At 39.6% G+C, this 131,146-nt stretch overlaps 4 protein-coding genes and 1 long non-coding RNA gene across 5 annotated transcripts; 3 read left to right on the top strand and 2 right to left on the bottom strand.

Moving 5' to 3' along the window:
* The first annotated feature begins 13,737 nt into the window (after positions 1-13,737).
* LOC143845632 (glycerol-3-phosphate acyltransferase RAM2-like) lies at positions 13,738-16,961 on the top strand. The gene is made up of 3 exons (XM_077354016.1): positions 13,738-14,080; positions 14,157-14,504; positions 15,751-16,961. Exons 1-3 carry the CDS (start codon positions 13,808-13,810, stop codon positions 16,648-16,650), a joined length of 1,521 nt encoding a protein of 506 aa, XP_077210131.1. The 5' UTR covers positions 13,738-13,807; the 3' UTR covers positions 16,651-16,961.
* Positions 16,962-51,544: 34,583 nt separating this feature from the next.
* On the top strand, positions 51,545-54,071 carry LOC143846219 (uncharacterized). The gene is made up of 2 exons (XR_013234701.1): positions 51,545-51,790; positions 52,851-54,071. It is a non-coding gene; the product is annotated as an uncharacterized LOC143846219 (long non-coding RNA).
* A 5,426-nt stretch (positions 54,072-59,497) lies between these two features.
* LOC143845658 (DDT domain-containing protein DDR4-like) lies at positions 59,498-82,872 on the bottom strand. The gene is made up of 12 exons (XM_077354051.1): positions 82,366-82,872; positions 82,141-82,251; positions 78,133-78,219; positions 78,011-78,048; positions 77,847-77,928; positions 77,324-77,430; positions 76,991-77,147; positions 73,176-73,268; positions 72,834-72,957; positions 61,441-61,483; positions 61,116-61,304; positions 59,498-60,995 (listed from the first exon to the last, which is right to left on the bottom strand). Exons 1-12 carry the CDS (start codon positions 82,657-82,659, stop codon positions 60,263-60,265), a joined length of 2,058 nt encoding a protein of 685 aa, XP_077210166.1. The 5' UTR covers positions 82,660-82,872; the 3' UTR covers positions 59,498-60,262.
* A 3,490-nt stretch (positions 82,873-86,362) lies between these two features.
* LOC143845654 (hydroxyproline O-galactosyltransferase GALT6-like) lies at positions 86,363-93,006 on the top strand. Its single transcript, XM_077354046.1, has 7 exons — positions 86,363-87,505; positions 88,357-88,589; positions 88,677-88,967; positions 89,058-89,186; positions 89,286-89,459; positions 92,263-92,370; positions 92,463-93,006. The coding sequence occupies exons 1-7, from the start codon at positions 86,665-86,667 to the stop codon at positions 92,667-92,669; spliced, it is 1,983 nt and encodes a 660-aa protein (XP_077210161.1). The 5' UTR covers positions 86,363-86,664; the 3' UTR covers positions 92,670-93,006.
* Positions 93,007-98,983: 5,977 nt separating this feature from the next.
* ELF5 (proline-rich family protein) lies at positions 98,984-120,991 on the bottom strand. Its single transcript, XM_077354045.1, has 9 exons — positions 120,795-120,991; positions 118,523-118,616; positions 109,140-109,225; positions 106,537-106,586; positions 106,357-106,426; positions 106,184-106,265; positions 105,651-106,066; positions 104,672-105,223; positions 98,984-99,504 (listed from the first exon to the last, which is right to left on the bottom strand). The coding sequence occupies exons 1-9, from the start codon at positions 120,873-120,875 to the stop codon at positions 99,277-99,279; spliced, it is 1,659 nt and encodes a 552-aa protein (XP_077210160.1). The 5' UTR covers positions 120,876-120,991; the 3' UTR covers positions 98,984-99,276.
* Positions 120,992-131,146: the final 10,155 nt, after the last annotated feature.

Below are 131,146 nucleotides of genomic sequence, written 5' to 3'. Positions count from 1 at the left end.
CTATTTCTTGTAGTTTCTGTGTTAATTTGGCAATCTGGTCATTTAATTGTTAAATCAAGATTAAATATGAATTTAATGTAAAAATCTGCAAAACTCATCTATTAAGCTACATACATTCCCATCTTGCTGCTGTAGAAATTTCAACTCATTTCGAATTCGTTTGCAATAATTTCACTTGTAAAATCATTCATATGCTTAAAATTGATACAATCCATTGAAAATTTGAAATTAATTACTACCAAGTGATTTTCAACATTCGAAATTCGAAATTAAAATTGATAAAATCCATTGATAAAATCACATTTACTCAAACTTAATCTAACAAAACCTGAAGGCATCATAGATTGCGCGAACTTATTGCACACACTTACATCACTTGCATCTAAACCCCTGCATCTCACATGCACACACGTCCTATTTTAGGAACCCGGAGTGTTATCTAGCATGGTTGACTGGGATTTCATCACCTGGTGCCTCTGTGCTAGAGAAGCATTCCACCCTTAGCCTAGTACCTTTATGGTACGTAAACGGATCTCTTGTTCACGTACTGATACGCCGGACACTGGTACAGTATATCGAACATGGATTCGCGCTAAGGGAACTCTTGGCCTTACCCCTAGATTAACCCACACATGCATGTAGTATACGAACACATGTGCATCACGTGTGTGAGCCTAGTTTAGGATATCCTACCCATTTGTGTCTAGATTAGGCCGTAGTCCATCTTCCAATGGCTACGATCGGTCCTAGGTACACAAACAAAGTCATGAGTCGAGATCCTTTCTCCACTCCGCTAGATTAGGGTTAGGGTTGATGCCTTCAGGTAACACTGATAAAATGTGTGAAGATTAAAAAACTTTTCCTTTGGGGTTAGGATGTAAATCCCATTCATTTCCAAAGATCTCATAGGATTAGTCATTCATGATCCATCCGTTGAAAGCAATCTTATGCTATCTCATCTCATCTTGATCACAGATTTTCAATCTTCTATTATATGATTCGATCGCGTTTCCATATCTTTTAGAGAGTCTTTTGACTCATCTGTCTTTAGCTGTTGTCAGTGGAGTCTTTGACTCGTGTTTTCTTTTCCTTTAGAGAGTCTTTGACTCATATATCCTTTAGTTGGTGTTAGTGGAGTCTTTGACTCGTATTTTCATCTCTTTTAGAGAGTCTTTGACTCATTTATCCTTTAGTTGGTGTTAGTGGAGTCTTTGACTCGTATTTCTTTTCCTTTAGAGAGTCTTTGACTCATATATCCTTTAGTTGGTGTTAGTGGAGTCTTTGACTCGTATTTTCATCTCTTTTAGAGAGTCTTTGACTCATTTATCCTTTAGTTGGTGTTAGTGGAGTCTTTGACTCGTATTTCTTTTCCTTTAGAGAGTCTTTGACTCATATATCCTTTAGTTGGTGTTAGTGGAGTCTTTGACTCGTGTTTTTCATCTCTTTTAGAGAGTCTTTACTCATTAATCCTTTAGTTAATGTTAGTGGAGTCTTTGACTCGTGTTTCTTTTCCTTTAGAGAGTCTTTGACTCATTTATCTTTTAGTTGGTGTCATTGGAGTCTTTGACTCGTGTTTCCGTTTTTAGAGAGTCTTTGACTCATCTGTTTTATTTGCAGTATTATTAGAGAGTCTTTGACTTCGTTATCTCATTTCAGTGTTATCAGTTGCTCTTATTAGAGAGTCTTTGACTCGTTTATCCTTTAGTCGCTTTTATTAGAGAGTCTTTGACTCATTTATTCTCCAGTTACTGTCATTAGAGAGTCTTTGACTCATTTGCTCTTATAATAGTATTATTAGAGCATAGTTGATTTGCCGTAAGTGTTTGATAGGTAGAGAGTTCGTTTCGAACTACGTTGGCTTGATCCTCTTCCACGAGGTACGTAGTGCAGCTTGGGATCCACATCCCAAGTCCAGCCAAACCTTTAAAAATAAAAATTTTAAATCTTTCAAAGTTACAAAAATATTCAAACCATTTTCAAAAAGATCTTCCTCTAGAGTTAGGAGTATGTCCTAGCTGTTTAGATTGTGTTCTAGAGTTAGGAGTTTGTCTTGATTTGTATTGATATGGTATGTCCTGTCGTGTGAGTGTCCCTAGAGTTAGGAGGCCTCGAGTCGATCGGTTAGACATTTAGTCGAACCGATTGCTAGACTAGGCATATAGTCATCCCGTGGTTTTCATTAGGTTGCACGGCCTAGTTACACATAGGATTGTAGGAACCACCTGCATTAGCTTAAGGCTAATCAATCTGCATTTAGTTAGGGCATATAGGATGTCCTAAAATCCACCATTCATTGGAATTTAAATAATAGTTCAAGAAGCTTTAATAACTAGTCCGGTCTTTTAGATCGAGTCTAGGATAGAGGTCTAGGTGTCTTAGGCATCATAATTTTGAATAGGGCATCGAACTACGTGGGCTCCGATTCTTCCCGAGGCCGGGATACGTAGTGCAGCTAGGATGGATGGCCATTCTGGTCCGAGTCCAGTCTTGCATTAGAGTTAGGCATGTCACCCATAACCTAGCTTTGCTTAGGTGACACATTTTCATTTTATGTGTTTATTTCTTCATTCTCAGGAAATGCATGCTTAGGTAGACGATTCCTGAGGATTGTTCCCATTTCATATGATTTTTACCCAAACTTCTTTGGAGTTAATGAAAATGGCATAAGAGACCAGGTGCTTGCACTTGGGCGAATTGGGGGCGCCTAATCCCTTCCCCATTCGTCATCAGGCACGAACCCTATTTTATATCTCTGGTTATCCGTTGCAACAGAGCATAGTATGGGATCCTTGGCCCACTTTCCTTGGATGGCGACTCTGAGTTCTTTTTAGGTACATCTCGGTTTCGAGCCCTGGCTCCTGATCAGGATGTATCTCATTCGTTTTGTATCGCCACTCGTGCTATGCTGTGAGGGTGGCATCCGTTTCGAGAGTTCCTTGGCAGAGCTCTCCTTCACATTATGGAGATCTTAGAGGATTGCTGTGGGGACCTCGCGTCCCTCGCCGCACTCGTCCTCTCCGGATCGGGGTCCACAGATGGCTTATATAGGCTTTGTGATGGTTGGATTAGGGTTTTGTGGAGAGTTTATGCTTTTGGATGGCTTACATTCTTCTAATTGCATCATGACATATTTTTGAGTCTCATTTCTGCGAATAAGTACCCACTGATATAGCTGGATTCTCTCAATTAGAGATCTAATTACCACAACCTAGCCTTCTCGAACAGCAGGACCCCCACAATTTGAATAATTACCTCTCAATTCTGAGTTACCAAGTACTATCCATCCTAATTTGATGTACACATGTACCTATCAAGCAACAAACCATAAGTGAGTACATGCCATTTTCATTTTAAGCCGTCATACTCCAAAAATTATGGCTAGCCTCCCAACCAAGAGTTTAGAGTCATGTCCATACAATACATGCATAATTACATATGGAATTGCATTCAATAGTCCAATCTTTATATTAGTATTTTTATGGACTTACTTTTTGCAACCTACAGAATATGTATCTAATAGGCACATAATGCATATAATGTTTAAATTGTTCCAATATGCCAAATCTACGTATTTTCCAAAAATTACAGAAAATTAGAATTACAATTTATCATGCATTACATGTGAATGAAATTCATCAATTCCTCTTTACATGGAATGAAATAGTTTGGGTAATGCCAAACCCAACTTGCCTATTAGAGTTCCCATGCCATGGTATATATAAAACACCATTTTCAATTCATGATGGCAATACACTAAGTTCCTTAACAAGATCAAGAACTTTAAATTTTGATTGCGTATGAACTATATAGCATTCTCATTCAAGTAATGCAGAATTTTTCTCATTAAAAATAAATCATTACTCATATTGCCATTAGATTCATTTACAAGTATTCAACAAGACATGCTTATCTCTTATAGGCATTTTAGCATACACTTGACAAGCATCATTTTGACCTATGTACCATTATCAAAACAAATGAGTCAAAATATTTGACTAGGTAAATGGGTGTTGATATCAAACATAGGCTATTGATTTTATGAGCCACAACAAATGGTCCAATTATCAAGCACCTATGATGATCAACCATGAATTCCCTTTTCTTTCATCAACAAACCATCAAAATTTCTTAAAAATAGAAATTTAACAAGTTGAGGCAATTGTATAAAGATACAATAAGGAAATCCATCATCAAAGCCAAACAAGTATAACCTACTAGTTTGGGTGACAATAACAATATTGGGTCCTAAGGTACTCAACATTTTAATTTGCCAAATCAAATAAGAGATGCGTTTTTACACTAATTTAAAAACAAAGTGTTTCACAAGCCCCATACATGTGATCCATTAATTTTAGTTCCAAACATCAAAAAGAGTTTCAACCAACAGATGAAAACAACATCTTATGAATTTTCAACCAAGGATGTGAAATTCGAAAACTGTAATTAAAATAAATTATGGAACTGTTCTTGTATCTAATAGCAAACATAAATAGATCAACAATCAACATCATAACATGTGGCTAAAACCGTTACATTGTTCTGTTTTCTTTTGAGAAATCTGAACATATCTTTTGATTTCGTTTGTACCAAAAATGGATTTTTTTAGAAAGCCATTGAATCATAGATCAGTAACAACTCTATAAGAGAAGTAGTAAATCTGATATAATACGATTCTTAAGACTGTTGAAAAATATCCAAATCTTAAGAAGCCCAAATATTATGATTCTTAAGATTGTTGGATAAAATGGACGGATCAGATTTCTACAGATCTTATAAACAAATGATGAAGAAATGATATATGGCTTAATCGAACCCAAAAATAAAACGTCGAAGTCAAAACACGTTTTTCAAACCTAAAATAGGTTACTTAAACTTAAAACATGTTACTCGACCTCAAAATAGTGTAACGCGAAGCCAAACATCCATGTACTGTAAATCAAACTATAAATGAAATAAAACATGAAAAACATATTGCACTTATATCTTTTGATGAAAACCGTTTTGAAAAATCAGATTTGAAGAGAGAAGGCTGGGTCATGCCACATGGTCACTCTCCTTAAGAATCGTATCCGCCCCCTACCGGTGCAGCCGGGATCCGCGAATCGACGCTCCAAGATAAAACAGCCAAATATGGTTCCAGTCCACGTGCACTCGCTGACTGGTCCACCCAGAACCACCTTAGAAATGTGCTCAGACACGAAAGGGACGAGATGAAGCAAAACCAGAAAACAGAACCCTTTTTCTGTTGGCAAAAGCCACCCCAAATGTCTGTCCAGATTCCTTGATCTCTACCCAAATCGTATTCTCTTCTCCTTTTTATAGACATCAGAGTGTCTTTTGGAAAGAGCCACCTTATGGGCAAGACCGTTGAGAAAAGCCACCATTAAGAACCTTGAACGCTTCTCTTCTAACAATCACCACAATTGTAACTGTTGGAGATGAAACGGTTTTTTAACTTTAATGGGTGTTATTATCACAATTAATAGGGGTGTCCATAACAAAACCGTGGAAGTAAAAATGAAAACTGTTTTGGGCAATAAAAAGATCCTTTTTTTTCATTTAAACCCAAACCCAAACCCGGACCCGGGCTGGCCCAGCGAGCGTGCGTGTGTGTTTTTACATATGAGCTTGTGTTCTTATAAAACACAAGGATCCAACAAATTCTAAAGCCCCTGGCCCAACCCTTTCTCGAACTCTCCATCTTATATGGATGTGAAGCATTTTTTTCCAAAGTAATGTGGGACTATTAATTTGTCTTTGGTTTAGAGAACACAACAAGCACACATACCCCAAGGTTATAGGTTCAAGTCCCAAAAAAAAAAAACTCTAAAAAATCACTAGCTTTTGAAATAAGAGGGAAACCAAAATTTGAATCTTTCCCAATTTTAAAGACAAGACAAAAGGCACTTTTGACTTTCCAAATTCTTTAAAATTTCCATCACTATGCGTGGAAATAGAGTTGCATTTGTTATGCTTTAATAAAAACAATGGTGGCATTTTCATTATTCTACGAGAAAATTTGATATTCTCACAAGTTCCAGTGCAATTACTATGTGATTGACGACACAAGTTTGGTTTAATTTTGCCACTCCAGGTAGAACTTAGGTTGTTTAATTCTACAATGGTTCTCCTTACTATCAACAGCAGTCCCACAATTCTCTGCAAAGTATGGAACTTACTGTTTTAAAGTTAAAATCCGAAATATCTTGAGTTCGAGACAATGAAAATCATAACCAATGAAAATTCTGCAGAAAAGAAAATCCGTTTCTATTTTTGTTCAGTTGTCACAATCTGAAACGAACAGGGCCTAAGGGTAATTGTAGGATATATTGGCCCTTTGTCCCACCTCTCTCTGCAAAGTATATCTCAATTTCTTCTTCTTTCAGTTACTTCTCTTCTTGTTGTCATTTACTCCAGAGAATAGGTTCCACAATTATTACTTCAAGTTATGAGAAAATGGAACGTGACTTAATCGAAGGGATGGGTTCTAACTTTTCATAGTGAGTGGTGCTATCTATTTGTACTTTATATAGTGGCAGGCCAAGTGATGCAGGGACATCACTTGAAATAATATCAAGTATGTCTTCTTTTTCTAGTGATAGGGCTTTGAAAGATCTTGGTTGTATATGTAGGGGTGTAAACGAGCCGAGCCGAGCTTGGCCAGGCTCGGCTCGGCTCGTTAAGCTCACAACTCGGCTCGGCTCGTTAAGCTCACAAGTGAGGCTCGGCTCGGGCTCGGGCTCGGCTCGGTCAGGCTCGCGAACGGCTCGCGAGCCTTACCGAGCTCGGATTATATTATGTTCACACCCCTCATCTTCCCTGGACAGCCCTACTAGTGTAGTTTGACTACTTTTTTTACACTATGGGGGGTGGTCCTAGTAACAAATGGGGTTCCAAAAATGAAGTGACATATTTTGCCCCCCCTTTTCACTCCATGGACAACCCTTTTAATGTATATATTAATATATAATATATATATTTAAATATATTAAATTCTTAACGAGCCTTAACGAGCCGAGCCGAGCCTGGCCTAACTCGGGCTCGGCTCGTTAAGGATTCGAGCCGAGCTCGAGCGAGCTTCCGAGCCCGAGCCAAAATTGACACCCTTATGTATATGCTTTAAATGATTTGTGAAAGTAGTTTTTTTACGGACTTTTAATGTGCCTATCATATGGGCTTTAGGAGCTGATTTTTTTTAATTTTTGTGAACTATTGGACACAATCGTATGCTTTTGGTGATATTTTTGCTTTCTTGGTATGGAACAAGATGAGACTAGATGGATAGTGATGATTTTGGCTTTTTCTTGGGATTATTAGCTATTTTACAAGATATTCTTCATTTGATCTTATATGAGCTTTTTACTGTATTGTTTGTACTCGAAGGTGATTTGTTGAATATGGATAGTGCGATTACAACCGATAAACAAATCACAGTAATTTGTGCAATTATCGGTTAATTGTTCAGTTGGCGACATCAGTTAGTTCAAGTTGAGAGAGTACGTTTCCGTAATTCAAGAGTTCGAGCTTATGAATATTATAAACATATTATCCACCAAAGTAACACAGATTGTCATAATCAATTACGAATGGGACATGTTGCTTTCTTTCATCTATGTGACATCCTACGACAGAAAGGGAAGATAAGAGATACTCGAAAGATAATTCTCGAGGAACAAGTAGTCATGCTTTTACACACTATTGGTCACAATATGACGAATCGAAAAGTTTCACACAACTGTTGTCGTTCAAATGAGCCTGTTAGTCGTCACTTCCATCGAGTCTTGAATGCAATTGTATCACTCTATTCAGATTTTGTGAAACTTCCGGGTCTTGACACACCTCCAGAAATTAGTGGAAATGAAAGATTTAAGAACTACTTTAAGGTAACCACAAATCATGGCCTATGTTATTATTAAAATTTATCGGACTATTTTATATTAATATTGATTTTTTGATGAAAAACTATAGGATTGTATTGGCGTCATAGATGGGACATATATCCCTGCAAAAGTTCGTTTCAATAAGAAAGCTGCATACCGTAATAGAAAGGGATTCATCTCACAGAATGTTCTGGCTGCTTGCTCATTCGATCAGATGTTTCAACATGTTTTAGCCAGTTGGGAAGGATCCGCGGCAGATGCACGAGTACTACATTCGGCCCTCACAAGAGAGGACAAACTTATAGTCCCTACAGGTATATGATGTGTGTGTGTGTCTCATGTGTATTTTATATCTAATTTTATATTTTGCTACATAATGACATTCAATCTTTGTTGGTGTAGGGAAATATTATCTTGTCGATGCGGGCTATGCAAATATGCCTGGATTTCTCGCTTCTTATAGAGGTATTCGTTACCACTTGAAGGACTATAGGACTGGAGGTCCCATTAGTAAAAAAGAAGAGTTGTTCAACTATCTACACTCATCTTTGCAGAATGTCATCGAACGGGCATTTGGGATTTTGAAAATGCGTTATGCTATATTAAGGACCGCATCAGGTTACCCGTATGCCACACAAGTGAAGATAGTTATAGCATGTTGTGCTCTTCATAATTTTATCAAGACCATGGGTGGCTATGATCCTATCGAAAATAGTACTATTGAATTGAATAATGATGAAGCAGAGGAGGAGGAGGAGGAAGAAGACATCACTAATCAGAGCCGAACCAGTTCTTTAAGATCGAGAAGGGAAGAAAGAGTTCGGTGGTCAGAGTATCGGGATACCATTGCTGAAAGAATGTGGGCTGATTATAATAGAGGGTTATAGTTCTCCTTGTGATGCAATAGACTATATTTTTTGAGTTCCAAGAAGTATTCCTTACGATGCACTAGATTGTGGTATTGGTTTGAATGTAAAAGGAAATCAATTTTGGAGTAGAGGCATCTATAGTTATGTTTTTTCTTATGAACTTGTATGAGTGGAGGCTACATGCACTCTTTTTTTTCTCCTAGTTGTATGTCTGCATGGCTTATGGCTTATGAAAACCCATTTCTTTAGTAGCATGTTGTTTACTTTGAACATTCTAGCTCTATAAATCATAACTCATTTCTAGTTACATTATGCAACTTTTTTGTTGATTTAAATGAGCGTATCTAATTTATTTGATGTTAGTTGATTAGTTTTATGTTATTTATGGTTGATCTTCATTCTTTTATATATCAGAAATGGCTGGCGAAGGTTCTAACGTTTAGAAAAAAAGTTTTACATGGTCACTTGACATGGATGCTAACCTATGCGAAGCACTAGTTCATCAAGTGCAGCTAGGAGAAAGAGGAGACAACGCCTCTTTTAGACCCGAAGTATGGAATTTGGTGGTTCAAGAGTTGAACAACTCTTGCAATAGGAATGACATCAAGGTTGAATACTGCCAGAATCAACTAAAAACCTTGAAAATACACTATGGTGTCATCGAAGAATTACTGCGGCTTAGCGGATTTGGTTGGGATGATGTGCGTAAGATGGTAACAGCCGACAAACACGTATGGGATGACTATCTTAAGGTACAATACTGTTTTTTAAAAGTCATAGATGTGCTAGTTATAATTTGTATAAATTAATGAAATTAAATTTAATATAACTTCATATATTTTTCAGGCTCATCCCGAGGCAAAATTCTACAGGAAGAATAGTGTGCTAAACTTCGATGAGTTAATTATTATTATTGGTAGGGGTGTAAACGGATCGGATTCGAAGCGGATATGGCTATATCTGAATTCGATTACAGCATAGACTATCCGAATTCGGATTCGGATTCGAATTTGACGGATATTTAATATCTATTACCGAATTCGATTCCGGCGAATATTGTTCGAATTCAGATATTATCCGTATCCGTTTATTCGGCAAATTTGAACATTTTATTGCAACACTTTATCTTTCTTCTCCTTCTTGCTCCTCGAATGATTTTTTCAAACCCTAAAACCAGACCTCTACCTACAAAGAAAATTCACTTTTCTTTTAGAAACAAAAGATAGTGTTTCATTCCTAAAAATAAATATTAATAATAATAAATAAAAAGGATGTACTTCTCGGATTTGGATGCTAAACGGATCGGATATATCATTTACCAGATTCGCATCCGCTAAGAGCCGGATATCTCATAAACAGATTCGGATAATATCCGCTTGAAACGGATTCGGATAATATTAGCTTTAAACAGATTCGGATGCGGACGGTAATCGAATTTTCGAATATCCATTTACACCCCTAATTATTGGCGATGATTTAGCTGATGGTCGTGGATCCAAAACTGGCATAGAGGCTAGGGTTGCAACTCGGGTCGGGCAGGTCGGGTTTTGGAGAACCCAACCCTACCCGAGAAATATCTCGGGTCGGGTCGGGTCGGGTTTTTTTTTCGGAAAACCCACAATTCCCAAACCCGGCCCTACGCATGATAAATCTCGGGTCGGTTCGGGTCGGGTTAGGTTTTGTCACGTTGACGCAATTTTTTAAGGAAAATTCTTATTTGGCAAGGCAACTCAACTCATAGAAGCAGAAATTACACTCACATTACACTTGAATCAAACAATGTTGTAATCAAATAATGTTGTAATTACAATCAAACAATGCTGAATCAAACACTTGAATCAACTCAATTCATAGAAGCAGAAATTACACTCACATATAATAACAGTGGGTGCGTGGGTTTTCACTTTTAACTTTTAACTAACAATAGAAAAAAATGTACATACTATAACTTATGTAACTCGGGTCGGGCCCTTCAAATCCAGCTCGACCCGAGATTCATGCGGGCTTTTGAATGCTCAACCCGGCTAGAGCCGAAACCCATGAAACCTGAACCCAACCCAGGCTATTTTCGGGTCGGGTCGATGCGGGTCGGGTAAAACCCGGCTCGAGTTGCAGCCCTAATAGAGGCGAATCCTGATGATAGCGTCCAAAACATGGAGGACCTTAGTATAAATAATGAAACAACTCATGAAGATGATGATGGTCTATGAGTAGAGGGTTGCATGGACGACTCATTTATGGGTAATAGTTCTTCAGCTGGACGGAGAAGATCGCGATCTACAACATTAGGCCCATCCACACAAGCTAAAAAGAAAAGAAAGAACACTACTGAATACATCGCTGAAACAATGACTGAATTGACAAATGTTGTCAGAGAACTAGGCACTCATAAGGAGCGGCTTGTGAAAAGGGTACTTGAGGAGGTTAGAAAAATTCCCTATGTTGATGCATCATTCCGAAATAGAGCTCGACAAGTCTTAATGCACGGCGGATGAGAATACATCAATTCTCCCAGACGATGAAGAGAAGTTAGATTTTGTGAACTGCTTACTTGATGCTTGAGGGGCAAGGATACCCCTCAGCTTCTACATTAGTCTTTTTTTGTTTGGACTTATAGTAGTTTACTTTTGGACGTGTAGCATTTAGTTTTGATGCTTGGATGTTCTTAGCATTTCTATACTTTTGGACATGTAACATATCTATACTGACTTCCTTTGGTTTGATGTTTCCAACAATTTGACTACTTAAGCTGTTGTGCTTTATAATTAGATTTTAAATTCTGTTTTGATATGGGGACTCGGTTTGTTTTATATTAGAAAAAGGAAGGAAACACATCAAAGTGAGTTGTAGACTTTTTGGGGTTTATCTGCAGTTTAGGGGAATGAGCTAGAAAGTTTGTTTTATCTCAAGGTAGTCTTAGGTCTTAATTGTGGATTGATTGCCATTGTGCAAGTAGTTATAGGGTTGGAATATCTATGCACTTATTACTGTGAATTAGCCTTATCAGATTATTCAAAGTGCCCCAATCATGGCTTTCAACGTCAATCATTGTGCAGATGGTTATAAGGTTGGAATATCTATGCATTTATTACTCTGCATTAGCCTTATAAGATTATTCAAAGTGCCCCAATCACTATTCAAGGTGCCCCAATCACGGCTTTGAACTTCAATCAACCAAGTAAAGATCATATTTGTATATTGGGATTTGCTAGGGTCCATAGCATTAGGCATTTCGCGGCTGGTCTGTCGCATGCCAGACCACCCACCTCGTGAATGGAGACAAAAACCAACTGTTTGATTGAAGTTCAAAGCCGTGATCGGGGCACTTTGAATAATCTGATAAGGCTAATGCAGAGTAATAAATGCATAGATATTCTAACCTTATAACCATCTGCACAATGATTGACGTTGAAAGCCATGATTGGGGCAGTTTGAATAATCTGATAAGACCTTCTTGAGATAAAACAAACTTTCTAGCTCACCCCCCTAAACTGCAGGTAAAACCCCATGTCTCCATTCACGAGGTGGGTGGTTTGGCATAAGAGAGACCAGCCGCGAGATGCCTTTTGCACGCTAGCAGTTCCCTTGTATATTTTTGTATATTTGCCATTGTGCTGGTGGAGAGGATGTGCATGTTTGGATTGCAAGAAAATGGGGTTAAGCCACCATTTCTGCACATCTTTCGGCTTGTTGTAGCCGTTTTAATCATTGGCGGGACCATATTGGTTGGCCCCATAACAAATCACAAAAATATTTTCTTTTTTAAAAAATTAACCAAGCACAAAAAAAGTTTTTCTTGACAAATATTTTCCTTTTCAATCTTGGTAATCCGAACAGTTGAATAGTAATTTTAGGAATTATTTGGAAAATCATGGAAAGGACCAAATGAGTGGGAAAGTCATGCCATAAAGAAAGAAAGCATGAGATGACACATGGCGGGAGTGTGACCCAAGGGAAGGCAAATTTTGTCTAGGGGGCACGAATCTAGAATAGGATAAAGATAATTATGAAAAAAATAATTTTTTTATAGAAAAAATATTTCATGAAAAATGAAATCCCAGGCTCTAGAATGGTTTGCAGTTTTTCAATTTTGGGAAAAAAAAAAAAAAAAAAAATTCTACTAAAATTGAGTAAACCAAATGCTGGAAAATTTTATCCAAAGGAGTGGAAAAATGCGTGACACAAAGAAAGAAACCATGAGCCAAACATGGAACGGGTGTGGGACCAACTGAAAACGACAGATGAAAGAAGACAGAAGGCCAGAAGGGTGCGGTGCGTACGATAAAGCTGTTGTCGTGTGCCACCACCACGGGAATCCAAAGCTATAAGACAGCCTTCGTTTGGGAATCTCGGCTCCATCATTGTTCTTAACTTCTTATAAACCAAACCCCTTGTCTATTTTGTGTGGACCCTCCCAAGTTATAGAAAATGATATATTCGCCCCCTCTTCTAACCCTGGCCACCTCCTCTGACGTACTTATAAGTGTATGGCTGTTTTTTTACACCAGAGGGGGTGACCCAGGGAAGAAATGGGGGCGAATATATTATTCCCCTTCCATATTCTAATATAAGATAGCTAGATGGGGGTTCCACTCTCCACTGTCCACTCAGTGTTCCTGTGCAATCTTTTTCCATGACAAAATCCGTCATTCAGACTTTCATCTTTTATTATTGTCAAAAGAAGGTTCCGTTTTGAAAGAGTTTGCTAATAAATAAATAATGGTAGTTGATGTTCATGAGAAAGAGGCAAAGAAAACACACGAATCACGTGCAGAAAACGGCAACGTTGAGAATTCAAACAGGAAGAAAGTGTGTTGAAGAAATGCCCGAGAGAATGCAATCACGAGAAAATATCCACCCGTATCCATCCAATAATAATCCACCACGTGGCATAGAAACCGAATGTCTGATAAAGCCACACCTACGTCAGCCCCAACATCGTATTATATATACGTAAACAAGGGCAGCTACAATATCTGAAATCTCTTTCCGAGTTAGGAGCTTCTCCTTCTCCAGTGCCCACGTGTCAGCATCTGGACCCCAGATATTGTGCCGATCATGTCTGTTGGATCTCCCCATCGCTTCCCGACCGTCGATCGGTGCAACTCGATCGGCCGGGAGAAGCACACTGTAGTCGTGGACATGGACGGAACCTTACTCCGGGGCCGAAGCTCATTCCCTTACTTCGCGCTCTTCGCCTTCGAGGTGGGGGGAATCCTTAGGCTTCTATTCTTACTCCTTGCTTCGCCAATTGCCGGAATCTTGTACTACTTCGTTTCCGAGTCGGCCGGAATTCAAGTCCTCATATTCGCGACCATGGCCGGAATGAAGGTTTTGTGAAACAACCTATTACTCTAAAACTTAAGTTGTTGGAGATAGCGTTATTTAATCTTTTATACTTTAATAGGTGTCAGATATTGAGTCGGTGGCACGTGCGGTTCTACCGAAATTCTACTCGGTCGATCTCCATCCCGAGTCGTGGCGTGTGTTTTCTTCGTGTGGAAAGAGGTGCGTCCTCACCGCTAATCCTAGGGTTATGGTGGAAGCATTTCTTAAGGATTATTTGGGCGCGGATATTGTTATTGGGACAGAGATTGCCACTTATAAGGGGAGGGCCACCGGGTTCGTTCGGCACCCTGGTGTAGTTGTGGGGCGTAACAAGGCGACCGCCCTTTGTAAGACCTTTGGAGAGACCACGCCGGACGTCGGGCTTGGTGACCGGAAAACTGACTTCCCTTTCATGAGCCTATGCAAGGTTTGAATTCTTTGATACAGTTATTAGGTACTAATCATCAGAGTTTAGTTAAAAAACATGGGTGCAATATTGAGCTTTTACAGTTTTAAGGAAGATATTTAGGCTACGTTGGTTACTATCATAGTATCATGTTTTAATAATTGCACAAACACTGTTGGTCTTTTCGTCTTTAGTTGGCTTTTGAGAACATTTTGGGAACCTTTGACGGTTATTTAAATAATAAAAGACAAGATGAATTAGTGCAGTTATCAAAACGCTTTCCTTCAAAAGTGAGCCAAGAAATTGCCAAGCAAATCCCACACTTGGGCGCATTTTTTTTAAAAAAATGCTATGGGTCTACCTGGTTGAATGATCCAAACCATTCATTTATCCATGCGGTCCCAACTTAGATATACCATGCTCCAAAAATCAGCCCCGTAGAATTATCCTAACCCTCCGATCTGTTGAAGGATGGTGCGATAGAAAAAACTCTTCTGATCGGAGGGTTAAGATCATCCTATGGAGTTGATTTATGGAGCACAACCTATTTAAGTATGAACTCAACAAATAAATGGCTTGGATGATGTAACCACATGGGCCCAGCTGCACTATTTAAAAGATTGTATAAGCAAATTTGCAAAAAAAAATTTCTTGTCTCACTTTTGCCTGAGTTGTCTAGACATTCCCTAGCGTTTGGATCGGTGGAATCAAGTGATGGAATTGGGATCTGGGTTTGATTTGTGTCTCATTCCAGTATTTGGTTGCATGTCACCAAAGTATGTTCTTTGACTTTTACATTTTATAGATGAAGGTGCCCTTTCATCTTATTATTGCAAGGTCGGCCTTGAGTTTAGCATTCCTTTTTTTGAGTTAAAATTTTTATTTTTATTTATTATTCTCATTCCGGAGAAATGGAATAAGAATCTGAATATGATGTTGATTCCATGGTTTTAAATTTTCGACCGAAATTTCGGATTTCAGTCAACCATACCGAAACCGAAATCGGTAAAACCTGAAACGGTACCGAATTTAAGCTGAAATTTTCCGAAATTTCGGTTTTTTATATTTTGTCCGAAATCTCAAGAAAGTCAGCCAAAAAATCTCAAATTTATTAATTGTATAACTCTTTCCCGAAATTTCGGCTGAAATTTGGTATTAAATAATATATTATGATTTCGGCCGAAATTTAAAATCATGGTTGATTCTTACACTTGATTTTGGTAAATCCAAATGCAACCAAAGTAATGTATTTTGTGTACTCATTCAGGAGGGCTATATGGTACCGGCCAAACCCGAAGTCAAGGCAGTGACCCGTGAGAAGCTACCCAAGACGATAGTCTTCCACGATGGCCGACTTGTCCAGAAGCCCACACCATTGATGGCCTTAATCATCATCCTTTGGTTCCCAATTGGCTTCTTGCTCGCTTGTGTGAGGATCGCAGCAGGCGCGCTCTTACCCATGCCACTTGTCTACTACGCCTTTTGGTCACTCGGGGTACGAGTCACAATACATGGTACTCCACCCCCACGCCCAAAGAAGTCAATTGGCCACTCTGGGGTGCTCTTCATCTGCTCCCATCGGACCCTCCTCGATCCAATCTTCCTCTCGACAGCTCTCGGCCGTCCGATCGCTGCCGTCACATATTCCGTCTCCCGCCTTTCCGAATTCCTCTCCCCCATTAAAACGGTTCGACTCACACGTGATAGGGCACGTGACGCGTCCATGATAAAGAAGCTCTTAGAGGAGGGGGACTTAGTTATATGCCCGGAAGGGACTACTTGTAGGGAACCATTTTTATTGAGATTTTCGGCTTTGTTCGCCGAATTAACGGATGAGATTGTTCCGGTGGCAATGGCGAATCGGATGAGTATGTTCCACGGGACCACAGCTAGAGGGTGGAAAGGGATGGACCCTTTCTATTTCTTCATGAATCCGAGTCCGGCCTATGAAGTTACATTTCTAAGTAAGTTACCATATGAGCTTACATGTAGTGGTGGCAAATCAAGCCATGATGTAGCAAACCACATACAAAGGGTGATTGCTTCTAGCCTTGCTTATGAGTGCACCAGTTTCACAAGGAAGGACAAGTACCGTGCCCTCGCCGGTAATGACGGAATAGTCACCAATAAGCCGGCGGAGAACGGCAACAAAGTTATGGCTTGCTAGAAATGTTCTTGAATTTTTCTCTTTTCCTCTCTTATCTACCATAGAGTGATGATGTTTTATTCTACGGTTTGGTTTTCTAGTGTTCTAAGGGGGTGTTTGGATCTATGGAAAAGAAAATTATGGAAAATAATATTTTCCTGGAAAGTTTTTTCAAGAAAGAAAAATACCTAGATCCAAAACATGTCCTAAGGGTCCTGGGTTCAGCTTAAACTTAAGATATCAAGCATGTGAAAAGGATTTCTATAGATAAATGTTGTAAACATGTGGTTATGCAAGGAGATCATCATGCACTTTGGGTGCATTTAGATTGTTGGAATCAGGAATCGGAATCGGTATCTCGATTCCGATTTCGTAATAGAATCAGAATATCACCTCAATGGGTCCCAACTATTTCATAACCGAATGTTAGAATCGGGCAAAATCAGAATAAACACCGATTCTGATTTCGGATTTTGGCAATCCAAAATCACCTTTGGAATTAGAATTGGCATCCTAATACGACAAGTTATTAATTTTAAAAAAATCCAATAAAGATTTCATTCGAACTCGGACGATATCAAAATACCATGCAGACCTCTTGGGACGGGAGACGGATTCCTTCTTTCCCCCCCCTTTAATTCTACCCTTTGGAGTCATTTCTGCCATCTGATTCCATTCATTATTTTGAAACAAACGCTGTGATCAGATTAATCTGAATATGATGCCAATTTCGGCGTGTGATTCCGACAATCCAAACTAGTTCTGATTAATGGAATTGGATTTGATAATCCCACCGTTAATATTTGGCACTTCCACCCATGTCACTTTGCAACCAGTCCAATTTAGACAGAACTTATGTCTCCTTTTTCGTATAGACAATTAGAGTATAATATGATTAGTGGGAACCCAATCAACTAACATACGGATTAGTTGATTTTTTTTGTAAATCAGGAAAAGAAAGACAATTAGAGTATAATATGTTAGGTGCTTTTACTATAAAGTCTACAAAAAAGAAAGTACAAGACCTATGGCCCAGTTTGGAATTTTGCAAGAAAAACATTCGGGCAGTGATAAATTGACCCTCGTATATCTTAAATCTACCCCCATATAGGGCGGTGCTTAGAGAGAGAGAGAGAGAGAGAGAGGTGGGTGTCGATTTAAGATATTAGGGGCTCGATTTCTCACTGCCCATACATTTTTTAGGGAAATTTTTTTTTCGTTGCAATAATTTTTCTACCTACAACTTAGAAGGAAATGAAATTGTTCTGATTAATTTAGAGAGACATTATAATGAACGGAAGGTCTCTCTAGGTAAAAATTGAACGGGGTGGCTGCTCATGCAGGAAGCAGGGGAAAACAGTTATAATAACTTATTGTTAGATAGTAAAACTAACACTACATTAGGAATGTTTGTGGTTGAATGATAGGGAATAGTAAACCTAACCCTAACAGTACTGATATGAGAGCTATGACTGCAATGTCTGTTATGTAGGTTCAAATGAACATCCAGACGAACAAAAAGAAGCCTTGTGAAACGCGTCAATTTAATTGGTACTGATGAAAAAGGAAGCTGAAGTGCGTTTTTGTTGATGTCAGAAGGGTATTGGGGTCTTTTTACTACCCATTTTTTAAGATTCACCCGTGTTTGATGCTTAGTTTTAAAAGGTTTATGAAATCCATAATTCCTCGAAAGTAGTGCCTACGTTCCGTACTTTTCTCTAACGAGAGTAGGCAGTGTGAGTACTCACCTCTTCTATTATTCTGCTTGAAAAGGCAAAGAGGAGTAGGACCCACCAAAGATACTTAAGAGCGAGAATTTTGGAGCTGATAAATTTCGCCCCCATTCGCCTCTTTAACATTCCACTTAACGTTTTACGTCAATTCCTAATGTACGTACCGGTTACCCAAACCGGCTTCTCTCTCTCTCTCTCTCTCTCTCTCTCTCTCTCTCCGGGTAACCAAACCGTTCGAAGAAAGTCTCTCTCCGTCTCTCTCAATCCCTCTTCTGAAGATTTTTAAAAAAAAGGAAAAATTGTAAGAAGATCGACATGGCTTCGAACATAGGGATGATGAATTCGGCATATATCGTACAAAGAACGTAGATCCTTGCTCAGATCAACTCCCACCTATCTGTAATGGATTTCCCCAAATTCACTGATCCAGAGGGTTTCATCATCTATTCTTTGATTTATTCAAAATCATACCAAGGTTTTGTTCTTTTACGGCTTTCTCTTAGTTTCCTTAATCTGTTTTAACTCCCTCTATTATTTCGGTTTTAGCATATTGAGGGGAGCAAGCTTGTGAAAGCCATATAGAGGGGTAAAACTCGGGTTGAGTTCGGCCAGTAATCGAGTTCAACCCGTAACCAAAGGGTTCAACCCCAAAAAACGGGTCGGGTCGGATTCGGGGTTCGGGTTGAGTTTTCGGAACACGGGTTGAGTTTGGGTCGGGTTGAGGGTTTGGGCAACCCGACCCAAGTTCAACCTGACATTTTTTCTGAATTTTTTTTGAGGAAAGTGTCCATGAGCTTTAGTGGCTTATAAAGGCTTCTATTGGTTCGTATAGCTGGTCCACCTTTGTAGGTCCACAAAAAGTGACGAATGAGAGGCTTTATAAGCTACTAAAGTGCAGATAGCGCTGCAATGCAAGAACACTTTCTTCTTTTTTTACTATGCTTAAAAATTCAGGTCGAGTCAGGTTGAACCTTGTTAGGTTTGAAATTGGGTCGGGTTGAACCTTGTCAAGTTGGAATTCGGGTCGAAAAAAAGGGTTCCTTGGGTCGGGTCGAGTCGGGTTGGCCTCAATCCGACCCAACCCGAACCGAGTTGCACCCCTACTCTATGGTAGTTATTATTTTTCAAAAAAGAAAGAAAATATTTCCTTTTGGAGGATTTTTGCTAATTAATCCTCACATTTCAAATTGTTGTTCAATCTATCATTAATAACACTAAATTCAACTCCAAATGAGCTTCTGTGGCTTTTCTCTCGGTCAAAAGTGAGAATGGCTCCGCTAAAATATCTAGCAAATCACATTTTTTAATATGTGGACTATGGTTGCAACTTGGGTCGGTTTTTACCCGACCAGAAAAAGCCATGGGTCAGGTTCAAATATCATGGGTCTTGGGCCGGGTAGGGTTTGAGATTTAAAAACCCGCATTAATCTCGGGCCTGGTCGGGTATAAAGGGAAAAAACCCGACCCAAGGTAAAACCCGCATTTTTGTCGGTTCTTTTTTATATTCTATAATTAATAAAAATTAAAAACTCTCGAATGAAAATTCCTTTCATCCATCAGTCTCCGGTCTCCCCCCCTCTCTCTCTCTCTCTCTCTCAAATTTCTGTGTGTTGGTGCTTCATTTAATAGATGAATATGCTTTAAAATTGTTGTCTTTTTTCCTTTGCAATTTTTTAATCTCATAAGAGGAAATCTTTCAGTAGGGTGCGACCTCATTAGAGCACAGTGAAGAACACCCTCTATAGATCTGAACCGTACATTTGATGAGAAATCGCTTTTGGATTTCTTATAAGCCAAAAAACATTATGTGAATCATGCAGTAACATATTTATTTTTCTTTTTTTGCTGTTGAATGTGAACTGTTGCTGGATGTAATTTTTGGACACCTATAGTTAACAAGAGTTGTACATAGGAGATCCAAAACAAGAGCGTCATATTAACATTACAGATCATTTAAAGGTGAGGGCTTGCCTCATATTACATTACACTGAGATTACCTTTTCCATTGCCGACGATGAAAAATTGATAAAAAGAATGGAGATTCGCCAAACCTGCCCATTGCATCCTCTTTTCCTTCAAAGATTGGCTTCATGGGGTGGGCATTTTAATTTTATTGTCTCCTTGTGCAGCGATCAGATAGTTAGGATTGTTCCCACCGGGTTTGGCCTACATCTGCCCTAGTGGCACACCTCTTGATAATAATCCATTCAATAGACCAGTGCACAATCTGCGACAATGTTGAAAAAACCGACCCGGCCCGAGAAACAATCTCGGGTAGGGCCGGGTTGATCAATAGTGGGTTTTTTCAATAAAAACCCAACCCGGTCTGACCCGAGAATCAATTTCTCCGGTAGGGTAGGGTTCTGGAAAACCCGACCCGAGTTGCAACCCTAGTGGGACTGGTTGACAAAATCCCCTTTTGCGAATTATTTTTTTATCAGCACTCCCATAATTTAATAGGGCAGTCTAATATGGATAGTGTACTTTCCTAATTTGCTTTTAATGGCCTTTATAATTCTCAAGATACTGTCAATAGCCAATAAGAAAAGCGCTTATGAGTGTGGAATGCCTAATAAAAAAAAGGAGCAATATCCCCATGTTTTTAAGAACTAAAGTCCAACTATTAATTGCGACTATAAATTATTGATCCGGCACCACGGCCTGAAGCTATTGGTCGATTTTTTCATGCTGCTGAGTGGAGAACCCATGCAATTAAATAGTAAATTCTTCTTAGAAAAACTCAAAAAGGAGGCCTTCGTATTATTTATCTTTCAAAAGTTGGCCATGCCTGTTCAAATTAATTTGCACAAGTGCTGTCGCTAAAGTTTTTCTTTGTCAGACAATCTAATAATCAATTTTGGTCTGTTCTCAAAATCCGAAACAAATATGCCTTAATTTTGTGTTTTGGACTCACAATCGCTCTCAAAATCCAAAAACAAACAGGCTAGATTGGTCACCTGAAATCAGCTTTTAATCTCACTAGAAACACCTTCATTGCAATTGGTCAGACTGAGTTTTACTACAAACAATTTCCCAAACATATGAGGACTATTGCTGAGTCCCTCATCTTTTGCACCAAGGCTGGGGCGAGTTACATTAGCAGTTTTGTTGTGGCCATGTTGAATAAGAACGGAACAAAACCCAACTGGTTAGATTACAACATTAACGTTGGTAAATTGGACGACTTCTATTACGTTGTTGCAGTAATGGAAGTCTTCAATTTTATCTATTTTCTTGTCTGTGCGTATTTCTACCGTTATAAGGACATCAGAGGAGAAGTTGAAGAAGACGTCGAAGTTGTAACCCGAGAAGGAGTTGAAGAAGTGAAAGTTGTAACCCGAAGAGAAGTTGAAGAAGACGTAGAAGTTAGCGTGGAAGTTGTAACCCGAGAAGGAGTTGAAGAAGACGTGGAAGTTGTAACCCGAGGAGGAGTTGAAGTTGACGTGGAAGTTTTAACCCGAGGAGGAGTTGAAGAAGAAGCTGAAGTTGTAACCCGAGGAGGAGTTGAAGAAGACATCCCTCCTCGGGTTACAACTTCTACGTCTTCTTCAACTCCTCATCGGGTTACAACTTCGTCCATTTTTGTGGAGGCAAAAATGAACGTGTAAAAACCTAGGATCATCCCAACCCTACGATTTGTGGAGGCAAAAATGAACGTGTAAAAACCTTCACAAATTTGTCCATTTTTGCCTCTACAGTTTGAAGGGTTGGGATGATCCTATGGAGCTGATTTTTGGTGGACACCCTATCTATGTGAGGGCCAATCAAATGAATTCTTTGGATCACTAAAACAATGTGGGCCCATTGTATTTTAAGCCGGCGGTGTAGCTTCACTTTCCTCATATATATATATATATATATATATATATATATATATATATATATATATATATATATATATATAGAGGAATAAGATTGTACGCTCGACCGTACCTAAAGTTAGGTACGGTAGAGTGCCAAATCACATGGGTCCCACATTTTTGGTGAGCATCTAAACCATTCATTTGCAAGGCCCCATCATAGATAGGGTGCACACCAAAAATCAGCTCCATAGGATCATCCTAACCCATCCATTTGTGGAGGCCAAAATGGACAGACAGTGTTTGTCCACAAATCTGCCCATTTTGGCCTCCAGTTTTGGAGGGGTTAGGATGATTCAATGGTTCTGATTTTTGGTATGCACCCTATCTATGATGAGGCCTTGCAAATGAATGGTTTAGATGCCCACCAAAAATGGGGGACCCATGTGATTTGGCACTCTACCGTACCTAACTTTAGGTACGGTCGAGTGTACAATCATTTTCCTCATATATATATATATATATATATATATATATATATATATATATATATATATTAGGACCTATCAAATGAATGCTTTGGATCATCCAAACAGCGTGGGCCCACTGTGTTTTTTTAAAGGGAGGAGTAGATAAGCTTATCTAGGGGAGAGACTAGAGACACTTTCCTCATATATATCATATATATATATATATATAGAGAGAGAGAGAGAGAGAGAGAATAGAGGAAAGTGTCTATATATATATATATATATATATATATATATATATAGAGGAAAGTGTTTCTAGTCTCTCCCCTAGATAAGCTTATCTACTCCTCCCTTTAAAAAAACACAGTGGGCCCACACTGTTTGGATGATCCAAAGCATTCATTTGATAGGTCCTAACATAGATAGGGTGTGCCCAAAAAATCAGCACCAAAGGGTCATCCTAGAACTTCATTTTGTTTGGCAAACTGTGTCCAAAATGGACGCATATAAACGTGGACGTTTATATGTGTCCAAAATGGGTACCACAAGGCACCACAAAACGAAGTTCTAGGATGACCCTTTGGTGCTGATTTTTTGGGCACACCCTATCTATGTTAGGACCTATCAAATGAATGCTATGGATTATCCAAACAGCGTGGGCCCACTGTGTTTTTTTAAAGGGAGGAGTAGATAAGCTTATCTAGGGGAGAGACTAGAGACACTTTCCTCATATATATATATATATATATATATATATATATATATATATAGAGAAAACGGTTCCTACACATATGTGTAGATAAGTTATCTACACACTAGCTTAAAATACATTGGGGGCCACATTATTTGGGTGATCCAAACCATTCATTTTTAAGGCCCTCACATAGATAGGGTGTACACAAAAAATCAGATCCATAGGATCATCCTAACCATTCGAATTGTGGAGGCAAAAAATGGACTAATTTGTGAAGGTTTAAAGACATCCATTTTACCTCCACAAATCGTAGGGTTGGGATGATCCTATGGATCTGATTTTTTGTAGACACCCTATCTATGTGAGGGCCTTTAAAATGGATGGCTTGGATCACCTAAACAATGTGGGCCCCCACTGTATTTTAAGCTAGTGTGTAGAGAACTCTCTACACATATGTGTAGGAACCGTTCTCTCATATATATATATATATATATATATATATATAGGGGAAAGTGATTGTGAGCGGCCCCTCATATAAGCTTATATGAGGTGACCGCTAAAAACATGGTGGGCCCACATTTTTGGAAAGTGTCACCTTAGATAAGCTTATCTAAGGTGACACCTTGGGAACTCAATTCTCATATGAGAATAGAGTTCCTAAGGTGTCACCTCATATAGCTTATATGAGGTGGCGCTTACAAAACGTTAGGGGGCCACATTTTTGGGGTGATCGAAACCACTCATTTGAAAGGCCCTTAGATGAATATGGTGCCTACAAAAAATCAGGTCCATAGGATCATCCTAACCCTTCCATTTATGGAAGTTAAAAATGGGCAGATTTATGGAGGTTTATACCCATCCATTTCAACCTCCACAAATGGAAGGGTTAGGATGATCCTATGAAGTTGATTTTTTGGGCACACCCTATCTATGTGAGGGCGTATTAAATGAATACTTTGGATCATCCAAACAAAGTGGACCCCTTATGTTTTTAAGCGCCACCTCATATAAGCTATATGAGGTGATACCTTAGGAACTCAATTCTCATATATATATATATATATATATATATATATATATATATATATATATATATATATATATATATATATATATATATGGGGAAAGTGATTGTGAGCGGCCCCTCATATAAGCTTATATGAGGTGACCGCTAAAAACATGGCGGGCCCACATTTATGGGGTGATCCGAACCGGTCATTTGATAGGCCCTGACATAGATAAGGGGTGCCCAAAAAAGCAACTCCATAGGATCATCCCAACCCTTAGAACTATGGAGGTGAAAGAGGGGGAAATGGGTGGGTATAAATTTGCCCACTTACCTGTCCTATTTCCCCTCTTTCACCTCCACAGTACGAAGGGTTGGGATGATCCTATGGAGCTGAGTTTTTGGGCACCCCCTATCTATGTCAGGGCCTATCAAATGACCGGTTCGGATCACCCAAAAAATCTGGGCCCACCATGTTTTTAGCGGTCACCTCATATAAGCTTATATGAGGGGCCGCTCATAATCACTTTCCCCTATATATATATATATATATATATATATATATATATATATATATATATATATATATATATAGAGAGAGAGAGAGAGAGAGAGAGAGAACATTTCCTACACACTTGTGTACCTACACACTACCTTAAAATACAGTGGGGGCCCACATTGTTTGGGTGATCCAAACAATTCATTTGAATGGTCCTCACATAGATAGGGTGTCCACAAAAAATCAGATCCATAAGATCATCCCAACCCTACGATTTGTGGAGGTAAAATGGACGTGTATAAACCTTCACAAATTAGTCCACTTTTTGCCTCCATAGTTTGAATGGTTGGGATGATCCTATGGATCTGATTTTTTGTGGACACCCTATCTATGTGAGGACCATTCAAATGAATGGTTTGGATCACCCAAACAATGTGGGCCCCCACTGTATTTTAAGGTAGTGTGTAGGTAACTTACCTACACAAGTGTGTAGGAGATGTTCTCTCATATATATATATATATATATATATATATATATATATATATATATATATATATATATATATGAGAAAGGGATTTTTGCTAATTAATCCTCACATTTCAAATCGTTGTTCAATCTATCATTAATAACACTAAATTCAACTCAAATGAGCTTGTGCGGCTTTTCTCTCGGTCAAAAGTGAGAATGGCTCTGCTAAAATATCTAGCAAATCCCATTTTTTAATATGCGGACTAGGGTTGCAACTTGGGTCGGTTTTTACCTGACACGGAAAAGCCGTGGGTGGGGTTCAAATATCATGGGTCTTGGGCCGGGTAGGGTTTGAAATTTAGCAACACTAGGCTTACTATCTAGCTTCATGGTGTACTTGCTCACCCAATACAACCTAAAGCAGGCATCAACAACAAATGTGGTTAACATCTGGTCAGGAACCACGAATTTCGCACCACTGTTAGGGGCTTTCATATCCGATGCTTATTTAGGACGATTTCGAACACTCCTCTTTGCCTCCTTGGCATCTTTTCTGGTACCAATATCTCTCTTGTGCCAAACAACCCTAAGACACTAAACAATGATAAGATAGAAAATAAGGTTGGATTTGAAAATACTTATAGTGAAATCTAAGATAGAAATCAAAATAAACCGAAAATCTACAAAACAACCCTGACACACTAAACAATGATATTTATTAGACATTGCTGGAAAAAACTCCTACATTCATAAAAATAAACGAAAAAAGGGCGCTGATATCCCCCCCTAGACGGATAAATCCCCCCCTTAACCGTTTATGTGAGAGTGGTTCGCTGCTTTAGGATAAATTCACCCCTTTAACGTTTTTCCTTTCCCTTTAAAACCTAACAAGTAACGTGAGGGGGGTCCAAAAAAATAATATAAAAATTGTAGATTCAAAAACAGGGATCAAATCTCTAACCAGATAAATCATCATCATCAGAAAGAAGAAAAATTAAAAAACGAACAATTCGTAAGAAGAAGTAAAAAAGGATTACAGCAGAGTAGAGTCTCTGATAGAGCCATTGAGATGTGCATGAAGTTCAATCTTAGGCTGTGAAAGACACCATTCCATCTCTACTTTCTTGTCTTCTCCCATTCTCCTCTCTCTCTCTCTCTCTCTCTCTCTCTCTCTCTCTCTATATATATATATATATATATATATATATATATATATATATATATATGAGGAAAATGATTGTGAGCTTGAAGCTCATATAGCTTATATGAGCTTGAGGGCCCAAACACATGGGTCCCACATATATATATATATATATATATATATATATATATATATATATATATATATATATCTAATACAATAAGCTGGGATGAAAAGAGGAGAGTTTTTTCGATTTTTTTGAAAATTACGTGAGAATTACACCTCACATTTTTTGACTTTTTTGAACAAATTCACCCATTCAACTCATATAATTTCAATCCTAGCCGCCCCCCCCCCCCCTCTCCTTTATGCTTTTAACAAAGGCACCCATTGAATCATATAATTTCAATCCTACCCCTCCTTTATGCTTTTAACAAAGGCACCCATTAAAGCCGTATAATTTCGATCTTACCCCCCTCCTTTATGGTTTTTTAATTAAAAAACTATAGGGTGATCTTAACCATCTGATTTAAGATAAGAGGAATTATGGAAACATCTATAGATTGGAGGGCTAGGATCAGCCTATGGAAATGATTTTTGAGGCACAACCTATTTATGTAGTGTTCCATCACATGGACGGTTTGGATCAACCTATGACGTGGTCCGTACCGTTCTTTGTCGGCCCGTGCATCGCACGGGTTTTTACTAGTATCTATTAAGCTGCCGATTGGACTTTCGCTGCTTTTATAGACCTGTTTCTTTCCCAAAATTCCTTCCGCATATCTTTCGCATAACCGTACGTTTTTTAATGGTTTGTATCCTCTGGGTCCCACTTCTATGATGACGTTTCTTGGATTTGTACGTGCGTTTCTCTCCCTCTAGTATATATATATAGCAGAAGAGAAAATGAGAGAACTTTTGGAATTATTTCAAAATTCTAATAGAATTACACATCACTTTTTTTGACTTTTTTTAATAAATGCACCCATTTAACTCACATATTTTCAATCCTACCCCCTCCTTTATGCTTTTTAAAAAAGGCACCCATTAAAGCCATCTAATTTCAATCTTACCCCCTCCTTTATGCTTTTTTAATAAAAAATCTATAGGGTGATCGTAACCATCCGATTTAAGAGGAACAACATATTATGGAAACCTTTATAGATTGGAGGGCTAGGATCAGCCTATGGAAATGATTTTTGGCGCACAACCTATTTATGTTATGTTCCATCACATGAACGGTTTGGATCAACCTATGATGTGATCCGTACAGTTCTTTGCCGGCCCGTGCATCGCACGGGGTTTTTTACTAGTATATATATATATATATATATATATATATATATATATATATATATATATATGAGTTAAGTGAAGCTACACATACGTGTAGCTAACTTAGCTACACCGACGGCTTAAAATACAGTGGGCCCACATTGTTTGGGTGATCCAAACCATTCATTTGATAGGCCCTCACATTGATAGGGTGTGCCCAAAAAATCAGCTCCATAGGATCATCCCCACCCTTCAAACTGTGGAGGCAAAAATGGACAGATTTGTGAAGGTTTTTACGCGTCCATTTTTGCCTCCACAAATCGTAGGGTTGGGATGATCATATGTAACTGATTTTTTGGGCACACCCTATCTATGTGAGGGCCAATCAAATGAATGGTTTGCATCATCCAAACAATGTGGGGCCCACTGTATTTTAAGCCGTCGGTGTAGCTAAGTTAACTACACGTATGTGTAGCTACACTTTTTAAGCCGTCGGTGTAGCTAAGTTAGCTACACGTATGTGTAGTTACACTTTTCTCTCTCTCTCTCTCTCTCTCTCTCTCTCTATATATATATATATATATATATATATATATATATATATATATATATATATATATATATATATATAGTTTTTCTTCTTCTCAGCTGCAAGACTAGAGTTGAAAATTATCCACAGAAGGCAAATGAGAAGGTTTAGAAGAGCAGGGGCGGATCTACGTGTAGAATAAGGGGGGCAGCTGCCCCCCTTTGAGTTGGGCAAAAACTCCTTTATACTGAAGAGGGCTATCTGAAGTAATATAGGTGCCGGCCGGGGGGGGGGATTTATGAAATAGAAAGGTCGACCAAAACTGAAAAAACCCTAAAGGCCAAAACCTCAAAACGCAGTTGCCGAGGCCTGTGAAGAAGAAGAAGAAGCTCGCCGTTACTTCACCGTTTCCCCGTGAAGAAGAAGAAGACTCATTTTTGGGTTTTTTTCTTCTTTTTGGGGTATATTTCTCTGATTTCCAGTCTCTCTATGTGGAATCTGTTTGTAGGGTTTTTTTGCAACCCTAATCAGTGTCAAGCTTGATTTTATCAACTAAAACCTGGATTTTACAATCTTGGATTATAAAATCACTGTTTTCAACAATGAGTTCTCTGCCCTGGGCAATTGCTACTGCCATGGTTGATACTATTGCATAGATTTTGAAGAACAATGGGTTGGCTATTGTGAAAAGTGTAGAAATCATCTCTAATGGTTCTGTTCTCTCTGAATCTTGTATCTTTTTTAATCTTGTATTAGAACATGTTCGTTTCAGATTATGACAACTGATTGTCAGACCGAATACTATTATTGGACTCAAATTTAAGTGTAATTTTGAGCCCAATAATAGGTTTTGGACTTACAATCGGTTGTCATAATCTAAAACGATCAGGGCATTAGTTTTCCCCTTAAGCTAGTTGTTGGGTAAAAAAAAGGGGTTTCAATTTATTAATTTTGGTAAATTTAACATGCTCATGTTGGTGGAAGAATCATTGAAAGATTTTTTAACTGAAAGCGACAGTTCTATAGGTTTCTAGATTTTTCTATTGTTAGTTAAAAGTTAAAGGGATAATTACATTTACACCCCCTCTAGTTTCTGACACATCCACTTCCACCCCTATAGTTTAAAACGTGACAAATACACCCTTGTAGTTTCAATTTGTTTAAGGTAGGACCCTCAGCTGAAGGTTCGTCCATAGATTGAAGGGTTAGGATGATCCGATGGAGCTGATTTTTTGGGCACACTCTATCTATGTCAGGACCCATCAAATGAACGCTTTGGATCATCCAAACAATGTGGGCCCACATTATTTGGATGATTTTTTGGTAGTGTTTGAATTCGGGTAGGGGCCCACATTGTTTGGATAATCCAAAGCGTTCATTTGATGGGTCCTGACATAGATAGGGTGTGCCCAAAAAATCAGCTCCGTCGGATCATCCTAACCCTTCAATCTATGGACGAACCTTCAGCTGAGGGGGCAAACTTTAAACAAATTGAAACTACAGGGGTGTATTTGTCACGTTTTAAACTATAGGGGTGGAAGTGGATGTGTCAGAAACTAGAGGGGGTGTAAATGTAATTATCCCAAAGTTAAAAGTGAAAACCCACGCACCCACTGTTACTGTATGGGAGTGTAATTTCTGCTTCTATGAGTTGAGTTGATTCAAGTGTTTGATTCAGCATTGTTTGATTGTAATTACAACATTGTTTGATTACAGCATTGTTTGATTCAAGTGTGATGTGAGTGTGATTACATCATTGTTTGATTCAAGTGTAATGTGAGTGTAATTTCTGCTTCTATGAGTTGAGTTGCCTTGCCAAACAAGAATTTTCCTTAAAAATTTGCGTCAACGTGAAAAAACCCGACCCGACCCGAACCGACCCGAGATTTATCATGGGTAGGGCCCGGTTTGGGAATCGTGGGTTTTCCGGAAAAAAACCCGACCCGAGATATTTCTCGGGTAGGGTTTCTCCAAAACCCGACCCGAGTTGCAGCCCTAGATACAATAGTGGAGTCCGTGGGGCGAACAAAACTCAAAGATGCTTAAGAGTTAGTGGGACCCACAAGTGAAAGAGATTTAAGACAGTAGAAAAGTATGGAATGTGGGCTCAAGTTTCGAACTCAAATCCAAGATTAAATAATTGGATTGGGGCCCGATGTACTTGGGTACTTTATCTAAGTTGAAAATCCTAACTTCAATAGATTTTTTTTCTACTCTGGGTTTTTGAATTCGTGTTATTTGAAACGAAGTGCACGCGTGCTTCAACGCTGGTTTATTGAAGATATTTGGATCCGCCCAACCTGTAAGGGATTTTGGCAGTGTTATCATCTCTAGGATTCGACCAAAGCTAGACTCATTATGACTTATGGAACAATCTAAGTCTGAATTAGTCAGAATCATGAGCATTATTCGGATCTTACTTGAATTTCGAGTTCAATTCTAGATCATGTATATATGTCTTATTGAGATTGTAACCAAGATATTATTACATCTGATCATGACCTGGCCGATTGATAATCCTACTAACTATATCTCAAACCTCTAGAACCAATAAAGCTTAGGAGCTCCATAATTGAGTTAACTTGGCAAATCACAAGAGGAACCATAACTAAATGAATGTCATGATTCCTTAGAGAATATTCCAGTTTAACTAAGAATGAAAATAATTGTTCAATTACTCATTGACAATGTTAGTAATATCACAAATGGTTCAAACATCCCTTTTGAATTCCACTAACCGAGATTTAATCCATGGATGTTGATGGAATGTCACGATCATGGATATGATCATGAAAGGCACCATGAGGAGGAGAACGTGGGGTAAGATTCTGGCATGACCCCTGTAAATCAGGCTTTGCTTTTACCAAATAGAGCTCTTTGCAAATAGCTTTAATAAGACCAATTGGTAGTTGAACAGCGACTGAAAGAGAAGAACAATTGCTTCATCCTTCTAACTAAAGTTTTATTGGAAAGAACTCTATTTGGGACCCAAACACGGAACGGGTGTTGGACCCACTGAAAACGACAGATGAAAGAATAAACAAAGGTGCGGTGCGTACGATAAAAGAAAGTAAGAAAGACTCAATAAGAAACACTCAATACAATAATAATTAATTGTATGGTAGAAATTGTATCCTTTAAAGGAGATCGACCCTCCCAAGTTATAGAAAATGATATATTCGCCCCCTCCTCTCCCCATGGCCACCCCCTTTGATGTACTTATGAGTGTATGACTATTCTTTTTACACTAGAGGGGGTGACCCGGGGAAGAAATGGGGGCGAATATATTATTCCCCTTCCATATATTATATATACATAAACAAGGGCGACTACAATATCTAAAATCTCTATCAAAGTTAGGAGCTTCTCCTTCTCCAGTGCCATAAAGTGCCAACGTGTCAGCATCTGGACCCCAGATCTTGTGCCGATCATGTCTGTTGGATCTCCCCATCGCTTCCCGACCGTCGATCCGTGCAACTCGATCGGCCGGGAGAAACACACTGTAGTCGCGGACATGGATGGAACCTTACTCCGGGGCCGAAGCTCATTCCCTTACTTCGCGCTCTTCGCCTTCGAGGTGGGGGGAATCCTTAGGCTTCTATTCTTACTCCTTGCTTTGCCAATTGCCGGAATCTTGTACTACTTCGTTTCCGAGTCGGCCGGAATTCAAGTCCTCATATTCACGACCATGGCCGGAATGAAGGTGGTGTTAAACAACCAATTACTCTAAAACTTAAGTTGTTGGAGATAGCGTTATTTAATCTTTTTTACTTTAACACATCCCCTCACGTGCGGCCCCTTTTATTAGGGTTGGCTTTTGGCACAGGTTGCCCTTGTTTTTTGGGGCGGCCATTACATGTGGATTTTTAATATCAAGGGGTTTTGAATCGCGTTATTTAATCTTTTATACTTTAATAGGTGTCAGATATTAAGGGGAGGGCCACCGGGTTCGTTCGGCACCCTGGTGCACTTGTGGGGCGTAACAAGGCGACCGGCCTTTGTAAGACCTTTGGAGAGACCATGCCGGACGTCGGGCTTGGTGACCGGAAAACTGACTTCCCTTTCATGAGCCTATGCAAGGTTTGAATTCTTTGATACAGTTATTAGGTACTAATCAGCAGACTTTAGTTAAAAAAACACGGGTGCAATATTGAGCTTACAGTTTTGAGGAAGATATTCAGGCTACCTTGGCACTATCATGTTTTAATAATTGCACAAATACTGTTGGTCTTTTCGTCTTTAGTTGGCTTTTGAGAACATTTTGGGAACCTTTGACGGTTCTTTAAATAATAAAAGACAAGATGAATTAGTGCAGTTATCAAAACGTGCCAATATCAGTAGCCTATAGTTCCAAAAGATGGAATGAGGAATAATAAGGATTTCTTAAATTAATTGCTAAAGCCATTTAACAGCTCACATTTGTAAGAGAGAACAGACACCTCAGATGAATTAAATGAATAAGACAAAATCAACTTAAAAGTGAGCATGTGTGGCTGTTCTTTCCTTCAAAAGTGAGCTATGAAATTGTCAAGCGAATCCCACACTTGGACGCATTTTTTTTTTTTAAATGCTATGGGTCTACCTGGTTGAATGATCCAAACCATTCATTTATCCATGCGGCCCCAACTTAGATATACCATGCTCCAAAAATCAGCCCCGTAGAACTATCCTAACCCTCCGATCTGTAGAAGGATGGTGCGATAGAAAAAACTCTTCTGATCGGAGGGTTAAGATCATCCTATGGAGTTGATTTATGGAGCACAACCTATTTAAGTATGAACCCAACAAATAAATGGCTTGGATGATGTAATCACATGGGCCCAGCTGCACTATTTAAAAGATTGTATAAGAAAATTTGCAGTTTTGCAAAACAAAAAATTCTTGGCTCACTTTTGCCTAAGAACAGTCGCCTCAAATGAATAAGATAAAATATACTACGAGGTGTTTGTACTCGAAGAGTTGTCTAGACATTCCCAGCGTTTGGATTGGTGGAATCAAGTGATGGAATTGGGATCTGGTTTTGATTTTGCCTCATTCCAGTATTTGGTTGCATGTCACCAAAGCTCTGTCGCGACGGAGGGAAACAAACAAACAGAGCTCTTTGTTTTCATACGAAAAACATTTCATGTGATAAACCATCCCAACCCCCTACCTCTATAAAAACAGAGCAGAAAAGGTTGCTTTTGAGGTGGTGTTAACGTGGAAATGCACTACAACGTACAAAGGTTGCATGGCTTTGTGCTGAAAGAGGAGTAAGCAAGTGTGACAGATAACCCACTCACGTCTTCTATTATTCGGCTTACTTTAGAAACAACAGAATCGGTGAAACAGTACCTGCAGTACAGCAGGTACTGTCTTACAATCAGTGGATTTCAGTAGTGACAAAAGGCAAACATCTTTAATTGGAAAACTTCTAAGCTTCCTGCCGACAATTTATATTTAAGGGAAAATTACATTTACACCCCCCTCTAGTTTCTGACACATCCACATCTGCCCCTATAGTTTAAAACGTGACAAATACACCCCTGTAGTTTCAATTTGTATAAGGTAGGCCCCCTCAATTGACGATTCGTCCACAGATTGAAGGGTTAGGATGATCTGATTGAGCTGATTTTTTGGGCACACCCTATCTATGTCAGGACCCATCAAATGAACGCTTTGGATCATCCACATAATATGGGCCCATACCCGAATCCAAACACTACCAAAAAATCATCCAAATAATGTGGGCCCACATTGTTTGGATGATCCAAAGCGTTCATTTGATGGGCCGTGACATAGATAGGGTGTGCCCAAAAAATCAGCTCCATCAGATCACCCTAACCCTTCAATCTGTGGATGAACCGTCAACTGAGGGGGCCTACCTTATACAAATTGAAATTACAGGGGTGTATTTGTCACGTTTTAAACTATAGGGGTAGAAGTGGATGTGTCAGAAACTAGAGGGGGTGTAAATGTAATTTTCCCTTATATTTAATTTGTGACTACAACAGGAGGAGTGGGACCCACCAAAGTCGAAGAGACTTGACAGTATGAAGAGGATACAATAGTGGAGTGGGTGGGGCGAACAAAACTCAAAGATGCTTAAGAGTGAGCAGAGGCTATTAGTGGGACTCACAAGTGAAAGAGACTTAAAACAGGAGAAATGTATGGAATGTGGGCTCAAGTTTTGAGAAATTACGGATTTCGGAGACCTTTTAAAACAAGAATAAAACATGGGCGTTCTTCAAAATCGAGTGGGAAAAAGACCCCAATACCCTTCTGACATCATTAGGACTAAGATGGAGTCCTCGTATGTTGGTCCTTCTGACATGATGTCAAATCTTCCTAGTATGTTGTTCCATAATTGAGTTCAATTCTAGATCATGTATATATGTCTTATTGAGATTTTAACCAAGATATTATTACATCTGATCATGACCTGGCCCATTGATAATCCTACTAACTATATTCCAGTTTAACTAAGAATGAAAATAATTATTCAATTACTCATTGACAATGTTAGTAATATCACAAATGGCATGGGCGGTTCAAACATCCCTTTTGAATTCCACTAACCGAGATTTAATCCATCGATGTTGATGGAATGTCACGATCGTGGATATGATCATGAAAGGCACCATGAGGAGGAGAACATGGGGTAAGATTCTGGCACGACCCTGGCTGAAACGAGATCTCCTTGGAGTAAATCAGGCCTTGCTTTTACCAAATGGAGCTCTTTTCAAATAGCTTTAGGACCAATTGGTAGTTGAACAGCAACCGAAAGAGAAGAACAATCAGCAAAGGAAGATCTGATAACCACACCACACAAATTTTGGCTTCAAAGCCTCCTGCTTAGTGAAGCTATGCTCTACCTAGAAAGGCAAAGCAAAGCACTGTGTAAAGATGTAAACACAATAGCAAGATCCCAAGTCAATTCGCAATCCAAGAAAGGCAAGGAGAGAAAAGACACTCCAAGAAGATACCTAAGATGGCTAGCACACGTAGGAGAGAAGTCCCAAGAGAATTCGCAATTCCATTGCAAGAAAAAGAGACAAATATTCCCTTCAAAGTCAATAAGAGACTTAAACGTTGTAACCCCACAACAGAGGAACAGAAGCAGACATATAAACCACCCCTTCTACCTAAAATAGCTCTAGTGCTATACCAATCAAAAATCATGTACTTTCTTTTTCTCTTCTTCGTGGGGTATCTTTTGTCCCTCTAGTTATTATAACATGAGATGGTATTTTACTTTTCTTTTCAGATGGGTCCCATGTTCTACTTATTTTGGAGGGACCCAATGAAAAAATAGGCCAATGAGGACAAATTTCAGTGGGCACGTGATCGTAGGTATTGTCCATTCCCATTTTGTCAGAGGGACCCAATGAAAAAATAGGCCAATGAGAACAAATTTCAGTGGGCATCTGATCGTAGGTATTGTCCATTCCCATTTTGTCAGATCATACATGTTACTCTCTCTGCTCTCTCTTTACATTCGTCAACAGAAAGAGAACCAAGATTTTCCTTTTATGTCTTTCTAGTTTGTGTCGAGGGGTGATGATGAAGAGTCGAATAAGAGTATTGGAGGGAGATTATTTCCAACATAAATTTGCGATGTGTTGGTTTGAAGCAACAAAAAGGGAAATGATTAACTTGGCCTCTATGGAATGTAGTGTGAGGTTGTCTCCGCCCATGCAACCATACATCTGCTGACATGGCACATTGATTAGATGACCTGGCCGCTGACAATAAATCACTAGAAAGCAATTTAATCATGCAATGGACAATAAATTCCATCACGTCTCTCCGGAGAGTAAAATCGTTGCATCCATTCGATCAAATCAGTTGGGTCCATGATCTACCTATATGGAAGACAGAGAGCAAAAACACTGTAAAACAACTGTAAAATGATCGGTAAAACATTTGTTTATATATATATATATATAGAGAGAGAGAGAGAGTTAAGTGAAGCTACACATACGTGGGATCGATTTTTTACAAATTTAGGACGGAATATAGGTTGCAAATGATGGAGTACAAGATCAACATTCTAATTGCACACGTGTGGGATCGATTTTTTTGGTAGGAAACCCGGATTGTTAGGATCGATCTTGACTGTCTCTCACCTAGTTGAACTTAGGTCACTTTTACCTTACTGGTAAAAGGTAATTTTTAGGTCTTCGGAAAATGAATGTGAAATCAAGACCGTAGATCTTGTAGTAGATCGTGTGGCCACCGACGTGGTTCTAGAAATGCAGTTATAAAGATCTTTCTTATAACCACATTTTTTGTTTGGTCCTATGCCTTCTAGATGGTATGTGTCCCACCCACGTGATCTAAGGTAACAGGTGGCCCTATATAATAATTACCTTCCCCGAAAAGAAATTAATGAGTTGGGATAGTGTTAAAGAAGGCCTAAGATTCGTTTCAATAGAAACGAAATCTACACTGACAGAGTTGGGTCTCCTCATGCTACATTTAGCTCAATCCACTATTCGTTCTTGTCTTATTTGATTTGTTCTTAAATTCCAAGATATATGACCAATTCAGATGGGTCGCATTCAAATTAATTTCTTTCCTTATTTTAAAAAAATAACTTACATAGCACGAAAATACTTCAAATGATATCTACAGCCCCCTTTTTTCAAATATATGTAGCTGGCTCTCATGGAATAATCTCCCTCCAATACTCTTATTCGACTCTTCATCATCACCCAACACAAACTAGAAAGGCATGAAAGGAAAATCATGGTTCTCTTTCTATAGACGAATGTAAAGAGAGAGCACAGAGAGTAACATGTTGTATGATCTGACAAAATGGGAATGACAATACCTACAATCAGATGCCCACTGAAATTTGTTCTCATTGGCTGATTTTTTCATTGGGTCCCTCCAAAATAAGTAGAACATGGGACCAATCTGAAAAGCAAAGTAAAATACCATCCCATGTTATAATAACTAGAGGGAGAAAAGATACCCCACAAAGAAGAGAAAAAGAAAGTATATGATTTTTTATTGGTATAGCACTATAGCTATTTTAGGTAGAAGGGGCGGTTTATATGTTGTGCTTCTGTTCCTCTGTTGTGGGGTTACAACATTTAAGTATCTTATTGACTTTGAAGGGAATATTTTTCTCTTTTTCTTGTAATGGAATTGCGGATCCTCTTGGGACTTCTCTCCTACGTGTGCTAGCCATCTTAAGTTTCTTCTTGCAGTGTTTTTTCTCTCCTTTCCTTGCCTTTCTTGGATTGCGAATCGACTTGGGATCTTGCTATTGTGTTTACATCTTTACACAGTGCTTAACTTTGTTCTAGGTAGAGCATAGCTTCACTAAGCAGGAGGCTTTGAAGCCAAAATTTGTGTGGTGTGCTTATCAGATCTTCCTTTGCTGATTGTTCTTCTCTTTCAGTTGCTGTTCAACTACCAATTGGTCTTAAAGCTATTTGAAAAGAGCTCTATTTGGTAAAAGCAAGGCCTGATTTACAGCGAGGATATCTCGTTTCACTTAGGGTCGTGCCAGAATCTTACCCCACGTTCTCCTCCTCATGGTGCCTTTCATGATCATATCCACGATCAATATTATCAACATCCATGGATTAAATCTGGGTTAGTGGAATTCAAAGGGATGTTTGAACCGCCCATGCCATTTGTGATATTACTAACATTGTCAATGAGTAATTGAACAATTATTTTCATTCTTAGTTAAACTGGAATATTCTCTAAGGAATCATGACTCAGTTCAAATTTGCCAAGTTAACTCAATTATGGAGTTCCTAAGCTTTATTGGTTCTAGAGGTTTGAGATATAGTTAGTAGGATTATCAATCGGCCCAGATGGAATAATGTCTTGGTTACAATCTCATTAAGGCATATATACATGATCTAGAATTGAACTCGAAATTCAAGTAAGATCCGAATAATGCTCATGATTCTGACCAATTCAGACTTAGATTGTTCCATAAATTCTCTACATTCGAGTGTCTATCCTAAAAAACAGGGAGGTTTAACTATTTGTATAATTGGTTTATCTACATAAGCAAATTGTTGTAATTATTTGTATTTTTTTAAAAATGAATAGTAACTTCTAACATAGAAATTTGGTAGATATTGTCTTTTCTTTCCAATAAAACTTTTGTTAGAAGTATTTTAATTAATTAGTAGAAGAGAAATTTCTAAATTGCCATTTTTCTATTTTGATTTATGAAAAACTCTTAATTTAAATATATTTTTGTATTTAACAAGCGGCTAGATGCTAGCATTCCTCATTTTGATAATTGGAACACCCTTACGGGTCGGGTGAAACCCGGCCCGGCCCGCCCGTTTGCCAGGTCAATCCAAATCATACATAGTAAATCAAGCATGGAATTGTGAAGATGAAGTTGACGCATGTCTCAGAGAAAAAGGATGATGCAATTGCAGAACTGCAAAGCTTTTCAAAGTGAGTTGGATAGAGTAGGTGGGCGGGCCTCCTTTCTACCTTAGACAGTTTAGAGACATCGACCTTGTCGAGACACACACCCATGACCCAACCCACGCCCTACCCCAAAGGTATCTTCATATATTCACTTTGGTGGGTCCCACTTATTGTTGCCCCTTCTCAGTTTTAAGTCTCTTTCACTTGTGGGTCCCACTCAACTATTAAAGCCTCTTCTCACTCTTAACTCTTAAGTATCTCTCACTTTTGTTGGCCCCACCCACTCCACTTCTCACTGTCAAGTCTGTGACTTCGTTGGTTCCCACTCCTGTTGTAGTCACAGGTTAAATAGAAATTGTCCAGAGGAAGCTTGGAGGTTGAAAAGCAATTAAAGATGTTTGCCTTTTCACTACTGAAATCCAATCTTTGTAAGACAGTATCCCCACACTCTTTTCCCAAAATTTGCAAAAATCGCGAGGTATCCCTGAGTTCTTGATATTGGCACTCCTTTAGCTTGACTACAACCTTACGTTGGTCGTTGGTATTTTCACTAACTCATCTTGTCCGTTTAAGCCTAAAATGTTACCTGAGAGTTGTCACCGCTCCCGAGAGCGCCCCTGCAATTATTTTTAGATTAGACGAGCAAAAAATGGACGAAAAGGAAAAGCCGAGTTTGTGCCATTATCAAAACAGGCTAGTGCTAATATCAGTAGCCTTCCTTAGGCATTTAAAGAAACAAAAGACAACTGGATTGAGGTCGACATCAAAACATGGGTGCTGATATCAGTCCCTTGTTCTCCAAAACTCATAAAGAATAAAAGACAAACAATAGGGGTGAATCTATCAAAACTGGTAGTGCAGTTGTCAAAGCATGGTAGTGCTGGTATCGAATGAGGGTTATCAAAACCATATATAAAAAGAAAAGAGGAGTTGCAACAGCACGGGGGTGTCAAAGGAAAGAAATTGGGGCAAGTATATCATTCCCCTTTATTTACCCTTGTCGATTGACTGGATAGTCCCTTGCGAAGCAAAAAAGCAGTCATCAATATACCTCAGGGGCTGTCCAAGGGAGAAAAGGGGAGCAAAAGAAAGAATGTCATTTCTTTTTTTTTATTCCTTATGGTTACCCAGGCCACCCCTATTGGCCACCCCTATTGACCATTGTGGAATAAAAACAGTTACAAACTACTTAGAACGGGCTGTCCATGGAATGGAAAGGGGGTTAAATATATCACTTCCCTTTATATAGAGAAAAGTACGGAATGATGATAAAAGTTTCGAGAAATTACGGATTTCAGGTACTTTTAAAACAAGAATCAAACACGGGTGATTCTTCAAAATCGGGTGGTAAAAAGACCCTGATACCCTTCTGACATCAACAAAATCATCCTTCAGCTCCCTTTTTCATTACTGCCCATTAAATTGGCGTGTTTCACAAGGCATCTTTTGGTTCGTTTAAATGTGTATTTGAACCAACATAATCTTGGCTTCGTTTCTATCTTGGCCGTCAGAAATAACCAGAGACAGATGGATGCTTTACACATATTAAAAAAAAATTTGGAGAACACTGGCACCGCTGTACACAGCTAGTTTGGTTTGGATTTTAAATTTTCCTCTGAACCCGGAGTCCCTTGGGTTTGTTTAAATCTTGGTCGTCTCCAATTTGCATAGACGGCCGGATCCACGACACGTAGACATCAATATGGAACGGTGGCGTCTTCTAACAATACAGCTATCTCTCTGTTGAGATTCCACAGACTTACCCATTATTTCCATCGGCGTACCCCTTAATTCCACCAGCGTACACCATATTTTTGTCGGCGTACTCTAGAATCCGGCGGCGTACTCGATACGTTTAGAACACATGCTTGAACTCAGAAAATCCGGCAGCGTACTCGATATTCCGACGGCGTACTCTAGAATTCGGCGGCGTACTTGATATCTTTTGGAACACATGTTTTAACCCAGAAAATCCGGCAGCATACTAGATATTCTGGCTGCGTACTCTATAATCCGGCGGCGTACTTCATATCTTTAAACGGTGGGTGTTCCTTGAATCCGGCGACGTACTTGATATTCCTGCAGCAGCGTTATTAGCTAAAAGAGACGTGAGAAGTAATAAAATATTAATAACGTCACCGTTTTAAGCCAAAAGAGACATGAGAAATAATAAAATATTTAATAACGTCGTCGTTCTCAACCAAAAGAGATGTTTAAAACAGAATCCTGGAGGATGTAGGTGCGCCACGTGGCACTCCTCCTCAAAAAACATAAAACTCTCATAAGGTGATATATTTGGATTGTAGAAAAAATCCTCACCATATCCCACGTTTTTAGCAAAATTGTTTCTATTACTCAATATCCCACGTATAATAGCAAAATTGTTTCTATTTATTGGAGAAAAAATCTCCACTATGTCCCATGATTTTAGCAAAATTGTTTCTATCTCTCAATATCTTACCTGTATTAGTAAAATTTTGGTGAATTAGTTATATTTTGCCCCGTGCATCGCACGGGTTGTCCACTAGTATTCAATAACGTAACCCTTTTCGCCCAAAAGATAAGTGAGAAATAATAAAATATTACTTTAAAGATAATGATTGACGCTGGGTTGTGAGTTTGTCAAGAAGGGCAAGATACGAGGACTCTGTTGATGTCAAAAGGGTATTGGGGTCTTTTTACCACCCATTTTTGAAGAATCACCCGTGTTTGATGCTAGTTTTAAAAGGTACCCGAAATTCGTAATTCCTCGATACCCGCATTTCGTACTATTCTCCTTTACATAAGGGCGGGGGATATTTGGTTTTCAGAAAGGGGAAGAGAACGGAAGAAAGGTGCAGAGATAGGGAGAAGGGCTTTGCAGGGTTATAGAGATCAAAGAATAGCATAGGGAGAGAGGGGACCTTGCTGATTTTGATGAAAAAACCTACAGATCTGTAGAGAAAAAAGCCCTAGAAAATTTTGCAGAGGAGAGAGAGGGAGCTCAAGCTCCGTTTATCCCAGCCGGATCCGCCTCCTTTACACCACCACTATCACCACTATCTTTTCCTTTGATTCCCCCCATCACTACCTCCACCACGATTAAACCCTAGAGCTAATCTCCACCAATTCCCCCCACCATAGCTGCTAACCATCGCCAGCTTATCATCTCCGTCGTCGTCTCGAGAATCGAATATGGATCATCTCAGAAATCCTAGAAAAAGAGTCTGAAATCTGGAGCCCTATTCATCCCCATTTCAAATTTCAGGTAATATTTCTAACACTCTTCTACTCTGTTAGAATTTGTGTAACTGTTTTACTTTGCTTTGATTGTCTTCTTGATTGAATAGTGTGTCACCCTGCTGTTTGTTATTGAGTGAAGGTTGCGCATAACAAAGCTTTCATGTGGTTAGCGTATGAAGGTTTCACCTAACTATTCTTCCCGTTTGGTTAGCGAGTGAAGGTTTTGCCTAATTAAACTTCCCTGTTTGTTATTGTGTGAAGGTTCCACATAACAAATTTTTCCTTCCTGCTATTGCGTGAAAGTTCCGCATAACGAGGCTTTCCTGTTATTTAGAGTGTGGAGGTTCCACCTAACTAATTCTCTATTTGATTAGTGCGTGAAGGTTCTGCCTAATTAAATTTTCTCATTTGTTAACATGAGAAGGTTCCACATAACAAATTGTTCCCGCTTGTTACTGCGTGAAGGTTCCGCATAACAAGGTTTTCCTGTTTAAGAGTGTGTGTAGGTTCCGCATGATTGTTCCAATCCCATTCGCAGTATGTGATGGTTCCACCTGATAGTCCAAAATCTCTGTTATTGCCGAATCGTGTCATTCAATCAAAATTTAGAATCTCTTTTGCATTGTTTCCTTAAAAATCTTGTGCCGGTCAAAATGTGTTGTTTGTTCGGCTTTGGCATTCGTGCGACAAGCACACTTTGTCAAAGAGGGGCATCTGTAGACACTCCATTTTGACCGGACCCTAAATATCAAATTTGAATAAAATCCTAAAATTGAATAAGACCCTAAAGTCGACCGTGAAGTCCCGAAGTTGAGTGAAATCCCGAGGAGCTGAGCCCAAATGCAAAGAAAATCTGAAATGGTATCAACCTGTTGTGCTCGTTGGTAGGTGCAATATACCCAAGAGGTAGTTAATACTTTAAAGAAAATCCCTGTAAAATTTCGTGAAAATCGAGCCTATTAAGCCTAACCCCCTTTTTCTTCCCCTCATTTTCATTCTTTGTTGATTTCTTTATCTCATTTATTACTGCCATGTTTGTTGTTTGCTTGTTTAGTTGTATGTCTTCCTGGCATGATACAGATTATTGCTTTCTTAGTATAATCACCTGCTTAGATGTAGCTTTTTACTGTTTATTTGCTTATTTTATTATGATTATCTGCTTAGCTGTATCTATGCATGTGTTTGTTTACTGTTTTCTTATATGTGATGAGTTAGGATTAAATGTGATGAGTTACCCACAAGAGATTTAGCGTAGAAAAGACAAGATAAGGGAGTGTGTGTGTCAAAAACAAGTGTAAATGTTATTACAGGGAAGGTAAAAAGGAGAGGGGGTGAATTGAAATGAGGGAAGCGTGACAATACCAAGGTCCCATATACAAAAGGAATGATATTTTCACCTCTTTCCTTACTTGGACAACCCCCTATAGTGCATAAAATGGGTACAAATATACCACCAGAGTGGGCTGTCCATAGAAAAAGGAAGGGTTGAAATATCATTCCCTTCTATAAACCCATTTCGTTAACACAGGAGGTCACTCCCATTTTCGTTGAAAAATCAGTGGGGAGAAAACCCTAACCACACAGAGGAAGAGAAAGCATCAATGCTTTGGGTTACTCTAAAACCGAGTGGATTAGCAAGGTAAAGGGGGGTGAAGTATCACGGGTGTGGCTGTCTAGAGGAAGGGAAAGATTCCCAGAAATTATCAAAGCTTATAAAAGAGATGGGAGCTCGTGAGGAGAGAGGCAGCTAAAAAGAAAGAGTTGAGCTCTCTGTGGACCCAGGAATGATAAAAATGAAATGTGAGATGAGTGCTTTGGACCATTTCTATGGAGGGAGCGGAATGACAGAATTTTGAACAACAAGGTCAAACCAAGCCATTTCGTAAGCCTTGCTATTATTGTCTCTATTATCACATGGGGTCATGGGCTGAGGGGATATAAAAATATTTGATAACTCAAATTTTGAGAAATGGAGTCACTGTGCTATCGGAGAAACGCTTGAAAAATTGTATCAAGCCTCGATAGGAAGCGCCTGCGGTCGGAACTTTAAAAGTTAACTTCGATGGAAGCTCGATGGGGAACTCGAGGCCAGTTGGGATCGGCGGAGTGTTACAAGATTCAAGTGGGAATACGATCATGACATTCTCCGGTCCGGCGGGAGTGTGCGACTCAAATGAAGCGGAGGCTAGGGCATTATTGTTTGGCCTTCAGTGGTTTATGGGACATGACCTTGGGCCTCTTATTGTGGAGAGAGATTCATCAAATGTTATTTTTTGGGCTTCCAATCGCTGTGCGGGACCTTGGAGATTAGCAAACTAAATCGATGAGATACATGATTTAATTCATGCTATTGGGCCTTTCTTAAAGCACCGGCGTCGGTATGCAAACTCGGTGGCGGACTTATTGGCCAAGGAGGGTGTGGGGCTTTCGGATACGATTGTTCATTTCAATGATCATAGGGGGGAAGGGGGGTATCTATGGAATGATGTAATCGATAAATTGATGCATGTATATCACCGGGACATCTTGTCCCTAGTGTTCTGTACACCCTTTTATTGAAATAAAATTGTTTTCATTTTTATTTTATTTTTTAAAGATGAGTGCTTTGGAATTAGCCCCTCTTTTATAGAATAGAGTCCTAAGCAAGAAAGAAATTTTGCCTTTACGAGACTTTACCCTTATTGGGTTGGTTTCATGGTATTCAGGTTTTCAAGTTTATCTCATGTGGCGGCGGCCGCGAGTTCTAGGGTTTCTAGGGCTTCCACAAGCGTGGTGAACTTATCCCTTTTACCCTCTCCCGCTTGTGTGTCTCAAGGTGCTACATGTCGGCTTCCAATTGCGTGCCAAATTTAACCCAGCAATCTTTTCACTTTTTTATGAAGAATGAGATTAAAAAAATGTGTTTCTAGTGAGATTAAAGGCTGATTTCAGGAGACCAATCAAGCCTGTTTGTTTTTGGATTTTGAGTGCCGATTGTGAGTCCAAAACACAAAATTAAGGCATATTTGTTTCGGATTTTGAGAACCGATTGTGAGTCCAAAACTGATTATTAGATTGTCCGACAAAGAAAAACTTTAGTGACAGCACTTGTGCAAATTAATTTGAACAGGCATGGCCAACTTTTGAAAGATAAATAATACGAAGGCCTCCTTTTTTGAGTTTTTTTAAGAAGAATTTACTATTTAATTGGATGGTTCTCCATTCAGCAGCATGAAAAAATCGACCCATAGCTTCAGGCCGTGGTGCCGGATCAATAATTTATAGTCGCAATTAATAGTTGGACTTTAGCTCTTAAAAACATGGGGATATTGCTCCTTTTTTTTATTAGGCATTCCACACTCTCATAAGCGCTTTTCTTATTGGCTATTGACAGTATCTTGAGAATTATAAAGGCCATTAAAAGCAAATTAGGAAAGTACACTATCCATATTAGACTGCCCTATTAAATTATGGGAGTGCTGATAAAAAAATAATTCGCAAAAGGGGATTTTGTCAACCAGTCCACACTAGGGTTGCAACTCGGGTCGAGTTTTCCAGAACCCTACCCTACCGGAGAAATTATCTCGGGTCAGACCGGGTTGGGTTTTTATTGAAAAAATCCACTATTGATCAACCCGGCCCTGCCCGAGATTGTTTCTCGGGCCGGGTCGGTTTTTTCAACATTGTCGCAGATTGTGCACTGGTCTATTGAATGGATTATTATCAAGAGGTGTGCCACTAGGGCAGATGGTTCTCCATTCAGCAGCAAAAAAAGAAAAATAAATATGTTACTGCATGATTCACATAATGTTTTTTGGCTTATAAGAAATCCAAAAGAGATTTCTCATCAAATGTACGGTTCAGATCTATAGAGGGTGTTCTTCACTGTGCTCTAATGAGGTCGCACCCTACTGAAAGATTTCCTCTTATGAGATTAAAAAATTGCAAAGGAAAAAAGACAACAATTTTAAAGCATATTCATCTATTAAATGAAGCACCAACACACAGAAATTTGAGAGAGCTCTGAGGGGGGGAGACCGGAGACTGATGGATGAAAGGAATTTTCATTCGAGAGTTTTTAATTTTTATTAATTATAGAATATAAAAAAGAACCGAGAAAAATGCGGGTTTTACCTTGGGTCGGGCTTTTTCCCTTTATACCCGACCAGGCCTGAGATTAATGCGGGTTTTTAAATCTCAAACCCTACCCGGCCCAAGACCCATGATATTTGAACCTGACCCATGGCTTTTTCTGGTCGGGTAAAAACCGACCCAAGTTGCAACCATAGTCCACATATTAAAAAATGGGATTTGCTAGATATTTTAGCGGAGCCATTCTCACTTTTGACCGAGAGAAAAGCCACAGAAGCTCATTTGGAGTTGAATTTAGTGTTATTGATGATAGATTGAACAACAATTTGAAATGTGAGGATTAATTAGCAAAAATCCCTTTCCAAAAGGAAATATTTAATTTCTTTCTTTCTTTTTTTAAATAATAACTACCATAGAGTAGGGGTGCAACTCGGTTCGGCTTGGGTCGGGTTGAGGCCAACCCAACTCAACCCGACCCAAGGAACCCTTTTTTCCGACCTGAAACTGACCCAACCCGATTTCCAACTTGACAAGGTTCAACCCGACCCAATTTCAAACCTAACAAGGTTCAACCTGACTCGACCTGAATTTTTAAGCTTAGAAGAAAAAGAAGAAAGTGTTCAATGCAGCGCTCCCTGCACTTTAGTGGCTTATATAGCCTCTCATTCGTCACTTTTTGTGGACCCGCGAAGGTGTACCAGCTATACAAACCAATGGAAGGCTTTTTAAGCCACTAAAGTTCAAGAACACTTTCCTAAAAAAAAATCATAAAAAATGTCTGGTTGAACTTGGGTCGGGTTGCCCAAACCCTCAACCCGACCAAACTCAACCCGTGTTCGGAAAACTCAACCCGAACCCCGAAGCCGACCCCACCTGTTTTTTGGGGTTGAACCCTTTGGTTACGGGTTGAACTCGATTACTGCCGAACTCAGCCCGAGTTTCACCGCTACCACAAAGAAGGGAGGCTTTTATCGCATGGTGGACGCAGCATAATTGGTTGGGCAAAAAAAAGGAGAAGTGATATTTACGCTCCTTTTGATTGACGTCAGAAAAATCCAGTGGGTCTAATTTTGGAGAGGGTGTAGAAAGCAATTAAAAAGTAGCAACACCTTTTTTAAGAAAGAGTTATAACAAGGCGCCCCACTACGGTCCATTGGTAGGTGAAAAGGTGACCCCTACTGTTTTTTTGGGGCGCTCATAAATTCGCCCCTTCTCATTACGCATTCGCCCCTTTAACGTTTAACGTTTTACACAGTTGTTTTTACTTATTGGACCAATTACCAATGGGGGACAAACATTAGGCAGAATTATCAACTGGACCCAGGCTTTTCAGAAATTACCAATGGGGGACAAAATCTGTCTTTTCAATAAAAGTTGGACGAAAATACCCTTTGGCATATAAAACACGTTTTGACTTTGGAAGGGGGTTTTCAAGTCTCTGCGATTGGGGTTATTAGGTATCAAAATGGGGTTACCAATTTCAGAACGGGGTTTTCAAGTCCCTGAAAATTGACCGAGATTTCTGGAGTTTTGGAAGAGGGTTTTCAAGTCTTTAGGAATGGGGTTATCTAGTATAAAAAATGGGGTTACTAATTTCTGAATGGGCTTATCAAGTCCTTGAAAATTGGCTGAGGGTATTGGAGTTTTGGAATGGGGTTTTCAAATCTCTAGGATTGGGCTTATCAAGTATCAAAATGGGGTTACCAATAACCCCAATCGTAGAGACTTGAAAACCCCATTCTGAAATTGGTAACCCCATTTTGATACCTAATAACCCCAATCGTAGAGAGTTGAAAACCCCCTTCCAAAGTCAAAACGTGTTTTATATGCCAAAGGGTATTTTCGTCCAGCTTTTACTGAAAAGACAGATTTTGTCCCCCATTGGTAATTTCTGAAAAGCCTGGGTCCAGTTGATAATTCTGCCTAATGTTTGTCCCCCATTGGTAATTGGTCCTTACTTATTCAATAGCCACCAATTCCTGATTATCCATAAACCTTCCTTTCACAAGCTTGCTCCCCTCAATATGCTAAAACCAAAATAAGATTAAGGAAACTAAGAGAAAGCCATAAAAGAACAAGACCTTAGTATGATTTTGAATAAATCAAAGAATAGATGATGAAACCCTCTGGATCAGTGAATTTGGGGAAATCCATTACAGATAGGCTTTTCGGTTCTTTGATTTATCTCCACTACTTTGGAGAGATTTAAGTGGAGGATGGAGTTGATCCAAATCCTTCAGATTTAACTGCTACGTACATCAGGAATTGACGTAAAACGTTAAGTAGAATGTTAAAGAGGCGAATGGGGGGCGAAATTTATCAGCGCCCAAATCCTCACTCTTAAGTATCTTTGGTGGGTCCCACTCCTCTTTGCCTTTTCAAGCAGAATAATAGAAGAAGTGAGGATCAATTACTGTTGCATGCTGGAGAGTTGAAAAAATGACGAGAAAATGTTGAGTTTTGAAAAAACACTAACAAATGCTACTTTATTAAAAGAAAGATTGCTAGGGACGAAAATACCCCTCAACTTACTTTAATATTTCTCTTATTGGTTTTACCATTTTACTCTTTTACTTGCAGGTTTTACACTCTTTCATTTCTAGGTTTTACTCCGACGCATTTTGTGTGAAACGACGAGATTTTCCGGCGATAGAAGCCTTCTTCTCCGGCGAAACATCTCATTTCTCTAGCAGCAGATGCTCCTTTGTCCCGAGGGATTCTGAAGATTAACAACTATGCCTTTCTTGAAAGCCAAGAGCACCGATCTATCAGTGTTTATATCGTCATGTGAGCAGAGGAATAAAATAGAATGGGAAGATGAGAAAGAGAAATTGGATTATGGACATGTTGAGAAACCCCATTTGATAATTTTTTTTTGTGTTACTGTGGCTAATGGAAAACTCCACTACCTCTCTTAACTTCTAAACTTATAAAAGAGATGCTATGGCAAAGTCATATGTTCATCATTTTCGTGCTATCCAATGGACATCAAATGATTAGTTATTTTCAGAGATCTCACCATCTTCTTCTCAACGCAAAAACAGGTACTCGAAGCCAAAACAGGATAATCGAAGCCAAAATTTACTTGGTCGAAGCCAAAAATTACTTGGTCGAAGTGAAAAATGTGTTTCCTATAATATTCGCCGTTGTGTCTTTCGCTTCGACTAAAGTTTTTTAGGCTTCGAATAACTGGTTTTTTTGCTTCGACTAACATGTTTTTGGCTGCGACTAAAACTTTTAAATTCCAGTAACATTTGGAACTTTTTTCATCTTTAACTAATATATTTTAGCTTCGAGAAATATTTGTTGGCTTCGACTATCTTTTTTTTTTTGCTTCGACTATCGTTTTTTGGATTCGACTATCATTTTTGGCTTGGAGTAACTTTTTTTTTGCTTCAACTAGCATTTTTTGGGCTTCGACTATCATTTTTGCCTAACTTACATTTTGCTTCGAGTACCATTTTGGCTTCCACTATCCTTTTGCCTAGTGGAAGCTCTTTGGGCAACTAATTTTGGCTACAGCCACTAGAAAAGAGGAAATACTTACAAAGATAATGAGATTTTGGATATTTGGAGGAAGAAAAAGAAAATGAGAAAATGGCGTCTTTAGAGAACTCCTTCTAACCTCTCAAGACAAATGAGCATATGCAGGAGAAATGAAGATGTTTCGCCGGAGAAGAAGGCTTTTATCGCCGGAGAAGAAGGCTTCTATCGCCGGAAAGATAAAGTGTAACAACAAAGAAGAGAAAGATAAAGTAAGGCTAGGGGTATTTTCATCCTAAAAAGTTCATTTTTAATAAAGTAGCATTTGTTAGTGTTTTTTCAAAACTCAACATTTTCTCGTCATTTTTTCAACTCTCCAGCATGTAACAGTAATTGATCCAAGAGGTGAATGGGTACCTGTCACACTTGCTTACTCTCGTTAGAGAAAACTACGAAACGTAGTAACAATTTTCGAGGAGTTACGAATTTCGGGTTCCTTTTAAAACTAGCATCAAACACGGGTGATTCTTCAAAATTGGGTGGTAAAAAGACCCCAATACCCTTCTGACATCAACATAAACGTCCTTCAGCTTCCTTTTTTATTAGTGCCCATTAGATTTGCGCGTTTCACAAGGCTTCTTTTTATTCGTCTGAATGTGTATTTGAACTGACATAATATTCGGTTCGTTTCTATCTTGGCCGTCGGAAATAACCAAAGACGGATGGACGCTTTACATGTGTTAAAAAAATGGCTACGTTATTCATTCAGACGTCGTATGTTGCCCTTCCTGACAAATTCACAACCTAATTTCTATCAGGATCTTTAAATTAATATTTTATTATTTCTCACTTATCTTTTGGGTAAAAACGGCTACGTTGTTGAATGCTAGTGGATAACCCGTGCTATGGGGCAAAAAATAACTAATTCGCCAAAATTTTGCTAATATACGTAGGATATTGAGAGATAGAACCAATTTTGCTATTATACGTGAGATATTGAGTAAATAGAAACAATTTTGCTAAAAACGTGGGATATGGTGAGATTTTTTCTACAATCCAAATATATCACCTTATAGAGAGAGTTGTGGGTGCCACGTGGGGCACCCACGTCCTCCAGGATTTTGTTTTACACATCTCTTTTGGTTGAGAACGGCGACGTTATTAAATATTTTATTATTTCTCACGTCACTTTTGGCTTAGAACGGCGACGTTATTAATATTTTATTATTTCTCACATCTCTTTTGGCTAAAAATGCGGTCGGATTCAAGAGTAAGCCGTCGAAATATCAAGTACGCCGCCGGATTCAAGGAACACCCACCGTTCAAAGATATCAAGTACGTCGTCGGAATATCGAGTATGCTGCCGGATTTTCTGGGTTCAAACATGTGTCCCAAACGTATCGAGTATGCTGCCGGATTCTAGAGCACGCCGCCGGATTATCGAGTACGCTGCCTGATTTTCTAGGCTCAAACATGTGTTCAAAACGTATCGAGTACGCCAACAGAAATTAGGGGTACGCCGACGGAAATAATAGGTATGCCAGCGGAATCTCATACAGAGAGATGTCGGTATTGGTAAAAGACGTCACCGTTCCATATTGATGTCCACGTGTCGTGGATCTGACCGTCTATTCATATTGGCGACGACCAAGATTTAAACGAACCTAAGGGACTCTGGGTTCAAAGTAAAATTTCAAATCCAAACCAAACCAGCTGTGTACAGAGGTACCAGCGTTCCAAAAAAAAAAAAAAAATACACGTGTAAAGCATCCATCCGTCTTTGATTATTTCCGACGGCCAAGATAGCCCAAGGTTATGTCGGTTCAAATACACATTCAGACGAACTAAAATAATCCTCGTGAAACACGCCAATTTAATGGGCAATAATGAAAAAGGAAGCTGAAGGATGTTATGTTGATGTCAGAAGGGTATTGGGGTCTTTTTACCTCCCATTTTTTAAGAATCACCCGTATTTAATGTTAGTTTTAAAAGGTACCCGAAATCCGTAATTTCTCGAAACTTGTGCCGAGTTTTCTCCTCTAGTTTTGCACAAGCCATGCAAATTTTGTACTTTGTAGTTTATTTCCACGAGAACACCACGTCAAAAGCAACCTTTCCTGCTCTTTTTACAGGGGTGGGGGGGTTGGGATGGTTTATCACATGAAGTGAAGAAAAACCCTTGAATACGGTTGAAGGAAAGCTCATCCCATCCATGGCGGTTTGTACGATAGAGATCTCGGACCGAGTGGAGGGAACTTGAATCACATTTCAATATGTGAGGAGATCCGGTAATGGAGAGGTCGATCGGCTAGCTCAGGAAGGTGCATCTAGGACGGAGTTAGAAGTTTTTGATCCCCTCCCCTGATATCTTGAGGTATTGTGTTGTTTCTCCTTTCTTCTTGTTTGTTTATCACTCGGATTGTGAGAAGCCCTAAGGCTAGAAACACAAAATTGAGCAAAAGGCCTCTCTCTCTCTCTCTCTCTCTCTCTCTCTCTATACTGGATAGGTTCGGTCGAAAGTCATTTTCTTATGGACAATCGTGCCCTTGCCCTAATTTTCATTTTTCTTAGAGGGGGTAAAAACTCATTTTTCCCCTCAAAACAGGGATCTCATACAGAGATGATGGGGAGGTATCAATTGGATAGAGAGACAATAGACTTGGGTTGTGCGAAAGGAAAACCCAACCCAAGAGAGGCTCTTTATTTTTGGGTGAAAATTAGTGCAGGGGTACGATTGTCCTTATGAAATTTACTTTTTTCGTCTTAAAACTGGTGCACGTTGATTTTCGGAGGAACCTCCACCTACATCGAAAATTATATGTTTCTAGTTTGGGAAATGTTATCAACATAACCATATTTTTATATTTGCACAAACCCAGAATTATATGATGGGTGGCCATACAAACTCATATTTTTCAAAATGTACAGTACATAGGATGATCCAAACCGTCCGTGTGTTGGGTCACAACCTAAATCGGTCCTGCCCAAAAAAATCATTTCCATAGGATGATCCTAACCCTTCGATCTATAGGGAGACTGCACATTATGGAAACTTCAATAGATTGGAGGGTTAGGATCATCCTATGGAAATGGTTTTTGGGACACAACATATTTATGTTGTGGCCCAACAATTGGACGCTCTGGATCATCCTATGGAGTGGGCCGTACTGTACATTTTGAAAAATAAGAGTTTGAACTGCCGCCCATCATATAATTTTAAAATTGAATCTAATTTGAATAGAAATTTGTGCAAATTTCTATTTTTTTTTAACTTTATAATAATTTATTAATTGATGTATAACAACTATTTGTTGCCCCCTCTGGTGCACATACCTGGCTCCGCCCCTGCACACACACATCTTACCTACTTATTAACTATAAAACATCTACCAAATAGTGTGACTAGTTTGAAAATTGTGAGGTTTTTGGTGCAGGGAACGAGACGTTTGAGAAGCTAGCAACGCTGGGCTTACCATCTAGCTTCGTGTTATATTTGCTCACCCAATACAACCTAAAGCAGGCATCAGCAACAAATGTGGTGAACAACTGGTCAAGAACCACGAATTTCGCACCACTGTTAGGGACTTTCATATCCTATGCTTATTTAGGACGATTTCGAACACTCCTCTTTGCCTCCTTGGCATCTTTCTGGTACAATCTGTGACTCCAATATCTCTCTCCTCTTGTTCCACTAAAGACTAAAGAAACGCAAAGGGGAGGAAATAACATTCCCCTTATTATTATTATTATTTATTATTATTAGAGGTATTAATAAATGCTCAGAGAGGCATGAATGGAGAAGAGATTGAGAGAGAAACCATATGGGGATGATTCTTATCAGGCACTTTAGCTCTTCGACGTGTTGGATGCTGCAGAGTCTCCATGGATTCACAGGAGTACCATGTGGGTTTACTTTGCCGTCGACTACAATTGCTGCTTCGTTTAGGAAACTGAAAGAAGATGATCATAAAATCAAAAATTTTCTAAATAATCACAACATGCATGAGTGCAAATGCATAGAGATAATAGATTATTTATACCTGAATTGGTGGGTGAGAGGAAGCATTGACATGGTGGAGCTATTGGGGGAAGGATCAAATAGCAAACTTGCTTGCTGATCGGCCGGCAGAAGCATAAGGCGGCGCTTCTTATAAGCCGCGACAATTACCCGAGCGATACCGGAGAAGATGTTCTCTTGTGGAGGGACATAAATATATATCTTTGTACCAAGGAGAAAGAGGCTGATGGAGCAAAGCATAAGAAGAGCGGGGATTCCCAAACCAAGTGCCCAACTTACATTGTCTTGAATATAGACTACAACTGTGAGTTCAATCATCATGCACGCGGAGAAGGTGAAATAGTACCAATTGAAGAAACTATCTATTACTTTCCTCCCCTTGTACGTTGTGGCATCGAAATGATCGATCCCGAAAGGAAGGTTGCATGGCCAAATTCCTCAGTCACCGATTGTGAGAAGCCCTAAGGCTAGATATAGAACACCCAACTGCTTGGAGGAGGGACCCACGCATAGTCGTTGATGTGCATTGCAGCTTGATGGTCTTAGCTCGTATCGGTGCTGTTAGGGTTAGGGTTACCATTCCCTATCATTCAACCACAAACATTCCTAATGAAGTGTTAGTTTTACTATCTAACAATTGTTAGAGTAATTAGGTCAAGCAAAAGGTTGCTTGAAGCATTACACCCAAGGTATCTAATTTGGAATACCAAGTTTGTTGCCTCCAGCCCCTATATATAGAGATACACTAGGGTTATAAGATGTTAATGGGCTCTAGCCCAAATGGGCCCACTACACCTGGTCCATTACCTATTGGGCTTATATTAGAACATACATGGGTTATATTATATACCCAACAATCTCCTCCTATGTTCTACATATAGCACAATCCAATAGATAGATAATGTGATGTCCAAACAAAATTATTGAATCATCCATATCACCATATCAATAAAGATTTGTAATCCAACTGAAAACAAAATACTTTAAAGAATAAACAAAAGTTTTAGAAATAATCTAAACTCAAACATAAGCAGTTTCATATGTAGGTGAACTACTTAATCAACGGAAGGGAAAATAATAGTTCCCACTGCGCTATAAGGATTCACTCATCAAGTAAGTCATCCTCGTCAAGATCCAAATTGAGGCAATCTCCTCCATTTTCGTCAATTCCTGTAAATTACCAAATATGAATTTCATTAAAATGAATCCAATCATTTGTGTATTTTACTAAAAGTATCTAGTTCTACAGAAAGAACTTAGTACAATTTCATAATGGCTGAAAAATAAATATCAATATCAATAAGCATCAATGTCAAGTTTCATTCAAGAACAAGACCTAAACAGTTTCTTTACAAAGAACCATTCCAAGTTTTCATTTGGAATGTTACAGGCATCATATCTAAATTGAGTTAAGCTGTATCATCAAGTTTGGAATGAAACAACCTTTCCCAAGAAGGACATGTCATCAAATGTAGAATGACATAAAGATAACTGTAAACATCATTGAAACATATCAAGTGCTTATCTTAGCCAAGATAGGGAGATTCGAAAAATTCAAAATAATATGAATGTAGGTTAAGACACGTCTACACAGTCTTTAACCCCATCTCCCCCGCAGTTTTGAATATTCGATCTTTGTTCAGTCCCTTCGTAAGAGCATCGACCATATTATCCTTTGATCTCACATCAACCAAAGTGATAATACCTTGTTCTAGAAGATAATTCAGCGTGGCATGTTTCAGCCAGACATGTCTCCTCTTACCATTAACGAGTGAGTTTTTCACAGTCGTAATTGTAGCTTGATTATCAGAGAACAAACTTAAAGAGTTAATCTTTAAATGTGTCAATGGAATGTCAAGGATCAAATCTCTTATCCACTCTATTTCATCTCCTATAGAAGCTAAAGCATAAAGTTCCGATTCCATAGATAACAGAGCAATACAAGTCTGTCTCTTTGACTTCCATGCAACAGCGGCTCCACCCAGTGTAAAAACATAACCACTGGTAGATTTACTGTCTCCTAATTCTGAGCCCCATGATGCATCAGAATACCCTTCCAGAATAGGAGGATGGCCATTATAACATAGAGCATATCCTTGAGTACCCTTAAGGTATCTCATCAGCCTCATAAGGGCATCCCAGTGCTCATAGCCAGGATTACTAGTGAAACGACTCAGCATGCCAACTGTAAAGGCTATGTCTGGCCTAGTGCAACTCATAGCATACATGAGACTACCAATCAGTTTAGAATAATCTAACTGATTCACACTGTCTCCTTCATTAGAGATCAGCTTCTTGGTATAATCAAATGGTGTCTCAGTCGGTTTACACTCACTGTATCCCCATGTAGAAAGTAGTTTTTCAATATAATGGGCTTGGCTAAGAGTAATCCCTTGCCTTTCAAAACTTACTTTCATACCAAGAATGGTGTCAACCACACCAAGATCTTTCATGTCGAATTCTTGAGCCAAAGTGGTTTTCACGTCACTCACTACAGAGAGATCGGAACCAAGAATCAACATATCGTCTACATACAAGCAAATAATCGCAACCTTATTCGACACAGAACGAAAGTAAAGGCATTTATCTGAGTAACTGGTCTGAAAACCAAAGCTCTTTACTACCTTGTCAAATTTTTGATGCCACAATTTAGGTGCTTGTTTAAGACCATACAAAGATTTGTGTAACTTACAAACTTTGTTCTCGAAACCCTCCATGACAAACCCTTCAGGTTGGTTCATGTAGATTTCCTCTGTGAGGTCTCCATTAAGGAAAGCCGTTTTTACATCCATTTGATGCACAACATACTTCTCAATAGAAGCCAAAGCAAGAAGAATTCTTATCGTTGTCAAATGACAGACCGGTAAGTAAACATCAAAGTAGTCTATCCCACTGACTTGAGTATAGCCCTTAGCTACTAAACGTGCTTTATACCGAGCTATGGATCCGTCAGGATTAAGTTTCTTCTTCAAAATCCACTTACAGCCCACAATCTTAGCCCCTTTTGACAAATCGACTAGCTGCCAAGTTTGATTTTGTAACAGAGAGCTCATTTCATCATCAATGGCTTCTGCCCACAACAAAGAGTCCCTAGATCTCATCGCTTCCTTATAGGTGGACGGATCATTCTCTACATGGTAGGTCACAAAGTCCTCACCAAAGGTCTTGGGTACTCTATCTCGGAGTGATAGAGGAGGAGAATACACTTTGACAGAGTTCAAGGAATTCTGTGCCTCTCAGGGCATAATACTTGAAACTACTGCTCATTGTTTTTGTTTATAGGTGGACGAATCATTCCAAATTAAATACCTTGGGTGTAATGCTTCAAGATTGTTAGAGTAATTAGGTCAAGCAAGAGGTTGCTTGAAGCATTACACCCAAGGTATCTAATTTGGAATACCAAGTTTGTTGCCTCCAGCCCCTATATATAGAGATACACTAGGGTTATAAGAGGTTAATGGGCTCCAGCCCAAATGGGCCTACTACACCTGGTCCATTACCTATTGGGCTTATATTAGAACATACATGGGTTATATTATATACCCAACAACAATAAGTTATTATGACTGTTTGATCTTTAATGAGATGGTGATAAGTATGAAATTCACACTCCCAGTAGACAATTCTAACCCAATGTGGCCGTTAAATAGAAGATAAGATAATATAGAACCAAAGGTCTGTATTCGCATCCAGAAATTCGAGGGTTAGATTCGATGGGATTGGATTTTGAGGGGTGGGCCCTCCAAATCAAGGAGTAACAAATAAATGATTTGGATCATTGAACAAGTGAGCTGTAATTATAGTTTTACCCACTCAATCCCTACCAATTCCTTAATTGTGATTACGATGATGATATCGTTTCCACACTCCCTTGTTACCACAAAAACAATATGCCTAATGCAAAATTATTAGAGGACCCCATGGAGGGTTATGCATTTTAGAACACCTTTTGGATGGATTTTGTTGTATTGTAACAGCTTTTGCTAGCTAACTAGAAAAGTGTAGCACAGAGAAAAGGGTGTCATTAGTGATAGAAGGAACTGTTGATATCGTTTGATTACGCCATTAGCAAGAACTCTATTTTTCCCTACCACCTGTGTTGAGCAATCTTTGACAGAATTTAAATCGGGAAGTGATAAACTCGCTCTATTTTCTTTCTTCCTCACGCCAGCCCCCTCTAGGGTATTTATGATTCTCTTTTCACACTAAATGGGGTGGCCCAGGTAAGAAAAGGGGGGCTAATTTATCATCCCCCATTAAATTTGGAGTCAAAACTCCAAACGTTCCACATCTCCCATTTGCTTAGGAGTCACATGACTCTCTATCGCTTCTCTCCATAGTTTCTATTTTTTTCGTATCCAATTTCTTTCCTTTTTTTCTCGTTAGTTTTCTTTTTATTTCATTTTTTTTTTTTGGTTTGCTGGTTTAGCTCCTCTGAGAACTATCTGCACATTATCTTACTAGTAGTCTTGGCCCATAGTATACATGTGTAAAATAATGGGCCCCACCCCATCAAAACATGAGGGGTAAAATGGTGGGCCCACCCTATGCATGGGCTTGGGTGGAGATCATGGGACCCACCTCATAAAAAACACGAGGTAAAATGGTCCCCATCCGTGCATGAGTTTGAGCAGAGTTGGCAGGAACCACCCTATGGCAGCATGGTGCACTAAGATATGCAAATGGTTTTGGAAATAAATGACTCAATGGATGAGTGTGGTTCGTGTCGTTGAAGAAGGAAAGACATCAGACTCGGAAACGCACACATAAAAGCTATACATTAATAATCCAAGCCAGAACTGGTAAGTTGACACGTGGAGATTAGTCTTTGAGACCCATAAACCTTCAGGCAGTCCATAGACCCATAAACCTTCATCATACCAGACCTCTTGAAGTTCAGCACGGCAAGAGTTTATTACACTAAGATTTCCAATTCACATCTATTATTTGAGATCATCTGCCAAATATTGAAAGAGACCAACATCACCACTGGAGGACTGGTAAAATGAACAGTTAACTTGGCCCTCCTGTAAAAACATTTCCAGATTCTCCAAACAATGAATATCCCATCCTTCTCTTATTCCCTGCGGCATTGTTCTTGTTTACCAGTTGCCTTCATTTCCAGAGGAAGTGCAGAGGGCTTCTTCTGTCCATTTCAGCCCATCAAAATTAGTTCCTGATGCAATTTTCTGCAACAAAAATAATGGCATAAAACAAGTGTGCTTGAGATCTATCAGCTGATAATAAAAAAACCAGGGTCCCAATTGATCATTTGGTTGTTGCACCCCCAAAGTTCTGCCACCCATTGAGCCAACTTGGGAGCATTTGCTGATCCATTATAGACAGTAACGAGAATGTGGCACTAGTTCAGAATCCCAGAAGCCTATTTGAGCATCCCACCCTAAGTTTTGGAGAGGATTCAACCTGGACCAAGACCGCAAGAACTTCCAAACCAAACAAAACTAAGCGTCTTTGCACTTCTGTTGCCAAGTCATGGAATTAAATGGCCGAATGAGCTGATCCATAAAGAATTTTTTGCCTCTTTTTACTTGCTTTGTATCCGAAGAGATCAGGTTAATTAGGAATGATGCTATCAAATCACAAGAAGGCTCCATCCTGCAAGACAAAGCTTAGTACTCTGCAGTCTTCTTCAAAACTCCCTATGTTCCACTCAATAAACGATTCAGTTATCTTTTTAATTGTAGACTTGCTTTATCACTACAAATGTGACATGGACATCAGAGAACATATTAGATTATTAAAATAGATGTATACTCGAATAGGCCGAAGTTTCGAAGGTTTAATCCATTCAAGTAACAACCAAAGAAAGTTAAACACGGGTTCCCAACAGAATGGTCCACTAACAAATTTGAAACAAGGGTTGGGCCACGAGGATCAAACTAAATTCATGTGTAAGCTGTAGAATAGGAAAATCTGAAGTAGCAACATTTGATAGAACAAAGCACAAGATTATGTAATGTTTCGGAAAAGAAGCGATCCTAAGCCAAATTGTTCAAGTCAGGCAATCCACAGCAATTCGAGTTGAGAACAATCTCGATCGTGTGATAAAGAATGCCCTCTTATGAAGTGGTAAGAGAGTATTAGAATAGTAATACATTGAAAAAGTTCCAATTGGTATAATAGAAATACATTGAAACAGTTCCAATTGGTATACCTATTTTCTGCCATCGCAGTCTAACAGGATGATGGAAATTTGAAAATGCAAAGCTACACAAATCTAAGAATGTGGTTAATCTCTAAGAAATGAAATGCAGTTTACCTCAGGAGAGACTCTGCCTCTATTACAAGATTACAACAATAAAAGCAGCAGTTGGATCTCATCATTCTGCCAACCAAATGCTTTTAGGAGATAGATAATACACAGCGCCCCTGGAATGAAACCGAGGGATTTGAAATCAAAGCCCACAAATTTATCTTACTATATCAGCCTCATAGGGGTATTCTACACTGGATAAGTTGAACAAAGAACAAGCCATCGGAAATCCCTACAACTTTCCATCTGGTAATAGACTGCTCAGGGCGCTAAGATATAGGGGGAATGGCTACCTATCTACAAATTCCCAAGCATAATTTCCACCTTCTTGAAACTGCTGGATAGATAACATTGGAGCAGTTGCTAGCATAGACCATGTGAAGGTACTCAATAACCCGTTCATGCACTTCCAAAATTTTGAATGATTTTACGCTGTCCATAGAAAGAGGACAACCATCACTTGGGAAACCAGATAGTCTTCAAGACAATCTGGATATATGGAAAGGTAGCAACTAGTAAGCAAGAATATTCACTTCTCAAGTAAGGCCAAAAACTTAATCTGTGTCTTCATCATTCATTATACTGTTAGGCCCATCATCAAAGCCGGTCCCCGGCGCAAGCTCATTCAGGTCAAGAAATCGTGGTTTTCGTACACCATCACCTTCTTGACCTGGGGTATTTGCTTTCTGAAGTGATTGGCTTTGCTCTTTTTCAACAGTCTCAACATAGTCTGGACCCTGTTGGTGATCTTTTATTTCATGGTTTTCTTCATCATCCTGAGATAATTGACTTCCTACTGAGTATTCCACGTTATTGCTTGCATCTGAATGGACATCGGATGCGTTGGATTTATTGTGTTTCACTGAGTCAGCTTCTGAGTCTGATAGCTCATATTGACGGTAATCAATATGGTTGCGAGTAGCCCTCTTACTCCGTCGGAGACCTGACTGGAGTTCACCAACAGATCTCAATTTAGTTCCTCTCCTACTGCGACTTGGAAGTTTCTTTGACCTGTGTGGCTCGTCACTATCGTCACTTATACTCAAAGAGTCTTCCTCCTCTTCCTCTTCTTCCTCATCTTCCACATTGTCCTCATCCCCGTGGTACTCCTCATCACCCTCAGAGCTGCTGGACACCTTTCTCTGTTTTCGGCTTCTCAGATATTCATCATCATATACTGCTTCTCCCACTATATCATCGTCACTGTCAAAGTTTCCCTCGTTATCTGAAACAGCTTCAACGAACTCTCTCTCTGAATACCTTTGCGGCCTTTGCCTCCGCCGATCGCTTCATATTAGGTTTTAGTATTCAGTGAGTAGAGTTGTCATTAAAAAAAGTGACTATAGATGGGAGAAATTTTGGACAAATAAGTCAATTGGAAAGGAAACAGAAAGATATAAAACATACCTGCGGTCTAGAGGTCCAGATTTATGCTCTCCATCAGTTTCGTCATAATCTGTGGACTTTGGAGACATGGTATCATTGGAGACTTGTTGAATGACTTGTGACGGACCATTACATTTACCATTACTAGAAGCCTCGGGCTTAGGAATGACTTCTCTTTTAACAACAGGTTCAGGAGAGGCTTGTCTTTTCCTAAAAGAAACAGAGATTAGAGAATAAAGTTGCTGCCACAGCAATGATATAGTGGCATAAAAGAAAATGGTGGTTCTATCCAACAAGACATTAAGTGAGTGAACTATCCTACAACCCAAAGTGATGAAATCCTTACTTGGTTATTTTTATAGCCTCATTGATTGACCGATCATAATCATCTGCGAAATTGTTTCACATAAACATCAGTAACTAAATGCCACACAGGTAAGACAATCAAGAGAAAGTAAAACCAAAACTATATCAAGAGTATGCTAAAGAATAAGGCATATGCAATACCTAAGCATATGAAGGGTATTTACACGCACATTACAGCCAAAGCACATTCTGTTCTTTCAAAGAGTCTATTGCACCAATATGTGCCATAAGTTAATTGTCTATCCAGCACTACCGCGTTGACCATATGCCGACACTTACAGTAAGAAGATTCTGGTAACCAGGAGAAAAAACATCCTCAACAAATCATTGAAATATAAGAAAACTAGGAAAATATCGTATTCAGACAATCAACTTCTTGCGAAAGAGGGGAATGTGATTGGTTGATCACTGCCCCTTATGTATAGAATCGGGGGAGTCAATTGACCATCTTTTCATCCACTGCAAAGTGGCCAGATCGGTATGGAGTGGGATCTTATCTAGATTTTGTACAACGTGGGTTTTTCCATCCAAGCTATCTGATTTGATGGAGGGGTGGGCGGCGGCCCCGTGGAGGAAAAAGGGAAAGGTGCTTTGGAATTCATGCCTTATGGGTTCTATGGAAAGAAAGGAATTCAAGGGTGTTTGATGGGGTGGCTAAATCTCCTCATTTCTTTGCTTGTTAAAACAATTGCCATGGTCATTGGGTGGGTTAGTTAGAAGCCTTCCTCTATTCAGATTTACTTCGGCTTATGAATTATGGGAGGGTTGGAGAGAGGTGTGTTCCAGTGTAGAGTGTCGAGCAGCAATTACCCAATAATGGGAGGCTCCAGTGGAGGGCATGTTCAAGTTGAATTTCGATGGATCTAGCATGGGAAATCCCGGACCAGCCGGAATTGGGGGGGTCCTAAGGGACTCAAGCAGTGCCACTATATGGTCATTCTCAGGGCCGGCAGGTTCGGCAGATGCTACTGAGGCAGAAGTGAGGGCTGCCCATCAAGGCCTAAAATGTTTAAGTCTGAACTTTTGGACAAGACGGTCGTGGAAGGTGACTCTATTAACGTCGTTCGGTGGTTAAGAGGATCGGTTGCCCTCCTTGGAGATTTGCTCATTTCTTTGATGAAATTCAAGAGAGTGAGCGCATCATCTATCATTTTCAATCATATTAGGCGATCGTCTAATAGTGTGGCGGATGGCCTCGCTCGTCAAGGAGTGGGGAAGTCGGTTTTAGAAACTTTTGACTTCCTTCCCCCATGAATGTTTGGTCTTATCTTATCTTTTTTTCCTTTGTATTTATCTCATGTACCCCGGAGTTGACCATCTCGGTCCTCTCCCTTTTCTATGAATGAAATTGCAACCCTTAAAAAAAAAACAAAGAAAGAAACTTACCCCCAATCTAAGGACTTAGAGCAAGTAGAAGCTTATCCCCAATCTGACACCTGTTTGTGGATGATGTGTTTGCTCTATTCTAAAATGGTTTCAAGTGGTTTCCTGCCTAAGGATGACTGCATGTAAAAGCTAGACAGTAGAGTTAAATGTTGATGTGACTCAACTGTCATCTCTTACAAAGATTTTGGGGTGCAAATCCAATCTACCTACTGAACTTGTCACAAACTCTATATGAGAATTAGCTGTAGAAAGTATAAGAAAAGGTTGACGACATTGAAAAAGAGCTAGCTATCTTTTGAGGGGAGAATTACGCAAATCAAAATAGCTCTATTAAACCATGTACCACTTCATGACATTATTCAATATTCCCCGAACGGCAAAAATATTTAGAAAAACTTCAAGGGGACTTCTGTTGGGAACGGAGAGTGATTAGAAAACTCATGAAGTGGACGTGAGTGTGCAAACAGGAGAGACCTAGGATATTGATAATCTGAAGTTAAAAACAAGGCTTAGAGAGTGGCTAGAGGTATTTGACGAAGAAAAAAATGTTCAGACGAAGATTATTGGGGTCAACTATGGGGTAGGATGGCGTGGTGGATTTGCAAAGACCAATTCAGAGACAGTGGCTTTGGTGCATGTGGGTTCATTAGTGTATCTTGTCTTATGTTTTTGTTGAGGGCTAACTTTAGAGTAGATGGAGAGGGATTTACCTCTAGGCCTTCCATCACAAAGCCTATATATGTTAGTGATCCATAGAGAGTTTTGGTTGGGGGAGTATTGCTTTAGAGGAGAAGGGAGGGCAGTTTGGGATTTGATTTGAGAAGGAAGTCCAAATAGGAAGAGTTTAATTATAGATTTTACAAGGCTGTTAGATAGTTCTTTGTGTACCTAATAAGCCCAATTAGAGAATTTGGATTCATTACCCTAAAGGTTATTTTCTGGCAGTATTTTTTTTTTTTGCCTCAACTATAGCTATTGACAGCCCTACATCTCCATAGAGTTGTGTTTGGGACACCCCTGCTCCACCACAAATACAAGCTTTCTGTCGGACAATGATCAAAGGGAAGATCAACACGTCATATGCTGAAAAAGAAAGAACAAAAAAAATTTACTTGCAACTACAATAAAAAAAAAAGGGCAGCCCAGTGCACGAGGCTCCCGCCATTGCGGGGTCTGGGGAGGGCTAGATGCACGCAGTCTTATCCTTGCTTTGCAGAGAGGCTGTTTCCGTGACTCGAACCCGTGACCACCAGGTCACAATGGAGCAACCTTACCGTTGCAAGTACAATGCATATTGTAATTTTGCTGTCTCAATTTTGGCAAGCAACTTATGCTTTGGAACTGAATGGGCACTTCCGAATATGATGATGAATCTATCGAGAGGATGATCAAAAGGTTTATTTGGTGATAATGGAGGGGTCCTTTGGAGACTAAGCCCATAGGTTGTCTTAGATACTTGATTTCAAAGAAACGAGAAATCTTTAAAGGAGTGCATAGATTGATCATTGTTTTATGATCGGATATTAAGCCATCCATTATCAAGTGGGCATTGGTGAGGAAAACATTATGGGGCGTCTCGATCAGAGATGTATTTCATGATTAGAGGTTAATATCATCGAGCACAACATAGAAGTTCTCTACTAACCAATTACTCATCTTAAAAAAAACTTAGTCAAACACTTTGATTAGGGGAGTTCATTATTCGGTTATAACCGAATAACCGAACCGAACCGAACCGAATTGGTTTGTTCGGTTCGGTTTGATTTGATTTTTTTCCCTTTTCAGTTCGGTTTCGGTTATTTATTCTTTTTGGAAATTCGGTTAATTTCGGTTCAGGTTCGGTTATCTCAACAACAAAAAATCGGTTAACCGAATAACCGAAATTATGGATAAAAACCATTATTTTTCCAAAAAAAAGTGTTATATGGGCACTCTGTAGGATGATCAAAATCGTCCATTTGATTGATCACAACTTAATTAGGTTGTGCTCAAAAAATCATTTCGATAGGATGATCCTAGCCCTCCGATCCAAACCGACATTTTACTTTTTTCCCTCTTTTTCTCCCACTATTCGGTTATAACCGAATTTTTAATCGGTTCAGTTTTTAGAAATTTCGGTTCGGTTTCAGTTATCGAAATTTGATAACCGAAATTATTTCGGTTATCAAATTTCGGTCTATTCGATTCGGTTATAACCGAACGAACACCCCTAACTTTGATGGGAGAAGAAGACACCTCAAATGTGATTGCATAGGCGGAAATCAAAATGTTCAAATTTAATGATCATTCAAACTCTTTAAAACTTGTGCATTAAGCTAAAATAAGCATACATATATTGTGGGACGCACACATTGTACACCATCACACATCCGACTACACGGCCCCGAAATAATGGACACTCAACTAAAGTGGGCCCAACATGTAACAGGCGCCCATAAAAAGCCTTCCAAAGACCTTATTGTGGGACCCACACATGGAACCAATGTTTTGAAAATCGGAATCGAATCTTAAATCGTAATAGGGGTCGAATTGTATCGGATCGTAAATTGTAAGATTCATTCAGAAATATACATGCTCAAGCTCAGATAAGCTTATCTGAGCTCGTGCTAAAAAACTCATGTGGGCCCACATTTTGATCTGCCCAATTTTTCCCTCTACAAACAGAAGGGTTAGGATGATCCTAACCACCTGATTTTTTGTAGACACCATATCTATGAAAGGGCCTTTCAAATGAATGCTTTGGATCACCCCAAAAATGTGGGCCCACATGAGTTTATGAGCTCGAGCTCAATTAAGCTTATCTAAAACACTTTCCTCCTATTGTGTGTGTGTGTGTCCATTTTTGTCCTCCACAAATGGAGGGGTTAGGATGATCCTATGGAGCTGATTTTTGGTACACCCCCCATCTATGTAAGGGACTTTCAAATGAATGCTTTGGATCATCCTAACAAAGTGGGCCCCCATGTGATTGGGCAAGCTAGCTCACCATAAGTTTGGTGAGCTTAAGCTCACCAACAGTTTCCTCTATATATATATATATATATATATATATATATATATATATATATATATATATATATATATAAATGAGGAAAGTGTTCCTAAGCTATAGCTTATCTAAGCTTATGTAAACTATAGCTCAAAAACACATGTGGCCCCACATTTTTTGGGGGATCCAAAGCATTCATTTGAAAGGCCCTTCCATGGATAGGGTGTGTACCAAATATCAGCCCTATAAGATCATCCTAACCCAATCAAAGGTGGAGCGGAAAATGGACAGACACTGTGTGTCCATGTTTCTGCCCATTTTTTCCCTCAACAGATGGCAGGGTTAAGATGATCGTATAGGGCTGATTTTTGGTACACACTCTATCCATGGAAGGGGCTTCCAAATGAATGCTTTGGATCCCCAAAAAATGTGGGGCCACATGTGTTTTTGAGCTATAGCTTAGATAAGCTTATCTATGCAATAGCTTAGGAACACCTCTCTCTCTCTCTCTCTCTCTCTCTCTCTCTCTCTCTCTCTCTCTCTCTCTCTCTCTATATATATATATATATATATATATATATATATATATGAGGAAAGTGTTCCTAAGCTATAGCTTATCTAAGCTTATGTAAACTATAGCTCAAAAACACATGTGGCCCCACATTTTTTGGGGGATCCGAAGCATTCATTTGGAAGGCCCTTCCATGGATAGCGTGTGTACCAAAAATCAGCCCTATAGGATCATCCTAACCCAATCAAAGGTGGAGTGGAAAATGGACAAACAATGTGTGTCCATGTTTCTGCCCATTTTTTCCCTCAACAGATGGCAGGGTTAGGATGATCCTATAGGGCTGATTTTTGGTACCCACCCTATCCATGGAAGGGCCTTCCGAATGAATGCTTTGGATCCCCGAAAATGTGAGGCCACATGTGTTTTTGAGCTATAGCTTAGATAAGCTTATCTAAGCTATAGCTTAGGAACACTCTCTCTCTCTCTCTCTCTCTCTCTCTCTCTCTCTCTCTATATATATATATATATATATATATATATATATATATATATATATATATATATATATATATATATATATATATATGAGAAAAGTGTTGGTGCGCTCAAGCGCACGCCCAAAATGGTGCGCTCAAGTTGTTAAAGCGTTTCCTGTTGGTTCCTGTATGTGGGATGACCCAAACATTTAGCGCAATAGGAAACGTTTTAAACAACTTGAGCGCACCATTTGGGCGTGCGCTCGAGCGCACCAACACTGCTCTCTCTCTCTCTCTCTCTCTCTCTCTCTCTCTCTCTATATATATATATATATATATATATAGAGAGAGAGATATATATATATATATATATATATATATATAGAGAGAGAGAGAGAACGGTTTCTACACACAAGTGTAGATAAGTTATCTACACACTAGCTTAAACTACAGTTGTTTGGGTGATCCAAACCATTCATTTGATTGGCCCTCACATAGATAGGGTGTCCACAAAAAATCATCTCCATAGGATCATCCCAACACTATCATTTGTGGAGGTAAAATGGACGTGTATAAACCTTGACAAATCTGTCCATTTTTTGCCTCCACGTTTCGAAGGGTTAGGATGATCCTATGAAGCTGATTTTTTGGGCACACCCTATCTATGTGAGGGCCCATCAAATGAATGCTTTGGGTCACCCAAAAAATGTGGGCCCCCATTGTATTTTAAGGTAGTGTGTTGATAACTTATCTACACTTGTGTGTGTGTGTGGGTGGGGGCGAGATTTCACCTATTCATTCCATAGGACCTCACATAAATAGGGTGTTCCTAAGAAACCACCTCCATACAATTATCCTACCCATTCGATCTATAGCAGCCTAGTTTGTAGCCGTCCATTCTAACTTCACAAATCATAACCCTAACCGTAACCCATAAACCTAACCCTAACTATAACCTATAGAACTAATGGGTTGGATGAGTCAACCAACTATGGGAGATGGTGTATTTAGAAGGCTGCTCAGGTTGCACGATACCTCAGAAAGTGACCGTACTCGGTCGAGTAGATAAGCTTATCTACTCGGTCGAGCTAAAAACAGTGAGGGCCCACATTGTTTGGGTGATCCAAACCATTCATTTGAAAGGCCCTTACCTACATAGGGTGTCCACAAAAAAATCAGATCCATAGGATCAGCCTAACCCATGCAAATGTGGAGGGAAAAATGGACAGACACAGTTTGTCCACAAATCTGCCCATTTTTTCCTCCACTGTTGGATGGGATAGGATGATCATATGGGGTTGATTTTTTGTGGACACCCTATCTAGGTAAGGGCCTTTCAAATGAATGGTTTGGATCACCCAAAAAATGTGGGCCCCCACTGTTTTTAATCGACCGAGGATGCTCACTTTTCCTATATATATAAAGTGTTTCTGAGCGATACCTCAGCTATCTGAGCAAGCTAATATAAATAGCGTAGGTAGCTATGTTGTTTGGGTTATGTTAGATATTGGTTCTGTAGGAGTTAGCATAGATAGGGTATTTGTAGGAAATCATCTCTATAGGATCATGCTGACGCTTGATTGTGGAGGTTTAAAATGGACGGCTATAAAATGGGTGCATTTTGTGCCTGTGTAGATCAAATGGTTAGGATGATCCTCTGGAGATGATTTCTTAGGTGCAGCTTATCTATGTTAGGTTTTATGGAATGAATGATTTAGATGAGTCAAACAGCATGGGTGATGTGCTATTTATAGTGGCTTGCTTAGATAAGCTATCTGAGGTATCCCTCAGAAACTTTGCCCCTATATATATATATATGTGTGTGTGTGTGTGTGAGCTCGAGCTCGGATAGCTTATCTGAGCTCGAGCATCAAAAACTCATGTGGGCCCATATTTTTGGCGTGATCCAAAGCATTCATTTGAAAGGCCCTTACATGGATAGGGTGTGTACCAAAAATCAGGACCATAGGATCATCCTAACCCATCCATGTGTGGAGGGAAAAATGGACAGACACTGTTTCTCCACAGATCTGCCCATTTTTTCCCTCCACAGATGGAAGGGTTAGGATGATCTTATGGACCTGATTTTTTGTAGGCACCCTATCCATGTAAGGGCCTTTCAATGAATGGTTTGGATCACACCAAAAATGTGGGCCCACATGAGTTTTTGAGCTCGAGCTCAGATAAGCTTATCTGAGCACGAGCTCAGAAACTCTCTCTCTCTCTCTCTCTCTCTCTCTCTCTCTCTCTCTATATATATATATATATATATATATATATATATATATATATATATATATATATATATATATATATATATGTGGGTTTACTGTTCCTGTGCTCAGGCTTAGATAAGCTTATCTGCGAGTGCAGAAACAGGGTGGGACCACTTTGTTGGGGTGATCTAAAGCATTCATTTGGATGGCCCTATCATAGATAGGGTGTCCACAAAAAATCAGCTCCATTGGATCATCCTAACCCTTCCATTTGTGGAGGGGGGAAATGGGCAGATTTGTGGACAAACATTGTCTGTCCATTTTCCCCTCCAATATTGGATGGGTTAGGATGATCCTATGGAACTGATTTTTGGTACAAACCCTATCTATGGAAGGTCCTTCCAAATGGATGCTTTGGATCACCCCATAAATGTGGGCCCACATGATTTATCAGCACTCGAGCGCAGATAAGCCATCTGCGCTCGAGCTCATAAACCTTTTTCCCTATATATATATATATATATATATATATATATATATAGAGAGAGAGAGAGAGAGTTAAGTGAAGCTACACATAAGTGTAGCTAACTTAGTTACACCGACGGCTTAAAATACAGTGGGCCCACATTGTTTGGGTGATCCAAACCATTCATTTGATAGGCCCTCACAATGATAGGGTGTGCCCAAAAAATCAACTCCATTGGATGATTCCAACCCTTCAAACTGTGGAGGCAAAAATGGACAGAGTTGTGAAGGTTTTTACACGTCCATTTTTGCGTCCACAAATTGTAGGGTTGAGATGATCCTATGGAGCTGATTTTTTGGGGACACCCTATCTATGTGAGGGCCTATCAAATGAATCGTTTGCATCACCCAAACAATGTGGGGCCCACTGTATTTTAAGCCGTCGGTGTAGCTAAGTTAGCTACACGTATGTGTAGCTACACTTTTCTCATATATATATATATATATATATATATATATATATATATATATATATATATATATATATATATATATATATATATATATATATATATATATATATATTTCGTCATTGTCATATGCCTTTACTTATTCTTGGTAGTTTTTTTCCGTAATTGTCAGACAGGTACCTGTGTCTGTACTTTTCGTATGTAGATTATGATTTTACCCTCACACATAGATAGTATGTACAGATATGTGGGGAGGGCAAAAAAGGTAAAAATCATCCACACTGACGTGTTAAATGGACAATAATTCTCCCTTTTCTCTTCTGCCATATATATATATATATATATATATATATATAGAGAGAGAGAGAGAGAGAGCAATGATAGATACAACGGAGCCCTTGCATAAAGAGCCGCAAAAGGGCTCTTCATTGGATCCACGTCATTTTCAGTTACATTTTAAAATCGGTTGAAAAAGTAAAATCAGTTACATTTGATGACGTGGATCCAATCAATAGCCCTTTTTGGCTCTTTGTGAAACACAAACATTTCGGTCTCAGTACAAAATTTCGACTGAAAACTTGTACAATCACGGAAACATTTCCGTACGAAATCACGGCCGAAATAGAAGCAAAGATTCTTTACTAATGGTTTTTCGTTTTTGCCTTTTTTATAAATATCTTAAAGGAATCCAATGGTTTTTTCTCTTTTCACGAATGGAGTCGATTTTTGTCTCTCAAAATGTCTTTGGATTTTTCTCCGAAAAGTTGCATGAACATTAATGAAATCCCAAAATTTCAGATGAAATCTTGAATTTTTCCGAATCCAAGTGGATTTCATTTCAGTACCAACCGAAACTGAAATATTGAACTTAACATAGAAAATCATCATCAAATCAAATACAAGCATAGAAGATCATCATCAAATCAAATACATATGGTTCTAGTTTGGTGCGATATGGCTCACGTTTATTATGGTTAAGATGGCTAGAAGATGACTGATTTGAATAATTATTTTTTTATATGGTGAGATGACTGGTTTGATAAAGACTGCAAATAGGTTCCTTTAAATAAATCACGGTAGCGACTTTAGGAATTTTAGTTTATTTATTTGCGAGAAATTTCATACGAAGGCAGCATCAAACCTAGGCTTTTATATGTAAAAGACATGAAGAGAGAGAAAATGGCACTTTTCTAGGCTATTGTTTTATTGAGACTACGAGACTTTACCCTATTTCTCAACCCTTTCTACATTATCTTCTTGTTGGACCCAGAGTTTTCTGTATTTATTCTTTTTATTTAATACTAATTTATGTTAAGGATAAATCAGGATACTCGTAATAATAATGTGAGGAGCAGCTGAAACAGTAACCAAGGCTTTGAAAGCTAGGAATGACAGGTGTAAATTATCTGAACTGAAGGAAAGTATGCTTCAGTACTTTGTTTTGCAAAACTTAGAATTCTGCAGATCCACTTGTTAATTCTAATTTTACTTATCTATTTCCTGGTAACAAAGGGAAGTATCTTTGGTCGTGGTTCTCTATGAATCTCTTCCCCTTGTGACAGAATCTAGTGAAGAATATTTTGCCACCCAATCTTTCATTTCAGGGCAGCAAATTTATGGGAAACCCCATGGCATTACTGCCGAAGAAGAGAACTATGAAACGATAATCACGAATTTCTGAGGACAGAAAACAAGAATCACCTAGAAAACAAGGCAAGACAATGACACTAACAGTAGAGACATGCAAAGTTAAAATGATGATAGGTGAGAAGAAAAAAAGGGAAAAAATGAAGAATCATGATAGCCAGGGATGATAGGACCATGGGAATAGATTAAAATGGAAAATGGAAAATGGAAATGCACAATCAAGATGAGTAGGTGAAGATGTCTTTCCATGCTGTCACAAATATTTCCGAAATTTTCAAAATATCGAGTTTTTATCGTGACATTTTGATAAAACGAAATAATCCCGAGATTTTAAAAATATGGCGATATTTTCATTTTTTTGTCATAAAATATCACGCTATTATCCCGTTATTTTTATTTTATATTTTTTTCTTAAATTTTATTTATTTATATATTTTTAATTTTTATCATTTTTTTCCTGATATAAACCCAAAAAAATAAAAAATAAATTAATATATCCTGATATTTTCCAAAGGATTCATTTAGCCGACCCCAACTAGTTTGGGCAAAGGCTTTGTTGAGTTGACTTGAGATATCCTGATATTTTCCCTTGCCGAGAAATTCCTGAGAATGATATTTGTGACATAGTTTCAATGAACTTTTATGCCATCACACCACCTACCTACGACATAACAGCACCGTATAAAGAGTGAGATTGTGCTATATCCATATGTTACGTGGGGTCGGGGATGTTTGTCATATAACATACCATACGCATTTACTTTATTTTCAAATACTCTAAAAGAAATATTACCAGATTGCTCTCATTAGTACAGTAAAAACCTATGTACAGTGGTAGTCGACAATCAGTAACACGATGGATACAGTATGAATCATGTAAAAACTGTACGAAACAGAATATTAAAGCCAATATTTAGTCCAGAAACAATGGGAAAAAATTGCAAACTTAAGATGAATAGTTTCCTCATTCTGTTTTTTTTTTCCAGAATGCTAATTTCCATAAGGTTAACAAAGAAATTGCAAACTTTAGATGGATAGCTTCCTCAGTCTATTTTTTTCCTTTTCCATAATGTCCACTTTTCATTCAGGTCATCTGCTAAAATGTTTTTTTTGTGAGAAAATAATGGCATCTAAAGCAGTGCTATTCGACAAAGTCAAATGCAGCCACAGATAAACTGATCCCATAAAAAAATTATAAATGCAATGCTCTTACCGAAAGTATAGGTGACAGGTTTTCTATCCCGAAGGGAACGTCCTGTGGGAAGCCCATCAGTACCGAAATAACTATCAAGAAGGATGGCTTCTCTGTGCTGTTTTTTCAGCAATTTCTCTTTCCTCTGCAAAAATAGTTCCCAGAAAATTAGCATCTAATCATTACAGAAAAATTAGCCATCAGTTGCAAAAGCCAACAAAACCAACAAAACTATGTGCATCCTCATACGTAATAAGGGGAAAAAAGAAAAAAGTATATATGATGTCCATAGAGACACAAATGTGAAGGACCAACTAAACACTATCAAATGCATAAATTTTGAGCCTGAAGACAGGGGAATACCTTGTGAATTTTTTCAACCTCCGGAAGAATGTCCATCTTTAATCTCTTCCCAAGTGTAGACTCTGTCCTATTTTTACTCAACAGAAGCTTCTCCTGGGAACAAATGGACAAGATCATACAAAACAAAATGAAAAATTGAAGAAGAAATAAAGCATAAAGAAAGAAATCTGGAAGCTGTGTTTGTCTCTAGAATGTTCAGCAAGTTTTAAAATGTAAACAGCGTAGCCCCGAAGGCGTATAAAAAATGTTCGTGAGGCGTAAATGTGATGCACCTTGCAGATAAAGCATATGCCTCATCAGATGAGACACGTATACACCATCTACGAGGATGCATAGACTCGAGGTGTAAACCTCACGTGACATGAACATTATGGAGATTATGATAGTCGTGGCCTAATAAAATAAACTCTTTTATTAAGCTATTTTTTCCTTTAAGCCTTAATAGTGCATAACTTGGTGAAACTCCTGTCTAGAGGAACTTCCCTTGAAGAGGCTAGATTTAAGAGAACTGCAAAGTCCCACCATGGAAACCTGTAGTGGTAGGACTTATCAGGTAAGGAACTCCTGTCTAGAGGTGATATAAGTGCGCCTAAATCTAGTTGACAAGGTGGATGGTATGGAAGGACCATTAGCACGAACTGAATTTATGAATCGCAAGATATATGCCACAAACATGGAAGTGATGATGACCAAGCGTGTGTTCATTGGGTAGACACGCTAGAAGAGTATTTTGTGAAGGACAACATGAATAATGACTAAATTATCAGAGCTACCAGGATGGCTTTGGTCGAGCATACTAGAGAATGGTGGATGATATGGGAGCAGAAACAAAACCTAATTCATTGGAATGACATGAGGGACCAGTTGTTAGAAAGATTTGTGCCGGAGACTCTTCAATGGTACAAAAGGCTACAATGCAAGAGGAATTGAGAGGAGAAGCCCAAGAAAGCCAAGACCGCTTACATGAGGATTCAGAAAACATGACGAAAGTATAGGGTGAAGCGAGCGTACAAGTGACAGGTCACTTCAGTCATCCAGATGCAGGCTTATGAGTGAAGATTGATTTCGGAAAAGTACTTGACATCAAGCGACAGACGAGAATTGCACTCGTCATCCAAAGTCAATTCCCATAGTATGTAGCCCGCTCATGTTAATTAAGGATCCAAGAAGCGACCTTCATCAAAAGGACAACACTTATTATCCAGCATGCCTTGAAGAGGCGAATCGTTTAGCAAACTCATTAGGAAGGCCTCACACAAAAACTAAAGCAAGAAAGGCAGATCCAACATGATACTTTTGTTGATATGCATTCAACGGAGTTGCTGCTAATATTGTTTGGACCCTGCAGAATTTCCTCTATTTAATCGAGAGTACAGGAACGAGCGTCTATAGATCTGAGTGAAAAGAAAAGAAAAAAGAATCAACGTTGTTTCTGCTTAAGGCATCACAGTACAAGGAGTATATTGAAGGCACACCTTATGATTATATTATTTCGGACCGACGAAATAATTGCCCAAAGCAACTTGTGCATTGAAAGCACCTAATTCATTGTAAAGGACAGTCGTTTGCGACATGAGCGAGGACCATATTTGACAAACTCACACTACTAACGCTGGCTACTATACTTGACAGGGTAAAATTTTTTAAGCGAGAGAGTATGATGGTGAACCTCCTAAGGTCCAAATTTTAGTTTTCAAGTGTCTTTTTAAGTCCCTTAAGTTATAGTAAGGGCACCATAGTCTTTTCCCGTCAAAATCACTTAGGGGCCATTTGGATATGCGGATTTTAGAATCCAGGTTTTTAGTTTGAAAACAGTGTAAAAGAGAGTTCATGATGAAGCTGTTGTATGCTGTACTGACATCGTTTCTTGGATTTTAAGTGAGAAATTCAGGTTTTAAAAATCTCTCCTACATCCTGAGTTTTCTAAAACCTGGAAATATGGGAGGATCTGCTCCTCTCTTGCTGACGGAAAGAAAGGCGAGAAGTCAAAAAAGAGTCAAAAACGACGACTGGTCCGCTTCTTCTCTTGTCTCTAAGCTACAATTTTGAAGAAATCCCGGATTCTAAAATCCGCGTATCCAAACAGCCCCTTAAAGTTTTTTGAGCTATGAGTGTTTTAAGTGGGGAGAGAGTAATTAAGTCACTAAAGGGTACCTTAGTCCAAAAGTGTTAAAAGTTTTGTTTTAAGGTTTTAGAACTTTCTAATTCTTTTCTTTTTCTTGTATATTGCAAGCCTTAGGCCCGTTGATGCTATGTTATGGATGAGTGAATAAAGATTTTGAAAGCTTCTTCTCTTGTGGAGATGTGATGTCTGCTTAGTCCCCTAGTCTGATGCCTAGGGTTCCCTTGGTGCGAAGCCTCAAGATTGTTAGTGTGATTCAAACACAATCTCTTTCTTCTTTGGTGAGATGCCAAAGCTTCTTTGGTGAGGTGACAAAGAAAACACTTAGTGGGATGTCTTTAGATAAATATCTTATTTCATTATTATTTGCTATCTCTATTTCTCCTATTTTCACTCTTTTTTTTTTTGGGTTTTCTCTTAAAAAACAATCAGCTCAGGAACCAAAAACATTCTTTATCATTGCCTAAACCTCAAAACCCCAATGTTTCTTCTTGTTTTACCCACCACAACTCATCCTAAACCCCGCATCCCTTAGTCTCGTCATGCACCTTCCCGACATATGTCTGCACCTTCCTAGCATACTTATGCACATTCTCAACATACGTATGCACCCTTCAAAACCTACCCAAATCCTATTAGAAATATTTTACCAATCTAATCACATATTTTAGGATCCACAACCCTAATTTTCACCCACCATTTTCACCCCTAACATTCCCTCCATAGATCCGTCATCCATCAAAATGACAAGATCAGATATCAACTATGACAAACTGAACATCAAACTAAAATCAGCATTCTACTACTTTTTAACTCCAACCATCAGACAATTGAAAAGCCCCGACTTAGGACCTTGAGTTAACAAAAAACTCCCACTTAGTTGTCAGTGGCTCTTCTTAAAACAACTTGTTTTGAACTTTCTTTGTAGAGTCCGTGAACAAAAATTCATAAGCAATACCGAGCCCTGCGCAATGAGCAACATAAGACCGAAACTAGAGATTGATTAAACCATCAAATAATAGCAGAATACCATGATATCTTATATCCCTTGACATTCAGGATAGCCACCGCTTTGCAATCTGGACAAACAAATTGAACAACCTCTCAAACCATCTTGATTTCTGTTTCCCCAAACATAAACATATTCGAGGGCTGAACTTTTTCGTTTCGAAAAATAAAGCAACATATTCAAGGAATCTGTTGCATTAGAAATTTCAAGTAGCTTATGCATAAACAAGGTTCCAAGAGTGAAACATTACAGATCTCCCATAGCCCCATGTCAAAAGCATAAACTGAATATGTAGATTAACAGTTGGAAAATAGAACCCCAAAAACAAGTTTCTAAAACTATTTGTTTGGTAACTTTTCTACAGTGGCTACTACATATTGCTGGAAGTATTAGTGTTTATGATGCCACTTTCAGTGTCGCTTCAAAAGCTTAAGGTAGGCCATGACACACCATTCGAGATTTCACGGTGGAGTGTGGTCAGAAGCATCCAGCACACGAATACGCATACCCCGAAATATTTTGTGTAAGACTTTACATGTTCATTGAATATAATTATAATCCTATTTAAATTTCCTTACAAAGGAAAATGCAGCAGTGTATCACTACCAACAGTTGATCAGTTCAACCCTGGCAGGACAGGCATTTTAATACAATTTAAATAGAAAATACCAATAGAGAACTTACTGAAACTTCTTGGAATTCATCAAAATTGGTTGCAACTGTTTCCCATTGGCAAGATACTATAGGATGGGAAGGCATCCCCTTTCCCTTCATCTTCTTTACCTCAATTTTCTTAATTTCTCGGTACAGCCGATGGCCAATGATAGGATCATCTTCATACCTGCACAAAAGACAAACAGATGCATAAAGCAAATACTTCATACCACCGTACAAATTGAAAACCATGCAACAAAACTTTTTCATTGGACAGTCAGAGGCAATATCACATTTAAAGAAATTAAATGAAGTTCAAAAGTATATGGTGATCTGTTGAAGCCACAGACTTATTTTGGTTACCAGTACGAAGTTCCATGTGAATCACCCCCAATTCGTTCTTTACGAAATACTGAAGGATGCACCCCATGTTTTATGGAATCATCAATATAGCTTCGAATATCTTCTTGCTGTGGAACGAAACCAAGTTTGAGGACAAGGTAAGTGTTAAAAAGGTATCGAATGTCATTAATATCAATACCCGCTGCAACCCATGATACTATGAATGCAGGTTTAAAGACCTACTCACTCTGACAATGAACAAAGAAGATTGAAACAGTGCCTCTGATCCTCTTAAAGAGGATTCTATGTGAACCAGAGCACTAAGAAATATATACTGCAATGTATGGCTGAATGAAACATGAAAAGAAAAATACTACTTGGGAAAAAAATAATTTAACCAGATAACCAAGATAGAGTTAATAAAAAATTATCGATAAGCTGCCGAAGAAAAGAGTATTAAAGGATGATATTACCAAATGGAATGCCTAATAGCAACAAGAAAATGTTATGAAGGCAGGATAACTGTTTCCATCAATCACGGTACCTCAACACGTATGTCACATAGCGCTTTCAAGATCAGTACACGAGTATCAGGATCAAGAGTCTTGTATGTTTCAACCTCCGCTCTTGAAAAGTAATCATTACAAACATGTTAGTTTGAAAATTTGTTCCAAAGTTGATGGAGTCAGTGCATGCAAAAATACTAACCCATGTGATGCAACAATTGGGATCTCCCCATCTGCGACCTGCAATTATATATCAAGGTTAAGGAGCAAGATAACTGAAGGAGTTTGCCACTTTCAAGCTGCACCACTTCTAGAAACACATACCCAATGCCACCAATCCTTCAACTTTCTGCACAATACTGTCACCCAAGTGCCACGCCCCATTGCCATTCGGGTAACAGGAGGAATTGCCTGTGGACACATTAAAAAAAGGATTTAGTCAAATGACAAATAACAGTGATACTTCATACATATTATAAACTAAGTTATTTCAACACTGACATTTCCTAGCCAACAATGGTATAAAATTATAATTATCATCAGCACCATAGCTGTAGCAGTCACATTTTTCTTTTTGTTTCTGTTTCTTTCTTTATTTTTGAAGATAGCTCATGCCACTTGATAGTTCCAAAAGTGGGCGACTCAAAACAATGGAGAGACATGTTCCAGTTGAAAGATGAATGGTTAAATAACAGCATATGGATTGTTGGGAAAGGTAACATCTACTTCTGATCTGATAAGGGGTTCGGCAATTGCCCTCTTTTAGACCTTGTCTCCTACTATGTCTTTAGTTTAGATCTAAAACTCAAGGCGAAAGATGTCGAAGCAAAGGCGAAGGGGTGCTTTTTCTTCTTTTTATATAAAAAATATGGGGAAAATGCGAATGTTTCTGGCAACCTGTCCGTGCCAAATACGATGTCCTAAAAACTGAATCTCTGTCTGAGCAAAGCTGCATTTTTCCTGCTTCAAATACAATTCATGCTCACCCCTCATCTAACTTTCCTTATACTAGTGATAAGGTCCATTTTTTGTTTTTAGGGGCTGCAGCAGCTTTCAAGTCATTGATCAGGCTTTGGACCGGAATCGAAAGATTCTTGGCCAATGCTGACTGGCAAGGTATGTTTCCAGATGCTTGTGTCCGGAGATTGCCATGCATTGCCTCGGACCGCAACCCTCTTGTCTGGTACTTGGGAACTTTCTAACGTGAATAATACTCTCCCTTGAGAGTTATTAATATTATGAAAGCCACAATATTGAAGGTATCTTCCAAGAGTGACAAGCTGGTTTGGATTCCTAATACCTCAGGCCATTTCATACTTCATAGTAAGCTGTCGCAAAAAAATTTGGCCAAAGTTATATGGAGGGACTTCCAATGAAGGTTAGTTACATTCTCTAGAGAATCTTTGTTAGAACAATTCATGTGGATAGTAGGATTGATGATATGTTTATTCCAATTACTTCTAAATGTAATTGTTGTGAGGAGGCGGACAAAAAAGGCTTTGATCGTTTGTTTCCTGAGAGTGATTTAGCAAGAGATCTATGGAGTCATTCTGCTAATGTGTTAAATTGTCCCTCTTATTCAAAAGCAACCAATCATCGCAAGGTTCCTTCAATGATTTGAGCTATCAAAAAGGAGGAAAAATTCGACGTTGGGCTACAGAAGGTTTTTCCATTCCTTATCATCTGGAAATTTTGGAAGGAGAGCTGTAAACATCATATGGAAAATACTTTTAAAACTTCCAATATTATTGCTGAGCAATTACAACTTGGGGCAACACATTTGCAAGGTTTGTTTCTTCATCTTCAGAGTGCTCCTATTGGAAGTCCACGGTTCTTGGCGACTTGAGTATTATCCGAAGAAGATTATGACTTCTAAAATTTTAAAAGTTAATGGTTGAAACCAGAGAGATTGGAAATAAATTAAACATAGATCAGAGCATTTCAGGTGGTGGAAGTATCTTTAGAGATCATATGGGTAAGCTTTTCTTTTCTTTTTTCTCATTTTTATGAAGTTGGTACTAACTTGTAGGCTGAATGGAGAGACATTTTAGATGACATTAGATGTCTTAAGACCTTGAGTTTTGTTGAGATTTGGATTGAAGGTGGCAATGAGGTTTTGATTGAGATGATCAGCGCCAACAAGGAGCCTCCATAGTCTATAAGTTACTGCTCGCACGATTTGAAAGATCTCATTGATGAGGCTTTTCAAGCTAAGGATATAATATGCCTCACCCTTAATCAATGGTTGACAGAATGGAAAGAATCAATTACAAGAACTACAACAGGCAGAGGGAGACTCTAGACAATTTGATGGTGGACAGAAATTCTACTAATGTTATCATGCAAGCGAAGAGATCACATCCAAGACAATGAATGCTAGCCAATGCTGCTTTACAAATAGTTGATATTAGTAAAGAATTGAATCTCTCCTTTAAACATGATCCCAGAAGTGCAAATGACACGGCACATACTTTAGCAAGAGTTGGCTAATTAGATACCCTACTCTTTTCTGTATTGTGTAAATGATCTCTGGGTGTAGGGCCACCTAGACACTCTGCTTTATTTCCTTATTAGTAAGAATTTTATTACCATCTTCAGGGTAAAAAAAATCCAAGTATTACAAGAAGCCAGATGTATTGGTTCCAGCCTGCACTATAAAACTTAACTTTGAGTGCACATTGCAATCTAGCCTGGGTAAGGAGAAGTGCACAAATACGAAGAAGGTGGAATAGTTCTACAATATATTGATGATTATCTAGTAATGATGCTCCTCATGAAGCTGAGAATTTCAATGTGAATGAGTTACTCCATTAGAGAAATGAAAACATGATTTAGTCAGTGTGTTTATAGGGGAGGGGGCATACTTTTAAATTTCCACCGAAACTGAAAGAAAAAACACCGATAAAAGATTGCCGTAGAGATGAATGATTTATTTTAGTTTGGTCAATTGAAGGCAGGGTATTCTCAAACATAATATATATCAAGAGTCAAGACACACATATGTATATCTAAAGATATGAATGAACCTACAGTTTGAAAATGTATTATCTAGATTGTACGTGACTGTCTTGATAATTTAAATCATATAGCACTGGGATCTCGTTGTTGTATGATGACCACCTTCAAAAGGTGTTAATCTCTCTAACAATGATTTGGCCATTCTCTATCTTCTAGTTAAGTTTTTTATTTTGCTTGATCAAGAAAGAGGTATTCTCAAACATAATGGGGCCGTCCTCCACAGGGATAGAAATGCATAGATAAGCTAGTCTGGGGATTTGCTATCCTAATTGGATGATTTTATCTTGAAATTATCTTGCCCACCGTTCAACAATTTTGTTCAAGCAATATTTTATCAAAGAACAAAGTTCAAAGTCAACGGAGTATAAAAAGTCTATCCAAGGATAAAATATCCCCCGACTTGCTATCTCCGTGGAGAAAATCCTCTCAAGACACACATATGTATGTACATATATAAAAAGACACGCCTAGAGTTCTAGAAGATGATATCTTGATTGTAAATGAATGTCTTAAAAATTTGGACTCGCATAGCAATGGTCTAAAAAGTTGACACGAGATAGTGTGAGGCTTCAAAAGAAAGTTTGAAAAAAAAAAAAAAATACTTTGAAGTACACTATAAAATTTTGTATAGTATCCAATCCTGCTATCCCAGCACAAAAAATCCATTCGTAACAAAAATCCACCTTCCAGATAGTCTTTATTTACCAAATGGAAAAAAATCATTTAAAATCAAGCACAGACCAGTATTACCTTAATGAAAACAAAATGTATATAAATGAACCAAGACCGAACAAAGAATAACCCATCAAGCTAGTAAGAACTAAGAACTAAGAACAACCTTTGACCAATTGCCTACCAAAGTTAAAGACTTTTACACTCTGGAGAAGGAGTTCTAATTCTCCAAAGGCTACTAATATTGGCACTACCATGTTTTGATAATTGCGCTAAATCGTCTTGTCTTTTATTATTTAAACAGCTATCAAAGGTTATTAGAGTTCCCAAAAAGCTGTCAGAGGTCAATTAAAAAAGAAAAGACAAGCTGAGTTTCTGTAATCATTAAAACAAGGCAGTGACAATATCAGTAACCTTCTCTGAAATGCTCCAAACATTGTTCAAATAATTGCAACATTCAAAGAACCCGTTAAGGTGCATTGGAAAATAAATTTACAATCATTTTACACATGCTTTCACACTTTTACCCATGTTTTGAGACTTCTTTACCAAAACAAGTGTAAAATTTATTTTCCAATGCACCTTAACCAGTGCCCTAGTTAGCAAAACCCTAAAAATTAAGAAACTTTCAACTAAACCAACCTTTAAAAGAGGTATGTGTATGTCATCCAAGGTGCTATTTGGCATGATCAACGCGGTCTCAAGCTCTTCCGCCGAGAATTCAATCTTTATATTTAACAGAGGTCTAAAAACCTACACAAAATCAAACAAACAACAACAACAACAAACCCTAAGAGATCATGATTCATGAACACACAGTAACATCACAAAACCAAATATAAAAAAATTCGATCGGCAAAAACTCACGTGTAAGAAGTTAAGAACAGAAGCGAGCTCCCACATAGATCGGAGTGACCACCGGGAAAGCTGAGAAGGAGGCGGAGACTGAATTAACGGCGTGATTATCTTACTGTATTGCAGTGGAGGCTCGCCGGTGCCGGAACGGCGATCTACGGCGGTGGCCGGAGCGGCGGAGTAGAGGCGAGAGGGGGTGCGGGAAGTACAAGCCCTAGAGAGACGATCTTTACGTTTTGGCCGTTGATCTTCGGAGGAAGAAGCCTCAGGGTGGATCGGAGAGGGAGAGATTGTTTCGGAGGCCATGGGATCGGATCTGATGGATGAGATTTTTTTTGGGAGTGAATTAGGAGGAAGATCGAAGGGAGATGGGGGATCTGGTGGTGGAGAAAGAGGGGAATTTGGAGGATTTGGATTTTAGGGTTGGATGAGATGGGTGAGAGAAAGGGGAGAGGTTTAGAGGAGAAAAAGATGGGGAAGAAGTGAGTAAAAACATCATGGAATGTGGGGAGAGAGAGAGAGAGAGAGAGGGCGAAGTAGAAAAAAGCTGAGGGGAAGTGGGAAAGGAGAGACAATACACGGAAGGCCTCTCTCGTATTGTGTATGTCAGAGAGAGAGAGAGAGAGAGAGATGAAAAGTGTTCTTTCTTGGGAGGAAAGATCGGAAGACACGCTTGTGTCGGGGTTGTCCCTGACAGTCTTCTTCGTATCGCCAGCTGTGCGGAATGAGGATATGTTTGTCAATTTGTAAAAAGATGAAGGTATTTTGTTCTAAAAGAATATATCTGTGAAAGCTGGCGGTAGAAATAGTTTGGGATATGACTTGTACGGAGTTTTTATATATATGATGAAAGCACTCAGGGTCTCGTATTTTTCAAAAAGTACTGTACGGACCAGGACGATCCAAACCGTCCATGTGATGGGCCACAACCGTAAACAGTTTGTGTTGTGAACCGGAAGTCATTTCCATAGGATGATCCTAGCCCTCCAACCTATAGAGGTTCCCAATACGTAGTAAATGCGATTCTTGATCTTGTGGGCCATGTCTGATCAAAGGAAGCTTGACATCCATGATGTAGAATGAAGTCCACAAGATTAAAGGTCTTGGATGAAACATAGACTAAAATCTCGATAATTCAACCCTATATCGGATAAAATCTTTGTACTGCATTTTAACCTCGTGATCCATTCTTCATATCTTTGTCGGGCCCACATACATGTGAACGTGATCATCCGTGTCATCAGAGTGCATTCATAATAACACCAAAAATGTAAAAGTGAAGAAATAATTAACGGACTTTGGTAACGTGGATCCAATGGAGTTTGACCTTGCGGCTTTGTGTTTTTCAAGCCCCTTACATATAAAAGACTGTGTACAGATGATCTTATATGTCCAAATAGACTCTAAATCTTGCAACAAGGTGTCTCCTTTAGGAATAGAGGAGCCAAGTTGCCCCGACCTAAGAGTGCAACTCGGGTCGGGTCGGGTTGAGCTTCTGCTTAAAAATGAATTGGATTTAACCAAAATCTGACACAGTTTAATGGCAAAAGCTCAAACCGAATTCCTAAACTCCGATTGTTGGATTGGGTGTCTAGTAGATTAGTTAGATTGGGCCATTTGAGTTTAGCATCTGATGATGTCAAAATTCGTACATGGGCATCAAGCGAGCGTTGTTGACGAGCCTGGCTTTTTGGGTAGGTAGAGCTCAGATCTGTGTTGTCCTGCACCCAAAGAGAACAACATTAGAAGGGCCCCCGGAGTGTAGATTCTGAGGCACCCTCTGAATCGCTTTAAGGAGTCTGCTAGAGATCTTTTGTGTGAAACTTAAATATGTGGTCTGGATACCGGGCTTCAGAGCTTCTTTCCATTGTATGCTTAGTTAATTCTTGAATATCCTGCTTCCTTGACTTACTTAAAAGCAAGAAGGGTTGATGCCTCTTGGAGAATGCAGAGAGGTTCAAGCTTCCATTCTTCATCCTTAGGATGGTGAAGCTGAGCTTGGAGCTTCCATGAGGTCTTTCGGAGATAGAAGAGCTTCGTGATGGTCGACCTTGAGAGGTCCGATCCGAGCTTCGTCCTTCGAAGATTTTAAGCTCAGAGTTTACATGGAGGTCTTCCGGAGATAGGAGAAGCTCTATGAAGCCTAACCTTGAGAGGTCAAATTCCAGCTTCGTCCTTTGAAGATTTTAAGCTTGGAGCTTTCGTCTTCCGTGGAGGGTGAAGCCTAAATGCTGACCCCACATATCAAACATCTGCCTAACTAAGGGGTGCAACTTAGGTTAATATTTTGGAATTCAGGTCGAGCTTCTACCATAAAATGGTATCGGGTTGAGGTTGATTCCAATACAGCTTTTAGCAAATACTCAACCCCTGACCAACCCAAATTGCACACCATGCCTAGTCATTTTGAGAACCATTCTTCCCTGCGACAATCTCTATTCGGTCTGTTCTGGTGTGCTATAGTTGGCCGGTCTAGATAAATTTGAAATTGTTCAAGTGAACGATGGTATCGAGACATTATTGGGAATGATATATTCACCCCCTTTTTACTTGGGACAGCCCCTCTAGAGTAAAAGACCACTCGTAAATACCCTTAGAGGGGCTGTTGCAAGTAAAGAAATGGGGCGAATACAACTGTTCATCTTTGTGTTGATCCGTGCATGCATTGTCATTTAAAAGTATTTATGGTGGGACCAACAATTTTGTCTCAAATTTATTGAAGAACCCAAACATAGCAAAAAAAATATCATTTTCATTACCAAACGATGACGTGGCATTCAGCGGATCATGAATATCGCGACACCCACAGTAACAGCTGACTCAGCATTCTACTTCCAACGGTCTATACCCAAAGATTTCTAAAAGTAAACTCCAAGGACTGCTACCCCCAGTCGCCAGCAAAACTACTTCTCTCTCACACAGCATACTGTTGTACCTGTGAGTCTGTCTTAACTTTTGATTCAAAAGGGCTTCCTTTCTTTTACGACTCTATTGGGAAAGCTAAAGAGATCTATAGGGCATCAACGGATAGGATTTAGATCTAGGTATCTATGTCCAAGTCATGATCCACTCAGGTCCTAACCTTATATTTGAATCCAAGTCCCTTCAGTTTGGACCATCTATCAAGATTCAACAACCAGACAATAATTATATAAAAACTATGCAATTTATTTTACTACCCAGTGGCATTGAGCAAATAGTTACACTAGGAATGCTAGACTCACCGGAGCCCTTGCGAAAAAAAGAAAAAAGAAAAAAGGGGGCAGATGGCTCCTTCATCGGTCAGATTCCATTTAAGATGGCACATAAAATTAAGATCATAACTGTCTTTAATGGAATTTGACCATTGGGGAGCCCTTTGCCCCTTTTTTTTGAAAGGGCTCCTCTGATTATAGCACACCCCAATTACATATTTGTTATAATCGGATCGAATGTTGAGGATTCATGGGACCATTGACACCCCTATAGTCAGTTTGGTTGCACATAGCTAATCGCAGAAGGGTGGTGAATTAAAGCTTAGTCAACAGGGAGGAGGCATGCCATGCATTCTCCCTATACAGTAGTGGTATGCAGTGTTTGGTCGTCAATCAAAGTAGTTTCCTAGTATGGAGTGTCATTACTAGAATAAATGGACAGCAGGGGTGAGAGAGAAAAAGCAAAACTCACAGGATTAGGTGATTTTTTACTTAGTAATTTGCTAGTATACCATGTAGGCGAAGAAGGAGAAAACATGACACCTCCTAAACAGGTCAAAACAACCGGTAAACATGGGATATTTTCTTGGAACCATCCTTGCTAACACAGTTTTCTGGTGGGGCAGGCCTCAATCACCTTTTAGAGAGAGTGGGAGTAGCAATCCACTCAAACATTTTGATAAATTATATTTAAGGAAAAAATTGTAATTATAAAACTAAAGAAAGTAAGAAAATAATTAATTAATAGAAATAGAATTAAATAATATTAATAGTAAAAAAGGTATAAAAAACAATAAAAATCCCCACTGGCATTACCTCCTTTCCAGTTATCTTTCCCTGAAAAGAATTAATCACATGGATGATGGACTCCGTCTGTCCAAATTCCACTCGCTTTCACTCTCAATTACGAAACAGAAAGGAAAGATCGCCTTCTCAACCTTTTTTACTTCGAAATTTCCTCAAAGATTAAACCTCAAATCGTCTCCCTTTTCTTCTTTATTTTACTCTTTCTTCCTTCCCATTAATGTCCGTCTAGGGTTAGGTTTTCCGCAAAGATTAGACCTGTAGCAAGCTGCTTGTTAGGGTTAGGGTTAGGGTTAGGGTTAGGGTTTTGAAGATGAAGAAGGGGAAGCTGGATATTGTTCTATCTCTGAGCAGGCATAGATCTTTCCAGTTTCTAATGGCCGTGGGTTTTCTGTATCTGATTCTTATGAGCTTAGAAATCCCTTTTGTTTTTCGCAACGGGGACACAATCGATTCTTCGGAAAATTCAATTGGATTCGTTAGTGATTCCTTGAGGAATCCTTTTCGTCTCGAGAGCGAAGAGGATCGGCAAAAAATCGAAGCCCCAATTCGGCCATCTAGGGTTTCATTAGAGCCTTCTTCTCAGCATAAAACAATGAGAGATTACTCCATAGTTTCGGGTTTAATTTTCATGCCGAGGGGTAGGGATTTTCGGGGATTTTCGGGGTTACGAAAATCGGCAAGAGAAGCATGGGAATTAGGGCAGAAAGTGTGGAAAAAGTTGGAGTTAGGGTTTGAATTGGAAACTGATAAGAAGGCTGAGAATCGTTCTGAGTCTTGCCCTGATTCAATCTCTCTATCTGGGGCGAAATTTCGAGAGGGTGGAAGGATCATGGTGCTTCCTTGTGGGCTGACTTTAGGATCTAATATTGCGCTTGTTGGAAAGCCTTACGCGGCTCATGCTGAGGATAACCCTAAGATTACTTCTGTGAAAGAAGGATCAGGGACGGTTATGGTTTCACAGTTTATGATGGAATTACAAGGGTTGAAGACAGTTGATGGAGAGGACCCGCCGAGGATTTTGCATTTCAACCCTAGGTTGAAGGGCGATTGGAGTGGGAAGCCTGTTATTGAGCAGAATACTTGTTATAGGATGCAGTGGGGCTCGGCACAACGGTGCGAGGGGTGGAAATCCAAGGCTGATGAAGAAGCAGGTATATGAATTTCTTTGTTTCTCAAGGTTGTCTTTATTAGTTTGATTTGGGTGGGTGGTTTAGTGTTGTTCGAGGTTTGTATTTGTTTTAGTGTAACTTCTGAAATCTGCATCTAGACTACAAATGCTTGGAATTTGTAATGTTTTCAAGACAATTCAAGTTGTTTTCACACTTTGGTTTTGTTGTTAATTGAGGTTTTTGAGAACCTGATTCTCTAACTCGGCAAGAATTTTCCGTTACACTAAAAATGTTGGAAATTATTTGAGTGAGTGGTTTAGTCTTGCTCCGGGTTTGTATTTGTTTTAGTGTAACTACTGAAATCTGCATCTAGACTGCAAATATTTGGAAATTTGTAATGTTTTCAAGGCAATTCAAGTTGTTTCCACATGTTGGTTTTGTTGTTTATTGCGGTTTTTGAAAACCTGATTCTCTAACACGGTGAAAAATTATCATTACACTAAAAATGTTGGAAAATGTAATTGTTTACAGTGCAAGTCTACTCTGTTTGGGCCCACTGATTGTGTGAGTTGTGTGAATAACCGAATACCTAACAAATATGTTTTTCCTTAGGTTTTATAACCTCTGATAGGAACCAGAAGTTATTGAGGGTTTTGGAAATAGCAAACCTCCAAACCCATGTGGAGGAGTTTAAGTTTAGCATGATTTTGTTTTTAACTTTGCCCCCTTTATCTTCTCAAAGTAAGCAGCGAGTCAACACTGATCAAATGGAGACCTTATGCTAGGGTGAAATGGTTTTTTTAATGGCAACTTTTATTAAACAAGGGATATGTGGAATGGTACTTTGATGCATGCATTACCCTTTCAAGTAATTCTCAGGACTGTATGTGCAGTTGATGAACTTGTAAAGTGTGAAAAGTGGATCCGTGATGATGACAATCACTCAGAGGAATCAAAGAAAACATGGTGGCTTAACAGGCTAATTGGTCGAACGAAGAAGGTCTCTATTGACTGGCCTTACCCCTTTGTAGAGGATAAGTTGTTTGTCCTTACCATTAGTGCTGGGTTGGAAGGTTATCATATCAATGTCGATGGGAGACATGTCACCTCTTTCCCTTACCGCACCGTGAGTACCAACATAAAACCTTTGATTTGGTAATATTGGCTTGATACAAGTTTGAATTATTTCTCATATCTTCCATAATGTTTGCAGGGATTTGTGCTAGAGGATGCAACTGGCCTGTCATTGAATGGAGACATTGATGTCCAATCCATATTTGCTGCTTCCTTACCTACTTCACATCCAAGTTTTGCACCACAAAGGTATCTCGATATGTCAAGCAAATGGCAGGCCCCACCTCTTCCCGATGGCCCCGTGGAGCTCTTCATTGGCATCCTTTCTGCAGGCAACCATTTTGCTGAGCGCATGGCCGTGAGGAAGTCTTGGATGCAGTCTAGACTAATCAGATCTTCAAGTGTGGTGGCTCGTTTTTTTGTCGCACTGGTAAGGGATGCTGTCATCCATTTGTACTTCTGAACTTGTTCGATCTCCAATTTAGAAAGACTAATTTTTTTTTGTCATTGTTGTCTAAAGCATGGAAGAAAGGAAGTGAATGTTGAGCTGAAAAAGGAAGCAGAGTTCTTTGGTGACATTGTTATAGTGCCTTTCATGGATAGCTATGATCTTGTGGTTCTTAAGACTGTTGCTATCTGTGAGTATGGGGTGAGTGAAAATACTCTATTTGAAAATCTGATGTGCATTTGCTTCAACAATGTAGTTTTAAGAATTATTAGGATGTTATATGTTTGTTCATTTGCACAGGTTCGCACGGTATCTGCAAAGTATATTATGAAGGGTGATGATGACACCTTTGTCAGGGTGGATTCAGTGATCGACGAAGCCAAGAAAGTCCCTAGCGGTAAAAGCCTATATGTGGGAAACATGAACTACTACCACAAGCCCTTGCGTTATGGTAAATGGGCTGTGACATATGAGGTATGTGATTACATTTAGGCGTTTTACCCCTTAAAATTAAATTTCTGTTTATCGTAATTGTTTTATCTAGTATGTTTCTATATTTGGATATCATATATTGTTAGTAATACATGCAATACACATTTTTTTTCAAACTATGTACATATCATACATATATGTATCTGATATGGGGTCTTGCACTTCTTGTTTGCTACTCCTTTCAATATTCACCCTGTTTGCCATGGAAAAGAGTTTTTCATTTTCAATGCACAAATCAGATTCTTCTAGTTCAAGGTTTTTCTACGATGATACATGAGTTTTAGAGGGAGAGAAGAAAATAAAAGAACCAAGAAAGCTCTAAAAGCGTAAAATTTCAAAAGAAAAAAAAAGCTCTAAAACCCTAAACTAAAACCTGCCTACTATGGCAAAAATACCCTCACTTGTAGCTTCCATTGAAACCTCGAAGAGCATTGTGAACCAATAGTATCGTGGGAGTGGACTGGACCATCCTTTATTCTAATACAAATGGAAAAGATACTTATTATATCCCTATGACTCAAATACTTATAGATGACTCATTTAGAACCTAAAATAAAAACTCACTTTTGTACTAAGAATGGGCCCTAACTGCATCAAAATGTGTCTTATGAACAACAGCTTCCCCCTCCCTTTGGCTCATGCCCCTGGTCTAACTCTGGGTCACGAACCATTCCCATCTTGGCTCTTCTTGCTTAGATTTTAACAATATTTGGATTATTCATCCTTTGCACATGCTGATCCACTTCATTTGCAATCCCAACTAGAGGTTGTACGACGTCAATCACACCTTCTTGAAAAGAACTTGCGCTTGAGTTATTGCCTTCATGCTCCCCATAGTAAGGAGAAAGATGCTTGATGTTGAAGGTGTCACGAATATGGAAATCCGTTGGAAGCGTTGTCATTAATTTTCTTCAAAACTTCGCAAGGACTAATCTTCCTAGGCTTGAATTTATGATACTCACTAGTCACTACTAGGATGCCTTCTTTCAAAAGATACAGCCTTACTTCGTCATCAACTTCAAAAGTAAGCTCTTGACGATGAAGACTATTTTTTATGTACTTTGCATAGCTAGCTTCAACTTTAGCTCTCACTTATTCATGAATAGCCTTCAAATCTTCTGTCTACTCATTTTCAAACTCATGCCCAGAAATCACACTATACTATACTATACGCTTTTCTTTCTTAAAATTCTAATCACCTTTGGAAGGCATCAAGGCAAACTTCTCAACCTTCATGTAAAAATTGTATGCATTCTTTCTACTATCATGTATAGCTCCCTATCAAACTGCCAAGGTATCTCAAGCAAAATGTAACATGCATCCATAGGTACTATATCACACCACACACACACACATACTTATCAAATAATATATATGTAAAGCAGAATCCTGGACGATGTGGCTGTGCCACGTGGCACCCCTTCTATCCCCTGTTTTCCCTTCAATAGCTTTGAAGAGCCGTCAAAAATCTCTCCACGCATCCCCCACTACTTCATCTGCGAAAATCTGATCCATCAAAATTCTCTCCACGTATCTCCCCCTGCTTTATCTGAGAAAATCTCTGTTATAAAGATATGTCCCCCTGCTTTATCTGCAAAAATCTCTCCGCCTATAATAAGTTTGGTTCTTATTTATCAGCCCATGCAACGAGGGTCTGCAACTAGTTTCCTATGAAAAATGAAACCAAATACCGTTGAGAGACTTACCTCGTTAGAGTTATTAAACCACGCTAACTTGTATGGTTGGGGGGGGGGGGGTGCTTCCATCTTCAAGTTGAGGTTATTCACCGCTTATTAAGAAATTTTTTTCTCGCAAGGGCCGTAAGTGTCTTCATAAAGAATATTACCATCTACTTCCGGAACACCTCCATTGTCTTAATCAAATTCTTCCTCATAACCTTATTCTCCTATGTCTTCTCCCATTTCTTCTCATACTAGTTGTTGTCGAACTCGAAGACATTCCGATGAAATGTGTGCCATCTTTCCACACCGAAAACACTTTACATTTGTTTTTATTATGGTCTGTTTTGAACGGAGTTGCTTGTTGAGCTTGGAAGCATTAATGTAAGGTTTAAAGGACTGGAAATTTCCTTGATTTGGAACTTTTTGATACACATTTGATGCCAGATATAATGCTGGTCCATGCCTTTGAAACAGTCCCAAACATGTGGATGTGCAAAGCATCATAGATGGATGGTTACAACACCTCAAATACCTTGCAATTAGCCGCTCGTGGATGTCACCCAACCTATTTCTATCAAGTAAATTGTAGAACTTCGTGTATCGAGCAACCATCTTCGTACCTTGACTACAATTTATGGAGTCCTCCGTATAATGTTTGTCCATAATTGAAAGATAGGAATTCCTCTCTTATCAATCTTTTTTTGGTAGGTAAGCTGGGATTGAACCTCCCACCTCTTGGTTGAGGAGCAAGGCCTCTAACCAATTCAGCCAGAGGGTCAACCCCCTCTCTCATCAATCTTTTCAACTCATCCCAAGTAGTAATTGCCAGTTGGAGCAATTGAGCTTTTACTTTTCATCGATTATCACCACGCCGCCCAAGCCTCAAAGCAACCAACAACCTTTTTATGCATTGGAACTTGGAACCGTTTTCTACATTAGAATTTTCTTGTTATCAGAACATCCCCGCACAATCGAATCCGAAATTGAAAATGTCCAAGAGAAACACCAATCAAACATATCATGACATTGCACAGGTTACGTCATATCAATGGACATGTTAACTAATCGTAGGTACCTATCATTTTTCTTTTGTTGTATTTCAGGAATGGCCGGAAGAAGATTACCCACCTTATGCAAATGGTCCAGGCTACATTGTATCATCAGACATTGCCCACTTTATAGTATCGGAGTTTGAGAAACACATGTTACGGGTATGACACATTAACTTATAATGATCTTGCTTTGAAACTCTTTCTAACCCGATGAAAATAGTTGCCAGTGCTGACAATTGATCAAAATGCAGCTGTTCAAGATGGAAGATGTGAGCATGGGCATGTGGGTGGAGCAGTTTAACAGCTCAAAACCTGTCGAGTATCGCCATAACTTGAAGTTTTGTCAATTCGGTTGCATTGATGATTACTTCACGGCGCATTACCAGTCTCCTAGACAGATGCTCTGCATGTGGGAGAAGTTGCAGATGGGAAAGCCTCAATGTTGCAACATGAGATGATGTATTGTTGTAAGACATGATGTGAATTTTTGCAGTTGTAGCAACAGTGTAAATTTATAAGAACCCGCTCCAATTCTTTCATTATTTATTCTCTTCCTTTTTTCACTTTTTCTTGTGGAGAATAGGGGAGGAGGAGGATGGCTGTTCACTGACTTTTAGTGTAACCGCTCATGGTCCTATAATGTATTACTTTAGAACTAGAGAGGCAATGAATGAAATATCATTTGCTTGAAAAATCAGTTGTATTACTCCCTTGTACAGGGGGCTAATGTTGTAATGAGGTGGAGATGCATTACCATGTGTTAAAACCTTCGCAAATACCGGTCCCTTATTTTGATATTGGCACCCCTCTTTATTTTGAAATGATGCAGTCCAAATTAGCAAAGGTGTTTATGAGAATTAATTTTCTGTGATATGAGATGTTTGATAGGGCCCACTGATGTTAACATGATCTGCACCGTTGATTCTGACAGGTCTTGATTAGGAAAGTAGATAGTTTAAAGAAACAGAAAGCAACGGCCCAGATTTAATGGGCAAAAAGTCTTTCATTTCGAAGGGGAGTCCAGCGTACAAACTGTCCAGATTATGTTCATTTACAGGAGATGCTAAGGGAAGTGGGGTGTTAGAAAGCATATTTTTTTTCTGTGGGTGATATGCCTCCCTCATTGTGCTGGTTTGTGAAGCATATATGATAAATTCCCATTCCCATAAGAAACCTATTATTATTAAAATTTGCACTAAAAAATAAATCATTGAGCATCTGTCCTCTCTTAAGTTGTTATAATGCCTCCCATTAATGCGCTTAAGCGGGATCCAGCGGGACCCAAACATTTAAACTAATGGGAGGCGTTATAACAACTTAAGCGCACCAAAAAAAATGGTGAGCTTGAACGCACCAACAGTTTTCACTTTTATATTTTAATATTATTTATATTCTATACAACAAGGTTAACAAAGACAATGAAATAAAGAAATGATATATAAATATTTTAATAACCATGCTCTCCAAATCAAATCTCAAATTCTTCCTTGTGATCACCATAGCCATTAGCCAACGAATGTAGATGCCTCATATTACTAAGTCAAGCTTGCCGTGAAGATGTGTTAGAATATGACCATAACATAAACACCCAGAGACTTTCATTTCAGAATAATTAGAAGGGTCAAAGAAAGTGGCCATGAGTTGCTTTAAAGAGTTATTTGACTCTTGACTTCTCATTTACTCTGTTAAGGTGTATTTTTGGGCAGGCAGAAATGGGTAGACTTTGAAACTGTATTTGAGACTTGAGAGAGACTTGGTCTGGCCATGTTTGACGGGACTTGAAACCCATTTTCATGACTTAATGTTGAAAAGCTTGAATTGTTATTACTGTGGACTTGAGGTTGAGAAGCTTGAATTGCTGTTACTGTAGACTTGAAGTTGAAAAGCTTGGATTGTTATAACTGTAGACTTGAAGGTGTATAATTGATGTTGAAAAGCTTGAATGGTTGGAACCTTTTTTTTTTGTGATGTTTCCGAGGGATTTCTTAAGCTCAGTTGGGTGTGCAATGCATTTCTCCAGTGCAATTTGATAGTATATTGTAGCCTAAAAAGCATTTGGATAGCACTTTTTACACAAATTTAACCCCAAATGTAATGTGAAACAAACTTGGCTATGCAACGTTGAGCAGGAGGTTCCTGCACAACGCATTAAAATACACTAAAAGCAGGGGGTGTGGCAATATCAATTCCATGGTCTGATTTTTTCACACCCCATGTTTGATATTTCCACACCCCCTTGTTTCCTCTCTATTTTAGGGCGCTGTGCAGCCAAATTTTGTTCAATGTAAAAAGCCCTGCACTTTTGGTTGGATCTGAACCTTCCATTTAGGCCATGTTTGGCAACCATGAATTTTTTTTCACAATAAATTAGTTTCCCGAGTGGTGAGAGAGGGATAGGGAGGGTAGGAGAAGGATAAACTCGAGAGCGCATGAATGAGTAGATGGTGAGAAGTGGCTAAAAAATTAGGTAAAACTCAATCATATTTTGGAGTTTTTTGTTTCCTTGTTTTTATGGATTTTATAACCTCTCCTCATTCAGTCCCTCTCCTCTCTATCCCTCTCCACCCTCCCTCACCATTGAGTAAACCAATATTCCAGGAAAAACAAATCATGGTAAACAAACATACCCTTAATATATTCTCAACCCTGCATCTCTGTAAGTCCAAGAATCACATCAACCAAACAGTGATGGCATTCCATTATACTTATTTCCTCTTCATTTTGCCCATTCTTAAAGGCTAGTATGGTTCCTGAAAAGCTATCAACAGCTAATTAAAATGTGTTGAATAAAATGAGGAGTTGGTGTACATTGTAAATGGGTTCTCAACAGTTTTAGAGGAGTTTGTTCTGCCATATATGAGCTTGAAATCCCTACTGCCATTGATGATGAAACCAAAGATCTCTACACACTTGTGTAGAGAAGTAAACTGCTCACTTAGAACATCCAAACATACTGATTCAATGTTTTTTTTTTTTTTGTGTAAATATAGAACCCACCTCAGAAGTTCCAATCCTAATAAATGAATGTCCGTCAGTCCCCACGTGCACATATATGCATAGTGCCATGCAATATAACCAGAAGAAGACATACATGTGTACATATATGCATAGTTATGTACAACGTAACAAAGAAGGGAAACTGGGTAATTGGAACTGAAACTAAACCACCCCAAAGTAAACCAACCCAAGTGGGGATGATAACGAGACTTGGTTGGAAGGACTGCTCTGAAATGAAGAGACCAAATCAGGGGAGAAAGGATGGGAACCCCTCTAGTAATTGAACAGATGATGACAATGCCTTGAAACAATTAACAACACTGAAGGGGTAAAGGTACGGAGAACTTAATAAATCACGTTGAACAGAGATATCTATGATCATTAAATAAAAAACCAATAAACAATGCATGCAGGTGAAGAATATTGATAAAACTACAGAAAAAGGGAGAAGACAATGAGATAATTCAAGGAAACTCGGCTTCCAATGTGCTAGCTGCACTAAATGTGATTATTGGTTACTGAATAGCCATGCGACAACTACATCATATAGAAATTGGGAAAACATTGGTTTTTTCCTCTTCAAATTTTCTAATGAAGAGGACTGCTCCACTGCTCTTGAAGGCAACATGACTACTTATGAGGGAAGAGCTCTAATCTTACAGAAATGGACACCAGACTGTGCCTTAGAAAGACTCAAGCTTACTACGATTTCTATCTGGGTGAGATTCCAGGGTTCCACTTAAAATTCTGGACGGGAAAAGGGCTAAGCAAAATTGCCAATGTCATTGGAAATCCGTTGTATATGGATACCCCCACCACTGAAGGTACAAGATTGAACTATGCGAGGGTCTGCATTGAGGTAAGTGCAGAAAGAGATCTTCCAAATGAGGTCTATATTGAAACTCCATCTGGATCAGTCATTCAGAAGGTCGAGTACTATTGGAAACCTTCTTGTTGTAAACAATGCAAGGATTTCTGTCATACCTCCGATTGTTGTCCCCTTATTGCAAGAAACCAAATTGCAGTGAGAACTCAGAAAAAAGAGTGGAAACCAAAAAGGCAAGAAGCAAAACTAGATCAGGAGGAAAAAGAAGCAGAAATCGAGTGTTCTCCCAAAGATTTGGGTCAAACTGAAGCAATGCAAGAAAGGAATCCAAAGAAGCCCACCAACCCCAAAGCTCAGAGACATGCAATGATAACCTTGGCAAACACATTTAGTGTACTAGATAGCTCCGAGACAGAAGATGATGATATAGAAGAGGCCGAGGAACCTCAATCTCAAGGAATGGCTTGTGGAAAGGAAAAGAAAACTCACCAACCCCACAAAAAAGATGTGTGGCAGGAGGTGAGTAGAAAGAATGACCAGAATGTACGGAAGGGCCAGAGAGCTAGGAAGTTGAGTCATAGGGCTTGTGTTTATTTCTTTTGGTGCGTATCATTATTCATGTGATAGGGTTTGTGTTTGAATGCTGATTCACATTCTAATAAATTGGTAGGGGTCCCCGCCAAACCCCAGCTTACCTATCAAAAAAAAAAATTCAGGGAAAACAAAATAGAAAACAGAAATCAGTAAAATAAGAAAAAGAAATTAAGGAAACCTAATATAATATGGAAATTATATAAATAAGGAAAGCAATTGTAATAAAATACAAATGTTTCAAAACGTGGATGCAGATCAAAACTCAAACCGACTAAATCCTAGTTGACTGCGCATGACACGGTTAAGTACTCAGTTGATGCAGCTGAGTTTAAAATTTAGTCAAAGGAGTTTTGATTGACTTTTTAGGACAAAAAGCGGGCTCATACAAGAATGTGGCTAAGGTAAAAGGGAGTCAACTCAATGGAGTCCACGGTGACGCGGGTGTTATGGTAGTGGCCAAGTTGGCCTTGTTGCAACTTATGGGGAGAATAGCGTTGCAAACATTGCTCTGCTTGGATGCCACAGGCAAGGCATTCTAAGGTAATTTCCAAGAAAAAAAATCACTTTTCTTCATGTTTATGGTGCTTGGGTGCCATTATAAGCATCTAAATCCCTAAAAACTACCAGACAAGAAACATGTGTAATAATTGCTTGTCTAGTGACATTCCATCGCCTATCTTTCCATATGAAATAGCCCAAAAAAGAAGAAATTTCATTAGTTATCCTCCCCCTCTCTCTCTATCTGTGTGTTAAGTTTGCATTCAGATAGGGACTTAACTTGGACTTGGCTCTACCAAGGTTTTAAAATCCTACCCGTCATTGGACTTCACTTGCCCAAAGAATGCTTAAGCATCCAAACAGAGCCAAAGCAGAATGGTGAGTGAGGGTGCAACGGAACTGATAATGAAGACGGAATTAAGGGCCTTCAGTAAAAACTGGTAGTCTAGATCAGTGGAACTGTCTAATGACAGAGATGTCCCCATAGTGGTTATTATGTAGCCCCCTTCATGATCTTCTTCTTCTTCTTCTTCTCAAAAACAATCTTCTTCTCCTTCTTAGAAAAAAAATTTTAAAATTTTAAAATAAAATAAAAGAAAAATAATTGATGCGGTTAAAATATTTATTTTTAACACAAAAAAAAAATTAGTTGACACGGTTAAAATTGAGAGTCAAAGAAGTTATGATTGACTTTGTAGGACAAAACAAAGACTCTGACAAAGAACACGAACAAGGTAAAAGGGAGTCAACTTGACGGAGTCCATGATGACATGGGGGAGTTTTGAAAGTATGAAATTAAGAAGATTCTTCACGGCCACCCCACCCGAGATGTGACACCATTGACACCGCATCCGTCTCCACCGTCGATCGGCTCTCTCCGCTCGCAGACGGACGGTCAGAAAACACACTCAGCTGATCAGCCTTCTCCTCTACTTCGATTTTCATCTCCGCGATGGACGGTCCCATCTCTTCCACGTGGACTTTATCATTGATCCTCTCCGCGATGATGACTTTCGATGGATCGACGGCCTGAAAACTGGGTTGGGATTTTCGACGGTAGAAGATGAAGAAGAGGGTAATGAGGATGAGAAGGATGATGGCAACGAGGAGGAAGATGGTAATCAGGATCCATAATAGTGGGAGGCCGAAGATACATTTGTTTGTATTGAAGAACGACATACATGCTATATGAAGAAGGATTTTTATTTTTTTGGGTTTCTTCAGGTTGATTAGAGGGTTTTCTTGCTGGGAGAGTCTTTTAATCCCAAGTTACATGCCAAATTCTATATTTGAGGATTTGGCGCTAATTTTAGTATGGAGTAAGAGCAATAGATATACGATAAGTGCAACTTAATCCGGTGGAAATTCAAAATTTACCAAATCTAAAACGACGGTGGCTACACTCCTTGACATGAATAGATCCTTGATCCTGCGGGCACCAACTGCTGATGAATAACACCCCAATTGGATGATCAATGATTGATCCATTTAGGGTTCTGCCAAGAAAAGAACCATGATTCCATGATCCATGGCCCTCGATCGATCGATCAAGCACTGATTGGATGATCCATGGCCGTTGATCATGGACTGTCAATCTAATAGAGGTTCAAACAAAGAGAGAAGAGCAGAAATGAGCACAAAACCAGGTAGAAATAAATGTTCTTCAAATCATAATCTGATCTTACAAGGGTGTTAAGCATCTAGTGCTTGGAGGCTTCATCTGCATTCAATACAAAATGTTATGTTTTAGAGAAGATTTTGATTTCTATAAAAAAAGGCACACCACTGCATCTGTGTGATCAATCCATCTTGAGGAGATTTGTATACCAATTTGAACCTACTAGCAAAAATCAGATATAAAAGAGGTTAAAATTGATACCCTTTCCGGATCAATTCATTTCATGAGAGGAAGCCAAATGTGACATTCAGTTCACATTGCTCCAATTCTCCTGTCAAAGCAGGTATGGGCAAAGCAAGTATTCAGTTAGCCATGAGAATCAGAGAAAGTTATAATACAAGGCTAAAGGAAAAAAATTAAGGCAACAAAATATAATCAATAGGAACCGAGAGCCCAATTGCCATTACAAGTGAATTTACATTTTTTTTTTCTTGCTACACAGAGGTTTTTGTCAACACTAATTCACCAGTGGCTAACTGTCGAGTGCGCCAAGTGCCTTCATATCCTCCAAGAAAGCAATATATGAGTCGTCAATGCTCTGTGGCTTTGGAGCTGATGGGTGGGCCATAGAGACAGGTTTTCCAACAGAGGGAGGGGCTACTGATGGTCGGGCGGGGGCCACAGCCACTGCAGGAACCTGTGGCTTTGGTTTTGTTTTCTGAACAGCAGTCTCTCTCCTCACACGCACAGACGCAGGAACCTGATTTCAGACAAATGGGTGTCAAGTTAAGATTCACAAGCAAAATGAACATAAAAGACCAAAAACAGTAGAAACATATTAGAAACTATTGGAATTATATGGTCTCTGGAACTATTTCATTTGAGAAAAATATGGCGGACTATAAGTACAGGTGAGGACAACGTTGATAATGATCTGAACCATTCATTTGCTGGTCCCCACCATGTATAAGCTATGCCCAGACCTTTCCCATTGGAATATCTTAAAGATTCAAATTGTGGCCTGTGAAATAGATTGTTCGGAAAGTTAAAAGGAAACCTCCCAAATTAAATTGGATGGCTGAATGCAAGATATTTTCGGGATATGTCCATCCATTGTGCCCAGCAGATGAACGATTTGGATTGCCAAATCAGTGATCAGCACTTTAATAGATTGAAACTAACATGTACTCAAAAAATATCCATGGCGATGAGCCGCTTTCTCTTTGTTATTCAAGAAACAGATTACATAGCATCCTATCATTCAAGACAAACATATGAAAATACAAGGAGCATAACAGGGGTAAAACAAAAACCAGGTTACATCTTAACATTCTTATTACTGTTCCAAAACAAAAAAAAACACAGATTACTTACCCCAACACATCAAAACAGACATACAGGGGTAAAACAAGTATAAGGTACATCCCTTGCCAACAAGAGAGTTTCCATCACCTCAAGATTTATTTATTTATTTTTATTTTTTGTGAAAATGATTTCCATCATCTCAAGAAATGTGGAGTGATTTCAAACAAAATAGGCTAATTAATTAGAAAATTTAGGCACAACCATATCTCATGAGTCATGAGTAATGAGAATAGTGAAAGGCTTGATGAAAAAAAGGGTTTGGAGAATGGTGAATGACTTGATGAAAAAAGGGTTTGGAGAAAGGTGGTTTTCTAGAAATAAAGAAAACTAAAAAAAGGCTTTTGGAGAAAAGTTTCTGGAAATGAAGAAGGTAAAAGCTTGATGGAAAGGGATTGGAGAGGAGAAAGGCTTCTGAGAATGAAGAAGACAGAAGGATTTGGAAGATGGGAGTTGTCTGGGTGCCTACGTAAGGATTTCAGAGAACTTAGAAGACGAGAAGAAGGGGAAGACGGCTCTCAAGGAACTCTCTCTTGCGTAGACTCTGATACCATCTAAAAGATCTAGGCACAACCATATCTCATGATTTCCAACAAAATAGGTTAATTAATTTGAAAATTTAAGAGAGAATGATTTCCATCATCTCAAGAAAAGTGGAGTGACTTCAAATAAAATAGGTTAATTAATTTGAAAATTTAGGCACAACCATATCTCATGAGTCATGAGTAATGAGAATAGTGAAAAGACTACTTGGAATTAACCACTCTTACTTTTAGCCTTTTCCGATCTTCCTCAACGGTTGAGGAAGGTTTTTTTGGCAACGACACTTTTAGTCTTGTCTGAAAGTCCAAAGGCACGTCAACATGAACCTGACTTCCCAACCAAAGGAAAGGATGGATTTACGACTTTTAGCTACTTGTCCGAAAGCAGAAGGCCACTTTGCAATTTGAGATGTGTTTGGTGATTGTTAAGGTGTTGAGGATAAGAGCATTTTGGCAGGCATCACTATTGAAAAGAGTAGACTGGAACAACTTGTTGACCGTTGAGGCCTTTGGGTGAAAAGTGAATAGGGTTCCTAATTCTTACTTGGAACCCTTGGCTTGGGTTTTCCTTCGAAGTCTTTGTGGAAATGGTGATTAAATGTATCGAGAGGAGGTTGGCACTTTGGAAGGGATAGTTATTTCGTGTGAGGATAACCCTAATTAAGGCGGCTTTTCACTAATCTTCCTACAAATTTCATGTCCCATTTCAAGAAGATTCCAATGTCAGCGCAAAGAGGGTTGAAAAGCTCCAAAGAGTTTTTCTTTGGGAAGGAAAGGAAGAAAGCAAGAGAATGAAGCATTTGTTTAAAGGGGGGAGATTGCCAGCTGAGACTGGATGGGGGTCGTGAATTGACAATATTTGCTTGAGAAAGAGTGCTTCCCTCGGCAGAACAGCTTTGTGGATTGTGCGAGGAGTGGAAGACCCTTTGGAGAAGGATTATAATCGCAAAGTATATACCCGATTCCGAAGGCAGATTTTCGGTGCGATTAAAAAATCAATGATGGAAGAGGCCGGGACTCCCGACGGGCAATCAATTGGAGCACCAATGCCCCACTTTGTATAAAAGAATTTCTGTGGACAATGGCACACCACAGCATCAATACCTGTGAACTACTACAGCAGCATGGATTCTGGCTTGCGAGTCGGTGCGTCAAGTGCTCGAATGAGAAGGACCCTGGACCACTTATTTCTGCACTGCTCATTCGCTTATCACATATGGATGGGTATATTGAGATTTTTTGGTATGTCGTGGGTTCTACGGAAGAGCATTGCTGAGGTAATCTTAAATCGGGGTGGCGCTTTTACGGTTGCCTTGGTCAATCATCGTGCTGGTCTATTCCTTATGCCATCACATGGCATATTTGGCCGGAACGAAAAACATTCGCATCTTCAACGGAAAGGAGCAGACACGGGTCCTCGTGGCATTGGATATAAATTAGCTATTATCGCTTGGGCCCATGCCAAGGGTAGCCTCCCATATTCTGTTGGTGCTATCTTGCGTAACTAGACTTCTGTAATCTCTGAGAAGAAGGCAGCCGTAAGTATTACATCGTGCTAGATTCCTCCACCGGAGGGTTGGCTTAAACTAAATTTTGATGGTAGTTCTCTCAGCAATCCTGGCCGAGCGGAGGTGGGTGGCCTCATCCGCGACCACATAGGCAACATCCTAATGTCATATTCGGGCCCCACAGAGGTTTGTGATGAGAATGAGGCGGAGGCATCGTCTTTACTTTTCGGGGTAAGATGGTACGTGAATAAGAACTTGGGACCGGTCATTGTCGAAGGCGACTCCTCAAATGCTATCGCATGGGCCAAGAATCAATGTTGCGGGCCATGGCGTTTCGCAAACAAAATTGATGAAATTCGTGACTTGGTTAGAGTCATCCGCCCTTCCCTATCCCATATGAGAAGGTCTGCAAATTCGGCTGCTGACAAACTGGCTAAGTCGGGCGTGAATCGTGATGCAGTTGTCATTACGGATGTTAGCGGCACTGGGGAAATTCTTGCTTGAACTTCGTAAAGTTAAGAATGGGATGGGTTTTAAAGTTTATAATCGTGTATGCTTGGGAACGGGGACGGCTTGTCCCCTATGTATGCATTTTTTTGATTTCTCAATGAAATTGCTGTTACTTTCCCAAAAAAAATAATTATGGGCAAGTATGGAGAAAGAGGGGGAGAGTGGGTGGGTCAAGATTTAGGCAAGGCAGGGGCTTGGAAGAATGGCGATCAACATTGTACTATGTGGTGTCAATGAGGCATTATTGCCATTCACTAGATTCAGAGTCGACAGGGTGTAAGGTTTTGGGATGATTTTTGGTAGGGTCAAAGTTCCGTTATGCCATGCTTATTTGGGTCTCTATAGGCTAGTGAGTGAGAAGGGGTATCATGTAGTGGACAGTAACAAGAGAGTGCGGGGTACAGTGGTGTGGTGCTGGTTGTTTGCCATAATTTTAAAGATAATGAGATAGTTTTTAGCAAATCTAGGTGGTCTTTTTTTTATGGATGGTAAATCTCTTTGGTCGTTTAGAAGAGGTGCCAATGTATTCATTCCCTAGGAATAGGAGAATGTGGGCTCCAGATCCTAGAGGTGAGTTCCCAATCCGTCCGTTCTATTATTGTTTGGTTAGGTGTCACACCCACGCTCAGTTGAATGCTGGTTGAAGAGTCATGTACATCTTCCTTCGTTGTGAGATGGCTAGAGAGATCTGGAGTCAATTCCTCGCACTATTTGGTATTCTTTAGGTGGTTCCCCGTTTCTTTTTTGACTTGTTGGAGGAATGGTATTAGCACCATCTAGGGAAGAATGATTGGATTCTTTGGCTCATGGCTCCTTTTGTTATTGCTTAGGTATTGTGGGGAGGCAACTAACAATTGAGAATTTCAATATTGGGTGCCTCCCCGAAATAGAATCCATCGAAATGAATCAAAGGACTTATGGGGATAAAGAGAGATTGATTGCTAGATTGTTTGGGCAAAAAAAACAGTGTTACCCTGTTCGCTATCCATATCACCGTATTGTGAATCGTACAATGCAAGCTGGTTTGCAATACGTTCGGCACAATTCATTTGAATAATCGAATTGCGAACTGGTATAGTGCACCAATGGTTTGCTACTTTCAACAGGTTTGACAGTGTCTGAGTGATGCAACTTCTACTTCAATTGCATGTATCATTTTTTATTATTATTATAGCGTTCAATTGTATATATCATATTTGGGGTTTCGCTTTTCTTCTTTTGTTTGAGGTTCAACTACCACCTGTATAGGAAAGGCACAAACGTGATGAAACATGTGAGATAGTGTATTCACTTGGGAGTTCAATGACAAGTATACCCATGATTTGTAATAAAAGGACAAATTTTGTATTTCAGAGAAGAGAATATAGAAAGAGAAATGATATTTGCACACCCTGGTTTAGATATTAGAGCCCTCACTGTTACCTAGCACATTTTAAATTAACTATAGAACGTGAGAAATTATATGGTGCCCACACATGTATTTCTTTTGTGCAGATACACGTGCAAAAAAGGTGGGGCCCACCCATGTGGATGAAGCGGACCAGAGACGTGAATAAGAAAAAGTGAAGTTGGTTTGTATGAAAGTCGCGAAATGCGAATTGCAAACCTGAACCGAGCAAACCGACGAACCAGGTAACATGGTTCAAAACCCATATCTTCTCATGGGCTAAATGTTAGAGTGGAGTTTTGTGGTTACTCTATCCAAGATCCCAAGATCTTCATAGAAAATGGGAGGTAGAAAATTTAGATAGAAGAAAGAAGGAGAGAAAAGCCTAGTGGATTCCCCACATCCAAATGATCTAAAGATCAATTTCGTTGAGGCTTCCTTGGGTAACTTGGGCTCAACAAGTAATCGAGGTGTGATTGGGAGTCACATGGGGACGTGGTGATGTCCTTCTTTGGTTCGATTGAGTGGGATCATTCCAAGCAAAAGGTATATTATAAATATTAACTCAGAGAAATCACTGGAAAAGGCATTATAATAGCAGAGAAAAGACAAGCTCACCATAGCTGTAAGTTCCGGGGTATGCTGTGCTAGTGGCCTCTTCACGACAGTAGACGCTGCCGACTTAACATATGAGGGCTTCTGAGATGCTGAAGGTCTAACTGCAGCAAAATCATCTTCTTGAAAGGGAGGAGGCCCCGGGGGCAGTGGAGGCCTCAACATGAGAGGTGGCATACCAGGAGGCGGACCAAACGGTGGTCTTGGAATTGGTGGGGCCATCATTCCAGGAGGAACAGGCGGCCGTCCAGGAATACCAGGGCCAGGCAATGGCGGCCTCATATCTGGTGGTGGGGGTGGGGGGAAACGTGAAATGCCAGGTGGTAACACATCGGGTTGTAAAGTGGCGAGCATCGGAGGCCTTGGCAGTGTTACTGGCGGCCTTGGAGGTGGTGGCGGTGGGGGAAGCATCATAGGAGGAGCATCTTTAGACCCGGTAGCATTATTGGCATCAGAATCCATGGGTGCACCGTCTAAGTGATGAGTCACCAATTTTGGCGGCAATCCAGGTGGAGGTGGAGGTGGAGGCAGAGGTGGAGGTAGTACAGATGTCGCCTGCAAGATAGAGGCTGTTATGATTGCTTGATTATGAATTAACAATCTTCAAAATGCCGGAGAATGATTTTAAACACTATGAAATGTGTTGAAACTTCAAAAGCATACTTGCATTCTAGCACAGGTCATGTTGACTCATAAACTTTTGGTATGAATCGCCTTGGGGTGGCTCATGTGGATTCAGTGTATGATTTAATCTCCATCATTTTCAGCTTTTGAAAAATTCGACATGGTATAATGTATACACATGACCACGGAAATTGAAAACCAAGTTATAAACTGATAATTAAATCATCATTAATTATGTAGACATACATAATAGGCAACCATTAACAAGGATGAGCCAAGCCCATTAATGCGGACACAGAAGCTTTATCAGCATTATGTAACCACATCAAACGGATTTATCTCCAAAGCATGAACTTACCCGATCTGACTCCTTTATATTTAGGCCATCCGATGCTATATTTTTTTCTTTTTCCCTCTCGCTTCCGCCAGTGCCAGGTGGAGGTGGCTGAGGAGGCCGTTGAAGAGGTGGTGGTGGCGGAGGAGGAGGCAATGAAGGGCGACCTGCAACTAATTCTTTGGGTGGGGGGCCTGGAGGTGGTGGCGGCAGTGGTTGTGGGGGCAATGATGTACTTGAATCTGCTGCAGGGGTTGGCGGCATAGGAGGTGGTGGAGGTAGAGGTAAAGCCGAAGGTATAGTGGTATCGTCAGCAGATGCCAACTCACCAGAATCTGGCAAAGGCGGTGGAGGAGGTACAGCCAAGGCCACGTCTTCTGACTCCGACATTGAAGATGATGCAGCAGCACTTGATGAAGCTGACAAGGGAATCCTGGGTCCTACAGTTGGAAAAATACAAAAAATGGACATAATATGAAAGGTGGGAACCAAAAAAAAAAAAAAGCAAATAAAACCCTTGGATTGGATTGACAAGCAATGACGCAAAGTTGGATCACCTATTGATGATTTGTACATGGGAGGTTTTCCAGGAGGTGGTGCCCCAGTAGGATTTAGTGTAGGGTGATAGTAAACAGAGTCCTGCATTCAGTAACAGTTACTGCAAGTTGGCAAATCAAAGGTTGGAAATTATGGATCGGACGAAACATATCATATATAGATATAGAAATACCTCTGGTTTTGGATGCTTCACCCTCTCCTCTTCTTCTGCAGTTGTTCGTCTCCGTGGAGGTCCCAAATGGCTGAACCAAAGCAGAAAAAAAAAATCAAAGAAAAGAAGCATAGGCTAAATTAAAAATTAATTCGGAATCCCAGGCTTAAGAAAAAATCAGATCCAAGTGAAAAGCCTGACCTGAACATCACTGGCGTGTCACCCTTGTCACGCATTTTCTCTTCGTACTCCTGTTTAGAAGCACACGGTGTTAAGAAAGAACATATAGACAACAAAGTAGTAAACCAGATAAGCACCACATACTTGAAAATTAAACTGTACATATTAGAATCAGCATTAAGAAGATGGATAGGTATCACAAGAGAAAACACATCAGAGATTACCAGTAATGCATTCCTAAAACAAATTAAGCCAATTATCCTGAGGACCGAAGAGTAAAAAACTAAGAAACATAAAGCTCCTGACAGAACTGTTAGAGGTGGTTGAAATCCACCCTAGGGGTATTTTGGTCATTGGGCCCCTGCGCGCCCACACAGACATACTCAACTCAACTAAGCCTTTGTGCCAAACTAGTTGGGGTCGGCTTTAACACACACACACAAACAGAGGGCGATGATATTTTCAAACCCCCCCCCCCCCCCCACCCAGCGCGCGCGCAGTACGCACTCACCACCCTTATGATGTGAACAGTGGGCAACTTTAACGGTTTTTGACGTCGAATCACGTTAAAAAGGGGGCGAATGAGTACTGCAGAGGGGGGGGGGGGGGGGGGGGGGTAAGAATATCATCACCCTATATATATAGAAACTGAGTTAATGCTCTCCCATTCAACATCTCTCTATCTCTCTTCTCTAACCTTCCCATTATCTCTAAGCACTATTTTTTACATGGTATCAAAGTTGGACGATCACAGATCAAGATAAATGGATAATAAAATTATCCTCTCAGCTTTCTAAAGGTATTTCATCCTTCCTCCATCCAATCTTCATAAAATTCTCTCTTTCCTTCTGTCCATAATATCTAAACATCTTTTTCCCCACAACCTCCCCAGAAAAAAACATCGATCTCTTTTTCTCATCATCGCCCAAGACACCCTATTTTCAGCCTAAGGATGCAACCAGACCACTTATGAAGCCAACAAAAAGTTACCTGCTTCCTCTTACCCAGAAATATTTTTATCTCAAATGCGGTTTTTTCCCTCCCTTGTCATCCACTTTGTTTCCATTCTATCTGAGAGGAATCAGATTAAGACCGATAACATAAAGAACAATAAAGGGAAGAGTAGTCAATTCCAAGCTTTCATTGAAATTTCGAAAATGAGATTGGCCTACTTGGGTGTTGGATTTCAAATAGGGTCATTGGATTTTGTCATTGTGTCCCTGGGTTTAAATAAAGCTAGTTATGAGGTGGGCCCATCATGGTCCATGACTTGTTTGAGTGAGGGGGTTTTTATATTCACGGAGTTGAAGTGAGGGTTTTTATTTTTGTGGGTTTTAAGTGAGAATATTCTATATCTGACCATCATGGTCATTAAGCTTTGCAACATTTTCTATTAAAGCACTGTCATTAAAAAGTGAGAATAATCTATAATTAGGGTTTTATTTGTTTAAGTCACAAGAGGGCCCACATATTAGGCTTATGAAATCGTGGGAGACATATATATACAAGGGTAACCCTTCGGGCCTTGACATGATTTTATGAATAAAAAAAGATTTCTTTGCTCTATATGCATAATGTGGATGTGATGTCTACGTGTCTTGGTGTGATGCTTCAACCTCTTTGATGCCTTGACCTCTTTAGTGTAATGCCCAAGGAACCCATTCGTGTGAATAGTTGCTGGAAGCTTCCTAGTTAGGTGGGAAGCTTGCTTCTACAAAAGCTCACTTCAGAAGCTAAATTCTTCTCCCCTCCCAAATTTAGGGTAAGCATGCTTCGCGCATGCCTCCTCTTAATGAAGAGTATGCTTCCTATTTAGGTGAATAGTTCCAATGACGCTTATTATATGCTTCATGTTGACTTTCGATGAAGCTTCCCAAACATTTTCTCTACTCAGTGCTTTTTGCTTCCTGCATTTTCTCTTTGTAGACTCCTCCCTTCCTTCTTCTTTTTTTTTTTTTTTTTAAAGGTTACGATTTTATTCTCAAGGGGTGGGACAAGATGTCCCAATAAGAAAAGGCAAAACAGAGATTACAAGATGACACTATGGGAAGTCACCCAATTCTGGAAGCATTAAAGACCACCCATGTCTCCCCCCATTGAGCTCCCTCCTTCGCGTGTCCATCCGCCATCTCGTTGGCCGATCTCCGCCTATGCATTAGCTTAGAATGAAGAAGCCGTATCAGATCCCGTAATTCATCCAAGACGTGTGCTAGTCTCCAAGGGCCCGGACTACGATTCTAAGGCCACGCGATGACGTTCACCGAGCCCCCCTCTACAATCAGAGGCCCACTTCAGTTCTCGCACTCGCTTCCTGTTATGTTAACTATGGCTGCGACACATTTGCTCTCGTTGGTGTGACTCCAAGAAATTTATCTCCTTATCTATTTTTATCAAGGTATTTAGATCTAGTTCTTACTTCCAAGGTTTTTTTTTTTTTTGAATGGTATATTATTTCATTTTTCTACAAAAAAAATTGAGTGGAAGCCAAAATCCTGAACTAGACAGAATCTGTTGCAGTGAGAACTGATAAGTACTCGATCTAGGTTTTTTGGGTTTCAAAATCACCGCATTGTTTAAAAAAAATCTAACTCCAAAATTTACTTGAGGAGATAGAGATACATCACCTTCCTCTTTTTTAGAACAAGGTTTAGTGTGTCCTCAAGCTGCCTTTTTTTGTGCTTCCTTGCCTTGTCCAGAGCACCATCTGCCTCTGAAATCAAAAAGAGAGATCAAAATATCATCAGCCAGGGAAAATAAATAATAACAAAAAATAGATGATATAGAAGTTGGCAACAAAACATGCACAGTTTACTCACATGCAACATGCCACGGAAAAAAGGGGCACTGCCAACATCCCATAATATGATATAAAACTATGTAAATATCCAAAAGAAAGCCACAGTTTTACTTTAGAAAATTGATTTAATATTAAAGAAATATTTTGTATGATCAAAACGACGGCAGAACCCGCAATTGCAACCGGAAAATTCAGCTTGTATTAATGAGATTATGTGAGAGAGAGATATTTCTAAGGTACTTCAAAAATTTGCTGATTTTGTCATTACTGTGTGGAGAAAGATATGGGAAAAGGTGAGTCGATCGATCGTGACCTCACATTATATATGTGTGTGTGTGTGTGTGTGTGTGTGTGCGCGCGTGCGCGCACGCTAGGGTTACACACAATAGTAAAGACCAAAATACCTTTCAACAGCAACAATCGACTATAGTAGTATAGTGTGATTAAGGCCACAGATCTCACAATCGTATTATTCCCAAACCGGTGGGCAGCATGATAAGGGGCAAGAGTGCTTGGAGCACAAATCTGTCAACAAAAGGTAGGAAGTCCACCCAGAGCACATGATGGTCAACCCTGAACTGCCCTAGCAAGGTACGCACCAGGCCATGGACCGTAAAATGGAGGTTGTTGGCTTGTTGCCATGGTTGGTGCTTATAAGGGGAGTGTTGCTACTCTTATGCTAAAAATAACACTGTTTAGGATTGTAACCACATTCACAGCCTCGTCCAGTGGAGCTCTTGTTAGACAAGTAAAGTATCTCAAAAGTGTCAGAAAGAGGTAGTGTGGACCATGGGGGACTTAGAGGAGCTCCCTGATGGATTAGTGGTGTACAGCATACCCTCAAGTTGGACGAGAATAACCCAACGTTCAGGAAATCTCGAAAAGCAATCGTGACAAAACGTGAAACGGTAGAGATCGAGAAGTCATCACCAAGTCAAACGAGTGTTAAGTGAGGAAATTGATCGAAGAGTTCTTCCTTTTGTAGAGATATTCCTGAATGGACATCTTTCACTTATTACTGTTCTGCAGGGCAAACGAGAGCTGCATAATTCGGGCCTCAGATTGCTTCAAATAGGATGAATGTAGAGCCCATCGAAGATCTCTGACAAAGTAACATCGAGCACCTAAGCAAGAATCTCAAGCAAAAAGGTGGAATTAATTTACTCAACCAAAAGTCATATCAGGCATCAAAGGCAGGATTTTGTTTCCACTATGGCAGAATACCAGAGGTACGAAAACTATCTATGGTGACACCTTCAGTCTTCCCTAAACCTTTTCCTCGGTAATAGCATTCAGATAACTAATACTTTGTAACTTTCAGAAGTTTATTCAATAGCAACCATTTCATCAGAAACTATAAATAACTAAACCTTTTCTTATTGATCCCTAAAGTTTTATGCAGTTATGAAGGTTGAAGGCATCTGATAAATGACTATTACAAATACAAAGACCACATAGAAGACATTATCAACATGTTTAAAAAAAAAACAATCACAATTTATTTCAAAGAATATCGAGGTAATTTATGAACTATGCATGATAATAATGTTTTCCTGTAAGATGTAGTCCCACATTATACCACTGGTACTTAAAATGATTTTTTTTCAATAACATTGGGTTTTTTTTTTAACGGTAGGTTTTTTTCCAATAACATAAGGTAAATAAGTAAAGGGAAATGATTCAGGTGCTCCACTGTTTTTATAAGATGCGTGCAGCATCGTGTCGTTTAGTATTTAAAGGGCTGTCAGAAGGATATTACCGTTCTCAAAAAACTCTTCTAAGCCCTTTAAATACTACACGACAAGATGAAAAAGTTTCTCTAAACCCATAATTCAAGAACAAAATCAACTCGAACAATCTCCGGATTTAGAGGAAGAACATGGGCTCTGGAATAGGGTCATCTCTGCTACTTGGGGGCTGAGAGGGGGCTGTTAAGGATTGCAGAAAAGCTTCAAAATAGGGATCTGTGGGAGGTGGGCTTCGTCCCGGGTGGTTCATTAAAGAGTGGGTCGTCCTGGTAGGGTTCGTTTCTCCTTCTATGTTTTCCGGTGTCTCCTCCTCGTTGTTGTTAATAGTTTCGGTTTCTAGATCTCCTTCTTCCTCTCTTTCTTCATCTTCTGCTTCTCTTCCTTCATCTCCTCCTTCGTCTTCTTCGGTGTCTGTACTGTCAGTTTCAGAGGTTGAGCCTTCCACAGTGTAAACTTCGGGTTCATCATATTCTGTCTCAGTTTCGGTCTCACTCTCGTCGTCCATTTCGAATTCCTCATCTATTTCGGGCTCATATCCGGCAGGTGAAGGATCAAGGGGTCTGCACATTGTGTTCTTGGGGCGTTTTCAGGGCTCCTTCGGGGGGTTAGATGGAGGAGTACACAAAGAATATGCGCTCTAGTCGCGTGGAGGAGATTGGTTGTCCCCTTCAATCGGTCCTTAGTGCTAGGAATTATGTCGGAGAGGGATCTTCAGGTGGTAGATGGTTTCTTAAGAAGAGTCGCCGGGAAGAGAGGTTACAACGGGTATTAGATACCCGAAAAGCTAGAAATCTGGGGGATTGGCGGTGTTCCAAATGCCGATTCGTGAACTTCCGCAGAAGACCGGAGTGTTACAGATGCCAGAAGGTGTGGACGGGTTTTGACATTAACCTCCCAGTTGGTGTTCGTAATTTCCAGCCTAGCTTATCAAGAGATGAGAAAAAGCAGCCCTCAATGACTTTTATGAACCAGCGGGGGGTGGGGAGTTATCAGAAGCATCAGACAGAGCTCGAAGGGGTTCAGCAGCATCAGGTAGTAACGGAAGAGAGTCCGAAGGTGCAGTCACATTCCTCTCCGTCTCCGGAGGAAATCTGGGCTGAATCTATTGAGTTGGGATCACGGTTCGACACTCAAAGAGCTTTTTGGGGTAAACTTCGCACCGGGTCACTGCAAGACTCCTCGAAGCTCCAACAGTGGTTGAAGGGCGTCTCGGGAACCACCGCCGAGTTTGAGATATTTCAGCTATCCAAAGGGGAGGTGGCTATAATATCGTCTCCGGATGCCTCCTTCATTGATTTCAGACTCCGATGGGTTAATGCCACTGATAATCCCTTTGCAGAGATACGCGCCTGGCAGGACAAATTTTCCGACAACTTTACGACTGCCTGGTGGAAGATTGTAGGGCTTCCTTCACATGCATGGACGGGGGTTAATTTCCGGAAAATAGGGTGTCGTATCGGTAGGGTGCTGGCCACAGATAGATCATGCGATGAAGGAGAAGGGTATGAGGAAGCTTCAATTTTCCTTATGACTGCATCTACTTCCCCAGATGCTTTTTCACTTCCGGTTTACGTGGATGAAGTAGTATATTGGGTGAAGGCCTTCAAAAATCCGAAGTTGATTGACAGCAGTGTTCTACCCTCAGATGGTCTTTCAAAATCTCGGTCGGGAAATTTATGTATCTCCGGCAGCAAGTGGACGGAGAAGACGAAGGCGCAGGTTAGCAGATCAGTAATAATGAGTAGTCTGAACGCGCCGACTTATAGTCATCAATCCATACACGTGGCACAAGATGGGAGTAGTAGGTTTCAGCCTACGGGAGGGGAGAAGTCACCAAGTCTCACTATTTTTCCATGTCAGGGCGACGTGTTAGATGGAGATATCGCATGCAGGCGGCAGAGAACAGGTGTTCTCGGTTCAAATTCCCAGATTATTATCTCACCCTTAATTCAAATTGTTTCCCCCCAACCGTTGGATCCTTTTAGGATAAAGACTCGGGTCTCTACAGCACACCAATCGGTGGTGGGCCTAGCAGAAGTCTTTCAAGTTGGGCTCTCGCCTTTTAACTCTTTTAATAGAGTCGAGACCCTTGCCGTGGGCTTGGAGGGAAGTGACAAAGGCCCATCTCCGTCCTGTTTAAGTCATTCTTTGGATTTAGTGGAGGTACCGCCTTTGGAGCAAGGTTGTCCTCTGCTTTTTGAGGAGAGGAGTGAGGCAGCATTTTCTCGGCTAGCGGTTAACTTATACGAGGCTTTTGATGGTGTATCCTCTGTTGAGATCCTTCGTGAAGACAGTCTAGCGGTCCTCCCCCAATTAGGGGAAGGATTGGATACCCTCAGTTTCGCCCTTTCGTCATACAGAGAATTTCCCATCTGCGATGAGCTAAATCAGAGATCATCCTTAGTCACAGATCCATGCCTTAGCAAAGGTAGGGTGGTTTCTTCCACGCAAAGCCCTATTAATCTAAATCTGGCCCAACCGATGTCTGCTATATTTCCCTCTGAAGAAAGAAAGGTTCCGGTGGAGGAGGAGGATACTGGAGGCGGCTCGGGCTCAACTGAAGGATCTGTGAATGATTGTTTAGCGGTAGTCTTAAGGGTGGAAGAGGATATAAGCCCTATCTCTTGGGTTTCACCCAAATCCGAAATTCTGGACATTTTCGTCAACCATATCCTTTCTACTAGTAAAGTTTTGGGGTTAACCTATTCCGGTCCTGAGGAGCATCTACGGTCTATGTTCAGGGTTGCGGAGCTTCGGGAAATGGATCTCAGATTCTCTTTTGATCCTTCGAGTGTGGAAGGAGTTAAAAAACTGTTGCGGGAGTTATCCAAGCTGAAAACGGACGTGAATTATGACAACTCTTCTGCCTCCAAGAAAGGTGATCGTATGTCGAGACTTCACAGCAGGAAGTGTACTAGGGGAAGCGCAATGGGAATGTCAGGTCGTAAATGCTGATCCTATCATGGAATATTAACGGTTTGGGGTCTTTGGAAAAAAAGGCACAGGTTAAAGATTTAGTGAAGCGGTATAAGCCGAATCTAGTCTGTCTACAAGAAACAAAAATGGGGGTGGCGAACAGGGTTCTAATCAACAATCTTGGTGGCAATACCAATTGGGAGTGGCTTTCTATGGCAGCTGAGGGAGCAGCTGGAGGAATATTAGTCATGTGGGATCAATCGAAATGGGAGATTCAAGATTCTTGGGTTGGACACTTTTCAGTCTCAATCGTTCTTCTGAAAGTGGATACAAAGGAAGTACTCACTTTTTCCGGCATTTATGGTCCTAATCTTAACTCGTTGAAACATCAGTTGTGGGAAGAACTTATCTTGATTAGGAACAAATGGGCCAATCCGTGGTGTTTAGGGGGAGACTTTAACGAAATCAGACGAGTCGAAGAAAGAAGTGGGTGTACCAGAATCGCCCCAAATATGCTTGCTTTTTCAGAATTCATAGCTACAAATGAACTTATTGATATTCCGCTCTTGGGGGCTAAATTCTCTTGGTCTAGAAACTCTCGGAAAAGTCGGATTGATCGTTTTTTATTTTGTGGTGGGTGGCTGTCCCTTTTCCCGGGTGTGTCAAAAGGCACTTGTACACTCTGTCTCTGATCATTGCCCGCTTCTGTTGGATCCAAGACTAGAGTCATGGGGTCCATCGCCTTTTAGATTTCAGATAGGCTGGCTACATATTCCAAATATGATTGAGCAGATGGGTGGATGGTGGGAATCCCATAAAGTGGAAGGTGCAGCTGATTGGATCATAGGGGCAAAACTCAGGTTTGTGAAAAAAAAGCTCAAAGAATGGAATTCCAACCGTCAAGAGGCACTTCGGGAGCGTCAAATATGGATTCAAGCGCGGATTCGGGTATTATCTTTGGCTGATGAGGAAAGATTAGCTTCAGAGGTCGATTTAATTGAGCTGGGCAAACTTAAGGAGGAACATAAAGGGAGCCTACTTCAGGAGGAAATTTCTTGGAGGCAGAAGTCCCGCGTTACTTGGCTAAAGCATGGAGATAAAAATAATGCTTACTTTCATAATATGGCTAGTGCACGGCGTCGGAACAACAGGATCGAGGTCTTGGAAGTGCAAGGATCCCTATCTGGGAGCAAAATGGCGATTACGTCGGAAATTATTGCGTATTACCGAAAGTTATATTCAGTGGAAGATATTATCCGGCCTAGATTGGATGAGGTGGTGTTTAACACTCTTGATGATTCCAGCATCTCAGGCTTGGAAGCACCCTTTATGGTCGAAGAGGTGGAGAGAGGGGTATTTTCGCTGAATCGAGACAAAGCTCCGGGGCCGGACGGTTTTTGCCTTGCTTTCTTTCAGGATTGTTGGGAGTATGTTAAGGGCGACTTAATGGGCTTCTTTCAAGCTTTTTATGAGGGGTTGGAGTTAGATCGTGGAACTGGCGCAACATTCCTGGCTCTCATTCCCAAAGTGAAAGGAGCCGTGCAAACTTCTGACTTTCGACCCATTAGCTTGGTAGGTTGCTTATATAAGGTTTTGGCTAAAGTATTGGCGGACCGTCTCAAAAGGGTACTCCCTTCTATTATTTCAGAGAACCAAAGTGCTTTTGTTGCCCAAAGACAAATTATAGATTGTTCGATGGTGGCAAACGAAATGGTAGATTGGATGGCGAAGTCAGGGGAGCCAGGTATTATCTGTAAGCTGGATATGGAAAAAGCATACGATAGAGTCGATTGGCAATGTTTGGACTTTTTCCTTCACAGAATGGGATTTGGGGAGAAATGGCGAGGGTGGATCAGGAGATGCTTATCTTCATCATACTTTTCAATTTTGATTAATGGCTCTGCACAGGGTTTCTTTAAATCGTCTCGAGGCTTGCGTCAAGGGGACCCTCTCTCGCCTTTTCTCTTTGTTATTATAGCGGAAGCTCTTAGTGTGCTGTTGAAGAAAGGTCAAGCGGAGGGGCTGATTTCAGGGGTCTCCTGCCGCGCTTCTGGGTTGCAGGTTTCCCATTTGCAATTTGCGGACGATACCCTCCTATTTAGCTCTTCCTTGGCCTCAGAGATTCTTAATCTGAAGGCCATTTTAAGGTGCTATGAACTGGCCACAGGTCTTCGCTCCAATTTCTCTAAATCCCGAATCTATGCTCTGAATCTAAGCGAGGCAGAAGCTTCTACCTTAGCCAATATTATGGGTTGTTCTCTAGAGTCCTTGCCGGCGTCCTACCTGGGATTGCCCCTGGGAGTAGGGCGCCCACGTAAAAGTGCATGGGATCCCATTGTGGCAAGAATAGAGAAAAGGCTTGATACATGGAAGCGGAATTTGTTATCTAAAGGTGGTCGATTAACCTTGATTAAAGCGGCCTTGGCTAATATTCCAATATATCAACTATCTTTATTCAAATGCCCGGAGTCTGTTGTGAAACGTATAGAACAGCTTCAGCGAAGATTTCTGTGGGGTGGTTCAGATCAACATCGGGTCATGGCACTAGTCAGCTGGAAAGAGGTTTGCATGCCAATTCAAGGAGGTGGTCTAGGCATTCAAAGGATCAGGCAGTTAAACCAAGCGTTGATGGGTAAATGGTTATGGAGGTTCGGCGAAGACAACGCAAGATTATGGACCAGAGTAATCTCCGATAAATATGGTGTTGCACCAGGTGAGTGGACTTCCCTAAATAATTTTCTTAATCCTGGGGTGACGATATGGCGGGATATCCTCCGCCTATCCCCGCCCTTTCAACGTGGAATTCGATTTCGGGTGTACTCCGGTGCACGGATTTCTTTTTGGTCAATGTGGTGGTGTTCGTCTGCTCCGCTTCAAATTCTTTTCCCGGATCTGTTTTTAGTAGCAGCAGATAAGTTTGTTTCTGTCCAAGACTGTTTCGAGTGCTATGAGGGTAAAGTCATATGGCAGCCTCTTTTTCGTCGGAACTTTTTTGACCGCGAGCTGCCATCGGTGAACAACTTATTACAGATTCTTGCTGAGACTTATGTCAGTGGCTCGGGAGATGACAGAAGGTTGTGGGTAAAATCTTCTTCAGGCAGATTCTCGGTAAAGTCATTTTACAACAGTATGGTGTCTGTTGAGGGCAATGTTTTGGCAGCAAAGGTGTGGAAATCTGCGGCGCCCCCTCGAGTTTGCTTCTTCGGATGGTCCGCCATAAGAAATAGGATCCAAACAGTGGATTTCTTGCGAAAGAGGCATATGCTGATTATAGATCACTGTTCTATGTGCCTTGAATCTGGGGAGACGGTGGATCATCTTTTCATTCATTGTCGAGTAGCTAGGGAGGTCTGGGGGAGGATTCTAGTAAGATTCGGCATCAATTGGGTGTTCCCCTCCTACTTGCAAGATTTGATTGACGGATGGAAATGTATACCATGGAGCAGAAAAGGCAAGAGTTTGTGGTGGCTGACACTCATGGCATTCTTATGAGTCATCTGGAAAGAAAGGAACTCCCGAGTTTTTGTAGGGAAAGCTAAATCTCATCATTTACTATTTATTCAGGTCATTACTCTGATTATATCTTGGGCAAGGGCACTCCCGTTATTCAGATTTGTGTCGGCTTTCGACCTGTGGGAAGGGTGGAGAGTGGTCTGTGAGAGTCAGGAAATCAGGCCTGTTTTAACCACCAAATGGAGCCCCCCTTCTGCCGGAATCGTCAAATTCAACTTCGATGGCTCCAGTATGGGGAACCCTGGACCAACTGGGATTGGGGGTGTTTTAAGAGATAGTAACGGTGTGGTCCTACAGGCGTTTTCGGGGCCCATCGGTAGGGCTGATTCGAATGAGGCAGAGGTCAGGGCAGTGCATCAAGGCTTTTTAAGTTTGTTAAGGGGGCGCTCAGGTAGATGTGTGGTGGAGGGGGACTCGTTGAATGTTATAAGATGGCTCAGGGGCTCTCGGGAACCCCCGTGGCGTTTTCTTCAGTATTTTGATGAGATTAAGGACCTCATCAAAGAATTGTCGCTAACCTTTCAGCACGTGAGAAGATCGGCTAATGAGGTGGCTGACAAGTTAGCAAGAGATGGAGTGTCAAATCAAGTTCTCACTCTTTATGATTTTCTCCCTCCTTAATTTCATCTCCTAGTTTTTGTTGTTTTTATTTCTCTTATAGTTCTGTAAGGGGGACTCCCTCGGTCTTCTTTAATATATCATATTATCATATTACCATTCAAAAAAAAAAAGATGTTTTCGCGCATCCTGTTAAAATTGGAGTGCTGACATTTTTTCCCCAAGTAAATTGTGAGAATTATTTATCTTCCAAAACCTGACAGAGAAATGCATTTTTTAATTTCCACGCTAATGGTTGCAACTGAAGCTCCATATGTCACTGGATTATGATTATAGAAAGTACAATAGCAGATGATCAAATCCCCTATGGTCTAATCATGCACATGCAGTTCTAAAATATTAAAATGCCGTGACTATCAAAGCAAGAAAGTTTTAGTATCACCATAATGAAGAATAAATGCAGAAAATCACTTACTCATCAATTCCAGCTTCTCAATCTGTTCCTTGATGCTGTCAGGGTCCTTCTTCAGAATCCCAACCTCTCGCACTTTCTTTCTTTCTTTCTTGTTCTGTTAAAGAAATTAATTCAATATGAGATTTGCCATCCAAGGAAGCTCAAAATGTTTGACGATGCATTAATCCAATAAAAGCAATACAGGAAATGACAGAGTGAAATGCTAATAAGTTTAGTAGTGTGTAAATTTTAAGCAAAGTGTTCATAAGGTTGCATTAATCCAGTAGAAATAATACAGGATATGACAGGGTGAAGTGAAAATAATTTTAGCAGCGTATACAAATTTTAAGCAAGGTAGTTCAGAAGGTTTGATTACAAAATCATGCAATAATGCCACAAAGGCAATCCGGGATATAACCAAATGAAAGTTGGATAATGTGAAAAGAATCTAAGCAGCTTAGAACAGATTATTTGTGATAGCCTAAACTTTGGTAGAACTAGATATACACAATGAGGAGGGGTAAGAACAAAGAACAGAGTATTCAAACACAAGGACCTCTGTAAGTCAAGGCATCAAATATTTTGGAATATAATGATGCAGCATTTGATTATCAAAGGAACCCAAAAATTGTGAAACTTACTCTGATTATCGACACACAGGGTCAATGCAGCTAGAAGTTAGAAGCAAAAGGTGGAGGCGGGGATGCGTGGAGGTTTATAAGAGTCTAAGGTTGGGAGCACCATGGGAGCGTTTATGTAATATTTTCTTTATATGACTTTCAAAATTCAAGAACATCAAAAAATAGTAATTTCTAACCATGTTCATTTTCGTGTCCTCTTTCCTCGTGCCTTCTGAAGATGCCTTTGTACTTGCACCAATGAAGTACTTTGACTTTGAGGTGTTGGAGGAGTTTGATGCACCATATTTCAAAGATACCAGCACAGATGAAGGCGCCAATAGGTTGCGAGCGTCACGGGACCGCACTCATCAGGTTGGGAGCGTTAGGGGGCTGCGCTCCTTGGAAGCTCCTTCCTAAAAAGCGCTAAATTGGGTTGGGAGAGTCACGGAAGAGTTGGAGGTGTTATTTAGAATCCAAGGGGACAACTTTTTGAGATGTTATTTTATTTCTCTTGAGCGGGAATTTATTCCAGAGTCATAGTAAAACATTTGTTGTTAATCGAAAATCACGAGGCTCTGACTCTGCCGTTGTGCTCCCGTCCTAGAAAGTCTATTTGCCTCGTTATTTGCCGAACTCCGACAAAAAGAAATAGTGCGATCAGAGGCTCGATCCATAATCTCCTCAATGAAATTTGTGAACCTCCATGGGTGGGGATGAGAACCGTCTAACCACCTTATGGTGTTAAGAGAATCACCCTCCACAATTAGGCAATCCAAATTGCTACTCTCAACCAATCTGAATCCCTAAAGCACGGCTCTCACTTCTACTTCATTGGAATCAGTGATCCCTATTGGACCTGAAAAGTGCCATTTTGTCATCACCCTTTCGTCCCTTAGAAGCCCTCCAACATCGTCCTTAGAATCACCCTACACAATTAGGCAATCCAAATCGCTACTCTCAACCAATCTGAATCCCTAAAGCACAGCTCTCACTTCTACTTCATTGGAATCAGTGATCCCTATTAAACCTGAAAAGTCCCATTTTGGCATCACCCTTTCATCCCTTAGAAGTCCTCCAACATCGGCCGGTCCTGGGTTGCCTCAACTAGATCTATCAAAGTTTAAAGTTAGCTTCCCTCAGAAATTCTCATGTTACTGATTTGAAGATGAGCATGAACCATATACAACATGATTGAGGTTAATTGCTAGGATTTTCAGTTCTGAAATTTCAGCAACTTTTGGACAATTTGATGCAAGTATGGTTAACAAAATTATAGCCACAAACTCGTGATTAACCTTAAGTTTATCAAATACTTACTGGACTTCCGGATTTTAATTATTTCGCCATAGAACGAAAATTTGAATTCCATCGGAACCCTAAGCACTAGGGCATTAATAGTTCTAAGAATAAAAAATGCAATCTCACACAATCACAGCGAAACCCTAATTTCGAGTACTAACCTAGGGTTTTCCGAAGCGTTTGATTTTTGCCATTCAAAAAAAAAAAAATTAGGGTTTTACGGAATACGATTAAAAATAAAAATAAACCAGCATTCATCTGAAAACAAGCAGATACTAACAATAATTTCAACATATAATTTTAAAAAAAAAATGATGAATAGAGAATGAGATTTAGTTTTATTTTGTTCTTATTTTTGGTGTTTTAGGGCTTACTCTTTTCAACTCCTTTTTACGAAGCTCCTTCCGATAAGCGTCAGTAGGGTTCATGACCTTTCCTCCCTTTGTCGTCTTCATTTTGCCTGCAAAGTTATACGATCGATCTCTCTTCCACGTTAACAAAAAAAAAAACAAAAAACAAAAAACAAGAGCAGTAGAAAAAGGAAGAGATCGATTACAATCTTCCTGTCCTCTACTCTCCTCTCGTCTCGTTATTATATAGCGGGACCATATATCCACTTCCCTGTTTTGATAATGGCACCCCTTTTTGTTTATATACTCTATATAATTTAAGTGCCTAATATTAGCACTACAATGTTTTACAAATTCACAAACTCAGCTTGTCTCTTCTTTTTCAATTGGTTTCCCAAAGCTTTCATCTCTGTCTCCTCTCGTTTTATATAGTGGGATTCGGAGCAAATTCAAGAAAAAAGGGCAGACCTACACCCTTGTTCGAACTCTTCTCACTGCTTCAATCTACTTGCTCTGGCAGGAAAGAATCTCAAGACTATTTCAAAAAAAAAAAACCCATAAAAGGTTCCTTTTAAGTAGAATTATTAGTGCAACTAGGTCTCGCATTTTGGCCCTCAAGCTGGAAGATGAAGACTCTGAAGAAAACCAAAGAATTTCCAACTCCTTTAATCTTCCCCTGTTCAGCAAAGCCACTGACCCAAAATTCTGTCATTGGGAGCCTCCTGCTGCCTATGAGATCAAGTTGAATCCGGACGCCTCCCTGGCTAGTGAAACCGCCTCGATTGGAGGCCTTCTCCGAGACCACAAGGGTACAATCCTATCTCTCTTCTCTGTTAACTGCAATCCTCACCCAATCCAAGAATTAGAAATTGAAGCCATCCATCATGGCATCAAATTAGCCATCAAGCACCAAGTTAAGAGTCTGTGGATAGAATCTGATTCGCTCATCGCTGTTATGGCCATAAACCTGCTTTGGCCGTGCCCATGGCGGAAAATCCCAACGCTCGAATCAATTAGATCCATGCTCATCTCTTTTGAGAGCTAGAAGCTGACCCACATTTGGCGTGAAGGCAATAGAGCAGCTGACTTCTTATCCAAACCCAACTGTATCTGTAAAGGAGACTCAATTTCTCTTGAATTGGTTCCACAAGAACTTGCAAAAATTATTTCTGATGATGTATCGGGAATGATCTATCCTAGATTGTAGATTGTAAATTTTCCTTTTTCTAATATAGCTGGTGGGGGTCTGCCTAACCCCAAATTACCGATCAAAAAAAAAAAAGTGGGAACATATATGATATATCCAATTCCTCGTTTTGATAATGACACTCTTATTTTTTACATTCTATTTGATTTAGGAGACTGATATTGGCACTGCTGTGTTTTAATAAATTCACAAACTCAGCTTATCTTTTTATTTTAAATTGGCTCAAGAGTTTTTTGGGAACTGTAGTAACATTTGGCAGCTGTTTAGAAAAAGAAAAGACAAGCTGGGTTTGTGCAATTATATAACATGGTAGTGCCAACATAAGTAGCCTTAATTTTATATCTTGATTTTGATTCTAAGTTTTACTCCTGTTTTATTTTATTCTAATCCCTCACATTGGGTAACTCACATAAAAGATTAATTTTTTTCAAGCACGATCACATTCAACTTATAAAATGGCTAGTGGTATTGACACTGCCATGTTTTAATAATTGCATTAACTCACTCTGTCTTTTATAATTTAACCAACTCTCAAAGGTTATTGCAATTCCCAAAAAGCTCTCAATAGCAAATTATAAAAGAAAAGGAGAAGTGAGTGAGTTCATTTATCAAAACATGGCAGTGACAGTAACAGTAGCTTATAAAAATGATTATAAATTACAAGTGGAGGGGAATTAAGAGTAATCCTACCTTATCAATGTGTGATATATGAAATGAGGGCGGACCAAGTGTTAGAATTGTCAATTAATTAACCAACCGTGTAGAAAATAATCAAGAGCAGTACATACATTATGTCTATTTTTGGTAGGGAAGCTGAGATTTGGCGAGGATCCTGGGTTTATTAGATAAAGAGATAGATGTTACATTCATGGGAACAAGACGCGTAACTCGGAAAACATGAGAGAGGGGGATCCAAAAACACTGGTTAGGCAAAGACATGACACTAAACATAAGAGTTCAAACTGCTCAATGCTCTTGAGTTAATTACATAATCCGCTAGTTTGATGGAAGCATGCTGGGATCTTTGAGAGCATCTTAGTCAATTCTTCTTTGGAATCTTCTGCCATAGCTTTGGAAAGGGATACATTTAATTCCTCTAGTTATGGGCCCTCTCCTTCATTGTCATTTTGATCAAATTGGCTAGATGACATGCATCCACGCATGATACTTTCTTCTTTCGAACTTCTAGTCGAGGCTCTTTGTCTCTCCCCAACTCATCTACAACAAATGATTTCGAAGGATTGATAATAATTTCCGTTCCATATTGACCGTTGAGCTGGTTTCCTTCCTTCATCTTTGTCGTTTCTAGATTCACAATTTCTGTCAGGTCGTCTTCAGTATCTAAGGAGTATTCCGATGAGTGATTTTCTTCTCCTCCTAATTCCATATCTTAAGAGGTGCCTTCTTCACTGTTGGTGGCAATAGAGTAAGCATTCTAATCCCCTACCTCCTCTTCGTTGTCTTCGAGTATTGCGTATGGATTTTTTGAAGCGAAACCCTGGGAAATGCTATATTTTTTGTTCCTTATCCTTTTCTTTCTTTCATTGTTTTTTCTTTTGTGTGTGTGTGTGTGTTTTTTTTTTTTTTTCCGAGGGGTTGGGGGGGGGGGGGAGACTTCGAGTTGTTCTTGCGGAATTGGTTTCTCTTGAGTCGTGTTTTCTTCTAGAAGTAGGAACCTAGCTCTTAGATTTCATGGACTTCAAGTTGTTCTTGCGGAATTGGTTTGTCTTGAGACTTTTTTTTCTTCTAGAAGTAGGAAATCCAGCTCCTAGATTTCATCCTGATAAATAATCTAACACGACCGTTGCCACAACCCATCTTATATGATTGGAAACCGCAGTTGTGCCCTATTTGCAAATCATTCAACTACTCCATCAAATCATGCCTGAAAGAAACCGGAGAAAAGGAAAAATAGAGGACTCAAAGGCGACAATGGAGACCTATCCAAAAGGATGCCAAGGAATGGTGGCAAGGTCACAAGAGACCCCTCGAGCATTGAAAAAATGTCTACAATCATCTAGTGGGATTCGTTTGGATCTAGCCAGTTCATTCGCAATGAAGCCTTGACGAGTGAAATCTCCTTAGAAGGATATGTTGCCTTTAAAAAATGGCCAAAATATCATGTCCCATGAAAATGATCAAAATATTCTTCCCATATAGATATCAAAGTATCCCTATCTCAAGGAGTTAGACATTGTTTTGTTTGACAAAATTCTTGATTTAATTATCTCGAATAGGCAATTATTTCCAAATAATTTAGGGAAGGGGTAGATCTGCCCCTTTTGATTGCTTGGGACTCCCAGCAGCAATGTATTAATGACTGCAGGAAGGGCTGATTGCCACGTACAATGCTGATGGGTGTCCCAAGTAATCAAAAGGGGCGGATATATCACTTCCCATAATTTATACATTTGGAATATGATCATCAGCAATGCGTCTGGATCACCAGTACTTTCCTGAGATTTGTCTGATCAACCTAGTAGTGTTATAATATGGGTTAACCCAACCCCTCAGTAACCCGTGAATATAGACCGTTGATCACTGTGATGTGGGTTCACCAGTGCATCATGTGTACCCATGATTTATGACCCATGATCTGTGACACGGTTTCAAGATTCAACCCGTCCGGTTTGCTTAAAATGTGATTGTGTACCATCGATCATTGTGATGTGCGTTCACCCCTTCCACAACTCATGACTATAGTCTACGGACAATCGGACCTTGTGATCTAGTTCTCCCATCTGTTGAAAATAAATAAGAACTGCATACCTTATTTGCGCAACCCAAACGCAGAAGTGAGGATCTTGGCTTGATGTTACGAGCCCTTTGATGTCGCAATCGATCCGGTAACGATCTCGTTGTTTGTCGTAGGAGAGGCTACTAGAGTCGCTCATTTGTTCTTCATGATCACAAATCCGAGAGCCTACGGATGATGGCTTTAGAGAGAGACAAGGAGAGAATGGACGTCTCATGATATATTCCTTTTTGGAGATATGGGATGCTTATATAATAATAATAGTTTAGCAATATAAGGCTCCTTCTCAAGATAGGAGTCTAGAAATCCCACCCAAGTCCAACTCCAATTGCTTATCAAGATAAGCCAATATGAGAGTTCTAATATCTCATCACAGCTAATTGGATTATCCATTTAGCATGTTGGGGGCCCACCACCTATGTGGGTGTTCCTATTGGGTTACGGGGAACCCAATATGTATTCCAACACCATCATCATGGTTAACTATTGAACCACAATTAACCCATGATTATGGACCATCAATCTTGTGGCGTAGGTATATAGACCTTATGATGTTAGTTTTTCAAACAATCATGGTTAATCTATAATTTCAATCGACTATCAACTCTGGCACTATACATATTGATTGACCGACAGTCCTTGCATGTGGTTCAATCCTTATCATCAACTGACAAATAGCCTCTAGTTATGATGTACATTCATTTCATTTATCATAGCTAATTCATAATAATATAATCATTAAATTAGGGGAGTGAAAAATCGACCCCCAAACATCTTAAATCGACCTCCTCGAGAAAGACACATGGAAGGTCGATTTAAGATATCTGGGGGTTGATTTATCACTGCCCTTAAATTAAAAGGAAATGATACCCCCCGCCCCCCCGCCCCCCCCCCCCAAAAAAAAAAATCCTCTTTAGCACTATTTATTAAGTCTTAAATGAAAACGTTAAAGGGGTGAATTTACCCTCAAGCAGTGAACCATTCTCACATAAACCGTTAAAGGGGGGGATTTTATCCGGTTGGGGCTGCGGGTGTTTGGGGGAATATCATTTCCCTAAATTAAACTGTGATGAATAATAAGAGGTATTTTCTTTCCTTTCAAGTAAAAATATTTAATGAGCATCAGTGTGAGAGTTGTATACATGGTAAGGTGCCTTCACTCCCATTACAAATGGCCTCGTCTTGTTGGTCTTCAAAAGTATGTCGCCAAATCACTTTTGTTGGCACTCCTAGCTAGCCTCATCAGTTGCCCCAGCACATTGTAAACAGTGCCACGCTTGCATAGTTTGGCGTGGCCATGATGGTGCTCCGAGCCCGTTGTGTGGGATCAAAATTTTTTATTTATTTTTATAACGATTTATTGAAACCCAAGAGAAAGGTAAAACAGTAGCATGGGACAAGGTGTCCTAAGCAAAAATACATCAGACGCAAAATCAGAGTCCTAAACCCTACATTGTTTCCCTCTCTAGTTATGTATTAAGCACCACAATCTCCTCTTCTTTCTTCTCAGCTCCATCCTTTGCTGAAGAATCTGCTTTATCATTGGCCAAAGGCGGCATATGTGAAATTTAGGATTGATTATCCGTGCTATATCTCTATTTTCAGCAATTATCCTTGCTAGTTTCCAAGGCCATTTGCTTTATTTGATGCCCACCCTAAAACATTTGCCGAGTCTCCTTCAAAAGTTTTGTACATGTCCCATATTCACTTGTAATCAGGTGCATAAGATCTGTCGGACCGTCTAGGCCTATTATTTACACATTTCACATGATGAGTTGGCTTTACCTATGAATCGCCAACTATTCCAAAAGCTTAAGCTGTTGGAACGTGAAATTATACGATGAGTGGGCGTACAAACACGTAAAGGTGGGTACCATGGAAGTACCACCCTTGATATTTGATCCAACGGTGTCTTCTCAAAAAGTGAGAAGTCGTTGGATAAAATATCAAGGGTGGTACCACTATTACGTGTTTATACGCCCACTTGTCATATAAAATCTCCTTCAACACTCTCACTCACATGTGGCACCTCTTTTTTGGGTTGGCCGTACACATGGACTTTTAATATCAAGGAGTTGTTAGGTTTTGAACCCAGGACATCAGTTGTGAACTTGTGATACCATGTCATAGAGTTGGTGTTATTTAATCATTCATACCTCGTTAGAATATATCAAATCTTATGAGATCTGACCGTTGGATCTTTCAGTGATGGATTAAGCAATTTGGGGTAGATTAAGTAGTTTGAATAGATTAGGCAAAGGAATTAGACTAGGATAATATCTTTTTATTGTTATCTTTATCTTTCCTTGTTTATCCCTTAAGTTCTCTATATAATCACTGTGAGGGTTGCCTATACTCATCCAAGATTAGTGAAGATTTCCATTATTTCACATGACTTTACTGTGGGGATAAGTGTATTTGGAGATGATTGATGGTGCTTAATTTTCAAGGGACGGAAAGGCAGGACATGACATAGTTGGGAGGTTTATAGTGATATATTTGCTTAAGGTGGGAAATTTGGCCTTTAGAGAAGTCAACACTTCCATCCCTCCATATATATAGATACTTCGGTGAGATGATCCATGCAAAAGTTGTAATAAATCTTAGAGGCCTCTTACTGACCCATGGGGGTCTCAATTATTGCGAGCATTATAGTAGTGGTAAAGACCCAACAATACTTTAAGATAGCCTTTGGTGAAGATAAGAATGTCATCCTCAAACAACAAATAAGGGATTGGAGTACCATTCTCAGAGGATTGATCCAATGCACCTTGGAAAGTCTCGACAAAGCCTCCACAATTGAGCTCAGAGGAAACTTGCAAGGTGAGTTCCCTGTTTATAAGAACCAATCAAGGTGTAGTGGCATTAGGTTCCTAGATTTTTCATTCAAATCTAATAGCCTGTAATATATGTAATGTAATATTAGCCCCTGTCGAAGAGCATTACTGTCAAGTAAATATGAAATTAATATAAATAGCAACCAAAAGTCATTACTGACTTAAGGTTGCAGATTCTCTCAATTCTCAATTCTCTTCATGGTATTAGACGTCCGGGTGATCCATCCACGACAATTGTTTCTCCTTCACGCCTAAATTTATCAATTTAACACCAAAAATCTCTTTTTTTTATTACCAATTTTCTTATCACTTCTTACACGCCAAAAACTTCTCAATTTACACAAAAAACTAGGGCTGCACATGGTTCGGTCCGGTTCGGTTTAAGGGAATTTCTTAAACCGAACCGATCCCATCGGTTTGGATTTTTTCCAAACCGTAACCGAACCGATTGGCAGTTGAACCGAACCACCGGTTCGGTTTGGTTCGGTTCACGGTTTATTTGTATTTTACCTATAGGTAGTGGGCAGTCATAAATAGAAAAAGACATAATGGATTAATATTGGACGAACCGTTTGATTTTGGGGATAATGGACAACTTTGGACCATTTGATTTTGGGGATAATGGACGAACCGTTTGAAGTTTGAAGTTGAACGGCAAAAAATACTAAAAAGAGATATCTGAACCGGTTCGGTTCGGTTTTCATATCAATTGCCGGTTCGGTTCGGTTTTGCAGATTAATATTTTCTGAACCGTGAACCGAACCGATTGGATCGGTTTTGTGAAAATCGTAACTGCGACCGAACCAGTAGATATAAAAACCGAACCAAACCGAACCGAATGGCCCGGTTCGGTTCAGTTTATCGGTTTGAGCGGTTTTGTTGTGCAGCCCTACCAAAAACTTATCCTTTTTCACCAATATTTTCTTTTTAACGCAAATACTATCTCTGTCAACCTTTTTCAAATTCTTCTATCAAATCCTTCTTTATTTCAAACAAGTATGGCTTCACCAACAGATGAGAACACACCTTCACTGGAACAAATTCCTCATCCGACCTCTACATCCTCTTCTCAAATTCCATCTCATCTTGTTTTTTAAATTACTAATATAAAATCCCTAGTCAACATCAATCTTGATCAAGAAAACTTCATTCTATGGCAAACGATTTTTATTCCAATCTTAAATAGTCATGATGCCCTAGAACATGTTGATGGCACTTCTTCCGCCCCTCCTTCTACAATTCTCACTGAATCTGGCGAATCAATTATTAACCTAGAATTTTTACTTTGGAAAAGAATCGATGATCGAATTGTTTCTTGGTTAAATGCCACACTCTCTACATAAATCCTTAAACATATCTTAATTTCTTATCATTCATTGACTGCCAGACTAACTTGGACAGCCATTGAAAAGTTTTTCATGATCAAGCTAATGCTCGTTATCTCCAATTAAAAATGGATTTCAATGATCTTATGAAAGACAACAAAACAATGGATGTTGAGCGGCTTATCCCCTGAATATGATAGCTTTGTTGCCGCAGTCACTGCTCACCCCTTTTACCAAAATTTGATCAAATTCGTCCGGTTTTACTTGCGGAAGAACATCGTAAAATTCGATATAATCCTTCAAATCCTCCTGTTGACAAAGCCTTTTTTGCTAATCATAGTCGTGGTTACCATGCAATTAGCGATGGTCGAGGGGGTGGTGGACGATTCAACCACAACAATCCTCCTTTAACATATGGTCGTGGTAGAGGTAACCAAAACTCTTATTTCCTTTACTCAAGCTCCAATTGAAGGAACACAGTAAGCCTTTTCTATGTCTATCTTAATGGGCGAAGATGCCTCCCTATATTCTTTTGTAATGGAAGTGGTCGAATCTCGTGGGCGGTTGAGAACGATATTATTTGAGATTTCTCTATTAGGCACAAATGCTTACTGATAGGTGATACTAACTTTTGGAGGTGAGAGCGAAGCCACTTGATGAAGAACTTGTCCAACATGTTCTATTTCAGGGATATGGTGATTAAGGCGATGTTCAATTAATTCTTTTTAGAATTCGATTGGTGTGAAAAGCGAATCAGCGGTGTTGATCTAGACCATTCATTTCAAAGGCCATTATCTGTAACCGAATGATATGATAACCCTCCGCGAACTATCATTATCAAGCAACTTCAAGTCCAAGAGAAGCTCTACATCACATGAACTTCTCCCGACTTGCTGGCTTCGTGCCAGATTCTACCCGGTATGTACCTTTTCTATGTAGGGTCATCTTTCTTAGATGATTTTGGGTCAATCTATTTAGGTTGGGCCAATACAAATGAATGGTTGAAGATCTTCAAATAAGGTGAGCCCCATTGTACTTCTTGAAAAATGCATGCATGTAGGCGCACACATTATATAAGATTTAGGTTCAATGGATGTTAGTACGATGAATTCTAGACTGAAGGGGGCCCTTGCAAAAAAGAGGTGAAAGGGCTCCCCCATTGGTGATGACTTATATTTTGGGTCATGGGATCTAAAGTTCTAAACCGAAGTGTATAAGGTGGGACCCACTATGTTGGGGTGGGTACGACTCATTCTATAACAATGAGGCCGCACTCTACGTTAATTGGATTTGATGTGTTGATTGGCAGATATGGTAGATAGAATGAGTTTGTGGGCCTAGCGAAAATCTTCATCGCAAGTGTCAATTGATCCAACGGTCAAGATTGTCAATCAACATGATTTTAAGCCTCTAAAATTTCGATCAGTGGGCCCTCACGATGAAGGTTCCTGCTTATAAAACCTTCAATTGTAACAATACAAATATAAGAGAAGTGCACGAGAAGCCAAAGTGAATCAATCCGCCCCACAACATGGCATCACGATGATCTCGAACCCTCATTTTAGTGGGCCCCCACAAGTAGAAGGCATAAACATCCAAAATATCGAAGCATATGTCCTATATGTGATAAGATTCTTTGATCCAAGTAGCGCCGTTGATTTTTATGCTTCTTTTTCTAATACATTGGATGTCTGCTTGGTATAATGTGGACCATCTTACAAGGTTCGATGAAATCAAGGGTCCTGATTTTACAAAAATTCCCTTATAAGATCCAAAAGTTGATTATTTTAGCATTAATCCCAACCGTCCATGTCTGCCCAGTCTTCTCTTTTTCTTTTTAGGGCTACATTAAATAGTAAATGGCTTTTTTTACAAAAGAAGTCTTTGAACTTTGCTTTATTCGCAAAAAGAATCTTCTAGTTTGAGCGTTTGCAAAAACAGTCATCACATTAGCGTGAATGTGCCATAATTTCGTGACCAAAATGCACATGCCAGATTTGTTTGACTCGTAGAAAGACCAAAATGTCCATTTATACGTGAAAAGACAAAAACTTAGATTGGAAAAAGACCAAAATATCCGTGACGCTCAACGGTTGGGTCCCATTTTACAGCTCATGTTTTGATGACTCGACTCAAACACATCCATAGGGTGGGGCTCACCATTTAACCTCATGTTTTTATAGCGTAGATACTACAAGACCCACCTATCCTTATGGTGGGGCCCACTATTTTACAACTCATTCATTCATGGA

The sequence above is a fragment of the Tasmannia lanceolata genome, unplaced genomic scaffold (assembly GCF_043159265.1).
Source record: "Tasmannia lanceolata isolate RefF3 unplaced genomic scaffold, GAP_Taslan_0.1 ptg000015l, whole genome shotgun sequence".
Lineage (NCBI taxonomy): Eukaryota > Viridiplantae > Streptophyta > Magnoliopsida > Canellales > Winteraceae > Tasmannia > Tasmannia lanceolata.
This window is presented reverse-complemented; position numbering and strand designations above follow the sequence as displayed.

Excerpts from the sequence above, each read along its gene's own strand:
- LOC143845654 (XM_077354046.1), top strand. The coding sequence starts at position 86,665 with ATGAAGAAGGGGAAGCTGGATATTGTTCTATCTCTGAGCAGGCATAGA. Across the intron at positions 89,460-92,262 it reads AATGGGCTGTGACATATGAG|GAATGGCCGGAAGAAGATTA; the intron begins GTATGTGATTAC and ends GTTGTATTTCAG. Across the intron at positions 92,371-92,462 it reads TTGAGAAACACATGTTACGG|CTGTTCAAGATGGAAGATGT; the intron begins GTATGACACATT and ends ATCAAAATGCAG.
- LOC143845658 (XM_077354051.1), bottom strand. The coding sequence starts at position 82,659 with ATGGCCTCCGAAACAATCTCTCCCTCTCCGATCCACCCTGAGGCTTCT. Across the intron at positions 77,929-78,010 it reads CCAATTGTTGCATCACATGG|AGCGGAGGTTGAAACATACA; the intron begins GTTAGTATTTTT and ends TTACTTTTCAAG. Across the intron at positions 77,431-77,846 it reads TATGTGACATACGTGTTGAG|CAAGAAGATATTCGAAGCTA; the intron begins GTACCGTGATTG and ends TTCGTTCCACAG.
- LOC143845632 (XM_077354016.1), top strand. The coding sequence starts at position 13,808 with ATGTCTGTTGGATCTCCCCATCGCTTCCCGACCGTCGATCGGTGCAAC. Across the intron at positions 14,081-14,156 it reads CGACCATGGCCGGAATGAAG|GTGTCAGATATTGAGTCGGT; the intron begins GTTTTGTGAAAC and ends ATACTTTAATAG. Across the intron at positions 14,505-15,750 it reads CTTTCATGAGCCTATGCAAG|GAGGGCTATATGGTACCGGC; the intron begins GTTTGAATTCTT and ends GTACTCATTCAG.
- ELF5 (XM_077354045.1), bottom strand. The coding sequence starts at position 120,875 with ATGAAGACGACAAAGGGAGGAAAGGTCATGAACCCTACTGACGCTTAT. Across the intron at positions 118,617-120,794 it reads GTAAAAAGGAGTTGAAAAGA|AACAAGAAAGAAAGAAAGAA; the intron begins GTAAGCCCTAAA and ends TTTCTTTAACAG. Across the intron at positions 106,067-106,183 it reads CATGTACAAATCATCAATAG|GACCCAGGATTCCCTTGTCA; the intron begins GTGATCCAACTT and ends TTCCAACTGTAG.